At 41.6% G+C, this 115,000-nt stretch overlaps 3 protein-coding genes across 3 annotated transcripts; all 3 read left to right on the top strand.

Moving 5' to 3' along the window:
- Positions 1-7,256: 7,256 nt before the first annotated feature.
- On the top strand, positions 7,257-20,933 carry LOC138358276 (endoglucanase E-4-like). Its single transcript, XM_069316121.1, has 15 exons — positions 7,257-7,406; positions 9,921-10,066; positions 11,893-12,058; positions 12,775-12,854; positions 13,113-13,257; positions 13,478-13,573; positions 14,050-14,138; positions 15,004-15,097; positions 15,551-15,609; positions 16,169-16,287; positions 17,527-17,692; positions 18,134-18,301; positions 18,439-18,584; positions 19,185-19,293; positions 20,303-20,933. Exons 1-15 carry the CDS (start codon positions 7,343-7,345, stop codon positions 20,408-20,410), a joined length of 1,755 nt encoding a protein of 584 aa, XP_069172222.1. The 5' UTR covers positions 7,257-7,342; the 3' UTR covers positions 20,411-20,933.
- Positions 20,934-23,617: 2,684 nt separating this feature from the next.
- On the top strand, positions 23,618-35,898 carry LOC138358277 (uncharacterized). Its single transcript, XM_069316122.1, has 15 exons — positions 23,618-23,721; positions 25,632-25,777; positions 26,833-26,995; positions 27,529-27,608; positions 27,867-28,011; positions 28,442-28,537; positions 29,014-29,102; positions 29,968-30,061; positions 30,515-30,573; positions 31,133-31,251; positions 32,492-32,657; positions 33,099-33,266; positions 33,404-33,549; positions 34,150-34,258; positions 35,268-35,898. The coding sequence occupies exons 1-15, from the start codon at positions 23,658-23,660 to the stop codon at positions 35,373-35,375; spliced, it is 1,752 nt and encodes a 583-aa protein (XP_069172223.1). The 5' UTR covers positions 23,618-23,657; the 3' UTR covers positions 35,376-35,898.
- Positions 35,899-38,561: 2,663 nt separating this feature from the next.
- Positions 38,562-53,384, top strand: LOC123764237 (endoglucanase E-4). Its single transcript, XM_069316119.1, has 15 exons — positions 38,562-38,686; positions 40,597-40,742; positions 41,781-41,943; positions 42,452-42,531; positions 42,790-42,934; positions 43,127-43,222; positions 43,817-43,905; positions 44,847-44,940; positions 45,532-45,590; positions 46,109-46,227; positions 47,982-48,147; positions 48,669-48,836; positions 48,980-49,125; positions 49,687-49,795; positions 52,959-53,384. Exons 1-15 carry the CDS (start codon positions 38,623-38,625, stop codon positions 53,064-53,066), a joined length of 1,752 nt encoding a protein of 583 aa, XP_069172220.1. The 5' UTR covers positions 38,562-38,622; the 3' UTR covers positions 53,067-53,384.
- Positions 53,385-115,000: the final 61,616 nt, after the last annotated feature.

Here is a 115,000-nt window from a genome sequence, read left to right as displayed (position 1 = left end):
TTTTCTTAAAATTGCACACTCTCTCACACACACAAACACACACACACACACACACACACACACACACACACACACACACACACACACACACACACACACACACACACACACACACACACACACACACACACACACACACACACACACACACACACACACATACACACACGAGTTTTAATAAGCCAAGCTGACACCAACACCTTCCCTTCACATGTCACTCACACACACACACCCTGTGTTTGACAGTGCCCTCCCTCGGGTTTCCTCTTATCCTGTCGTTCCCAATTCACTTTCTAAACCTCTCTTCCATTGATGTTACACACTACTCCTCCCCCTTACCATCCCACATCGCACCCTTCTCCTCCCCCCTTACTATCCCACATCACACCCTTCTCCTCCCCCTTACCATTCCACATCACACATCACCCTCTAAGTAATTGCGACCTTCCCCCACATCTCCCCTCTACCTCTGATCCTAAGCCCCGCCGGTGACTCCTTTTGTCCTCTGTTCCTGATCCTTCAATAGCATTTGCACCTTCCTGTCCTCTCCTGCCAATATCTCCTGTCCCCCACCAGTGCTGCTGGCTCACACAACCATCGTCAAGGTATATGACATCCTTAAGTCATCAAAGGAGATATGGAGCCTATATATATACTTACACAGTCATACATACACACACACACACACACACACACACATACACACACGCTGCCTTCTGTTCCATCGAGGGAAGCACAGCTGCCTTCTGTTCCATCGAGGGAAGCACAGCTGCCTTCTGTTCCATCGAGGGAAGCACAGCTGCCATCTGTTCCATCGAGGGAAGCACAGCTGCCTTCTGTTCCATCGAGGGAAGCACAGCTGCCTTCTGTTCCATCGAGGGAAGCACAGCTGCTTTTCGCCTCACCGAAGGAACAGCTCGGTACTCCGAGACAGTCTTTGAGCGAATCTCTCGGATCACTTATTCTAGCCAACTGGGTAGTTTTCGTGGCACCATTTAGTAATAGTTGAACGAGGCTTTGCTTGTTTGGCTTGAGGCGGAGGTCACCACTGCTACTGGGTAAAGCCAGTCTTAGTCACGTTTCTCTGGATACATTTGTATCCAATTGGAAATGTATCCAAACTGGACACATTTTTTTCAGTGCTGTTTTACGTTACGAATTGTTATTGATATTCAAGAAGTAATAGAATGATTGATTTATTGATTGAGTGAGTGAAGTTTTAAATATTATTCAGGTATTTTATATATTATAATCGTTTACAGCATAAATTTACAATAACTGGTCTAGGATATTAATGTATATACATGATGTAGCAAACATATTACAAAAGCCATAGAGCTTATAAAAAAAATTATTTAACAAAAATGTAATAACAGGAAGAGACTGATGACAAGAAAAGAGATGACAAGATTACTCGCTGGTAATCGGGTTTCTCCACTTCTGTTCCTTCTTCCTCCTCCTCCTCCCACATTTTCTTTTCCATCCTCCTACCCAACTCACTTCCTTCATATAAACCTAGTCTCCTTCCCTAGTTGGTTTGACACAGTGTCAAGAGGCGCTCGTTCCATTTTTGCCAACACTGACCTGACCATCTTAGGCACGTACCCTACGGGAATAAGTGTTACAATTTTGGTGAGGCTAGCCCCAAGGTTTGAACTGTAAACTCGGACAGACAGACAGACAGACAGACACAGCCAAATGCAGACAGACATCATAATATATAGATACTGACGTTATGTAATATTTTAAATAAATGTCAGAAAAAAAACTATTTATTTTAATGTTAACGTTTTTTTTGTTAATTAATTAAGTTCTATCATAACTTTTTTTTGCGACATCATATTGTTAGTAAAATTTTTTTTAATCTATTGTTACTCGTATTTTTACGCAATTAGCCCCTCACGTCTCGTATCACAAAAAACATATTCAGGGAACTCCGCTATGTGGATAATAAATATCAACTCAACCATGAAAGTGTTTGCCTCATCAACTGACTGGAAAACCCTCCAAGAACACATAATCATGAGGTTAATAAACTTTATTTTAGTCCGTAATTTGATTCACAAAATTTTCAATTAACTTGAGATCGTTTGCACCTTATTATATGACCTCCTGGAACTTTGTTATAAGTGTACACAAAATCAAAATATTATGTGGGGAAATAGTTCGTTGATTGAGGCCTGTGTGGCTATGGGGCTTCTGAATAAGAGCGTGGGTGACTAACCTTCTCAGAAAGTGTGTATTGAACGGGTCATTGAGGGCCGGGAAATGCTTGATGTAATGTGACCTCATTACAAACCTGGACAGTTTTGTGCCTTGAAGATAATGTTACTTTGTGGGGCATCAATTAGAAATAATATTAAGGTATGTTGACCAGACCACACACTAGAAGGTGAAGGGACGACGACGTTTCGGTCCGTCCTGGACCTTTCTCACAATCGACTTGAGAATCACCTATTTGTACTCACCTGAAGTGTGTGTGTGTGTGTGTGTGTGTGTGTGTGTGTGTGTGTGTGTGTGTGTGTGTGTGTGTGTGTGTGTGTGTGTGTGTGTGTGTGTGTGTGTGTGTGTGTGTGTGTGTGTGTGTGTGTGTGTGTGTGTGTGTGTGTGTGTGTGAGCAGTTATACTGACGTCACCAGCCATCACCACTCACGTGTTACGTGTCAGTCAGCTGTCACGGGCTGCTTCCTGGGGGTGGAGGCCTGGTCGAGGACCGGGCCGCGGGGACACTAAAGCCCCGAAATCATCTCAACATAACCTCAAGATAACGTCAAGGACAGCCACCATCAGCAATGATTCTCAAGCTCTTAATTGCCCTCCACCTGATTGTTGTGGGAGATAGAGTCGTGGTGACTTTCTGGGGAAAAAAAATAAATATTTAATAAACATAAAAGAATATTATATAACCAACAAACTTGAATTATATTCCCCCATATTCTTTGCATGCCTCAGTGTTCTTTAATAGGCTTCCCTATTTTTTATATGCAACACCCTACATGAGCCTCTTGCTCCAAGATTTTCTTTCCTATCCAACTCATCAATCAGCTCTTTTATAACCTATTTTGTCTTACACATTAGTTTTTATGTTGGGGCTTGGGCCTTAGGCTAGGTACAGAAACCGATAAGGTAATCTAGCCCCTTTGTGTTCCTTGGAAGCGATCCGACTTGCGGTTTACATTCTGGTATCCATTTACTGCTGGGTATTCAGGGGTAAACTGTGAAAGAATGGTGCCCAGTCGCCCTATCCTACCCACGGTATGAACCCTAATCGTTCTCGCTAGCGATGGGGGCGGATGAGGAAGCTTGTCACTGTACAATAGGGTAATATGTCTCTTTTTTATCTATTATATCTCTGAAGCACCATTGTCGATATACCATTTAAATGGCATCATACTCATCACTTTCAAATGGTCTGATAATCCTTTAGATAATCCCTTTGTCTCTTTTGAATCATAATACAAATGTAAATGTTATTTTTAACATGTTAAAATATTTAAATGTTATATTTCATATATATACTTGCCACATATACTTTATTTAACATACATTTATGTAATTGTTTCACTAATATGTCAGTTTCCAGTCACTGTCATTTGTTGCCAGAATGTCAAGCACACTATGTTGTTGTTAAAGATTCGCTACCTGGAACAGAATTCCAAGTAGCACGGGCTATGGTGAGCCCGTAGTGCCTTGTCTTTTTTTTTAAGCACACTAACCAAGCAATTTTCAGTGCCCATTTCTGCATGACAACACAAATTTCACAGTACGATGATTCACTGTCTCGTTGAAATCTTATCAACTTTGTTTACTAAACTCCTTGAAAAGTTAACATTATACACCATCGTCATTTAGAGGACTAAATGCGATTACCGTTGCCACATTGGTTCTTTCATGCTTGAATTTCACCCACACACACACATTAAGCTAAGCCATTAGAAGTAATTCGTTGCTTGTAGCATTCAACTTTCGTTCATGCTAAGACAAACTTAATCCTTACTTCTCTCATTCTATTCAACATATAGAGTTTTATTCGTTAAAAGTCATTATAACTCCTCACTTATCTGATTTTGTGTCCCCTTCTGCTCTGACATTTAATTATCATTCTCAAGTCTTCTAAGCTTTTCCTCATAAATCAAGCACATTAAACGTTCCTTACCATAAAAATGTTTATCCAAATCGTTCTACTACTTCTCTCACAAACATCTTAAACGTTCCTAAACTGAAAAAGTTCACCCAAATCGTTCTACCACTTCTCTCACAACCATCTTAAACGTTCCTACCCTGAAAACGTTCATCCAAATCGTTCTACTACTGTTCTCACACCTATACGCGTCGGTCTTTATATTCCAGGGACCAGGCAGGCGCTAGTGCTATATATTAGGTAGATTTTTTACTTTTCATGCGGGGTGAATTAAGATGAGTTTTCATCTTAATTTTCCCAGTCGACTAATGCATGATATACTGGACCACTTCGCCTGTCATCGTGTGGCTATCGTCGGGGGCTGGTATATTCACAGGTTTCATTAGCCCTCTAAAAGGTCTGTTCGAGACCCATTATTGTGTCGACATACGATAACATGTCTCTACAATTTCGCAGAATTAATGCCGAGATTGCTTTTAGTTCACGAAGAATGGGGTTTCAAGCCAATTGCCACCACCTTGTAAGATTAATTATAATAATTTCACTTGAGTCTAGCACATCAGAGTGAGGGGAAAATCTATTCCTTGTCGGTTAGCTAATAATTTCCTAATGATAGTTTAGTAAATCAGCTGTAGCAGTAGTATTAATAGTGCTTGTAGCTGATGGTTCCGTGCTCTTTCTTTCAATTAAATATTCATTCAAGTATATGTATATATATATATATATATATATATATATATATATATATATATATATATATATATATATACATATATATATATATATATATATATATATATATATATATAAATATATATATATATATATATATATATATATATAAATATATATATATATATATATATATATATATATATATATATATATATATATATATATATATATATATATATATATATATGTCGTACCTAGTAGCCAGAACTCACTCACTTCTCAGCCTACTATGCAAGGCCCAATTTGCCTAATAAGCCTAGTTTTCATGAATTAATGTTTTTTCGACAACCTAACCTACCTAACCTAACCTAACCTAACGTTTTCGGCTACCTAACCTAACCTAACCTATGAAGATAGGTTAGGTTAGGTTAGGTAGGGTTGGTTAGGTTCGGTCATATATCTACGTTAATTTTAACTCCAATAAAAAAAAATTGACCTCATACATAATGAAATGGGTAGCTTTATCATTTCATAAGAAAAAAATTAGAGAAAATATATTAATTCATGAAAACTTGGCTTATTAGGCAAATTGGGCCTTGCATAGTTGGCTGAGAAGTGCGTTCTGGCTACTAGGTACGACATATATATATATATATATATATATATATATATATATATATATATATATATATATATATATAGGGAGAGCATTCTGCAACATCTATTCAGATATCTGAATAGTAATACCCGAGAAAGAAGTTTAGTTTTCCCAGCTGATAACCTTGAAATATACTGGTTGGTCAGCTCTTATCTGCTTTTCCCACATACAAACTGCGTCAACACAGATATGTAGATTTGTTTATGCGTTAAATGTCTTTACATTTCAAGAGTTGCCGTAGAAATTGACAAAACAATAAAACAGGAAAGGTGTTGGAAACAATATATTACACAGAGTATATTATTGAATGCTATTCTGATTTGAAATAAAAAGCCTACAGAGTTTCCACTATTGATAAATTGACTATTTGTACAGCTTAAGTTACAAATTTACATAAATGGATCAGCCATATCAGTTTATATAAAAAAATTATTGGTATAGGATTTCTTCTGCTTCCTAAGAGTCACGTGTTTTCGCTACTGACGGAAAAGAGCGTTTGGTTATCTTGCTGGTACCGTCTGTGGGGTTAATAGAGAAGGCATGCCACCATGTCCTTCAGTGGGGTGTTCGTGGGAGTGTTGACGGAGTAAGTATTCAGCCGGGAACTTGGTGAAGTTTTATCATTCGGGAGAGAGCTGAAGAAAACGTTAAGCAGCACCTTGCTTGTTCAAAGTAACTCCTTGTGAGGCTGACAAGGAAACGAACATCAGTGTTTTGGGAAAATATCGTGCCACAGAGATTTTATTTTCTTGTTTTGCTTGTTGTGGTGGCCTCTGTAATAGTGTTTTGTCTGGCTCTGAAAAAATGACTGATACGTCAAGCTGAGGCCCCGGGTGCTATCCCACGACAGGTGAAGACGTGACGCAAGGAGAGAGAGAGAGAGAGAGAGATAACACAATCGTGAGAATTGCTGTGGATTACTGCACCTGTCCTGTAACAGCGCTACCTGTACCTCACCTGTACGTATCACAATGATATAACACACCTGTAAACTGCTGGAAATGTCTTCACCTTGTGTATTTAATGTATTTATCATATTGCAGTATTTATATAATATTCATGTGAGCTGCCACAACTGCCTTTTAAACGGGTGCACAGTGTAACAATCCCTGCTGTACCCGTCCTCTTGCTGAAGGGCGACTGTGAACAGCCTCACAGTATTTTGTTGAAACACCAATGTCCTCTTGAGCTGCTACACTTGTTTATATGCAAAAAATACTTGCAAACTGTTGCATCAGCCATCAAACACACACATACACACACACACACACACACACACACACACACACACACACACACACACACACACCGCATCAGGCTTGGATACCCATGGGCATGGGAAATAGGCTTACAGGTTCCGGAAGATTAGAGGAAATGTCAGCACTGTGGAGAAATGCCCGACAGACCACTGGAACATTATCTAACACAGTGCACAGTTACAAACCCACTAAGATTTCAACTTAGATTCAACAGAGCAGAAGAAGTTGTTAAACACATATGGCAAAATCTTACTGAAGCGACCATACGAGTCATAAATACTCATACTCCGCCCAAGTAAAACAGAAACAAGCAACACTTAGTGGGCCAGCCAGAGGCTTAGGGCCCGCGCAGGAATATCCCTGCAAAAAAAAAAAAAACACACACAGCCGGTTCAAAAGTAGCGAGTACAAAAAAATAGCGAAACAGCGAGACAGGAGTTTGACAGAACACAAGTAGAGCAGCTAAGGGGGCACCTGAAGGCCACAACAGTACAGATGTCAGGAAACTCTATAGTCCGAACCAAGTGCTAAAGATAGCGAGGGAGCCTCGGAGGGTATATAAGGGCTGCGACTCTATCTCCCGTCACCAGTGTGTCTCAAGCCTCAGACATGACCAGAGTCCTCGTCCAGGTCCTCCTGCTGGGGCTCACCAGCCTCGCCCTCCTGCACCCAGGTACTGACTCAGGTCCTCACCCACCTACACCCAGGTACTGACTCAGGGCCTCACCCACCTGCACCCAGGTACTGACTCAGGTCCTCACCCACCTGCACCCAGGTACTGACTCAGGTCCTCACCCACCTACACCCAGGTACTGACTCAGGTCCTCACCCACCTACACCCAGGTACTGACCCAGGTCCTCACCCACCTACACCCAGGTACTGACTCAGCTCCTCACTACCTACACCCAGGTACTGACTCAGGTCCTCACCCACCTACACCCAGGTACTGACTCAGGTCCTCACCCACCTGCACCCAGGTACTGACTCAGGTCCTCACCCACCTACACCCAGGTACTGACTCAGGTCCTCACCCACCTGCACCCAGGTACTGACTCAGGTCCTCACCCACCTACACCCAGGTACTGACTCAGGTCCTCACCCACCTACACCCAGGTACTGACTCAGGTCCTCACCCACCTACACCCAGGTACTGACTCAGGTCCTCACCCACCTACACCCAGGTACTGACTCAGCTCCTCACCCACCTACACCCAGGTACTGACTCAGCTCCTCACCCACCTACACCCAGGTACTGACTCAGGTCCTCACCCACCTACACCCAGGTACTGACTCAGGTCCATACCCACCTACACCCAGGTACTGACTCAGGTCCTCACCCACCTGCACCCAGGTACTGACTCAGGTCCTCACCCACCTACATCCAGGTTCTCCAGGTATTACATCGCCCTCATTTTCCCTACCCTCCCCTTATCTTCCCTAAACCCCAATATATGAAATCATGAAAAGGTTCGAATAAATGGCGTGAATAACGATAATACTCTACGGACATCACATCCCATATTTCATTTGCGAATATTTGAAAATCGCATGGGGGTGTTGAGTTATAGGTTATATTTCTTAAAGTATTTAATGTAGGCCTACCCTGTAAGTCCCATTCCCCATACTGTTCCTCCCTACAAATTTGGGTGAGGATAACCCCAATCCTCTGACCTCCAATATATATATATATATATATATATATATATATATATATATATATATATATATATATATATATATATATATATATATATATATATATATATATATATATATATATATATATATATATATATATATATATGTCGTACTTAGTAGCCAGAACGCACTTCTCAGCCTACTATGCAAGGCCCGATTTGCCTAATAAACCAAGTTTTCATGAATTAATGTGTTTTCGACTACCTAACCTACCTAACCTAACCTAACCTAACTTTTCGGCTACCTAACCTAACCTAACCTATAAAGATAGGTTAGGTTAGGTTAGGTAGGGTTGGTTAGGTTCGGTCATATATCTACGTTAATTTTAACTCCAATAAAAAAATTGGCCTCATACATAACGAAATGGGTAGCTTTATTATTTCATAAGAAAAAAATTAGAGAAAATATATTAATTCAGGAAAACTTGGCTTATTAGGCAAATCGGGCCTTGCATAGCTGACCGAGTACGACGTTCTGGCTACTAGGTACAACATATATATATATATATATATATATATATATATATATATATATATATATATATATATATATATATATATATATATATATATATATATATATGTGTGTGTGTGTGTGTGTGTGTGTGTGTGTGTGTGTGTGTGTGTGTGTGTGTGTGTGTGTGTGTGTGTGTGTGTGTGTGTGTGTGTGTGTGTGTGTGTGTGTATGACAGACAAAATATGTAATGCATTTATTGTGTTTCATTTATATTTACACAAACATAATTTTAGCGATATTGAAATGCCTCATTAATTATTTGTGTGATTAATGAAGTGATTAATTAAGATTGTAAGCAGATTATTAGGCTACATAAGTAGTATAAACGGGACAGTAATTCTGTATTAATTGATTTGTTGCTGCAGCTTAGTTCATGACTGCATGTTCATGAAACTATATTTGCTTTAAGAACCTGTTAGGGATTACGTCTAGGGGACCAATAGAGACTTTGGGATTGTACCGAAGCCTCTTTGGCCGTGCTTCGAAACGTTCACTTATCATGTATTTCCGGAGACTGAAGAGTGATTATAATTATATACAAGATTATACAAAGCCTGAAACGCTTTGCGTAATAGTGGCTTTAGGCATTGTATGTACAAGCTCTATCTATAAACTCATCAATATTTCTATCATATTCGGGAGCCGGTCGGCCGAGCGGACAGCACGCTGGAGTTGTGATCTGTGGTCCCGGGTTCGATCCCGGGCGCCGGCGAGAAACAATGGGCAGAGTTTCTTTCACCCTATGCCCCTGTTACCTAACAGTAAAATAGGTACCTGGGTGTTAGTCAGCTGTCACGGGCTGCTTCCTGGGGGTGGAGGCCTGGTCGAGGACCGGGCCGCGGGGACACTAAAGCCCCGAAATCATCTCAAGATAACCCCTTGTATGTATATACTTTACCTGAATAAACATTTGAATTTTGAATTTTGAAAAAGAGTGTTTTCCCTATAGTGAGTGCGTGGCTTACCTTGCAGGTGTGGAGGCTCAGATGTGTGACACGATCACCATCATGACGGAGACACAGAACAGCTACGATGGTAACTTCACCTCCGAGACCCTGGTTCCTCTTAACGGTCTCGACGTCGTCATCACCTTCGACAGCCCTCTGAACGGCTTGTCTGTGAGTGACAACTTCTCGTTGACCAGACCACACACACTAGAAAGTGAAGGGACGACGACGTTACGGTCCGTCCTGGACCATTTTCAAGTCGATTGATAGGATGGACCGAAACGTCGTCGTCCCTTCACTTTCTAGTGTGTGGTCTGATCAATATATTTCAGCCACGTTTTTGCAACTAATCGCCTGCACAACTTCTCGTCATGAACACCTTACTATTTATATTTTAAATTAAACTTGAACTTTGTTATTCAATGTTTCACTTTTATTTATAAAGTCTGATTTGCACTCAGTTAGAAAACCATATTTAAAAAATATATAATAACATACAAAGAAGTAATCACTATAATCTAAACAAGGGGATATATATACGTCGAGAGTTTAGTGTATATAATGTATATATCCAGCATAGTTTATATGCTGAGAGTATACTTTAATCCTGAACTATATCCTGTTCTAAAAGTATACAAGTATGCAAAAGTATACTTACTGGTTATAGTCACCAAGACTATTGTCTTGGCATCAACAGCCCTCCAGAGGTTGATTAACTTTGAGTCCGACACCTCACACACTCAACCTTGAGCAGTCCAACGAAGCTTCTTTACCTTCAATAGTCTATATTATTTGTCATATATATATATATATATATATATATATATATATATATATATATATATATATGTCGTACCTAGTAGCCAGAACTCACTTTTGAGCCTACTATGCAAGGCCCGATTTGCCTAATAAGCCAAGTTTTCATGAATTAATTGCTTTTCGACTACCTAACCTACCTAACCTAACCTAACCTAACTTTTTTGGCTACCTAACCTAACCTAACCTATAGAGATAGGTTAGGTTAGGTTAGGTAGGGTTGGTTAGGTTCGGTCATATATCTACGTTAATTTTAACTCCAATAAAAAAAATTTGACCTCTTACATAATGAAATGGGTTGCTTTATCATTTCATAAGAAAAAAATTAAAGAAAATATATTAATTCATGAAAACTTGGCTTATTAGGCAAATCGGGCCTTGCATTGTAGGCTGAAAAGTGAGTTCTGGCTACTAGGTACGACATATATATATATATATATATATATATATATATATATATATATATATATATATATATACATATATATATATATATATATATATATATATATATATATATATATATATATATATATATAGGTGTATACATATCTATAGGAGAGGATGTCTGATTGTTCGAGTATGTAGCCCAGACGCTAGATGATAGCCTCACGAAACTTTCCAGGGTGACTGGCCTGTGTCTGGGGGTGGTCGTAGGTGGTTCAGAATCAAACCCAATGTTCCCCAACTTTGCATAAAATGGCAACTGATATTATTTTCCATGGTGAATGATAAGGAAGATGGTGAGTGTTAGGGAAAGTGGCGAGTGACAGGGAAGGTGGTGAAGGATCGAGAGGAGTGGTGAAGGGTAGGGAAGGTGGTGCAGGAAACGGAAGGTAATGAAGGGTAAGAAAGGTGGTAAAGGGTTGTGAAGGTGACAAAGAAACTGGAAGATGTGTAGTTACCATGGTTACAGTGATGATACCATCACTGTTACACGGTTACAGTGTTAAAGATAATGTGTAGTGAAAACGTGGCGTCCGTCCTTCGAGTATGCCAGCAACCCTTCTCAAGTTATTGTATAAGAAAAATGCTGATAACTTATATCAGCAAATTTGTAAATACAATTATTATACCGACAAATATTAATATTACATTAGCATATAATTGTCACAGTTCTTGGACATCAAAAATACACGAATAAAAATAATAATCATCATGATAGTCCATCATTTTGACAGTTCTGGGACGGAGGAGTGGAGAAGATTGACGACACTCACTTCAGAATCACGAACCAGAAGTTCTTCGAGACTGGCGGGTATGTGAGCATCCACTTCCAGGCCCAGTACGACGAGGGCACCCACCCGAACGTCGTCTCTGTCCTCCTTAACGGCCAAGAAGCGTGTGGTCAGTCTTAAATATATTATGTGTGTAAATCATGAAAATTAACCCATGATGAAAAATGTGACAGTGTCAGACCACGGAGTATGAAGGAAATTCCTATTTCAATTCATCCTCCGTAGTGTGACACTGTCATATATTATATATATATATATATATATATATATATATATATATATATATATATATATATATATATATATATATATATATATATATATGTGTGTATATCACGAAAATAAACACGTGATTAAGAATGTGACAATGTCAGACCAAGGAGGAAAAATTAAACAGGAATTTCCTTAAGTACTTTCGTATATTAAATACATCTTCAGAAGGTCAAAGATGTATTTGAATATACGTATTTGAATATACGATGTATTATATACACCTTCTGAAGATGTATTTAATATACGAAAGTACTTAAGGAAATTCCTGTTTCATTTTTCCTCCGTGGTCTGACATTGTCATATATATATATATATATATATATATATATATATATATATATATATATATATATATATATATATATATATATATATATATATATATATATATATATATATATATATATATATATATATATATATATATATATATATGCATATATAATATATTTTCTATAGAGGTCAATATTTTCTGCCTTAATGCTCTTTCATTCGTCACTTTCATTCCTCATGACTCGACCTCCTTACAAGTCTCCTTTTCTGCACTTGCAGATGGACTCTTTTTCACGACCGAGTTCCCCTTCACCAACCCGTGTCCGGCCACCGGCATGGGAAGATACGACTACGCGCAGGTCTGTACCTCACACTGTCTCTTGTAACCAGTGACTTCATAACCTTAGAGGAATATGTTGTTGCAATGCCGTCTGTTAATGTGGAAATATGTAAGATGAATTGCCAGTATGAAAGGCAGTTATTGCCTCATTCACTGTCGATATTCTGCGTGTATTAATGTAACATGTTCTACACATCTTGCTGTAGTGTTTCCTCACTAACTGCAGCCGTACACGGTGTGGCTGAGCTACAGTTTAACAGACATGTGTGCCTTGCAGGCCCTGTGCATGTCCATCCTGTTCTACGAGGCTCAGCGCTCAGGTCACCTGCCCGAGGACCAGCGCGTCACCCCCTGGAGGTGGGACTCCGCCCTGGACGATGGTTCTGATGTTGGCCACGACCTTACTGGAGGCTACTACGACGGTGAGAGAGAGAGAGAGAGAGAGAGAGAGAGAGAGAGAGAGAGAGAGAGAGAGAGAGAGAGAGAGAGAGAGAGAGAGAGAGAGAGAGAGAGAGAGAGAGAGAGAGAGAGAGAGAGAGAGAGAGAGAGAGAGAGAGAGAGAGAGAGAGAGAGAGAGAGAGAGAGAGAGAGAGAGAGCTAGCTCACCCTCCCTGCCTGACCCTCACCATCTCTCCTCAACAGCTGGAGATCACGTCAAATTCGGCTTCCCGATGGCCTACACCGCCACAGTGCTGGCCTGGGGCCTCCTCGACTTCCCTCAAGGATACGCCGCCGCTGGTCAGTAATTACTGTTTATAGTTTATCTTGTTTAAGCAGTTTTGCAGTAAAATAATTGGGGAAAAACTTATAAGTTAAACAAAACTGAAATGTTAAGAACACGCTCATATGATCACAAAACATCAGAACACGTTGATAACATGTACATCAACTCCAGGCTCACATGTTCACGAGACATCAACAACATACACAAGGAACTTCTAACATGTGCAGGCGATGAGTCACAATAACCTGGCTGAAGACATGATGGCCAAACTACCCATCAGAAGGCAGAGAAACGAGGACGTTTCGGTCCGTCCTGGACCATTATCAAATCGTGGGTTTTGATAACGGTCCACGAGGGACCGAAACGTCGTCGTGTCTCCATCTTCTGATGTGTGGTTTGGTTATCGTACTTCAAGCGTGTTCAACAACGCGCTCTCAACGCCCCATAACACATACTAAGGTAGAAGTACTAGAGTGCCTCCCGCCCACAGGTCAGACGGAGTACGGGCGTGCAGCTGTCAAGTGGGCCACCGACTACTTCCTCAAGGCCCACACTGCTGAGTACGAACTGTACGGCCAGGTACGTCCACTGTCTCTCACTGTACGGCCAGGTACGTCCACTGTCTCTCACTGTACGGTTAAGTACGTCCACTGTCTCTCACTGTATGGTTATTTACGTCCACTGTCTCTCACTGTACGGCCAGGTACGTTCACTGTCTCTCACTGTACGGCCAGGTACGTTCACTGTCTCTTACTGTACGGCCAGGTACGTTCACTGTCTCTCACTGTACGGCCAGGTACGTTCACTGTCTCTTACTGTACGGCCAGGTACGTTCACTGTCTCTCACTGTACGGCCAGGTACGTTCACTGCCTCTCACTGTACGGCCAGGTACGTTCACTGTCTCTCACTGTACGGCCAGGTACGTTCACTGTCTTTCACTGTACGGTTAGGTACGTCCACTGTCACTGTACGGCCACTAACGTCAAATGTTGTTTATCTCGTGTGGTCTTCACTAATTAGTTTCTCCTGTGTAGGAAGTTGAACCCTAACTAGTCTGCCAGGTGAGAGTGCTAATCAACCGGTAATAAGTTAGCAAATTACCAATACTAGTAGTATCAGGCGCGGGCAACATTAATCACGTACGTAACAGGCTCTCTAATTATCTCTAACCAGTGCAGCAGCTGGGAAAAACGAGTCACGAGCTGTATGATAACTAATTACTACAACTAGTTGTTCAACAAATTGCCTTCGCCCTGTGTTATATTATTGTGAGTTGTATCATTCTGTTCTGGCATATATATGATGCAGAGGATGGTAACTGTTTGGTTGTGGTCACTTACTGTTTGGTTGTGGTCACTTACTGTTTGGTTGTGGTCACTTACTGTTTGGTTGTGGTCACTTACTGTTTGGTTGTGGTCACTTACTGTTTGGTGTGGTCCCCAGGTTGGTGCAGGAAACACTGATCACAGCTACTGGGGTCGACCTGAGGACATGCACATGGAGCGACCTTCCATGAAGATTGACTCGAGCGCCCCAGGTAAGTGCTCTCCAGAGTTGTTGTGTGTCTCAGGTCTCGCAAGATATCTGAAGATATAAAATAAACGGATGTTTGACTGATAACCTTCGCAGCTGTTGCTGTTACTAGCAAGGACCTTAAGAGTGTTTTCCTTTGAAATATAATTACATTTTTTTAAAATTTGATGTAAATTATGTTATAATAAACTGCATACATTCATGGGTCAGCAGTGTAATTTGTGTTTACAAGGCAGCTAATCACACACACATCAGTTCGGACATTATTTACTGTTAGGTTAATTTGGGTTGATCATTGCTTTAATAGGTTTGAAGAGGTCACTTACTGGTTCCTTTTTTTCCAGAGATGAGTTTAGAGGCGGCTGAGAAAGCTTAACAAGTTGAAGACAGTGAGACATATTTTGTTTAAACCTCGTGTCTTGTGGTCAATAATACTATTGTGGTGTTGCTCCTGCAGGTAGTGACCTGGCTGGGGAGACAGCAGCCGCCCTCGCTGCCGCCTCCATCGTCTTCAAGGTGAGGTTCTCTCTGGCCTGTCTCACTTCCCCCTCCCTCTGGCCTGCCTCACTTCCCCCTACCTCTGGCCTGCCTCACTTCCACCTCCCTACCTTTGACCTGCCTCACACCCCCCTCCCTCTGGCTTGCCTTACTCCCCTCCTTCCCTCTGGCCTGCCTCACTCCCCCCTCCTTCCCTTGGCCTGCCTCACTCCCCCTCCCTCTGACCTGCCTCACTCTCCCTCTCTCTTGCCTGCCTCACCCCTCCTCCGTCAGGCTTGCCTCACTCCCCCTCCCTCTGACTTGCCTCACTCTCCCTCTCTCTTGCCTGCCTCACCCCTCCTCCCTCTGGCCTGCCTCACTTCCCTCCTTCCTTCTGACCTGCCTCACTTCCCCTCCCTCTGACCTGCCTCACTCCAGCTATGCGGACCTAGCCCACTCCTCGTCCTGCTGACCTGTCCCACTCATTTTTCCTCCTTTACTGATATGAATCATGATCACTAAAGTGCTGCACTTTAACCTTAAGTCTCTGTGTAAATATTCTCGCTGCAACAAACCTTAAAGATCAACCACGTTGCAGGATGTTGACTCAGCCTACTCGGCCGAACTTTTAAGCTCGGCCAAGGAGCTCTATGCCTTCGCCGACGAGTACCGTCTTGAGTACCACAATTCCATCACAGACGCTGCTGCCTTCTACAGGTAAGTTGTTAACCATGTTGTTTGTAATCATGGTAAAATAATAATTAGTTGTCAAATTCTTCGAACCATATTTCCTACTTTGTATTTAGACGCATATGTTACAAAACAAGAAGCTATAGTATGAATTCTGGTCAACACTGAAGATTTTGGGAGACTCTGATTGAGTAACTGTATAATTAGCATCAAATTACTAATTAGCCTGAAGTAAGATAAAGCCTTAGTACACCATCGGGTAAGGAGACAAGTAGGTTGTCTACGAGGCTGATAAATTACTCCATCCCTTCGAAGTACACAGACAGATTTTTTTTTTTTTATTTAGTTTGTTGTCGACCTTAAGTCCTAACAATCATGGGAGTGCTATTATGGCTGCACAAAAGCTTGCTGCTCAATCAGTGAACACACTTTACTTGAAGGCTAGCCTAAACTTTCAGTGAATATATTCCGAAAAGGAGAATTACGTCTCCTAAAAAAAAAAAATGTCTACTAACTTGGACTTCGTTAATAAAATCTTACCGCACATATATTACCATTTACTTGATTTTAAGATAATCGTACTGGAGATACTTCATGCACCTCAGGCCAGAGACACATGATAACCTGGGCACGTGGTGTCTCCCACAGGAGACACATGATAACCTGGGCACGTGGTGTCTCCCACAGGTGACACATGATAACCTGGGCACGTGTCTCCCACAGGAGACAGATGATAACCTGGGCACGTGGTGTCTCCCACAGGAGACACATGATAACCTGGGCACGAGGTGTCTTCCACAGGAGACACATGATAACCTGGGCACGTGGTGTCTCCCACAGGAGACACATGATAACCTGGGCACGTGGTGTCTCCCACAGGAGACACATGATAACCTGGGCACGTGGTGTCTCCCACAGGAGACAGATGATAACCTGGGCACGTGTCTCCCACTGGGCACGTGGTGTCTTCCACAGGAGACACATAATAACCTGGGCACGTGGTGTCTCCCACAGGAGACACATGATAACCTGGGCACGTGGTGTCTCCCACAGGTGACACATGATAACCTGGGCACGTGGTGTCTCCCACAGGAGACACATAATAACCTGGGCACGTGGTGTCTCCCATAGGAGACACACAATAACCTGGGCACGTGGTGTCTCCCACTGGGCACGTGTCTCCCACAGGAGACACATGATAACCTGGGCACGTGGTGTCTCCCACAGGAGACACATAATAACCTGGGCACGTGATGTCTCCCACAGGTCGTGGAGTGGGTACGGGGACGAGTTGCTGTGGGGGGCGCTGTGGCTGTACCGCGCCACAGGAGACGACACCTACCTCACTAAGGCTCAGGCGGCCTGGGACGACTTCTCGCTGGGGGAAGGCGCCCTCCAGTTCTCCTGGGACGACAAGAAGGCCGGCGCTTACGTAAGCAAATGCTATTACACATAGTAAATAGACCAACAAAATAGTGCCAACTTATTCAAATGGAATAATTATTTTAGTATTGATTAATATCAGGCTTCATATGTTTAGGCAAAGATATTACTATATCAGGATAATTGCTAGATAGGAGTTAATGCAGAGTTAAGAACTTAATGCGCGCCAATTGCTGGGAATTAAAATTGTCGAAATTTTCCCAAATTTTCCAAGAATTGCGTGGCAATGAGGCATAAATTAAGTTCCTCTGGCTGTCAACCACTTACGTTATTGTATTTTTTTCTCCATATTTATAATAATTCATATTTATAATCATTTTTATTTACATATCAACGTTACTCATACTATTCGGATCTATTATAACATATCAAATGATGATTACTATTAATGTTTATAAGTATGATTTTATGTACTTCTTGTCTGCCTCAGGCGCTGGGGTCACTGGTCGACCCCAGCAACACCAAGTACGCGGACGCCCTCAAGGCGTTCCTGACTTACCTGAAGAACGACGCCCAGTACACACCTGGAGGCCTGGTCTTCCTGGACCCTTGGGGCTCGAACCGTCACGCTGCCAACGTCGCCTTCATCTCCCTCTGGGTCAGTCCAACAGTGTAACAAAGACACCGACAAGCACCGTATCATTGGTTGCAATTATCACCATATTGGAATTATTACTATAGACTGAGAGACTAACAGTTAACAAACATATACAACCCGGCTGTTATTACCTGCAGGCGGCCAAGTACGGAGACCCAGCTGACGCTGCGGCCAACAGGGAGTGGGCTGACGGTCAACTTGGCTACATCCTGGGTGACTTCGGTCACTCCTTCGTCGTGGGCTTCGGTGTCGACCCGCCCACACGCCCCCACCACCGCTCCAGGTGCGTCCCCGCATTCCTCTTCTGCCACAGTCACTATCACCAGTCACATGAAGCACTATCATCCCTACCTGCTGCCACAGTCACTACCACCACTCACATAAAGCACTATCATCCCTACCTGCTGCCACAGTCACTACCACCACTCACATGAAGCACTATCATCCCTACCTGCTGCCACAGTCACTACCACCACTCACATAAAGCACTATCATCCCTACCTGCTGCCACAGTCACTACCACCACTCACATGAAGCACTATCATCCCTACCTGTTGGCACAGTCACTACCACCACTCACATGAAGCACTATCATCCCTACCTGCTGCCACAGTCACTACCACCACTCACATGAAGCACTATCATCCCTACCTGTTGCCACAGTCACTACCACCACTCACATGAACCACTATCATAAAGCATGAAACCTTACATCGACTCACTAGTTAATTTTTCTCTTCTAAAACCTATAAAATAATATATGAAAATTATAATTTCCTGTTAAAGCAACGAGTGAGAAACGCGTTGTCTGTTCTCACTAGAGTGATTTTGTTTACAATTATGACGGAGATTCAAGACAGTCGTGCTGTTTCCTTCCCCACAGCTCGTGTCCCATTCCACCACAGTCGTGTCTGCACAACCAGTGGGGCCAGAACCAGCCAGGACCCAACCCGCACACCCTCTACGGCGCCCTCGTCGGCGGCCCCGACCAGGTACTCACCTCATCTAGTTGTGCTTGCGGGGTTGTTAAAGATTCGCTACCTGGAACAGAGTTCCAAGTAGCACGGGCTATGGTGAGCCCGTTGTGCCTTGCGGGGGTTGAGCTTTGGCTCTTTGGTAGGTGGGTTGCTAATGCGTCACAATTTCGATGTGTGACTGAAATTAAGTACAGCGAAAAGTTTTTTGCTTCCCCTGGCAATGAACGTAGGTTTTGACAGGTTGGGTGAGTTGCTCTGGTTCGTAGGCAAAACCACTTGAGATTTGTCGCTGGTTCTAACTCATTTTATATGAGCATGAGTTATAAAGTGCCCTCTATAGTTAACCGCTTGAATATCATTCGTTCAAATTTATTGTTGGGAATTTATTTTGTCTCCAACTGTATCTTACATGTTATGTTTTGAGCATAACATATGTTATGTTTTTGAAAAATATAAAAATAAGACTTGAAGAACACTAATGTCGTATTTTGATACACGAACACATGATTTACACTTAAAAGCTCACTCAAAACACAAACAAATAAGTTTAAATGATAAAAAGCTGATTTATTAGATAACAAAAAGCACTGTGCATCACACGCCATCTTCAAAAGATATCATCTCTGTTTGACTCTTAGATTATTTGGGAGTGATCATAATAATATGATTATTACTTGGGAGCCGGTCGGCCGAGCGGACAGCACACTGGACTTGTGATCCTGTGGTCCCGGGTTCAATCCCAGGCACCGGCGAGAAACAATGGGCAGAGTTTCTTTCACCCTATGCCCCTGTTACCTATCAGTAAAATAGGTACCTGGGTGTTAGTCAGCTGTCACGGGCTGCTTCCTGGGGGTGGAGGCCTGGTCGAGGACCGGGTCGCGGGGACACTACAAAGCCCAGAAATCATCTCAAGATATTTAGGGGTAAAATAGGTGGTATTAATAGTGGGTGTGGTTAGTAATTCATTCTTCGACCTACCTCCTAAGCCAGAATACTCCGTAATGAACTGTTCTTCTCCTTGCAGTCTGACGGCTACACTGACAGCCGCCAAGACTACCAGCACAACGAGGTCGCCTGCGACTACAACGCCGCCTTCAGTGGAGCTCTCGCCGCTATGGTCGAGCTTAACTAGACGTCGTCCTCCTGAGCCATGAGTCTGGTTGAGTTCAACTAGACGTCGACCTCCTGAGCCATGAGTCTGGTCGAGCTCAACTAGACGTCGACCTCCTGAGCCATGAGTCTGGTCGAGCTTAACTAGACGTCGACCTCCTGAGCCATGAGTCTGGTTGAGCTCAACTAGACGTCGACCTCCTGAGCCATGAGTCTGGTTGAGCTCAACTAGACGTCAACCTCCTGAGCCATGAGTCTGGTTGAGTTCAACTAGACGTCGACCTCCTGAGCCATGAGTCTGGTTGAGTTCAACTAGACGTCGACCTCCTGTGCCATGAGTCTGGTCGAGTTCAACTAGACGTCGACCTCCTGAGCCATGAGTCTGGTTGAGCTCAACCAGATAACAACCGATTGTCAGATGAAATTCGTTGAACTCCACTTAATTAAACGTTCATGGAATCAGTCGATCAGCTAATGACCTCAGTAATAATCATACAAAATTATGTCTATTGAATTCGTTTCTCAAATATACATTGAAAAAAATGTGTAGATATTTTAATACCACTGTGTTCTGTATTGACAATATTTTATCACTGTCATATATGCTCTAAGAACAACAAAGTTTATATCTATAAAAAGAGATAAAGATAGTGAGCAGTGAAGATATGGCAAATGACCCTCCAGCAAAGCCGGGCTAGAGGTCTAATATGAGATATTTATAGCCTGCAGTGTAAACGGAGACAGTGACAGGCTTGTCCCAACTGCTGAGGTAATGAGTAGGGGACAGAGGTAGACACTTCCAGGGCACTGTCTGTCTCTGCCTCTACTTGGTTGATTGTTGACGTAGCATGGAACCCAGCCTTGTCCATCGGTGGAGCATCATCCATGGGATGGTTAAGTCACAGGGGGTCCACAGCAGCCTCCTTGAGGTAGAACCGTCCGGGAGAGAGCTGAGGAAGATTGCAGGGAGACACAACTTGCTTGCTCAAAATAATTCCATGTGAAGCTGAGAGAGAAACAGCCAGTATTGTTTTTTTTCCTTGTTAAGATCGTGCATCACACGATTTCATTATTATTCTTTCGTGCCGTCTGGTAACCCGTAGGGGGAGAGGCGAGACGGGGATTGTTGTTGTTATAGATTCAGTCACTCGGAACAAAAAGTTCCGAGCAGCACGGGTTATGGTGAGCCCGTAGTGGACTTGAAGGGGTGGTGGATCGTGTGTTGTTGCACGGTTACACAAGACTCTTGAAGTCTTGTGTAACCGTACAACAGAGAACAGACTCCTGTTCCCCTACATTAGGTAGAAGAACAGAGGTACCAAAGGTATCAGCAGTCACTGGTCATCCACTTAGTTACTCACCGTACAGGTTTGTATAATCTAATCAATGAGGATTAAATATATTTTGGAAGAAATATTGCGACACAATAATAACGATAGAAATATTAATCACAATTTTTTCAACCGGCCGTAATGCACTGAATAATAATGACCCAGAATGATCAATTCATGAATTATAATAATAATGAACTCAACTAATCCATTCTCTGTGTCAGTCATACACTCAGCTATCCGTAAATTAAACTTCACTTCAGGCGCCATTGCTTCATAATGGAATATTTACGCATGACAGAGTATCTCTATACTTTCAATAACCAGTTATATAAAATATATAAACCTAAATCTGGTAAAAAAAATATATAATTTATACAAATGTCTGAGTCGCCTCTAGCACTGTATGTCAACTCTTGGCCCGAAATAAGCACTGATCGGCAACCCCCTCATAGCAGACCATCTCAGATCTGAAGCTGTTATAGACCATCTCAGACCTCAAGCTGTTATAGACCATCTCAGACCTCAAGCTGTCATAGACCAACTCAGACCTCAAGCTGTCACAGACCCTCTCAGATCTCAAGCTGTCACAGACCATCTCAGACCTCAAGCTGTCACAGACCATCTCAGACCTCAAGCTGTCAGTTCACACATGAACTTCGAAGAGCAAGCATGTCATTCGACTTCTATTGTTACTAGACCAATAGAACTTCTTGTGTCTTGGTCTTGACAATGGGTTCACATGTCATTGAATGTTACTTTGACCTTGCAAGGTCAACTGGTTCCTCTTGACTGAACCTCCAGCAACATTCTGGTCCCAGATAGCAATGATGACATCCTGAAATTTCATTGCAAATGAGGTGATTTCTATGGAGTGGGGAGCAGTCTGAGGAGCCTTGACTGTATTGACGTATATGAGAAAATGGTTGATAACTATTGATGAAGACTCGGGTTAGTGAGTGTTGATGTGAACTAGTGATAACAAATGGTGAGTGCTGCTGTGAACAGCTGCACCTGCCCTCTAATTGTGCTTCATGTACCTGTACCTCGCCTGTAATCTACTCTACCTGTGTTCACCCAATGTTACACCTGATTTTAAAGAGCGTTGTACGTAGTGGATCTCTCATCACTAAATGTGCCTCTCGTCTTCCTCTAAAACAACTGTCAACCTTCCTGATTTTTTTTTAAACAAATAGAGATAAATTTTGAGGAGGTTACCACTAATGCAGATTACGTTACATATGTCACTTCAGCAGAAATAGAAACAAGCGACTGTAGCGGTGATTTACAATCCTCAGAGAATTACAGAAGACACAAACATGAACACGAGAACTCACACAAAGATTCCATGAACATTATCCAAAGTGGGCCTGAATTATCCCCTTAGACTGTGAGCAATAATGCTAGTAATGGTAGATTAACTGCAAATCAATTAATCCAAGAAGGGGGTAGGAGACATGGAGACGAAAGCCAATAGAAGTAGCAGGAAATAAACCTGCTAACACAATATGATGGAAAGGAAATATGGAGCAGAAAGGAAAGACCTAGCAGAAGAGTGGACCAAGTCTTCACACACATGGATTGAACATTGAGTACATTGAGCAAATGAACATTACGTATTGGTCTTCGATTATTTCTGGCTATGAAGTTTCTTGCAAGGGGAAGAGAAAAGGAGAGCAGACTTTTAGCTTATTTAGGTGAACCACAATTTAAATGATATTCCCTCTAAGAATTATGATAATTTGCAGTAATTTCAAATGAAATTATGCAGTAAAAAGAGAGCTAAGGGGCACCTGGAGGACTCAACCGTACAAACGTTAAAAAATTATATGTATTTACAAAGATTGAGCCAAGTGCTAAAGATAGCGAGGGAGCCTCGGAGGGTATATAAGGGCAGCGACTCTATCTCCCGTCACCAGTGTGTCTCAAGCCTCAGACATGACCAGAGTCCTCGTCCAGGTCCTCCTGCTGGGGCTCGTCAGCCTCGCCCTCCTACACCCAGGTACTGACTCAGGTCCTCACCCACCTACACCCAAGTACAGACTCAGGTCTACACCCAGACACTGACTCAGGTCCTCACCCACCTACACCCAGGTACTGACTCAGGTCCTCACCCACCTACACCCAGGTACTGACTCAGGTCCTCACCCACCTACACCCAGGTACTGACTCAGCTCCTCACCCACCTACACCCAGGTACTGACTCAGGTCTTCACCCACCTACACCCAGGTACTGACTCAGGTCCTCACCCACCTACACCCAGGTACTGACTCAGGTCCTCACCCACCTACACCCAGGTACTGACTCAGCTCCTCACCCACCTACACCCTGGTACTGACTCAGGTCCTCACACACCTACACCCAGACACTGACTCAGGTCCTCACCCATCTACACCCAGACACTGACTCAGGTCCTCACCCACCTGCACCCAGGTATTGACTCAGGTCCTCACCCACCTACACCCAGACACTGACTCAGGTCCTCACACACCTACACCCAGACACTGACTCAGGTCCTCACACACCACCACATAGTTACTGACAATACACATGTATAAAGGTTCAGTCAGCTTTACCTCTATAACTAAAGAATAATACGAACAATTTTATTGATGTTAACATCCAGAGAACACAACCTCTCCTAAACTCACAACTTTCCCTTTTCCTTAGTAAGATCTTGCCCTGTTTATATTTGTTATATATTATATTTATCCTCTAGATAACATCCTTATCATATGTTTATCCAAGATCTATTTCACAGCTCCTAAACACCTCTATAACTTAGCACAAAAACATTTGGTAAAAGAGATATATTATTTGTGGCGTATGATGCGCTCAGCTGACTATCATGCAGGAATTATTCGTTAATATATACCTCCTTAGTTTATCGGTGCGTCAAACTGACATTGAAATCCTGTGCGTAAATTTTAGTAGGCGATGATATAAGGTGAGCGAATTATTAACGACCTCAGTATATATAAGGTTAGATTAATTGAAACCAAATGATATTTTAACTCAGATATTTATATGTGTGTGTAAGCAAACAAATATTGGTGTTCAGAGTATAAGGCTATCCCCTGACTGAGCGGTGAAACCATCACTTTAAGTACTAAATAAAGAACTGTCCGAACGCAGCAATCCTAAAGTGGTGTATTTCAACACAATCACGTCTGCTCGGACTCAATCAAAATTTCAGCGGTCGGTCCCAAGACGAAGTTCGTCCCTTGTACATTCATAAGTTACGTGCAAGGTTGCTTCGTCTTCAAAATATGTATATTTGAGTTCCTGACTCGGTAGTTCTGCATACGGGTGCTGAGCCAGTCACTCAGCCTCACCCACCTGCATAGAGGTGATGACCCAGTCACTCAGCATCACCCACCTGCGTACAGGTGATGACCCAGTCACTCAGCATCACCCACCTACGTACAGGTGATGACCCAGTCACTCAGCATCACCCACCTACGTACAGGTGATGACCCAGTCACTCAGCATCACCCACCTACGTACAGGTGATGACCCAGTCAGCCAGCCTACGTACATACCTCTAGGTCCTCACTCAGGTAATGGGTCACATTCCGATACAATACTAGTAAGTAGTTATCAAAAGAAGGCACCAAGTCAGAGAGACTATGTCTTTCTCTTTCCCTGCTTGAGGAGTCAAAGACATAGCTTGTCTTTTATTTACACAAGCACCATATATATCCAACGTGTAGAACCATAGATTGTGAGTATTAATAACATAGATTACGCTGTTATTCATAGATGAATAACAAAATGAATGTATGAGTGCTTGAGTAGTTTAGCTAGCTATCTATAGTAAGGAACCAAAGAAGGAAGAATACTCGCGTAGTTTACCATCTGTCGTGTAGAGGCAAAGACTGAGGAATGAACGTGTAGGTTTACCCTTCCAGGAGTGGAGGCTCAGATGTGCGAGTCTGTCACTATCATGTTCGAGTCGCTAAACACTTATGACGGCAACTTCACCTCCGTGACCCTGGTTCCTCTCATTGGCCTCGACGTCCTCATCACCTTCGACGCCGCCGTCAAGAACGTGGCTGTGAGTGATGGCTTTGTTAATCTGACGGCGCGACCAGAACAGCTTTTTAACCATTTTTTAACCATTTCAGTTTCGACTGACTAGTTATTTCAGTGTTTCATTTTTTGTTTATAGATTCATGCAAGGAAACCCCTCCCCCCCCCCAACAGTGAAGTAGGATAATAATTTATTATTTTTCTATTTCACTGTATTTTTTTAGCATTTTGAGAAAACCTGTTATGAGATATTCTGCGTCTGTAGATTAATACACACACACACACACACACACACACACATATATATATATATATATATATATATATATATATATATATATATATATATATATATATATATATATATATATATATATATATATATATATATATATATATATATATATATATATATATATATATGCGAACAAGCCTGAATGGTCCCCAGGACTATATGCGAATGAGATTACCATCCGAGTTGCCGTCGGGGAAGTGGCTCAAATAGCCTCGGCTATCACTTCCTTTTGACGGCCGTAATGGTCAAGCGGATTAAGGCGCCCTGTAGTTACCAGTTGCGTTGCTTCTGGGAGTATGGGTTCGAGTCACTCCTGGGGTGTGAGTTTTCATATTCATATATATATATATATATATATATATATATATATATATATATATATATATATATATATATATATATATATATATATATATATATATATATATATATATATATATATATATATATATATATATATATAGCTATATAGAGCTATAACAACTTATTATTGAAAATATTATAAAATTCAAAAGAGCTATCAAACTACCCCCCAAAAGGAGACATAGACTGAGAAAAACACCCAATTTCTCGTATCGGTGGATATACTTTGAGTATACACAATATATAATAGGTTTAGAGTGTTTGCGAGATATATTATTATATAACGAGAAAGATGACATAGTATTTTGAAGAACATTTACATTCAAATATAATAATATTAATAATAATTATGTTATTCTATAACTTTTAACATTTTGTTACTACTGGTGATATAATAAAGTTGGTCTATTATATATTCACAGTTCTGGGAAGGTGGCGTTGAAATGATAGACAACACTCACTTTAGAATCACAAGTCAAAAGTTCTTTGAGACGGGCTATGTGATGATCCATTTCCAGGCTAATTACGACGAAGGCACCCGTCCAAACGTGATCTCATTCATCGTGAATGGCCAGGAGTCGTGCGGTGAGTCTGAATTCATCTCCTGTTTATATAGCTTCAATTCACCATTAGCGTATCTGAGTAAGCTAGCCAGAGATACGCTAGCCTTACGCTTGCGAGCTCAGCTTTACGTCGGACAGGTAACTGAACACTGCCAAAGCTCGTAGTGCAAATTTGCCTAACCTTGAGCTATCAGACTACTTGATATCCTTGAGCTATCCGTTCAATATATATAGAAGACCGGGCTGTGTCCCTTTACACCGATCTGAAGTTTTTAGGATAACCACTAGTTCGGAAAAAGTTGTTATATAGAACAGATTACTGAGTAGATAACTTAATAGATTTCTGATTGATGGACTGTTTTATGCAAGCATATATGCATATATGTATATATATATAACATATATTGTGATTCCTCAGTATTAGGGACACACAAGTTCCTGGAACAGGCACGCCATAGACAACTCCTGCCCGTGCCCACTTGGGCATACGGGGATGCACGGGGTATCTAAACAATTCTTAACACTCCTAACAAGTTTCGTTTAAACCACTTCCAGAAAGAATCGAGTACACTACAGAGTTCCCCTTCACCAACCCGTGTCCGGCCACCGGCATGGGGAGATACGACTACGCGCAGGTCTGTACCTCACACTGTCTCTTGTAACCAGTGACTTCATAACCTTAGAGGAATATGTTGTTACAATGGCGTCTGTTAATGTGGAAATATGTAAGATGAATTGCCAGTATGAAAGGCAGTTATTGCCTCGTTCACTGTCGATATTCTGCGTGTATTAATGTTACATGTTCTACACATCTTGCTGTAGTGTTTCCTCACTAACTGCAGCCGGACACGGTGTGGCTGAGCTTCAGCTTAACAGACATGTGTGCCTTGCAGGCCCTGTGCATGTCCATCCTGTTCTACGAGGCTCAGCGCTCAGGTCACCTGCCCGAGGACCAGCGCGTCACCCCCTGGAGGTGGGACTCCGCCCTGGACGATGGTTCTGATGTTGAGCATGACCTTACTGGAGGCTACTACGACGGTGAGAGAGTGAGAGAGAGAGAGAGAGAGAGAGAGAGAGAGAGAGAGAGAGAGAGAGAGAGAGAGAGAGAGAGAGAGAGAGAGAGAGAGAGAGAGAGAGAGAGAGAGAGAGAGAGAGAGAGAGAGAGAGAGAGAGAGAGAGAGAGAGATAGAGAGATAGAGAGAGAGAGAGAGAGAGAGAGAGAGAGAGAGAGAGAGAGAGAGAGAGAGAGAGAGAGAGAGAGAGAGAGAGAGAGAGAGAGAGAGAGAGAGAGAGAGAGAGAGAGAGAGAGAGAGAGAGAGACAGAGAGAGACAGAGAGAGAGAGAGAGAGAGAGAGAGAGAGAGAGAGAGAGAGAGAGAGAGAGAGAGAGAGAGAGAGAGAGAGAGAGAGAGAGAGAGAGAGAGCTAGCTCACCCTCCCTGCCTGACCCTCACCATCTCTCCTCAACAGCTGGAGATCACGTCAAATTCGGCTTCCCGATGGCCTACACCGCCACAGTGCTGGCCTGGGGCCTCCTCGACTTCCCTCAAGGATACGCCGCCGCTGGTCAGTAATTACTGTTTATAGTTTATCTTGTTTAAGCAGTTTTGCAGTAAAATAATTGGGGAAAAACTTATAAGTTAAACAAAACTGAAATGTTAAGAACACGCTCATATGATCACAAAACATCAGAACACGTTGATAACATGTACATCAACTCCAGGCTCACATGTTCACGAGACATCAACAACATACACAAGGAACTTCTAACATGTGCAGGCGATGAGTCACAATAACCTGGCTGAAGACATGATGGCCAAACTACCCATCAGAAGGCAGAGAAACGAGGACGTTTCGGTCCGTCCTGGACCATTATCAAATCGTGGGTTTTGATAACGGTCCACGAGGGACCGAAACGTCGTCGTGTCTCCATCTTCTGATGTGTGGTTTGGTTATCGTACTTCAAGCGTGTTCAACAACGCGCTCTCAACGCCCCATAACACATACTAAGGTAGAAGTACTAGAGTGCCTCCCGCCCACAGGTCAGACGGAGTACGGGCGTGCAGCTGTCAAGTGGGCCACCGACTACTTCCTCAAGGCCCACACTGCTGAGTACGAACTGTACGGCCAGGTACGTCCACTGTCTCTCACTGTACGGCCAGGTACGTCCACTGTCTCTCACTGTACGGTTAAGTACGTCCACTGTCTCTCACTGTATGGTTATTTACGTCCACTGTCTCTCACTGTACGGCCAGGTACGTTCACTGTCTCTCACTGTACGGCCAGGTACGTTCACTGTCTCTTACTGTACGGCCAGGTACGTTCACTGTCTCTCACTGTACGGCCAGGTACGTTCACTGTCTCTTACTGTACGGCCAGGTACGTTCACTGTCTCTCACTGTACGGCCAGGTACGTTCACTGCCTCTCACTGTACGGCCAGGTACGTTCACTGTCTCTCACTGTACGGCCAGGTACGTTCACTGTCTTTCACTGTACGGTTAGGTACGTCCACTGTCACTGTACGGCCACTAACGTCAAATGTTGTTTATCTCGTGTGGTCTTCACTAATTAGTTTCTCCTGTGTAGGAAGTTGAACCCTAACTAGTCTGCCAGGTGAGAGTGCTAATCAACCGGTAATAAGTTAGCAAATTACCAATACTAGTAGTATCAGGCGCGGGCAACATTAATCACGTACGTAACAGGCTCTCTAATTATCTCTAACCAGTGCAGCAGCTGGGAAAAACGAGTCACGAGCTGTATGATAACTAATTACTACAACTAGTTGTTCAACAAATTGCCTTCGCCCTGTGTTATATTATTGTGAGTTGTATCATTCTGTTCTGGCATATATATGATGCAGAGGATGGTAACTGTTTGGTTGTGGTCACTTACTGTTTGGTTGTGGTCACTTACTGTTTGGTTGTGGTCACTTACTGTTTGGTTGTGGTCACTTACTGTTTGGTTGTGGTCACTTACTGTTTGGTGTGGTCCCCAGGTTGGTGCAGGAAACACTGATCACAGCTACTGGGGTCGACCTGAGGACATGCACATGGAGCGACCTTCCATGAAGATTGACTCGAGCGCCCCAGGTAAGTGCTCTCCAGAGTTGTTGTGTGTCTCAGGTCTCGCAAGATATCTGAAGATATAAAATAAACGGATGTTTGACTGATAACCTTCGCAGCTGTTGCTGTTACTAGCAAGGACCTTAAGAGTGTTTTCCTTTGAAATATAATTACATTTTTTTAAAATTTGATGTAAATTATGTTATAATAAACTGCATACATTCATGGGTCAGCAGTGTAATTTGTGTTTACAAGGCAGCTAATCACACACACATCAGTTCGGACATTATTTACTGTTAGGTTAATTTGGGTTGATCATTGCTTTAATAGGTTTGAAGAGGTCACTTACTGGTTCCTTTTTTTCCAGAGATGAGTTTAGAGGCGGCTGAGAAAGCTTAACAAGTTGAAGACAGTGAGACATATTTTGTTTAAACCTCGTGTCTTGTGGTCAATAATACTATTGTGGTGTTGCTCCTGCAGGTAGTGACCTAGCTGGGGAGACAGCAGCCGCCCTCGCTGCCGCCTCCATCGTCTTCAAGGTGAGGTTCTCTCTGGCCTGTCTCACTTCCCCCTCCCTCTGGCCTGCCTCACTTCCCCCTACCTCTGGCCTGCCTCACTTCCACCTCCCTACCTTTGACCTGCCTCACACCCCCCTCCCTCTGGCTTGCCTTACTCCCCTCCTTCCCTCTGGCCTGCCTCACTCCCCCCTCCTTCCCTTGGCCTGCCTCACTCCCCCTCCCTCTGACCTGCCTCACTCTCCCTCTCTCTTGCCTGCCTCACCCCTCCTCCGTCAGGCTTGCCTCACTCCCCCTCCCTCTGACTTGCCTCACTCTCCCTCTCTCTTGCCTGCCTCACCCCTCCTCCCTCTGGCCTGCCTCACTTCCCTCCTTCCTTCTGACCTGCCTCACTTCCCCTCCCTCTGACCTGCCTCACTCCAGCTATGCGGACCTAGCCCACTCCTCGTCCTGCTGACCTGTCCCACTCATTTTTCCTCCTTTACTGATATGAATCATGATCACTAAAGTGCTGCACTTTAACCTTAAGTCTCTGTGTAAATATTCTCGCTGCAACAAACCTTAAAGATCAACCACGTTGCAGGATGTTGACTCAGCCTACTCGGCCGAACTTTTAAGCTCGGCCAAGGAGCTCTATGCCTTCGCCGACGAGTACCGTCTTGAGTACCACAATTCCATCACAGACGCTGCTGCCTTCTACAGGTAAGTTGTTAACCATGTTGTTTGTAATCATGGTAAAATAATAATTAGTTGTCAAATTCTTCGAACCATATTTCCTACTTTGTATTTAGATGCATATGTTACAAAACAAGAAGCTATAGTATGAATTCTGGTCAACACTGAAGATTTTGGGAGACTCTGATTGAGTAACTGTATAATTAGCATCAAATTACTAATTAGCCTGAAGTAAGATAAAGCCTTAGTACACCATCGGGTAAGGAGACAAGTAGGTTGTCTACGAGGCTGATAAATTACTCCATCCCTTCGAAGTACACAGACAGATTTTTTTTTTTTTATTTAGTTTGTTGTCGACCTTAAGTCCTAACAATCATGGGAGTGCTATTATGGCTGCACAAAAGCTTGCTGCTCAATCAGTGAACACACTTTACTTGAAGGCTAGCCTAAACTTTCAGTGAATATATTCCGAAAAGGAGAATTACGTCTCCTAAAAAAAAAAAATGTCTACTAACTTGGACTTCGTTAATAAAATCTTACCGGCACATATATTACCATTTACTTGATTTTAAGATAATCGTACTGGAGATACTTCATGCACCTCAGGCCAGAGACACATGATAACCTGGGCACGTGGTGTCTCCCACAGGAGACACATGATAACCTGGGCACGTGGTGTCTCCCACAGGTGACACATGATAACCTGGGCACGTGTCTCCCACAGGAGACAGATGATAACCTGGGCACGTGGTGTCTCCCACAGGAGACACATGATAACCTGGGCACGAGGTGTCTTCCACAGGAGACACATGATAACCTGGGCACGTGGTGTCTCCCACAGGAGACACATGATAACCTGGGCACGTGGTGTCTCCCACAGGAGACACATGATAACCTGGGCACGTGGTGTCTCCCACAGGAGACAGATGATAACCTGGGCACGTGTCTCCCACTGGGCACGTGGTGTCTTCCACAGGAGACACATAATAACCTGGGCACGTGGTGTCTCCCACAGGAGACACATGATAACCTGGGCACGTGGTGTCTCCCACAGGTGACACATGATAACCTGGGCACGTGGTGTCTCCCACAGGAGACACATAATAACCTGGGCACGTGGTGTCTCCCATAGGAGACACACAATAACCTGGGCACGTGGTGTCTCCCACTGGGCACGTGTCTCCCACAGGAGACACATGATAACCTGGGCACGTGGTGTCTCCCACAGGAGACACATAATAACCTGGGCACGTGATGTCTCCCACAGGTCGTGGAGTGGGTACGGGGACGAGTTGCTGTGGGGGGCGCTGTGGCTGTACCGCGCCACAGGAGACGACACCTACCTCACCAAGGCTCAGGCGGCCTGGGACGACTTCTCGCTGGGGGAAGGCGCCCTCCAGTTCTCCTGGGACGACAAGAAGGCCGGCGCTTACGTAAGCAAATGCTATTACACATAGTAAATAGACCAACAAAATAGTGCCAACTTATTCAAATGGAATAATTATTTTAGTATTGATTAATATCAGGCTTCATATGTTTAGGCAAAGATATTACTATATCAGGATAATTGCTAGATAGGAGTTAATGCAGAGTTAAGAACTTAATGCGCGCCAATTGCTGGGAATTAAAATTGTCGAAATTTTCCCAAATTTTCCAAGAATTGCGTGGCAATGAGGCATAAATTAAGTTCCTCTGGCTGTCAACCACTTACGTTATTGTATTTTTTTCTCCATATTTATAATAATTCATATTTATAATCATTTTTATTTACATATCAACGTTACTCATACTATTCGGATCTATTATAACATATCAAATGATGATTACTATTAATGTTTATAAGTATGATTTTATGTACTTCTTGTCTGCCTCAGGCGCTGGGGTCACTGGTCGACCCCAGCAACACCAAGTACGCGGACGCCCTCAAGGCGTTCCTGACTTACCTGAAGAACGACGCCCAGTACACACCTGGAGGCCTGGTCTTCCTGGACCCTTGGGGCTCGAACCGTCACGCTGCCAACGTCGCCTTCATCTCCCTCTGGGTCAGTCCAACAGTGTAACAAAGACACCGACAAGCACCGTATCATTGGTTGCAATTATCACCATATTGGAATTATTACTATAGACTGAGAGACTAACAGTTAACAAACATATACAACCCGGCTGTTATTACCTGCAGGCGGCCAAGTACGGAGACCCAGCTGACGCTGCGGCCAACAGGGAGTGGGCTGACGGTCAACTTGGCTACATCCTGGGTGACTTCGGTCACTCCTTCGTCGTGGGCTTCGGTGTCGACCCGCCCACACGCCCCCACCACCGCTCCAGGTGCGTCCCCGCATTCCTCTTCTGCCACAGTCACTATCACCAGTCACATGAAGCACTATCATCCCTACCTGCTGCCACAGTCACTACCACCACTCACATAAAGCACTATCATCCCTACCTGCTGCCACAGTCACTACCACCACTCACATGAAGCACTATCATCCCTACCTGCTGCCACAGTCACTACCACCACTCACATAAAGCACTATCATCCCTACCTGCTGCCACAGTCACTACCACCACTCACATGAAGCACTATCATCCCTACCTGTTGGCACAGTCACTACCACCACTCACATGAAGCACTATCATCCCTACCTGCTGCCACAGTCACTACCACCACTCACATGAAGCACTATCATCCCTACCTGTTGCCACAGTCACTACCACCACTCACATGAACCACTATCATAAAGCATGAAACCTTACATCGACTCACTAGTTAATTTTTCTCTTCTAAAACCTATAAAATAATATATGAAAATTATAATTTCCTGTTAAAGCAACGAGTGAGAAACGCGTTGTCTGTTCTCACTAGAGTGATTTTGTTTACAATTATGACGGAGATTCAAGACAGTCGTGCTGTTTCCTTCCCCACAGCTCGTGTCCCATTCCACCACAGTCGTGTCTGCACAACCAGTGGGGCCAGAACCAGCCAGGACCCAACCCGCACACCCTCTACGGCGCCCTCGTCGGCGGCCCCGACCAGGTACTCACCTCATCTAGTTGTGCTTGCGGGGTTGTTAAAGATTCGCTACCTGGAACAGAGTTCCAAGTAGCACGGGCTATGGTGAGCCCGTTGTGCCTTGCGGGGGTTGAGCTTTGGCTCTTTGGTAGGTGGGTTGCTAATGCGTCACAATTTCGATGTGTGACTGAAATTAAGTACAGCGAAAAGTTTTTTGCTTCCCCTGGCAATGAACGTAGGTTTTGACAGGTTGGGTGAGTTGCTCTGGTTCGTAGGCAAAACCACTTGAGATTTGTCGCTGGTTCTAACTCATTTTATATGAGCATGAGTTATAAAGTGCCCTCTATAGTTAACCGCTTGAATATCATTCGTTCAAATTTATTGTTGGGAATTTATTTTGTCTCCAACTGTATCTTACATGTTATGTTTTGAGCATAACATATGTTATGTTTTTGAAAAATATAAAAATAAGACTTGAAGAACACTAATGTCGTATTTTGATACACGAACACATGATTTACACTTAAAAGCTCACTCAAAACACAAACAAATAAGTTTAAATGATAAAAAGCTGATTTATTAGATAACAAAAAGCACTGTGCATCACACGCCATCTTCAAAAGATATCATCTCTGTTTGACTCTTAGATTATTTGGGAGTGATCATAATAATATGATTATTACTTGGGAGCCGGTCGGCCGAGCGGACAGCACACTGGACTTGTGATCCTGTGGTCCCGGGTTCAATCCCAGGCACCGGCGAGAAACAATGGGCAGAGTTTCTTTCACCCTATGCCCCTGTTACCTATCAGTAAAATAGGTACCTGGGTGTTAGTCAGCTGTCACGGGCTGCTTCCTGGGGGTGGAGGCCTGGTCGAGGACCGGGTCGCGGGGACACTACAAAGCCCAGAAATCATCTCAAGATATTTAGGGGTAAAATAGGTGGTATTAATAGTGGGTGTGGTTAGTAATTCATTCTTCGACCTACCTCCTAAGCCAGAATACTCCGTAATGAACTGTTCTTCTCCTTGCAGTCTGACGGCTACACTGACAGCCGCCAAGACTACCAGCACAACGAGGTCGCCTGCGACTACAACGCCGCCTTCAGTGGAGCTCTCGCCGCTATGGTCGAGCTTAACTAGACGTCGTCCTCCTGAGCCATGAGTCTGGTTGAGTTCAACTAGACGTCGACCTCCTGAGCCATGAGTCTGGTCGAGCTCAACTAGACGTCGACCTCCTGAGCCATGAGTCTGGTCGAGCTTAACTAGACGTCGACCTCCTGAGCCATGAGTCTGGTTGAGCTCAACTAGACGTCGACCTCCTGAGCCATGAGTCTGGTTGAGCTCAACTAGACGTCAACCTCCTGAGCCATGAGTCTGGTTGAGTTCAACTAGACGTCGACCTCCTGAGCCATGAGTCTGGTTGAGTTCAACTAGACGTCGACCTCCTGTGCCATGAGTCTGGTCGAGTTCAACTAGACGTCGACCTCCTGAGCCATGAGTCTGGTTGAGCTCAACCAGATAACAACCGATTGTCAGATGAAATTCGTTGAACTCCACTTAATTAAACGTTCATGGAATCAGTCGATCAGCTAATGACCTCAGTAATAATCATACAAAATTATGTCTATTGAATTCGTTTCTCAAATATACATTGAAAAAAATGTGTAGATATTTTAATACCACTGTGTTCTGTATTGACAATATTTTATCACTGTCATATATGCTCTAAGAACAACAAAGTTTATATCTATAAAAAGAGATAAAGATAGTGAGCAGTGAAGATATGGCAAATGACCCTCCAGCAAAGCCGGGCTAGAGGTCTAATATGAGATATTTATAGCCTGCAGTGTAAACGGAGACAGTGACAGGCTTGTCCCAACTGCTGAGGTAATGAGTAGGGGACAGAGGTAGACACTTCCAGGGCACTGTCTGTCTCTGCCTCTACTTGGTTGATTGTTGACGTAGCATGGAACCCAGCCTTGTCCATCGGTGGAGCATCATCCATGGGATGGTTAAGTCACAGGGGGTCCACAGCAGCCTCCTTGAGGTAGAACCGTCCGGGAGAGAGCTGAGGAAGATTGCAGGGAGACACAACTTGCTTGCTCAAAATAATTCCATGTGAAGCTGAGAGAGAAACAGCCAGTATTGTTTTTTTTCCTTGTTAAGATCGTGCATCACACGATTTCATTATTATTCTTTCGTGCCGTCTGGTAACCCGTAGGGGGAGAGGCGAGACGGGGATTGTTGTTGTTATAGATTCAGTCACTCGGAACAAAAAGTTCCGAGCAGCACGGGTTATGGTGAGCCCGTAGTGGACTTGAAGGGGTGGTGGATCGTGTGTTGTTGCACGGTTACACAAGACTCTTGAAGTCTTGTGTAACCGTACAACAGAGAACAGACTCCTGTTCCCCTACATTAGGTAGAAGAACAGAGGTACCAAAGGTATCAGCAGTCACTGGTCATCCACTTAGTTACTCACCGTACAGGTTTGTATAATCTAATCAATGAGGATTAAATATATTTTGGAAGAAATATTGCGACACAATAATAACGATAGAAATATTAATCACAATTTTTTCAACCGGCCGTAATGCACTGAATAATAATGACCCAGAATGATCAATTCATGAATTATAATAATAATGAACTCAACTAATCCATTCTCTGTGTCAGTCATACACTCAGCTATCCGTAAATTAAACTTCACTTCAGGCGCCATTGCTTCATAATGGAATATTTACGCATGACAGAGTATCTCTATACTTTCAATAACCAGTTATATAAAATATATAAACCTAAATCTGGTAAAAAAAATATATAATTTATACAAATGTCTGAGTCGCCTCTAGCACTGTATGTCAACTCTTGGCCCGAAATAAGCACTGATCGGCAACCCCCTCATAGCAGACCATCTCAGATCTGAAGCTGTTATAGACCATCTCAGACCTCAAGCTGTTATAGACCATCTCAGACCTCAAGCTGTCATAGACCAACTCAGACCTCAAGCTGTCACAGACCCTCTCAGATCTCAAGCTGTCACAGACCATCTCAGACCTCAAGCTGTCACAGACCATCTCAGACCTCAAGCTGTCAGTTCACACATGAACTTCGAAGAGCAAGCATGTCATTCGACTTCTATTGTTACTAGACCAATAGAACTTCTTGTGTCTTGGTCTTGACAATGGGTTCACATGTCATTGAATGTTACTTTGACCTTGCAAGGTCAACTGGTTCCTCTTGACTGAACCTCCAGCAACATTCTGGTCCCAGATAGCAATGATGACATCCTGAAATTTCATTGCAAATGAGGTGATTTCTATGGAGTGGGGAGCAGTCTGAGGAGCCTTGACTGTATTGACGTATATGAGAAAATGGTTGATAACTATTGATGAAGACTCGGGTTAGTGAGTGTTGATGTGAACTAGTGATAACAAATGGTGAGTGCTGCTGTGAACAGCTGCACCTGCCCTCTAATTGTGCTTCATGTACCTGTACCTCGCCTGTAATCTACTCTACCTGTGTTCACCCAATGTTACACCTGATTTTAAAGAGCGTTGTACGTAGTGGATCTCTCATCACTAAATGTGCCTCTCGTCTTCCTCTAAAACAACTGTCAACCTTCCTGATTTTTTTTTAAACAAATAGAGATAAATTTTGAGGAGGTTACCACTAATGCAGATTACGTTACATATGTCACTTCAGCAGAAATAGAAACAAGCGACTGTAGCGGTGATTTACAATCCTCAGAGAATTACAGAAGACACAAACATGAACACGAGAACTCACACAAAGATTCCATGAACATTATCCAAAGTGGGCCTGAATTATCCCCTTAGACTGTGAGCAATAATGCTAGTAATGGTAGATTAACTGCAAATCAATTAATCCAAGAAGGGGGTAGGAGACATGGAGACGAAAGCCAATAGAAGTAGCAGGAAATAAACCTGCTAACACAATATGATGGAAAGGAAATATGGAGCAGAAAGGAAAGACCTAGCAGAAGAGTGGACCAAGTCTTCACACACATGGATTGAACATTGAGTACATTGAGCAAATGAACATTACGTATTGGTCTTCGATTATTTCTGGCTATGAAGTTTCTTGCAAGGGGAAGAGAAAAGGAGAGCAGACTTTTAGCTTATTTAGGTGAACCACAATTTAAATGATATTCCCTCTAAGAATTATGATAATTTGCAGTAATTTCAAATGAAATTATGCAGTAAAAAGAGAGCTAAGGGGCACCTGGAGGACTCAACCGTACAAACGTTAAAAAATTATATGTATTTACAAAGATTGAGCCAAGTGCTAAAGATAGCGAGGGAGCCTCGGAGGGTATATAAGGGCAGCGACTCTATCTCCCGTCACCAGTGTGTCTCAAGCCTCAGACATGACCAGAGTCCTCGTCCAGGTCCTCCTGCTGGGGCTCGTCAGCCTCGCCCTCCTACACCCAGGTACTGACTCAGGTCCTCACCCACCTACACCCAAGTACAGACTCAGGTCTACACCCAGACACTGACTCAGGTCCTCACCCACCTACACCCAGGTACTGACTCAGGTCCTCACCCACCTACACCCAGGTACTGACTCAGGTCCTCACCCACCTACACCCAGGTACTGACTCAGCTCCTCACCCACCTACACCCAGGTACTGACTCAGGTCTTCACCCACCTACACCCAGGTACTGACTCAGGTCCTCACCCACCTACACCCAGGTACTGACTCAGGTCCTCACCCACCTACACCCAGGTACTGACTCAGCTCCTCACCCACCTACACCCTGGTACTGACTCAGGTCCTCACACACCTACACCCAGACACTGACTCAGGTCCTCACCCATCTACACCCAGACACTGACTCAGGTCCTCACCCACCTGCACCCAGGTATTGACTCAGGTCCTCACCCACCTACACCCAGACACTGACTCAGGTCCTCACACACCTACACCCAGACACTGACTCAGGTCCTCACACACCACCACATAGTTACTGACAATACACATGTATAAAGGTTCAGTCAGCTTTACCTCTATAACTAAAGAATAATACGAACAATTTTATTGATGTTAACATCCAGAGAACACAACCTCTCCTAAACTCACAACTTTCCCTTTTCCTTAGTAAGATCTTGCCCTGTTTATATTTGTTATATATTATATTTATCCTCTAGATAACATCCTTATCATATGTTTATCCAAGATCTATTTCACAGCTCCTAAACACCTCTATAACTTAGCACAAAAACATTTGGTAAAAGAGATATATTATTTGTGGCGTATGATGCGCTCAGCTGACTATCATGCAGGAATTATTCGTTAATATATACCTCCTTAGTTTATCGGTGCGTCAAACTGACATTGAAATCCTGTGCGTAAATTTTAGTAGGCGATGATATAAGGTGAGCGAATTATTAACGACCTCAGTATATATAAGGTTAGATTAATTGAAACCAAATGATATTTTAACTCAGATATTTATATGTGTGTGTAAGCAAACAAATATTGGTGTTCAGAGTATAAGGCTATCCCCTGACTGAGCGGTGAAACCATCACTTTAAGTACTAAATAAAGAACTGTCCGAACGCAGCAATCCTAAAGTGGTGTATTTCAACACAATCACGTCTGCTCGGACTCAATCAAAATTTCAGCGGTCGGTCCCAAGACGAAGTTCGTCCCTTGTACATTCATAAGTTACGTGCAAGGTTGCTTCGTCTTCAAAATATGTATATTTGAGTTCCTGACTCGGTAGTTCTGCATACGGGTGCTGAGCCAGTCACTCAGCCTCACCCACCTGCATAGAGGTGATGACCCAGTCACTCAGCATCACCCACCTGCGTACAGGTGATGACCCAGTCACTCAGCATCACCCACCTACGTACAGGTGATGACCCAGTCACTCAGCATCACCCACCTACGTACAGGTGATGACCCAGTCACTCAGCATCACCCACCTACGTACAGGTGATGACCCAGTCAGCCAGCCTACGTACATACCTCTAGGTCCTCACTCAGGTAATGGGTCACATTCCGATACAATACTAGTAAGTAGTTATCAAAAGAAGGCACCAAGTCAGAGAGACTATGTCTTTCTCTTTCCCTGCTTGAGGAGTCAAAGACATAGCTTGTCTTTTATTTACACAAGCACCATATATATCCAACGTGTAGAACCATAGATTGTGAGTATTAATAACATAGATTACGCTGTTATTCATAGATGAATAACAAAATGAATGTATGAGTGCTTGAGTAGTTTAGCTAGCTATCTATAGTAAGGAACCAAAGAAGGAAGAATACTCGCGTAGTTTACCATCTGTCGTGTAGAGGCAAAGACTGAGGAATGAACGTGTAGGTTTACCCTTCCAGGAGTGGAGGCTCAGATGTGCGAGTCTGTCACTATCATGTTCGAGTCGCTAAACACTTATGACGGCAACTTCACCTCCGTGACCCTGGTTCCTCTCATTGGCCTCGACGTCCTCATCACCTTCGACGCCGCCGTCAAGAACGTGGCTGTGAGTGATGGCTTTGTTAATCTGACGGCGCGACCAGAACAGCTTTTTAACCATTTTTTAACCATTTCAGTTTCGACTGACTAGTTATTTCAGTGTTTCATTTTTTGTTTATAGATTCATGCAAGGAAACCCCTCCCCCCCCCCAACAGTGAAGTAGGATAATAATTTATTATTTTTCTATTTCACTGTATTTTTTTAGCATTTTGAGAAAACCTGTTATGAGATATTCTGCGTCTGTAGATTAATACACACACACACACACACACACACACACATATATATATATATATATATATATATATATATATATATATATATATATATATATATATATATATATATATATATATATATATATATATATATATATATATATATATATATATATATATGCGAACAAGCCTGAATGGTCCCCAGGACTATATGCGAATGAGATTACCATCCGAGTTGCCGTCGGGGAAGTGGCTCAAATAGCCTCGGCTATCACTTCCTTTTGACGGCCGTAATGGTCAAGCGGATTAAGGCGCCCTGTAGTTACCAGTTGCGTTGCTTCTGGGAGTATGGGTTCGAGTCACTCCTGGGGTGTGAGTTTTCATATTCATATATATATATATATATATATATATATATATATATATATATATATATATATATATATATATATATATATATATATATATATATATATATATATATATATATATATATATATATAGCTATATAGAGCTATAACAACTTATTATTGAAAATATTATAAAATTCAAAAGAGCTATCAAACTACCCCCCAAAAAGGAGACATAGACTGAGAAAAACACCCAATTTCTCGTATCGGTGGATATACTTTGAGTATACACAATATATAATAGGTTTAGAGTGTTTGCGAGATATATTATTATATAACGAGAAAGATGACATAGTATTTTGAAGAACATTTACATTCAAATATAATAATATTAATAATAATTATGTTATTCTATAACTTTTAACATTTTGTTACTACTGGTGATATAATAAAGTTGGTCTATTATATATTCACAGTTCTGGGAAGGTGGCGTTGAAATGATAGACAACACTCACTTTAGAATCACAAGCCAAAAGTTCTTTGAGACGGGCTATGTGATGATCCATTTCCAGGCTAATTACGACGAAGGCACCCGTCCAAACGTGATCTCATTCATCGTGAATGGCCAAGAGTCGTGCGGTGAGTCTGAATTCATCACCCCTGTTTATATAGCTTCAATTCACCATTAGCGTGTCTGAGTAAGCTAGCCAGAGATACGCTAGCCTTACGCTTGCGAGTTCAGCTTTACGCCGGACAGGTAACTGAACACTGCCAATGCTCGTAGTGCAATTTTGTCTAACCTTGAGTCAGATCCGTTCAATATATATAGAAGACCGGGCTGTGTCCCTTTACACCGATCTGAAGTTTTTAGGATAACCACTAGTTCGGAAAAAGTTGTTATATAGAACAGATTACTGAGTAGATATCTAATAGATTTCTGATTGATGGACTGTTTCAAGCAAGCATATATGCATATATGTATATATATAACATATATTGTGATTCCTCAGTATTAGGGACACACAAGTTCCTGGAACAGGAACGCCGTAGACAACTCCTGCCCGTGCCCACTTGGGCATACGGGAAAGCACGGGGTATCTAAACAATTCTTAACACTCCTTACAAGTTACCTTTAAACCACTTCCAGAAAGAATCGAGTACACTACAGAGTTCCCCTTCACCAACCCGTGTCCGGCCACTGGCATGGGGAGATACGACTACGCGCAGGTCTGTACCTCACACTGTCTCTTGTAACCAGTGACTTCATAACCTTAGAGGAATATGTTGTTGCAATGCCGTCTGTTAATGTGGAAATATGTAAGATGAATTGCCAGTATGAAAAGCAGTTATTGCCTCATTCACTGTCGATATTCTGCGTGTATTAATGTTACATGTTCTACACATCTTGCTGTAGTGTTTCCTCACTAACTGCAGCCGTACACGGTGTGGCTGAGCTTCAGCTTAACAGACATGTGTGCCTTGCAGGCCCTGTGCATGTCCATCCTGTTCTACGAGGCTCAGCGCTCAGGTCACCTGCCCGAGGACCAGCGCGTCACCCCCTGGAGGTGGGACTCCGCCTTGGACGATGGTTCTGATGTTGGCCACGACCTTACTGGAGGCTACTACGACGGTGAGAGAGTGAGAGAGAGAGAGAGAGAGAGAGAGAGAGAGAGAGAGAGAGAGAGAGAGAGAGAGAGAGAGAGAGAGAGAGAGAGAGAGAGAGAGAGAGAGAGAGAGAGAGAGAGAGAGAGAGAGAGAGAGAGAGAGAGAGAGAGAGCTAGCTCACCCTCCCTGCCTGACCCTCACCATCTCTCCTCAACAGCTGGAGATCACGTCAAGTTCGGCTTCCCGATGGCCTACACCGCCACAGTGCTGGCCTGGGGCCTCCTCGACTTCCCTCAAGGATACGCCGCCGCTGGTCAGTAATTACTCTTATACGCCTCCGCTGGTCAGTAATTATTCCTATACGCCGCCGCTGGTCAGTAATTACTCTTATACGCCGCCGCTGGTCAGTAATTACTCTTATACGCCGCCGCTGGTCAGTAGTTACTCCTATACGCCGCCGCTGGTCAGTAATTATTCCTATACGCCTCCGCTGGTCAGTAATTATTTCTATACGCCGCCGCTGGTCAGTAATTATTTCTATACGCCGCCGCTGGTCAGTAATTATTTCTATACGCCGCCGCTGGTCAGTAATTATTCCTATACGCCGCCGCTGGTCAGTAATTATTCCTATACGCCGCCGCTGGTCAGTAATTACTGTTTATAGTTTCTATCTCGGTTACTCAGTTGTGCAGTAAAATAATTCTTAATAAAATTTATGTTATGAACTATATAAATAAGCATCTCAACAACATATTCACATGTTTACAAGCGTCAACAACACACGCACATGAATACAAGAACAGGTTCCCTGTATGTTATGCGAACAGCGTGCTCTTAACACTTCAAGAACATCCACTCAACAATATAACACTTGTAAGACTGTTCTGAAGGTCTTCCCATCCCACAGGTCAGACGGAGTACGGGCGTGCAGCTGTCAAGTGGGCCACCGACTACTTCCTCAAGGCCCACACTGCTGAGTACGAACTGTACGGCCAGGTACGTTCACTGTCTCTCACTGTACGGCCAGGTACGTCCACTGTCTCTCACTGTACGGCCAGGTACGTCCACTGTCTCTCACTGTACGGCCAGGTACGTCTAATGTATCTTACTGTACGGCCAGGTACGTCCACTGTCTCTCACTGTACGGCCAGGTACGTCCACTGTCTCTTACTGTACGGCCAGGTACGTCCACTGTCTCTCACTGTACGGCCAGGTACGTTCACTGTCTCTTACTGTACGGCCAGGTACGTCCACTGTCTCTCACTGTACGGCCAGGTACGTCTAATGTCTCTCACTGTACGGCCAGGAACGTCCACTGTCTCTCACTGTACGGCCAGGTACGTCTAATGTCTCTCACTGTACGGCCAGGTACGTTCACTGTCTCTTACTGTACGGCCAGGTACGTCCACTGTCTCTCACTGTACGGCCAGGTACGTCTAATGTCTCTCACTGTACGGCCAGGAACGTCCACTGTCTCTCACTGTACGGCCAGGTACGTCCACTGTCTCTCACTGTACGGCCAGGAACGTTCACACGTGTTTATTTCGTGTGGATTTACGAATTAACTCAAACCTAACATTATCCTCACTATTGCCATGATTTGATCATTAGTTGATAATATTTGTCTTTTAATTGAATAAGTTCTGCAAGTAATCCTATTCGTCTGTGCTAGGGAGGTCCAGTTTAGTCTCATTTTCCCACGTTGTGTGTGTGTGTGTTTATGTGTGTGTGTGTGTGTGTGTGTGTGTGTGTGTGTGTGTGTGTGTGTGTGTGTGTGTGTGTGTGTGTGTGTGTGTGTGTGTGTGTGCGTGTGTGTGTGTGTGTGTGTGTGTGTGTGTGTGTGTCTGCCTGCGTGTGTCTTCATGATATAAATAACTGATGCAGACAGTATGGTTTCAAATTTAATCTTATTACTTACTCTTTTGTATTGTCCACAGGTTGGTTCCGGAGATATTGACCACAGGTTCTGGGGTCGACCTGAGGACATGTACATGGAGCGACCTTCCATGAAGATTGACTCGAGCGCCCCTGGTCAGCACACTCCAGACCTACCTTCCCTTATCCCCCCAAAAATCATAACTCAAAATTAGAAAGACGTGATGAGATATTTAATTTAAAATATCTTTGAAGGTGTTCTTGCGTAGGAAAGTTTTCCGAGGATATTGGAGAGAGCTTGGCAATCCTATTGCCATTCTTGCCAATAGGATTGTCAAGAATGTTAAGAATGATTTCCTTTCATTTCTGATGTAAATATTAAGTTATAGAAAAAGGGTTTTTGCTACGTTAGTTACATTCTAATATACCTACATGGAACAGAATTACAACATGTGCCTATAATCACAGCATTCAAACTTCGTAACATTTGGCCCAACCACTTGGACTGGTTGGTAAAGAGACAGCCTTGCTTCTTGCAGGTCGGCGTTCGATTCCCGATGGTCCAAGTGATTGGGCACCATTTCTTCCCTCATAGTCCAGATCATATCTTCATATCCCTCACAGGTGCTATACAGTCGTATTGACCTAGAACTTTACCCCTGATAATTACCTTAGCTTGGCAACCTCGTCTCATTTGAACAATACCATTTTGTGGTCAATAACACTATTGTGGTGTTGCTCCTGCAGGTAGTGACCTGGCTGGGGAGACAGCAGCCGCCCTCGCTGCCGCCTCCATCGTCTTCAAGGTGAGGTTCCCTCTGGCCTGCCTCACTTCCCCCTCCCTCTGGCCTGCCTCACTTCCCCTCCCTCTGGCCTGCCTCACTTCCCCTCCCTCCCTCTGGCCTGCCTCACTTCCCCTTCATTCTGGCCTGCCTCACTCCCCCTCCCTCTGACCTGCCTCACTCCCCCTCTCTAATGAAACAAGACACCACCACCTTGCTTCATATTATCCCAAGCGTTGCATTTTAAGTCTCTGAGGAGACATTTGCTCTACAACCAACATTTACCACCACCCGTGAGCTACAACCAACATTTACCACCACCTGTGTGCTACAACCAACATTTACCACCACCCGTGTGCTACAACCAACATTTACCACCACCCGTGTGCTACAACCAACATTTACCACCACCCGTGTGCTACAACCAACATTTACCACCACCCGTGTGCTACAACCAACATTTACCACCACCCGTGAGCTACAACCAACATTTACCACCACCCGTGTGCTACAACCAACATTTATCACCACCCGTGTTGCAGGATGTTGACTCGGCCTACTCGGCCGAGCTCCTGGACGTGGCCGAGGAGCTCTATGCCTTCGCCGACGAGTACCGTCTTGAGTACCACAATTCCATCACCGACGCTGCAAACTTCTACAGGTGAATTCTTAACTATTTTGTTTGTGAATACAAATCAACTTTAAGTAGTCAAATTCTGAGTACTAAATTACCTACTTATTTTATACATTGAAACATAAAGTAAACTTGTTTATATAATTCTCATAACTTGTTATAGCATTTTTAAACAGTTGAACAAATTTGAAATGGGAAAAGTAAATCGATCATAAGAAATCTAACAATATACTTCAACTCCCTCTCCCCCCCCGCGTCTAACAGCCTGGTTGATCAGTCCAGCAACCAGGAGGCCTGGTCGACGACCGGGCCGCGGGGACACTAAGCCCCGGAAGCACCTCAAGGTAGCCTCAAGGTAGCAAGGTAGCCCCCCCCCCCACTTACCTCAGGGACAATATACACAGATAGAAACACATTCATATATTAGGGGTTAAACTTGTCACTCGCGGGATGGTTACTAAGGCCACATACAAGGTTACTGACCATCCAGACTGTATTATCTCCCAGAAAGTATAAGTATTATTAGAACGCCCAGGAAGTATAAGTATTATAGTATCCTGGGTATTCTGGACTAAATTTTTAGATATTCTTACCTGTATACAAAAAATGTTCGTCAACTCGTCAATTCGTCAATAAATGTCAAACTTTAATTGCGAGAAAAATCTCACGAATCTCTACATCATCTGCATGTATTTTAAAATAATCATAATATATTATGATTTTTTGTTGTCTTTGTAAGTTATAAATTCTTTGTTAAGTTATACGTAAGTAAGTTAAGTTATACGTAAGTAAGTAAATAAGTAAGTAATACGTAAAAATACAATACACAGTATTAAACAAAAATCATATTTACCATATAAAGAATTTGTTATGCCCTTGTCGTGAATAAATTCCACTACATACAGAAATCAAAATAACGTGATATATCAAGACTAAGGCGCATTTGGGGATATCCCGTGCGTAGGTTCGAATCCTCATCACGGCCCTGGTGGATTTGTTCGTTTAAATTTCACTTTTAAAACTGGTGATATTTTGAATATAACCGGTTATTCAATTTCCGTTTTATATTTTCACATAATTAGAAAAAAAGGTTATGAGATAAATTCGAGAAAAATTAATAATTAAATTGTTTTCGCAGATGAATATTTTTCGAGTATTTGAGAGAGAGAAAAAAAATTTGGGTATTATTTTTCGACTCAGCGTTGTAATATTATATAAATAAGCTATAATTAATGATATTTTAATATATAATAAAGAATTATTTACTTCTGTTTGGTTTGGTTAGGTTAGGTTGTGCTAGGTAAGCTTAGGTTAGATCCAGGAGCTCCAGGATTATAAAATGTAAACTTTGACCTATTTAGTTCTCACAAGGCATGCGGTCATCAGCCTTCGTCGCCTTATAAGCGTTTGGAAGGAAACACATCTTAAGGGTTGGTAATGATTAGAGCCGGGCTCTTGTACCTCAGGTGAGTGATACACGCTGACCTGGCTCTGTGTACCTCAGGCCAGAGACACATGATAACCTGGGCACGTGGTGTCTCCCACAGGTGACACATAATAACCTGGGCACGTGGTGTCTCCCACAGGAGACACATAATAACCTTGGCACGTGGTGTCTCCCACAGGAGACACATAATAACCTTGGCACGTGGTGTCTCCCACAGGAGACACATGATAACCTGGGCACGTGGTGTCTCCCACAGGAGACACATGATAACCTGGGCACGTGGTGTCTCCCACAGGAGACACATAATAACCTGGGCACGTGGTGTCTCCCACAGGTCGTGGAGTGGGTACGGGGACGAGTTGCTGTGGGGGGCGCTGTGGCTGTACCGCGCCACAGGAGACGACACCTACCTCACCAAGGCTCAGGCGGCCTGGGACGACTTCTCGCTGGGGGAAGGCGCCCTCCAGTTCTCCTGGGACGACAAGAAGGCCGGCGCTTACGTAAGCAAAACAATATTTACATATTAAATAGACCAACAAAGTGGTGCAATAAATCATAGCGCAATAACTATTTTATTGGTAATTACCTACTATAAAACCTCAAATATTAGGGAAAAAATAGCATAATATCATGATAAATGCCAGCTAGAAGTCAATAAAGTCTTGATCACACATCAGTTGCTGGTAATATAAACTTTCCAATGTTTCCTAAGCGAGGGTTGCATACTAATGAACCCATAAGATAAACAATAACCGCTGGCTATCAACACGTAAGTTACTGTGTGGTGGGTTTTCATCTAATTTGTAATGATACTTTACTCAAGAAACAAACTCTCACTCTTCGAAATCCTTATCAGCTTTCGAAGATAAGCTGAGAGTTTTGTGTTGTGTAGCTTCAATCTTTCTTGCATCTTCTTAGTACATTTTTAAATTAAATTTTTGAATCAGTGAAATGGTGGTAAATATTAATTATGTATAAATTTATATTTAATATTATTTTATGTACTTCTTGTCTGCCTCAGGCGCTGGGGTCACTGGTCGACCCCAGCAACACCAAGTACGCGGACGCCCTCAAGGCGTTCCTGACTTACCTGAAGAACGACGCCCAGTACACACCTGGAGGCCTGGTCTTCCTGGACCCTTGGGGCTCGAACCGTCACGCTGCCAACGTCGCCTTCATCTCCCTCTGGGTCAGTCCAACAGTGTAACAAAGACACCGACAAGCACCGTATCATTGGTTGCAATTATTTTTTTCACCATATTGGAATTATTACTATAGACTGAGAGCATAACAGTTAACAAACATATACAACCCGGCTGTTATTACCTGCAGGCGGCCAAGTACGGAGACCCAGCTGACGCTGCGGCCAACAGGGAGTGGGCTGACGGTCAACTTGGCTACATCCTGGGTGACTTCGGTCACTCCTTCGTCGTGGGCTTCGGTGTAGACCCGCCCACACGCCCCCACCACCGCTCCAGGTGCCTCCCCCGCATCTCTACTGTTACAGTCACTACCACCACTCACATGAACCACTATCATCCCTACCTGCTGCCACAGTCACTATCACCACTCACATGAAGCACTATCATCCCTACCTGCTGCCACAGTCACTGCCACCACTCACATGAAGCACTATCATCCCTACCTGCTGCCACAGTCACTACCACCACTCACATAAAGCACTATCATCCCTACCTGCTGCCACAGTCACTATCACCACTCACATGAACCACTATCATCCCTACCTGCTGCCACAGTCACTATCACCACTCACAGGCTTCTACAATTTTATCAAAGTTCAACCAATGTTTCAAGGAAAAAGCTTAATATTTATGCCATAAAAAGACTAAAAAAGTCATATTTTTCACCATTAAATCTTAAATATGTCAAAATATTTAAACTATAATTGACATGCAACTATAATTAACGTTGCCTATGCAACACGTAACGAGTGAGAAACTCGTTACCTGTTCTGACTTGAGACATTTCATTACTATTATGCCGGAAAGTCAAAACAGTCGTGTTGTTTTTCCTCGCAGCTCGTGTCCCATACCACCACAGTCTTGTCTGAACAACAACTGGGGCCAGAACCAGCCAGGACCCAACCCGCACATCTTGTACGGCGCTCTCGTTGGCGGCCCCGACCAGGTGGGTTGCTAGTAGTAGTAGTAGTAGTAGTAGTAGTAGGCATCCACCAGTCTCGGGAGACTATGGAGTTATGCTCTGGTTGTCGGTATGGAGTGGCCTCTCCCGGGCGCAAAGCCCGTGTAGGAAGAAGCTGTTACCCAAGCAGCAGGTCCCCCCCCCCTCCTGTCCACGGCGCCGAAAGTCTCCAATGGAAAGGCAGCCCAATATATATATATATATATATATATATATATATATATATATATATATATATATATATATATATATATATATATATATATATATATATATATATATATATATATATATATATATATATATATATATATATATATATATATATGAATGAAAACTCACACCCCAGAAGTGACTCGAACCCATACTCCCAGGAGCAACGCAACGCAACGCTTCTGGGGTGTGAGTTTTCATTCGCATATAGTCCTGGGGACCATTCAGCCTTGTTCGCATATATATATATATATATATATATATATATATATATATATATATATATATATATATATATATATATGCGAACAAGCCTGAATGGTCCCCAGGACAATATGCAACTGAAAACTCACACCCCAGAAGTGACTCGAACCCATACTCCCAGGAGCCACGCAACTGGTATGTACAAGACGCCTTAATCCACTTGACCATCACGACCGGACATAATGAGGTGATAGCCGAGGCTATTTGAACCACCCCACCGCCGGCACTCGGATAGTAATCTTGGGCATAGCATTTTACCAAATCACCTCATTCTTTGGGGCACACGTGAGGAACACAAATGCGAACAAGCCTGAATGGTCCCCAGGACAATATGCAACTGAAAACTCACACCCCAGAAGTGACTCGAACCCATACTCCCAGGAGCCACGCAACTGGTATGTACAAGACGCCTTAATCCACTTGACCATCACGACCGGACATAATGAGGTGATAGCCGAGGCTATTTGAACCACCCCACCGCCGGCACTCGGATAGTAATCTTGGGCATAGCATTTTACCAAATCACCTCATTCTTTGGGGCACACGTGAGGAACACAAATGCGAACAAGCCTGAATGGTCCCCAGGACAATATGCAACTGAAAACTCACACCCCAGAAGTGACTCGAACCCATACTCCCAGGAGCCACGCAACTGGTATGTACAAGACGCCTTAATCCACTTGACCATCACGACCGGACATAATGAGGTGATAGCCGAGGCTATTTGAACCACCCCACCGCCGGCACTCGGATAGTAATCTTGGGCATAGCATTTTACCAAATCACCTCATTCTTTGGGGCACACGTGAGGAACACAAATGCGAACAAGCCTGAATGGTCCCCAGGACAATATGCAACTGAAAACTCACACCCCAGAAGTGACTCGAACCCATACTCCCAGGAGCCACGCAACTGGTATGTACAAGACGCCTTAATCCACTTGACCATCACGACCGGACATAATGAGGTGATAGCCGAGGCTATTTGAACCACCCCACCGCCGGCACTCGGATAGTAATCTTGGGCATAGCATTTTACCAAATCACCTCATTCTTTGGGGCACACGTGAGGAACACAAATGCGAACAAGCCTGAATGGTCCCCAGGACAATATGCAACTGAAAACTCACACCCCAGAAGTGACTCGAACCCATACTCCCAGGAGCCACGCAACTGGTATGTACAAGACGCCTTAATCCACTTGACTATGTCCGGTCGTGATGGTCAAGTGGATTAAGGCGTCTTGTACATACCAGTTGCGTGGCTCCTGGGAGTATGGGTTCGAGTCACTTCTGGGGTGTGAGTTTTCAGTTGCATATTGTCCTGGGGACCATTCAGGCTTGTTCGCATTTGTGTTCCTCACGTGTGCCCCAAAGAATGAGGTGATTTGGTAAAATGCTATGCCCAAGATTACTATCCGAGTGCCGGCGGTGGGGTGGTTCAAATAGCCTCGGCTATCACCTCATTATGTCCGGTCGTGATGGTCAAGTGGATTTAGGCGTCTTGTACATACCAGTTGCGTGGCTCCTGGGAGTATGGGTTCGAGTCACTTCTGGGGTGTGAGTTTTCAGTTGCATATTGTCCTGGGGACCATTCAGGCTTGTTCGCATTTGTGTTCCTCACGTGTGCCCCAAAGAATGAGGTGATTTGGTAAAATGCTATGCCCAAGATTACTATCCGAGTGCCGGCGGTGGGGTGGTTCAAATAGCCTCGGCTATCACCTCATTATGTCCGGTCGTGATGGTCAAGTGGATTAAGGCGTCTTGTACATACCAGTTGCGTGGCTCCTGGGAGTATGGGTTCGAGTCACTTCTGGGGTGTGAGTTTTCAGTTGCATATTGTCCTGGGGACCATTCAGGCTTGTTCGCATTTGTGTTCCTCACGTGTGCCCCAAAGAATGAGGTGATTTGGTAAAATGCTATGCCCAAGATTACTATCCGAGTGCCGGCGGTGGGGTGGTTCAAATAGCCTCGGCTATCACCTCATTATGTCCGGTCGTGATGGTCAAGTGGATTAAGGCGTCTTGTACATACCAGTTGCGTGGCTCCTGGGAGTATGGGTTCGAGTCACTTCTGGGGTGTGAGTTTTCAGTTGCATATTGTCCTGGGGACCATTCAGGCTTGTTCGCATTTGTGTTCTTCACGTGTGCCCCAAAGAATGAGGTGATTTGGTAAAATGCTATGCCCAAGATTACTATCCGAGTGCCGGCGGTGGGGTGGTTCAAATAGCCTCGGCTATCACCTCATTATGTCCGGTCGTGATGGTCAAGTGGATTAAGGCGTCTTGTACATACCAGTTGCGTGGCTCCTGGGAGTATGGGTTCGAGTCACTTCTGGGGTGTGAGTTTTCAGTTATATATATATATATATATATATGTGCATATATATATATATATATATATATATATATATATATATATATATATATATATATATATATATATATATATATATATATATATATATAAGCTGCTAAATTGCCCCCAAAAATTATTCATTAAATATGAATTATTTGTACAAGCCATATTGGGCTGTCTTTAAGCACTAACCAGGAAAATACAGTCAGTGTTTCAGTGAATATCAGTGAATATCACAGTCAAGAAGTTGATTAGTTTTTAATTCTTCGCTATCACAAGTTTGTGTACAGAGCGTTAAGTGTTCTTCTCCTTACAGTCTGACGGCTACACTGACAGCCGCCAAGACTACCAGCACAACGAGGTCGCCTGCGACTACAACGCCGCCTTCAGTGGAGCTCTCGCCGCTATGGTCGAGCTTAACTAGGCGTCGACCTCCTGTGCCATGAGTCTGGTTGAGTTCAACTTGACGTCGATCTCCTGTACCAAGGGTTTGGTTGAGCTCAACAAGACGTCGATTTCCGGTGCCATGAATCAGGTTGAGCCTAACTAGATGTCAATCTCCTGTACCATGGGTTTGGTTGAGCTCAACAAGACGTCAACGTTCTGTACCATGAGACTGGTTGAGCTGAACCAGACGACAATCTCTTGTCCCAACAAACTAGTTAAAAGAAAAACATCACTATCAAGGAACCAATAGCCTCACAGTCCCTGTATACTGCTAACAATTAAAAAATATATTATACATATATCTTTCAATGAGTTCTATTCTCAAATATATATTTCAGAATAACTCTTGGATATATTTCAAGTTCTGTGTTGTACTGAAATTGTTTAACAACTGAAATTAATGTTGAAAGCAGAACAATATTTCGTATATTTGTTGCTCTGAGGTAGAAATGGAGGGAGACAATGATGAAAGCTTAACATTATCATCACCCTAGAGGCTTAACACTATCATCACCCTAGAGGCTTAACACTATCATCACCCTGGGGGCTTAACACTATCATCACCCTGGGGGCTTAACACTATCAACACCCTGGGGGCTTAACACTATCATCACCCTGGGGGCTTAACACTATCATCACCCTGGGGGCTTAGCATTATCATCACGCCAAGATAAGACCCCGAGGGGTTTAACCCTACTTATTAGTGAGATCATAACTTAAATTGCAAGTTTTATTCATAATTATTGGCTGAAAGGGAGATAAATAACAGGAGAAAGGGAAGTAGAAGAGGAGGAGGAGAGGGAGAGGAAAGCAAAAATTAAGAAGAGCAGAAATATTGTTAAAAGCTAATTAAGAAAGTTTTGCTTTAATAAATGCCAGAGAATTCAAACGATTTTATTCATAGGTTTCAAATGATGCATAAGTCTACATAAATTGTTTTAAAAAAATGCAATCCTCTAAAGTTGTTAAAAACTAACGGAAAAGTTGCAAAATAATTATTAAAACATTCATTCAATTCATTTGAATTGAATTTAAATTCTAATGGATTTTTTTTATTTAATATTTCGAATCATTAAAAATTAATAACATTCTAAAGGAACTATATTATTTCATAACCAGTAAACTTCTTATAGATTTGAACAGGTGGGAAAGTTTATCCACGAAAAAGTTAGACGCCTGGGAAAAGTCTGTCGTTGCGAGGAAAATTTATACCTTCCACGAAAGTTTGTTCCAATGGAAAATTTTAAGCCTGTGAGATAAGTAGACATGGCGGAAAAGTTTGACCCCAAAGGAAAGTTTGACACCACCATAAACTTCCATCCGGTGGAATATTCGATCTCGTGGAAAGTATTCAACTAAAACTTTCATTGAATAAAAAGCGGAAACCAAGGGAGCATCTTGAGGGTAGAGGAGAGGACGGGAGGCTGCAGAGAGTGATTACAAGATGAGGAGAAGATGAGAAGCTTCAAGAGGATAGGTTAGGTTCAAGAGACCTGAGATGGGAATTAGAAATTCTTTTTAAGAGGAGAAGAAGAAATAGTCTCTGAAGATAAACATGCAAATATAAATAGCTGCTCAGATAAACAGTTTAATCTGTTGGATTAATAATTATGACATTCCAAACAAAAAATGGCATTTCAGAGCCGGTAGAACAGTGTAGTATTGGGGTCAATGTCTGGGAAGGTAAGGTCGAGAGTGTATACTTACGTGCTCCTTTCGTGCTCCTTTCGTGCTCCTTACGGCGTTAAGGCAAGTAGTAACCTGTTGCATGTATACCGATTGAAGCCATGGAAAAGTATTCACAAGTCGCTGTATACTCAAAAAAGTGACGAGGAAAGTTCATGTATACTGACGAAATTATAAGAAATTAGTCATGTGTCTCATGTATTCTGATAAAATACTGAGAAAATACTGGAGGGCCTAGTCCTAAATTTACTCAGTAAAATTGACAACACGATATGGTAGGAAATACAGAATAGAACCAGTAAGGCGTAATGGTTCCATCGACACAGTCAGTGAACACTGAATGAACCTCAGAGGTCCACGGGTATTGAATATCTTCCCAGCTAGCAGAAGAAATTGTGCAAGACGAGCAGACTCGACCCGCTGGCCTGCAGGCCGCTCCAAGCAACAGTCTGTTGGACCAAGTGATCACAAGTCAAGCCTGGTCCTAGGACAAACTTGGGGGAGTAGAAGAACTCTAAGAATCCACTACAGGTACAATAAAGGTAACGACTGTAGTCACACGGCACGTGCATACCGAGGTATTTAAGGAAATAATATTTTTTTTTTGTTTTTGCTGCAATTCTCGATACGATGAAACCAAAATTCATGAACTGAATTTCGGACTCTCGCAATCTGTCATTTCCAGCATACATGGAACTCCTAATATTACCATTTTCCGGCTATATTTTATTCTGTAACCAACATTTCTATTTCATTCTGTAACTTTTTTATGCATCAACCACATCTATTCCGCTCTTTCCACAACAGTAACAACCCCCTCCGTTACACACTTACCATTCCTTACGTCTGCAACACTATCAACACCTCTGATTACATCGAAATCCATTACATAAAATTACAGAGCACTTATGGCGCGAAAGAGGACCAAAGAGAGGCTGAAGCAAGCTGCAACTTTATTAACTCAGTCGTGCTTCTCATTTTGGCGCCTAATAATGAACGCTGCAGATTAAAGCTTCATCATGCAACAGTGAACATGCATTTACCACTAGGGAGAGGTGGGAATTAATGAATGCTTGCGAGAATTCCTCATTTTCGTTAAATAATAATAATAACTTTTCGTTAATAATCGTTTTCTAATAACTATTTCTCGAGCTAAGGATACTGTGATCTACGAAATATAATAAAATACAATATTAACAAGTCTTAAAATAACTTCATTGTAAATGAGTATAGTTGATTGATAAAATTATCAGGAACAGTTGATTCAGAGATTTGATCTAAATCTGTGGTAGTAACAATTTATTTTTGTTTTGATTAACTGTGTATGATGTTTGAGCTGACACCTGTGTTTTGACGTCATTTGGTCTTATATTATTCATAAGACATGTTCATGCCTTACTGACATGTTTTCATTTTTATGTGACAGCGTAAGTTGCAACAACGAACATTTTGACACATACGAACATACGCTATATATCACTACACCGCTTGCACAAATAGGTGAGCACACACACACACACACACAGTTGAGAGGCGGGCCGAAAGAGCAAAGCTCAACCCCCGCAAAAACACAACTAGTACACAACTAGTAAATACACACACACACACACACACACACACACACACACACACACACACACACACACACACACACACAAACACACACACACACACACACACACACACACACTTGAAACCCACAGTTTCAAGTGTAGATATGATAGAGCCCAGTAGGCTCAGGAACCTGTACATCAGTTGATTGACAGTTGAGAGGCGGGACCAAAGAGCCAGAGCTCAACTCCCACAAGCACAAATAGGTGAGGACAAATAGGTGAGCACACACACACACATACACACTTACACACACACACACACGCACACACACACCATCAACATCTGACAAAATCTAGGTCCATTAAGAATCATGGCAGGTATATTAGCATCGTTAGGTCTTGAAACAAAGCTAATAGTCCCAATTATCGTCCTAATTACCAGAAGCCGGATCAAGACGTAATTTTACATGTCATATTTTTAATTAAAATATTTTCCAAATACACGCCCTATGTAACTAATGCAAACGAAGTCTTCCTATTTTATATAATAAGTAAATTCTCTTATTTTTAAGGAACATTAAAATACTGCGAGTTCCAGACCATGGTTGGGTGTTGAGAAAGAGAGAAAACAGAGTATGAGAGATGCTGAGAGATACTGAGAGATGCTGAGAGATGCTGTAAACCCAAGACCTTAGTGGGGATGTTAGAGATAACAGCGTGTTACAGATGCTGCGAGCTATGGCCTTTGGTGAAGTGCTGAGAGAGATATAAAACAGTTTAAGTGCTGTATTTTTATATTTTTTGCTGCACCTGTTGAATGCTGTACCTTCCTCTGTTGTGTTACACTTTTGCTATCCGGACTCACCTGTTTAATGAGAATTTATTCATTATTATATGTTATGTTTTCGAATGTACATATCTGGAAATACAATCTATGATACAATTTATCATGTTTGAAAAATAGTAATATATATACTTGTTTTTGTTAGTAATATATATTTATTTGCAAAATTAGTGCAAACATGTGTTTTTGCTGCTCTATGAAAGTTTTTATTGGTGTGAACGAAAATAATATTTTGTTTACTTCTCTTAGAAAAAAAGCATGTTTACAATGTTCATCTTATTCTGTATGAAGAGAAGATAGGAAATGACTGGTTGATCACCACCCCTTTCCCTGTTTGTTTTGGTTCACTGATGTGTTGCCCCCTAGAAATTTTATCTGCTGCTTCTTACAAACTTGGCTCTCCTTATCTCCTCCCTTCCTCCTAAGTCCATTGATTGTCAGACTGGCACAGACTGAATTAGTCTATTGACTGTGACTTCCCCCTGGGGGATAATTATGCATATACTGTTCTTAAATTCGCATTCTTGCCTTGGTCTTCTGTGAATTCTGGGGAAGGGGAAGGTTGTTGATCACAGCTACGACCATCTTTACCCTTTCCAATTAAATAGTTCCCACGATGCAGTCCTTATAGTTATTTTGTCCATTGAAAGTAATTTCTAAAACTTTTTTTAGTTAATTTAACCAACAGTGTCACATATTCTCCTCTCCAGAGTCTAGCATCCCAACCTGGCAATTCCTTGGGCATATTGCATTGTTAAACATATGTATGTATGTGTGTGTGTGTGTGTGTGTGTGTGTGTGTGTGTGTGTGTGTGTGTGTGTGTGTGAAGCCAGCAATTAGGTGAGTGCACACACACACTCAAACACACAGATACACAAACACACACACACACACACACACACACACACACACACACACACACACACACACACACACACACACACACACACATGCCACTAAAGTGTTCCTTTCCGCTACTCCACTAACTCTCCCCATCCCATAAAGCTCACACCCCCTACCAACCCGAGATGTAAATAAACTTATCTTTCCGCGTGATACAGCTTTCTTTCAGGTGTTATCAGGCAAGTCTCCCTACTCTGAGAGTCGAGTCCTCGAGAGAGAGATGAGGGTTATATTGAGATATAGTCATTTTTATTTTGAAAGATAATGAGGCAGGTTGAGATTAAGAAAGGGAGAGAGAGAGAGAGAGAGAGAGAGAGAGAGAGAGAGAGAGAGAGAGAGAGAGAGAGAGAGAGAGAGAGAGAGAGAGAGAGAGAGAGAGAGAGAGAGAGAGAGAGAGAGAGAGAGAGAGAGAGAGAGAGAGAGAGAGAGAGAGAGAGAGAGAGAGAGAGAGCGAGAGAGAGAGAGAGAGAGCGGGTAAGGCCTGACATATTCAAGAAGATCTTTTGGATATCAGAAGCAGGTCACTTGACTCTAAACGACAACCTCCACAGCATGAGCAAAGTACTGTGTCATGTGTCAAAACTGTTAAGCAAGATAAAGAACATCATTCCTTCCTTTCCCTACATCTTCTCGACCTTTCCATACTACATGTGGGAAATAATAACAACCCACTCTACCTCTCATGGCCTACATCTTTTCCACCACCCACCCACCCCTCTCTTTTTCCCCCCACACCCCCACACACCAACCACAAACACCCCTCCCCCACACACTTCCCCCACACACTTCCCCCACACCACCCATATCAAGACAGGCTCAGTCCACCCATTCCCCCCCCCCCACATCCATCTCCATCCTGGAACAAACAGCTTCCCGTTTCCAATATCATTATTGAGACACAGGCGGATGTCCACACAGGAAGGACCTGAAATAACTGCCTTCCATAGTCGTAAAAGAACCAATCACGGATGGCCAATCCATCCGATATATTGGCCACAGTGCTTCTGGATAGACACATTTAGAGATCAATTGATTGTTCAGGAAGCTTCTCGTCAGATTTAATATCGCTCATGTATCGTTAGACACAGGTACCTATCTATTAGTTCCTGAGACAATTGAACTAATATATATATATTTATATATATATATATATATATATATATATATATATATATATATATATATATATATATATATATATATATATATATATTTGGAAATGTATATAACGTTGGCATAAATTTTGTGTATTTTCTCTTTTGAAGGAAAATTCTTGTAGACAAGGACTTTAAGACATGTTCTTTCATGCAAGCTCGTTTTGGAAGTTATCTGCATTCAGGAATTATACGCATAACTTTCTTAGCAGTCTTATAAGCATGCTTTTGTAAACGCATTAATTTCTTAGTATACCCTTGCTGGGATACCCTTGCTGGGATACCCATGCTGGGATACCCTTGCTGGGATACCCTTGCTGGGATACCCTTGCTTGGATACCCTTGCTGGGATACCCTTGCTTGGATACCCTTGCTGGGATACCCTTGCTTGGATACCCTTGCTGGGATACCCTTGCTTGGATACCCTTGCTGGGATACCCTTGCTGGGATACCCTTGCTTGGATACCCTTGCTGGGATACCCTTGCTGGGATACAATTGCTGGGATACCCTTGCTGGGATACCCTTGCTGGGATACAATTGGTGGGATACCCTTGCTTGGATACCCTTGCTGGGATACCCTTGCTTGGATACCCTTGCTGGGATACCCTTGCTGGGATACCCTTGCTGGGATACAATTGGTGGGATGCTCTTGCTGGGATATGATTGGTGGGATATATTTGCCTGGATTTGTATTTATGACCTGTAAAAGTGGCTTTCGAAATCCTTATAACATAATGTAATTGCAATTTTATACTTGAGTAGTTTTTCATACAATTCTTGGAATTCGAATTTGTTGAAATTTTTTTCCCTATTATATATATATATATATATATATATATATATATATATATATATATATATATATATATATATATATATATATATATATATATATAATAGGTAAAATCTCTAGTAAGAGATTTTACCTATTACCTATTTATCTCTAGTAAGACGGTAAAATCTCTAGTAAGAGATTCAGCCTGCTCTATCATCTCCTATTCTATCATACCACGTCTATATATGCAAGAACTGCAGCCACAAGAGCAACAACAACACCTCTCAAAACGTCTAGACAGTACCACCAGTCTTCCCCCCCCCTTAAAGCCCGTCACCCTCCTCGCACCTGGTGACGCCTCAGGATCACGTCACCTCTAACAAGCAGTTAAAGTGAGCCGGTTCATAGTTACCGACGTCATCAGCGCCATCTGGACGGTCGTCGTTCCATATTAATAGAAGCCGGCCACCTCCATGATTCACATTACTCCTGAGTGCTCTACTGAGTAGACCTGTTGACATACCCCGGTGTGGTAACAGAGTTATTCAGTTTGACTCACAGTATTCACGCACCATATTTTATTTGCACATTAACATAACGTAAATTTGATTGTTTACCTTGCTTATTTTGCACACGTTGTATTAGAGCCAAACCTGGATATTATTTTGTGTTTTGTAATTTGTTTAACGTCATTTTTATTAAGTAAAGTATTTTTAAATGTTTTTTCTATCTGATCTTATCCTACAGTTACCTCACAGTGAAGACAAATTGTAGTCTTAACTTTTTTTTGCTTTTTTTTTCAAGTTTATATGATTGGCATTCCATCTGCTCTAGAGAGACTGCTCGAACACCTATTTTTCTCGTGATAATATGTATATATATATTCGTGTCTGTCTGTCTCTTTATGGGTCTGTATGTATGTCTATCTCTCGTTAGCACACCCTAAATCCTTCATTCGAATCATGTATTCCATTATTTCTCTTTCCCCTTCTCTTTCTCTCCCTATTCCTGTTTATCTGGAGGTTCCTGGTTGTCTTCCTCTCCCTTCTCATATTACACAGTTGACCGTCCCTCGGCTCCAAGCCTTGTTCCACACAGTCAGTAGCCAGGAGCAGATTGGCTGGCTGGGTTCATTTTGTCAATGATTATGTATGGACGCAGGAAATTCATATTCTGTTATATTTCCAAGAGAAGTTTGTTTGATATTTTTTTTTATTCATACATATATAATCATTATATTCATTCAATTATATATGCAACATTTTCCCTGTTAGAATCTCTTCTCTTTGATACAGTCTCGTATTTCCCCAATTTTCCAAGCTATTTTATTTTTGTCTGGAGCATCAGCCTTTTGTGAAGAGGGTGTCAAAGGCTTTATTGGCAATCTAGGACGAGGCAATTCGCCTGTTGTTCTCTCCTTGGTGATCTTGTCTCAGAGCTGAGTCATGTTCGTCAGGTAAGCTTTGTAATCTCAAATTCAAAGTTAGTTCTTTGTTGATGTTCTACTATTGTATATTGATCAGCCTTTTTTCCTCAGATAAAAATAGTGTTCTCCAGATGTACTATTTTTCTCTGTCTTTTTTAATGTTTTATATGGGGTACATATCAACAACATGAACTATAATTTAAGTCCTCATAACTCTTCCTTTTTGTAATATAAGCTCCACGTTTGCCGTCTACCAAGTTTCCGGAAGTTTGAGACTCACTAATGGCACATTACAGACCTCTAGTTAGAGTGTTGCAACATATCTCTTAGCAACACGTTGCAACAACTGAGGGGAGGAATTATCCCTACCACTTATTTTAAAACTCGGAGTAAAATTCCTTCTGCTTAGACTTATATTGTTGCATCTAAATTTTCCAGATGCTTAAATACCTGCTTCTGTTGCTACCGTATCATCCACAGTGGCTTAATTCCATCTTTCATTCGTCATTTATATTAGTACTTCGGTGTCGCTCGAGCTAGAAAACTTGAAATCTGTTATTGAGTTGTTCTCGATCTCCTCAGTCACATTCACTAGGGACTTTTCCATCTTGTTTTTAAAGTCTTATAATTTCGGTGTTTATTGGTGATATTCTTAAAATATTCTTGCGAAACAGCCGTGGTGTCTCAGAAACGTTAGCAGCTAGTACATCTTCAAACTGGTATTGTGGCTTCCAACAATGTACTATTTTCTGGTACTTCTTTATAGTGTTTTCTGGTTTCTGTTTTCAACCTGTTTTACCATAGGTTAATTTTCCTATCGTCTCTAGCTTCTTTTTGTTTAAGAGGAATTAGATCAAAAGTAAATTCAGACCTCCGAATGACTTCGGTGTATGTCTGAATGTTATACACAGTCATTCCCTTATGCGTAATTCTTTTAGCCTCGGAGTACTATAGGAATTCGCACAGGAAATGCCTCGTCTTCCTGTTGTGACCCTCTTCTGTAATCTAATTTCCCTCTGGACCTTTTTACTCTCCTCCTTCGGCTGGACTGTGTACTGGAACACTGCGAAGTAGCGGCGCATGAGTCCTCGTGTTGCATCCCTTCTGTATCCGCCCTCTTCTGTGTCACGTGTATGAATAACATTGCTGAGAGAGACAGACAGACAGACAGACAGAAACACACTCAGACATACAAACAGATATATATATATATATATATATATATATATATATATATATATATATATATATATATATATATATATATATATATATAGACAACACTAACACAACAAGTGATATATATTTAACAAAGCAAAATAGTACACAGTTCGGAGACCAAACACACACACACTCACAGCTCTGCTGCTCTTCTCAAACACACTAATTATCCCGATGTAATCACCTGACATCAGAGTGCCTCGCGATGAGGCTCCTGTTAATTACTTTGAACAATACAACTGTTAGTCTTGACATACGAGGTATAACTGTGTTTTGTCTAATGACTTTAATGAAGTTCCATAAGGCCACACCATCTCTATACTGAGTGGTGTCGGGGGGGTTTTGTTAAAGATATTATATATATATATATATATATATATATATATATATATATATATATATATATATATATATATATATATATATATATATATATATATATATCTTTAGCATAATGATAATTTTGACAACTGATTCAGTTCGACCTCTTGTCATTGGAGTGTTCTTTGCAATTGCTGCGTTTCTTGTTGCAGTTAATTATTAAAGAGAGAGAGAGAGAGAGAGAGAGAGAGAGAGAGAGAGAGAGAGAGAGAGAGAGAGAGAGAGAGAGAGAGAGAGAGAGAGAGAGAGAGAGAGAGAGAGAGAGAGAGAGAGAGAGAGAGAGAGAGAGAGAGAGAGAGAGAGAGAGAGAGAGAGAGAGAGAAAGTACCAACTGAAAGCTCACATTAATCACTTTGTTGCTTATTTAAAACCTTAATGAACGTGTTTGTGGAGGGATTAAAAGGCTTTTAACTCCAAAATTATCATCATGTATAATATAAATAATATGAATGACTTTTACAACTAATTCCAAACATTTATAACTTATTTTCTGTTGTTTGTTTGCTCGTTAAATATCGCAAATTAAATTACCAGTTTGTTTTAGCCAATTTCGAAGGTACGTAACAAACATTTTTCCTCACACAACATCCTTTAACGTGTTCTGGGAAAAATTACTTAATTAGACCCCATTTTTTAACGGTGCGGTCCCCCTCACTAACTTGCATCTCTCCCCTCTGGTCGCCTGCTGCTTTCTTCAGGAACGTCCTGCTGGGGCTCAGCCGCCCCTCTACACCACCCCAGAAAATCTGCTGTTACCTGCTGTTAAACAAAGTTTGGAGCCCCTCTGAGCTCTCGGCTCCTAACCACCCGGTACTTCTACCCCCTGGACAGGTGTTACAGCATCTGATGTGTTGCATACCTTTGTGGCTTTGTTACCTTTGTGTCTCGGATATTTGAATACTTGTTTTACTTATATCTACAAGGGTTCTTACATTTTTGTAAAGCCACTAGCACGCATAGCTTTTCGGGCAGATCCTTAATTCTAATTTCTCTCCGGAATACGACCCTGCAAATCGTTTAACAACCAGGTACCCATTCACTGCTGGGTGAACAGAGGCTACAGTTAAGGATTGGTGCCCAGTCAATCCTCCCCCCGGCCAGGATACGAACGGGCGATTATATTATCACTCCGCGTCGTACTTTCTTGTCTTTGCCAAACTGTCATCAGCTCTTTGTCCTCGAGAATACGAATGAACGAGATCTAGTAACGGATGTGAATAACGATGTATCGCAATGAATGAAAATACCGAGATCTCGTAATGTTTTTATTATTTCCGGTTATTATTTTATTTATAATTATTTCGGACGATTATTTTCCCACACACACATATACACACACCCAGGAAGCAGCCCGTAACAGCTGCCTAACTCCCAGGTACCTATTTACTGCTAGGCAACAGGGGCATCAAGGTGAAAGAAACTTTGCCCATTGTTTCCACGGGCGCTGGGAATCGAACCCCGGTCCACAGGACTACGTATCCAGTGTGTTGTCTACTCAGCCACCAGCGCCCCAGTCAGTTTACGCTTCTTAGCAGTTTACGCTCCCAGCAGTATAATCAATTTCCATAGCAAATGAGACACCAGCATCCAATGGAAATGTTATCCTAATTTTATTCCATGTTCCTTGAATATTGGAGTTTACTTGTCTTCAGTAAGGAAGTAACTGGTGGATTATGTTAGGAGAATACTGGGGGATTATCTCAGGAGCAAACTGGTGGATAATCTCAGGAGGAGACTGGGAGATTATCACAGGTGGAGATTGGTGAATGATCAAAGGAAGTGTAGTCTAATTAAGTATTAAGCATTAAGTATTAAGTATTTAGTATTAAGACTTTCAAAAAATGATGCTAGGTGCCGGGTTTCAGGCTCCTGATTACTCCTAAGTACTTCCAAGTTCGTTCATGTACTCGTAAGTACTTTCGAGTTCTTCCAAGTTCTTCCATATACTCCCAAGTACTTGTAAGTATTCTAAAGGTAAGTACTAAGTTCTCCCAAGTACCCACAGGGACTCTCAGGTACTCCAGGTACTCCTCAGGTGACATTGCAAGCAAAATCGTCGCGGTAATTCCAAATTTTCTCTCTTTATTGCGTCATTATCCCCGAAAGAGGTCTATTATGCGAAGAAACGAAGGAGACAGACGATAGGATCGGACAGGAAGAAAGAATTAAACAGGAAAATATATATATATATATATATATATATATATATATATATATATATATATATATATATATATATATATATATATATATATATATATATATATATATATATAATAAGTCAAACAATGAGCATATAGAAAAGAGAAAGGAGGATAAATATGTAGTTCAAAGTTCATATTGAAAATAAAATTGAACAAAACAATATATGATATTTATATACTACCACGAGCTTTCTACCCAAGACGTCTTTGGGTAGATTAAAGATTAAACCACAAAATTAAAGTAAAGAGATTCACATCAAATATATTACACTGGGACAATTTGAGGGGAATAATACTGAAGCAAACAGGAGAGAGAGCAGAGATGTGGTCAAGGAGGGAAACCGGTTTTAATGAACCAAGAAGGGAGAAGAATGCCAGAAAGCTACATAATGGACAATAATAATGCAACAAAGTGAATGAGATGGAAAATGAAAGAGGAAATATGTGGCAATCAGAAAAGAGAGAGAGAGAGAGAGAGAGAGAGAGAGAGAGAGAGAGAGAATTAGAGGATTAAAATATATATTAATGTAACAATCCAGTATATGCTAGAGATTTTTAAGGGAATTACAAAATAAACTGGAATTTTGAGCCCAATATCTGCAATACTTGCAAATAAATAACTGAATGTCACAACAAAATGATGGTGACTAAGTAATGTGTCAAAAATCCTCAGTTGTTTTGGGGGGATCATTGATTATATGATTTCTGCTTTCGTTAGGTAGGTTTTCAACCTCTGTTGATTAAGAAACTACCAATTAGTTTAAAAATTATACAGAAAGTAAACAGTAAGGTGCAGTAAAATAAAACAAGATACAATTAATGTGTTTCGAACCTAAACATTTATATTATAAGTTACTTATAATTTAATATAATATTAATATTTAATAATATTATATATTAATGTTACTTTGATTTTGACTGCTGTACACCTGTTTAGTCCAGCAATTATTGTAGTGCTTTGTATAAGTTTATACGAATAAAAAGTTTCTGAACCTGAATTTAAATATGGACAGACTAAAAGATGGAATATGAGAACGAAATGTAGAAACTAAGTCCCAAAGACACAACACCATACCATCGGGAATCGACCTCCGACTCTGCAAGAAGTATGACCGTCTCCGTACCGAAGAAATAAGTAGAAAAGGAATCAGTAGACGGCTCTACGCCAGCATGACTACATAACACTTGGAAACAACATGGCGACATTGGGCTGGGATATAATCACGGAGTTAAAGAATAATAACCAAACACTTAGATCATCGGGAATTGAACGCCGACCCTGCAATGAATTTTGAGCCTCGCTATACTGATTAGTAAAAATCATATTGAAACTCTTAGAACATTTCACCCAATAATATTTCGTGATTACAATTCTCATATATACAGTACAGCCTCCACTAATAACAACACTATACATAACACTCAATAAACTAAACCAACAATAAAGAACATAACATCAGGAAAACGAGAAAAGTAAAACTATAAACATCACTCTATTTTATTATTTAATAAACATTATATACAAAAAGTAAGAAAATGTGAATAAAATAAATATTCCAGCGATAGCCATTAGCCATAAGATCACTCACAAAATTGACAGCAGGACCCCATTAAGGCTTTGTGAGGCGCTCTCCCAGAGCCCGTCTGCCCGCAGAGGACTTGTGTTTGGGGCTTATTGATCGTTCCTTGAAGTCTGAGGTCCTGGGATCACAGGAGTGACACTAATGGGGGAGGAACCAGGATGAAGGAGGCGCCTGAGGACACCATTTACTTTGGACGCTAAAGATAAGAGGAAGAACGAAGCGATGATAATGGTAACATTATAAAACGGCTCGGTGATATAGCATCTTAATGGCACTGTTTTATACGGTCAGGATGTCATTGTTATATCCGCTCTTGATGGCACTGTTATATATATACGCTCTTGATGGCACTGTTTGTCACTGTGGAGGCACTGTTAGATGTGACTTGGCCTGGATAGTACGGGTGGGACAGTGAAGGGTGGGAACGATTGGGCGAGGAGGAGTTCACAGCCTGTTGTTCACGTCTTGCTTGGTTCCTAACTGTGTATGTGTGTGTGTGTGTGTGTGTGTGTGTGTGTGTGTGTGTGTGTGTGTGTGTATGTGTGTGTGTGTGTGTGTGTGTGTGTGTGTGTGTGTGTGTGTGTGTGTGTGTGTGTGTGTGTGTGTGTGTGTGTGTGTGTGTGTGTGTGTGTGTGTGTGTGTGTATTTTAATCCTAATTCTCTTCGATAGCGTAGTGGTCTACAGCAAGCAACATAACTCATCAGCACTTTGTATTCAATTCAACCTAGATATAATCTTACTGGAGATGCTCAGAATGGAGAATAATATCCACACACATATGTATTTACACTCATCAGCACCAAAAGCTGAAAGTGATTAAATGAGATCTGATTAAGCATTCTTAGTGAAAACTTGAACAAGAACCTTTGCCTCCTGTGTATAATAATTCCACTCTAAGCTTCCTCTAGTCATAGTGATTAACAAGAAAATATTTTAACGATTCGAGTCCTCTTTGTATAGGAGCAGATCTGAAATCATGGAATAAATTGCTAAATAGATGTGCAATGAGTTAGGATTGCTTAATCCCCCCTTCAGGCTCACACACTGATGACTGCCGAATACTTGTGCAGCGCTTGTCAGGATTACGCTCATAAAACGATCCAAAGGCTTAACTCTTGTTAACGAGAAGAGCTTCAACACGATGAGCACTGATTTACTGTGAAAATATATTTTGTCATATGAAGGTGACAATTTCTCTTTATAATTCCTTTGATAATTCTCCATAAATTTGATTAATTTTTATTTTATTTTATTCATGATTTCATTTGGGCTATTATGAATATCCAGGTGTTTTTCTGTGTAGAAATTACACCTTGAATACAACGGCTGAAAGGTATTAAATTAATTATCTAATCGCTTATCAGCTATAGAGGAAACGCAGAAGTGACAACATCAGACGGACAGGGTGACACACTAGCATGTTCTGGTGAAGCAATGGTAGTGGGTGGGGGAGGGGGGGGAGTTGTTGATGATCTCTACCATATAAATTTGTGGTCATTGAATTTCTAGTCATGACTTTATCCTGTGTTCTCGTCCCGTTGGTGACGAGTGATTATATGTGCATTACTCTATCTTGAGAAAAGAATATTCGTCAATTTGAGTGGGCCAGATGTCAGTCTTACCATGTGAGAGTCATGCTCATGTACTTTCTCCTTGTGAGAGGTCACACTCCAGCATTTTCCTCTTTAATGTGGGGGTCCCACTCGAGCACTTTCCTCTTCAAATGTGAGTGTCACACTCGTGCACTTACCTGTCCTGTTGTAAGGGTCATACTCACCTTTCCTTTCTTGTGAGAGTCATACTCGATCCATTTCCTCCACAAGTAACTGATTTGAAATATTTAATTAAGTTTAGGATATGATTAGTTTAAGAAATTGAATTATTTATTCTGAATGACTCCCGAGAGCTCACTTAACGCCCACTCTCGTGAAAAAAAAGCAGCCACACTCAACCTGCGTTTTCTTATAGATCTCCAATAATTGCTCCGTAGTTAATGTGGTACTTCAGTTGAAAGTTTGAAGGCGAAGAATTAACAAGGTTCTGAAGGTTTTCATTTGAGGCCAACTTGTACCTCTAGACAATTTGCCTTCATTAAGAATGAATGGTGACTAATTTTGTACTTTTTTGTTCTGAGGAATCTGCAAGATTTTGCCTCTTGTCGGAGTTGTGATGTTTGAGACGAAGTTGCTTCTTGGTGGGCCAGGAGCTGCAACTCAACCTGATACTTGAATGTAACACGGAGGGGACAATAAGAGGCAGCGTGGCAACCCTGATATAGTTAAAGTAATGGGAAAAATACCCTTCATGGATCTTTATGAACGATAACTTCTGGGACTCTAATGCGCTTTTAATATTGCTGAGCAGAATTCATTGAATTTAACGTTAATGGGCACAACAAATGTTGTGTTTTAACATCGCTAAACGCCAAACATCGACAAACAACACAACTTGTGTGTGTTGTTTCGGGCCGGGTTAATTTGGTTAAGATAATGCAAAAAAAACGAGACCTATTAATTGAGAGTACAGATTGTTCTGCAACCCAGTGCGTTGAGTCACGACTCTTCCATGAGTAGTGTAAATTTTGACAAATTTACTCTCAATTCCCAACGCGGCTCATGCCTCAGACTCATCAGGACTGCAACCTTCACAAATCTTATCATTGATGTTTGCAATTTGCAATAACACCTCCAGATTTGCTTCCATTAGAAGATATCAATTAATATTTACACCTATTTTGCTATAAAATGTAAATATTCATTAATATTATTATGAGATAGAATGCTACACAATCAGCGAGCTCATGCTGAGATTAACCTGACTTTGCATGTTCTCTGTCTTCTGTGTGACTTAAGCTGAGTAATTTAATTATACTGTGAGGCTGATTATGCTTAGTAGATTACTGTTTTGGTGCTTGCATCGTGCACGTCATGCTGCCAGTCCTCTGCTGGTGTTTGTGTCTATATATATATATATATATATATATATATATATATATATATATATATATATATATATATATATATATATATATATATATATATATATATATATATATATATATATATATATATATATATATATTCGGCTCTTTATTATTTATGTTTATTTCTTCTGACTTCTTGTTTACAAGAACAACTGTTTAGAAGTCTTTCTGTCTGTTTACCTGCATAACTTACAGGGGGCAGCACAGGCATGAACGCTCCTCATTAAACGCAAGGCTTATAAACCCTGAGAACGAACTGCTCCCTTTCTCAGCGTTCTTATACATGGTGAGTCAGCCGGGTCCACCCCTTTCCTGTTGTGCTATAAACTGGGGTGAAGTAACGCCGTTTGTTTTCTCCGACGCTGTCAGGATTTGTTGATGTTCTCCTTTGTTAAATCTTGTGGTTTCGCAGTCTCGGTCTGGGTTCGTTAAGGGATTCGATGAGGTTCACTTGTTATTAAGTGTTTCACGGTCTCTAAGTTCTTAATGGGGTTTTTCTTCTAACATTTTGTTTTATAAAGATGACGATACTTAAAGAAATTTTCTGTCATAAGGCATGCGAATTAATCAGAATTTGCTAAATTGGATACACAATTGGTTCATATATTACTAACTTCAGTTCAATACTGACGAGCAGAGCATTACTCTGAAATAATTAACTCATCATCAGCAAGGTTGTCACACCTTCCGTTTGATGACCTCTTCCATATAAACGTTAGAACATCCGTTGTTGACACGGATCTGACTCACGACTAACTTTCTCGTCAAACTGATTCCCAATATGAAGATGACTGTAAAAACACCGTTCACGTAGGCATATGTAACTCTTGCATCGGCCAAGACACTCAGTAATAACATTAAAGAACATATCATTCCAATGTCTAGATTCGTATGTGTAAGTCGCCGTTCCTTTCTTTTGAGACTATTGCATCCAGAGAGGCAACTTACCATCTTTCTTTACCTTGTAAGTGAAGCAGGAACAGAATTTTGCTCTCGACAGCCTTCTTAAGCAGTAGCAAGAGGGTTCCTATCAGGTACCTGCAGGATGTTAACATCAACATATCTACTGTAGACATCAGGTTCAAGGTCCAAGTCAACTAGAATTTTCTCATCGATAGAACTCTATAAAAGTTCGCAAATAGGATACTGATTGGGGCACCCATGACGACTCCATCTACTTGTTTATACTGTACATGATACCATCACGGCTAAGAGGCTTTTTTGGAACATGCTTCATATATTGAGTTCGATGACGCCGACAAATGCACCTAAGTTGATCAGTGAATTGGGTTGTAAACTCCATATGGAAACCAAGAACCCAAGAACGACCATCCTTCAAATCACATGACCTGAAATATGGAAAACAAACCCACAGCCAAATGGGGAAAATAATTTATATCGTAATATAGCATTAACTAAATTACAATGTGACAAAAAAAATATTAAATACTCTGCTACTTCCAAAAACGAACCAAAAGGCTCAATCTTCATATCACTTTAAAGATCGCAGGCTCTCTCCCTCAATACTTACAAATATGTAAATGCTTGATGAATACAGCGATGATTTTGGCTGCGGAGAGTCTAGCTCTTCAGTTAAACTAGTTCACAGGAGAGGAGCTGAGACACCCTTCTTCAGAGAAAGTCACGAATGGAAAAATGAGCCGTGATCTGTTAATTGGGGGAAAATCCTTTTTACGTGTCACCTTCAGAGTACTGGGCTGTTGACAAAGGTAGTTGAGCTAATGGACGAGGGTGTAAAGAATGCAAAATGATGCGGTAGAAAAGAAAGAGAGAGAGAGAGAGAGAGAGAGAGAGAGAGAGAGAGAGAGAGAGAGAGAGAGAGAGAGAGAGAGAGAGAGAGAGAGAGAGAGAGAGAGAGAGAGAGAGAGAGAGTGAATGAGTGAGTGAGAGAGAGAGAGAGGTACGCACCCAACCTCCGAAGAGCTGGATGAGGTCTTCGAACAGTGATTGTTGTGTGTGTGTGTGTGTGTGTGTGTGTGTGTGTGTGTGTGTGTGTGTGTGTGTGTGTGTGTGTGTGTGTGTGTGTGTGTGTGTGTTTTCTGTAAACTGTAGCAATGTAATAAAATAAAATAAAATTAATAAAAAAACTGAAAATAATAGGAAAAAAAGACCTTATGAGAATCCACAAGGTCTTCTCTGAATACTCTTTTTCGAGTATTTTCTTCTTCGAGGCTATGGGTCCCTACAATTGCACCAGAGGTGGTACCCCTAATATATATATATATATATATATATATATATATATATATATATATATATATATATATATATATATATATATATATATATATATATATATATATATATATGTACCAGCTTCCCTGTGCTCCTCCTCATCATCTGACAAACAGAGACCAACTGACAGGGGAACACTATCCAAACTGTACACACAACACCACTAAGTGGGTCTGTCTCGTGCCCTCAGCACTCCCTCCCACCACTATCTAAAGCCCACAAGCAAATCCAGCTGGGACATCCCCATTGTAGACTAGGCAGCTGCCATGTGCATAGAGGCTGCAACGTGGCATTGTTGCTCTCACAGCAGCAGCTCCAGCAGCTCCTCCTACAGGTGACTTCCTATTAGGAACCCCGAATGTCGGCCACTGGCATACGTCTCACAATACAGGCTCCCTCCGAATTGATGAGGTCCCCGCCTTGCTTCCCTAATCCACACTGAATATAGGCGTATTTGCAGTGAGACTGTGGCTGGCAGGTACGCCCAGCGTGGCCTGTTCTGCTAAGGCACAGGAATTTGGCTCTCAATTCACAGTGAAGTTAATGACATCATTGAGAAGAGCCTTGTCTCAGCTGGTTGTTCAACTGAGTGCCCCGATACATAATCTCACCCCTTCCTCTCCTGGAAGAACAGTAGGAAAGTTCGTGTGAAACCAAACGTTCGATTCAACCTTGAATAGAATCAACATTCAGTTCAGAGTGGCTCATCCAGCTGGTGCTGCCACCACACGAGAATCAGCCAAAGTACAGGGATCTGGAGCATCATTCTAATTTTGTCCCCATTGCCTCGGAGACACTTGGTGCTCGAGGAAAGCTACCAGCAGTTTTCTAAACGATCTGGTCTCTAAGCTAAACGAAACAAGAGACCCTAGAGCCGGCAGCTTCCTTTCCCAGCGCACTCAGCGTTGTAACACAGAGAGGAAACGTACACACACACACACACACACACACACACACACACACACACACACACACACACACACACACACACACACACACACACACACACATATATATATATATATATATATATATATATATATATATATATATATATATATATATATATATATATATATATAGTGCGCGCGCGCGCGCGCGCGTGTGTGTGTGTGTGTGTGTGTGTGTGTGTGTGTGTGAGCGTGAATAATTATAAATATAAATATTCAGAGAGACAATGCCAAAGAGAATCATGGAAGAAGGAACACGGGAATAAATGAGGCGCTTAACATAGAGATAAAGGGAAGAAATGCAGCGTAAATATACATTACCGAGAGATATTACTGGTAATATATCACAGTAATGAAGGGGGGTAATAGCCTCTTTACGACCAATAGAGGTGGAAGAGACGATGATGATGTAGGAGAACCCGACGACGGAAAACAAGGATAGGGAAATTGATGATGATGACACAAAAAAGGTTGAGAAAGTGGAAGATAAGTACGAAAACATGAAAAATTTGAGGGATTTTCAGGGTTTTAAACTGGCGATGCTCAACTCACACCAGAGGCACAGTTAGATGAGAAGAGCTATATTAGTACACACACACACACACACACACACACACACACACACACACACACACACACACACACAACTAGGTGAGTACACACACACACACACACACAGGTTCGATTCCCGCACGAGGCAGAAACAAATGGGCAAAGTTTCTTTCATCCTGAATGACCCTGTTACCTAGCAGTAAATAGGTACCTGGGAGTTAGTCAGCTGTCACGGGCTGCTTCCTGGGGTGTGTGTGTGTGGTGTGGGGAAAACAAGTAGTGTAAACAGTTGATTGACAGTTGAGAGGCGGGCCGAAAGAGCAAAGCTCAACCCCCGCAAACACAACTAGGTGAATACACACACACACACACACACACACACACACACACACACACAAACACACAAAACAAACAAACAAAGACAAACTCTTTTAATTGCACGGATAGAACACGAACAAGTGAACACAAGTGGAAAATTGGTGCCCACAAGAATCACAGAGACATTAAAAATAATTTGTTCTTGATTATTATTATTTACATTATTCTTATTCTTATATTATTAATTATATAATTATTTAATTATTATAATGGAGGTGTTAGCATTCGCAAGATGTTTGGAAGGCACTACAGCGGTGATACAAAATAAACAGCACCTCAACCACCTTTTTGACAGTTTCACTCTGAATTACGGCACTATAATTGCCCTAATGATAACAGTTATCTTAATGATAACAGTTACCTTAATGATAACAGTTACCTTAATGATAACAGTTACCTTAATGAACTTAACTCCTTCCATAGTTCTTAGCAGCCTAATAGGATCACAGAATATCAATTGCGAACAAGAGATTATCAAAGTCTTTCCATCCCCCTCTTCTTGATACAAGTCTGCCGTCTCGAGGGCCCGAAGTTGTGTAATTAGGTTGTGAGTTCCATTACAGTCACTTGAGTGCTCCAGGTCTTTACGGCCGAGCAGGTTTGAGTGGGAGTCATGAATACGAAAGTTTTGGGCAGGAGTTAACAGTCGTAAATATTGAAGGAACTTAAAGAACTCCAATGCCAATTTAAGACTGTAGATAGGAGAGGAGCGCAGACATAACTTCCGGTGGTGTTGGGGATTTTATTCTCTTGTCTCTTGGAAGGTGAGAGTAAGTCTATTGTTCGCTAAACCGGAGGAGTTATTCTATCGTAGAGCGTCCGTCTATTGTTTCGTAAAGAATGCTAAAAAAATAGTGGCTGAATTATTCGGATGTTCAACTGTTGGTACTGATAAAATGTTAGAGATGATGTATAAACATCGTCTGTCTGTTGGTACTGATAAGATGTTAGAGATGATGTATAAACATCGCCTGTCTGTTGGTACTGATAAAGTATTAGAGATGATGTATAAACATCGTCTGTCTGTTGGTACTGATAAGATGTTAGAGATGATGTATAAACATCATCTGTCTGTTGGTACTGATGAAACATCGTGGCTGGGCCTCTCTCCTGACCTCTCATATTTTATCCTCAAAATCCCCAACGGATGAAATATGATTTACTGTATATCATCCTGCGGCTCACAATCATTCATGTATTCTATGCGTGGGTCGAGTTAGGTTAAGTTAGATTTGGGTGTTTTAGTACGCCACTTTTTGCACGTTGTGGCATCGTGAGAGAACAGACTGGATCCACTTGGCTATTAGTACTGATAAAAAAATATTTATTCAAGATTTACTGGTACACCAAAAACTAGTTCCTCTAGTTTGGAGGAACTTAAGGACTTAAGGAAGTGAAAAGAAGATTGTACATTTTTTTCACTTCCACCCACCAATATGCCACTGAAAACTCCACACCCCAGAAGGACTCGAACCCAGACAGCCAGGAGCACTATGCACCTTGGCTGTACCTGGTACCTTAACCACTAGACCACACGACTGTACAAAAATATTGGTAGTCGTGAGACTATTTATCCATGATCCAGTAGTGCGATATATACGGGCTCACCATAGCCCGTGCTACATGGAACTTTTTGTTCTAAGTAGCGAATCTTTAACAACAATAACAACAACAGCTCGGTGGTCAATTTGGGCATATCGATTTTTATCTTTAGGTGATTTTCTTTTTAATTTTTAAAAAATATTTTTTTAAATTTTTAGGTGGTTTTTATCGAATCACCTCACTTGGCGGGACCACGTGAGCAACACAAACAATGTTCACATTTGTTTAGCAAACGTTTACTTACATAAACATTCCATTATATACAAATAAATGACCTCTCATAACAAAAAAATGGAGTAATGTCCTCCATCAATATCTCCTCTGGAACGGCCTCAAGGAGTCGTATTCCATCACGATAACGACCAAAACATCGACTTTAGTCTCACGTCACCTTGTCAGGCAACGATATCCTCAGATCTATTATCGTTAATGACTTTCAGGTCTCGTCGTCTTGTTTAATCGTAATTCAGAGATTGTGCATGGTTTTCAGCACATAAAACGCATCTGTGATCTCTGTGTTTCAGAGTGATAACAGCATCTGTCATCTCTGTGTTTCAGAGTGATAACAGCATCTCTGATCTCTGTGTTTCAGAGTGATAACAGCACCTGTCATCTCTGTGTTTCAGAGTGATAACAGCACCTGTCATCTCTGTGTTTCAGAGTGATAACAGCATCTCTGATCTCTGTGTTTCAGAGTGATAACAGCACCTGTCATCTCTGTGTTTCAGAGTGATAACAGCACCTGTCATCTCTGTGTTTCAGAGTGATAACAGCATCTCTGATCTCTGTGTTTCAGAGTGATAACAGCATCTCTGATCTCTGTGTTTCAGAGTGATAACAGCATCTCTGTCATCTCTGTGTTTCAGAGTGATAACAGCATCTCTGATCTCTGTGTTTCAAAGTGATAACAGCACCTCTGATCTCTGTGTTTCAGAGTGATAACAGCATCTCTGATCTCTGTGTTTCAGAGTGATAACAGCATCGTCTCGCACATCTGATACGTTCTGTTCGCGCTAAATTAAAGTATTTTAAATTGGTTTATTTATTAAGGAGGTGGTACGAGTGGAGAAATTTATAACATTTCTAAAGGGAAATATCGTTTAATTAATCAATTTTTTTACCGGTACGCATAAGGTTAGTATAAGGTGCCAGGAATATTAGGGAAAAAAGGCAAGTAACTCAACACAGAAAGAAACTTAGGAAATAGATTATTGGCATTATTAACACAAGGTGAGAAAATTGCTAATTAATAAAGTGCAATTAAGAGAGAAAGAGAGAAGAATATGATGAAGAGAAGTGCAAAATGATGACAACGTCTCTAGAAGAAGAGAAAATTGCTAATTAATAAAGTGCAATTAAGAGAGAAAGAGAGAAGAATATGATGAAGAGAAGTGCAAAATTATGAGAACGTCTCTAGAAGAACACCTTTTTAAAATCCCTTATCAACATAAGATGGCGGTCGGCTTCACAGGCATAAACAAAAAATAATACTGACAATAGTAATCTGCTGGTCAGAAAATTAGCAGAAACTTATATATATATAGCAAGGGGCCTTGAGGAAGGGCGGAAGACCTCTCTGCCACACCATACTCACCAAGTTAACAAATAACCACAACTTTTATTTAAATAATCCACTGCCTATCAGTCTCTTTTCCTCATTTGAGATATATACAAGAGTTGTTACATTCTTGTACAGCCACTAGTACGAGTAGCGTTTCTTGCAAGTCCTTAATCCTATGGTCCCTGGAATACGATCCCCTGCCGCGAAGAATCGTTTTTTCATCCAAGTACACATTTTACTGTTGCGTTAAACAGAGGCTACAGTTAAGGAATTGCGCCCAGTAAATCCTCCCCGGCCAGGATACGAACCCATGACATAGCGCTCGCGGAACGCCAGGCGAGTGTCTTACCACTACACCACAGAGACATTTGCACGTATTATAATGAGTTGTAGCATTAACATCTCAAGGAGCGAGGTCAGGGAGCCTACTGTCTCACCTGACCTCTCATGAACTCTTGCAACGGACGCTCCGCCACAAGGAACTCTCCTCTTACAAGTTACAACTTGAAGTGAATTATAAGTTACGATGACAGTCTTGCTATTTATGGAGACAATGAGCACAGAAGTGAGTAAAATAGGAGACTCATGGTGAAGGCAATATCAGTCTCGGTGATGATGGTCGTGGTATTGATGAGCTGTGAGTTTGTCATTCTGTGTGTGTCGTCTGTCTGTCTAGTGTATTTGTCTGTCAGTCAACAGGATTTGTGTGTGTGTTTCGGAGGGAGGAAGGAAGGGAGAAGGGAAGGGAAGGGAATTATCAGGGAAAAGCGACGAGCCATCACGACTATGTAGCACTTGGGAAGGTGGGGTCAGGATAAGAATTTGGGATGGAACGGGGGAAGGGAAAGGTGCCCAACCACTTGATGAGAAAGAGAGAGAGAGAGAGAGAGAGAGAGAGAGAGAGAGAGAGAGAGAGAGAGAGAGAGAGAGAGAGAGAGAGAGAGAGAGAGAGAGAGAGAGAGAGAGAGAGAGAGAGAGAGAGAGAGAGAGAGAGAGAGAGAGAGAGAGAGAGAGAGAGAGAGAGAGAGAGAGAGAGAGAGAGAGAGAGAGAGAGAGAGAGAGAGAGAGAGAGAGAGAGAGAGAGAGAGATATCTAAGGACATAATGATAGACCAGAGGTCGTAGTTTCAAGGGCCTGGGTTCGGTTCCGGCTCGAAGCAAAAACAATTAAGCAGATTTTCTTTCACCTGATGTATTTCTTCAACTAGTATTAAATAGGTACTTGGTAGTTAGACAGTTGCTACGGGCTGCGTCCTGGGGATGTGTATATGTGTGTGCGTGTGTGTCTGTGTTTATGGCAGAAAAATATATATGTGACAGATACGATAGAGGAAAATAGGTCGGGAGTGAGTACATCAAACATCCGACGGGTAGAAAGTCGGGTTCCAAGAGCTTACAATTCTATCCTTCAGGCACAAATAATAAATACACACATAGGTATGATCTGAAGATGTATTAATATACGAAAGTACTTAAGGAAATTCCTGTTTCAATTTTCCTCCGTGGTCTGACACTGTCACATAGGTATATGTATATATACATATATACGTATCCTACATATAGACAAAAACCTACATAACTGCCGCCAAACCATCAACTTGACACACGTTGCCATGATCAAAACAAATGACATTTGTGTAACACAATAACACACCACTCTGGCCAATTGCTATGCAAGGGGAAAAACACGTACCATTCACAATTGCAAATTCTGACTTTGTGACACAGCCGTCACTTGACTGAAATGAGTATTGCCGAAACAAAACAACGTTATTACGTCAGCTAGAAGAATAATTACTATATAAAAAGTAATTATTATTCTCTTAGATATTCTGGAAAAAAAATCAGTTTATTTTCCTTATGGATACAGGAAGCACAATTTGGATTGAGCTTTAACTTTTTTATGTATTTTTTTATGTAGCAATTTCGACATGTGGGATATTATAAACCACCTGTAAAATCAATACAGATTGTTGTTGGATATATTTTTCCCCAAAGACTGCAGTCTCTGCTTTTTTAAAGTCTTTCAGCTCAATAAACTTTTAGTTTGTCGCAAATCATTTACTTTCAGTAAATCATTTGAACATTTTTTTTAGTCAGCATTTTATATTTTAAATATATTTCTAATATTAAATTGGCTGAGAGTAATTGTGGGTAATTTCTCTCAAGAAATTAACATATCTTCTGGTATTGAATTTTAAGGTATGGAAGTTTTCAAGCCTTCACTTCCCCGTCTCTACACATTATATATCTACTAAATTTCAATAACTAAAATGTTCTTGTCACCTTTGTTTTTCATGCCTCTATTAACTCCATCCTTCGTGTTCTCTATACCTTTTCCCTAACACATCATGGTTTGAAGATCCAGCTTTGTTAGTTAACTGGTAACTCATATCCTAATTCATCTTATCTCCAACTTTTCTGTTAATTACATCTATTTCTCTATCAAATAAATTGTGTCCAAATTATTTACAACATTGTTGAAGTCTCCCATGACTGGGAACTAGGAAACTTGACATTCAGTTGGTGTGATTTCACTCCGTTTCGAATGATAATTCTGTATTCTTTTTTCGAGTGCTTGTATTCCTGGATTGATCATAACCATCATTACTTCCTCTTCCCCCTATTGTTACAGTTCATGATGCATAGAATGAGTAGGTATTTACATCTTAAATGTTTGTTTACAATGTTATCATGTTTACATCTGATAAATTACATCAGATTTATTAGTTCATAATTTTTGCCCTCTTTTGGCTACACTGCTATTCTTCGTCTCCTTTGTGTGTCTTCAGTTATTTCCTCATTTTACATGCTTTATTAGACATTCCTTCCACAGACATTACTGGACAAGATAGATAGGCTCTCAGTCTTTACTCTGCTTATCTGGATTTCACTTGCTTGAAGCTAGCGGAGAAAAACAGCCTGGATATGATTATGGAACATTGGTATATGCTTACTCAATTTCATGTTCCAGTCATCACTAAGTACTGATTCGGTGGAGCTTGTGGGTTTTCCAATTACTTTTCATCTTGTTAATATGTCCTACAATTTCAGTCAATAATTTTGTGGCAGCTGATAATGGAAAAGGAAGACAGGGTAACTGTGTTCCCATTCCATATCCTCCTCTCCACTACCCCTCCATCTCTCTCTCTCTCTCGCTTATCCCTTCCTCTTTTGCGTTCATACATACATACATACATACATACATACATACATACATACATACATACATACATACATACATACATACATACATACATACATATAATTTCTTCGTGTTACATATTAATTTCTTCGTGATTTACACACATGTATAATACAGAGATTATTATCTGTACGTGTGATGAAGGCGTCGCCCCGGCCAAGTATTTACGTCAAGACGCATGACGTAGACGTCGCCTCTTCTAAGCACCCACATCACATTCTTCGTCCCTCTCTCTCTTCTTTGTCCTCTGCTGCGCCACGTCCTTCGGTCTTAATGAAGAAAATAATGAGTGGGAGGCAAAGAAAAGAATCTTGGACCTTGACTCATTATCCTCTTCTTTGTTTCCTGTAACCTCCTATTTCTTGGCTCGGCCCTTCCTCCTGGTCGCCTGTTCTTTATTTCCCCTCCCCCTACACCCCCTCCCCCTCATCTCTCTCCCCCTCCACCCCCTCCCCCTACACCTCTCTACCCCTCTCCCCCTCATCCCTCACCCCTCACCTCCTCACCCCAACCTTTTCCGAAATACCGAAGCAGCTGGAAGTCATCCTAATATATTTTAGAAGCTTCTGTAAATCTGAGGTTTTTTTAGTGTTTTGGTAAGTTTTGCAGGAGTGCAGGTGAGCTGCGGCGCCAGATCTATCTGCCACTTGCACATGCAGGTGTTGTCAATCATAGCTGGGGAGATTATCTTTTATCATAGCTGATTTGCACTCTACAGCCACCACTTAAGTGACTATCTTTACAATCCAAGATTTTTTCGCCTAGAATGTCATGACCGCTGGTGGAACCCCTTAAGGATGGCAGAGTTGACTCTAGTATGTATAGTAAATTTTAATAATTACTGTTCGTAAATTAAATCATAATATGCAACCACTTGTAATTTGTTTTAATGAAACATTCTTCCTCCAAACGACACTAAAGTTTTGAGCACACTCTCTAGGTTGCTGCAACATCACACAGTGTCGGGTAATTCATTACCCTTTCATCGCAAGAAAATGAATAAACCACACATACGTAAAAAAAACATTTATTAATACCATACTAAACGAGTCAAAAATATAGATTTATTTTTGGAGAATATCTTTCTCATTCATTGCACATAATGTTTTTCACACATGAAGTACAATTTTTTTTTCGGTCGTGAAGACACTAGACACTCGTGAATAGACACTATAAAGTGTTCTAAGTAAGATTAGGGGAAACATTCATTGTTAAATTAGTAAAAATTAAAATTCTTCCTGAAGACTACCATATTTTTGGAGGTTTAAAAAAAACCTCCAAAAATATGGTAGTCTTCAGGAAGAATTTTAATTTTTACTAATTTAACAATGAATGTTTCCCCTAATCTTACTTAGAACACTTTATAGTGTCTATTCACGAGTGTCTAGTGTCTTCACGACCGAAAAAAAAATTGTACTTCATGTGTGAAAAACATTATGTGCAATGAATGAGAAAGATATTCTCCAAAAATAAATCTATATTTTTGACTCGTTTAGTATGGTATTAATAAATGTTTTTTTACGTATGTGTGGTTTATTCATTTTCTTGCGATGAAAGGGTAATGAATTACCCGACACTGTGTGATGTTGCAGCAACCTAGAGAGTGTGCTCAAAACTTTACAATGTCGACCACAAGCAGCCAGTGTCTCACACCTGAGTTCTCTCTCTGGGTGCTTCAGCCACTATAAAGGACCAAGTGAAGAGCTGAAAAGTTCCTACCGTCACTCTTCAGTCGTGTGTGTGTGTGTGTGTGTGTGTGTGTGTGTGTGTGTGTGTGTGTGTGTGTGTGTGTTCACCTAGTTGTATTCACCTAGTTGTGTTTGCGGGGGTTGAGCTTTGCTCTTTCGGTCCGCCTCTCAACTGTCATTCAACTGTTTACTAACTACTTTTTTTTCCACCCCACACACACACACAAACACCAGGAAGCAGCCCGTGACAGCTGACTAACTCCCAAGTACCTATTTACTGCTAGGTAATAGGGGCATTCAGGGTGAAACAAACTTTGCCCATTTGTTTCTTCCTGGTGCGGGAATCGAACCCGCGCCACAGAATTACGAGTCCTGCGCGTTATCCACCAGGCTACCAGGCCCCTGTGTGTGTGCGTGTATGTGTGTGTGTGTGTGTGTGTGTGTGTGTGTGTGTGTGTGTGTGTGTGTGTGTGTGTGTGTGTGTGTGTGTGTGTGTGTGGTGTGTGTGTGTGTGTGTGTGTGTGTGTGCGTGTATGTGTGTGTGTGTGTGTGTGTGTGTGTGTGTGTGTGTGTGTGTGTGTGTGTGTGTGTGTGTGTGTGTGTGTGTGTGTGTGTGTGTGTGTGTGTTTAGTTAAATTTTATATTATTTCTCATCGACTGTCTTAGTGTCTAGTTGAATATATTTCAATTCTCTGTCTGTCTGTCTGTCTGTCTGTCTGTCTGTCTGTCTGTCTGTCTGTCTGTCTGTCTGTCTGTCTGTCTGTCTGTCTCTCTCTCTCTCTCTCTCTCTCTCTCTCTCTCTCTCTCTCTCTCTCTCTCTCTCTCTCTCTCTCTCTCTCTCTCTCTCTTCCCCTTATAATGTAAAAAAGGTGATCAACATTCTCATTCCGTTTGCTCTCAGTATATTCGTATACGTCTCAATAAATTGTTACGAAGATTACTTGGAAATAAGACGTTGTAATGCCCTCAGATAAATCCCGAGATAAGGGAGTGTTTTAACCTAAACCGGAAAGTGCTCTTCGGAAACAAATGTCTTAGAGCGAGATTGGAGCGCAAACAAAGAAGATTGAGAGTCGTTAATGAGCGTCGTTAATCAGGCTGGCGAGAACAGCTTTGTTCGGACGAGCCGCAGGCAACAGCCAGCCGGCAGGTCGTTGGCTACTCCCACCATGACGTGTACAAATAAGGACTCTGGGAAACCCATTTGGGGTTTTTCGCACTACAAGGACCCTATCTAATCACATGGTGGTCAATCGCAACCCCTCCCCCTACTGCTTTCCTTTTGGTCTATCAGTCCCATCCTCATAGTGGACTATCATCTCTACTTGCAAGAAGAGTTGAAACTATTCATAGTTTCATAGTTATGAACTGCTCTTCCCCCACTCAACTGCATGGTGTTGTTTTTAGATTTAGCTATTCAGAACGAAATGTCCATGTAGCACGGGCTATGGTGAGCCCGTAAATCTCTCAACTGCACCCTCCTGGTGCCTATATTACCTACTAACAGCTCTTCTTCCTATCTGAAGCCCCCATACACTTGACCTTACGTCCGTGTTAACCAGCGGACCTTTATTGACCAGCCCATCTGTAAGCAGCTGTCCATTCTCATCTACAATGACCACATGCTCGTTATACCAGCGGAGACGCATTGTTTATGAAGGAAAAAACGCTTTACAATATATTTAAAACGCACTTAAAATGCACTTTACACGCGCTTAAAATGCGCTTTACACGTACTTAAAACGCGCTTTACATTTGCTTAAAACGCGCTTTACACGCACTTATAACGCGCTTAACAGCTTACTAGAACGCGTCTGGTAACATCCAGCGCAAAGGTTCGAACCCTTCATCAAGGTCCTTGTGGATTTGTTCTTGTGATTTCTATGTGTACGACTCGCTCAACTGTTCGAACTTTTCTTGAGCCAGGTTTACGCTCTCTTTTCCTGTGTTCGAATAGTACCTCTCGAATTGGATCACTCACATACTACATATACAAATAATTGTCATTTTTGACACGAACAAAAGCCAAAGATAATGACCTCGTAACATATACCTTCACGACACTTCGATCGCACCTTGGAAGATCACTTGGAAGATCACTTGGAAGACGTTAGAGTAATGAAGCATCTTAAGGCTCCATCGGTTTTGTGATATTTCAGTGAGGATTCCACTTAAACCCTATTGATTTTAATATTAAGATTCTTAAGGTTTGGGGTGAAAGGTTCGGGGGTTTTAAGGGTTTGGGTTTAAGGCGCGCAGTTGAAGGAATAGGGTTAAGGGTCTATGAAGATGTAAGGTATTTACTGCTATGGAAAACTGTGATAGATGATACTCACTTAAAGCAGTTGTGTGAGAGAATCCATGAATACCGCTTGAGAACCACTTCAGCGTTAGTTGTGTTGGTGGTGGTGAGTAGTAAATTATTCTTAAGTAATTATTATACACAATGATAAGTTCAAACTTGATAAAGGCCCTGGACTTGATTGGATTTTAAGGAGTGTGAGTTGATTAAGAATACTTCACACATTGTTGGTTAATGTGTTAATGTTAGTGACATTGTAGGAGAAAGAGGGGGAGTAGGATAGAGAAAGAGAGAGAGAGAGAGAGACAGAGAGAGAGAGAGAAAGAGAGAGAGAGAGAGAGAGAGAGAGAGAGAGAGAGAGAGAGAGAGAGAGAGAGAGAGAGAGAGAGAGAGAGAGAGAGAGAGAGAGAGAGAGAGAGAGAGAGAGAGAGAGAGAGAGAGAGATTGAGGAAAGAGAGAGACGGACATATAGACAGAGAGAGAAAGAGCTAAAGAAAGATGCAACACGTGTGTCCGTCCTTGTACTTCAACTGGAAACTAGTAACAATTCTGTCAAAGCTGCGACCGAAACATCCGTATAATTCCAGAATGCATCGCTCGTATTGCGTGCCTCTACACAGCAAGGAGTGGGCAATAAACATTGAAGACGAATTTATGAGAAAGAAACTTGTAAAACTCAACTTCTCTGTGCTAGTGGTAGAGAGTGGTTCTTGTATCTCACGCTTCGATCAATTGCGTTTAAAGCCTGATCAACCAGGCTGTTTTTAAAATTGGTATCCTGCATGATATGCAGCAAATTATGTATATATATATATATATATATATATATATATATATATATATATATATATATATATATATATATATATATATATATATATATATATATATATATATTATCAACAATTAACATTAAAATACATATATATTTTTACAAGCAAGCTATTAATTACTTCAATTGTCGCAAGCAAAAAGAGCAGCTTTTCTTAGCGGTAGTCAACAGCAGTTCAGGTTTACTGAGAGTTATTAAACACCATTTTATGATAATAGCCCATCTTGACAAGCAATTTAAATTGATGAAGCTGAGCTTGGGATATACAATTTGTTTAGCGTTGTGGAATACTCACAGTCCAGCCATATCTCTTCTGTGTTGGAGAGTTTGCATGTACCAAATCCTTCAAGTATATTAATTTCTCTTCTCTCTCTCTCTCTCTCTCTCTCTCTCTCTCTCTCTCTCTCTCTCTCTCTCTCTCTCTCGCTGAATGCGCAGTTCTGCCTTGAAATTTGTCTAACATTTTTATATAGTTTATGGACATAAATACCCTAATATGACCGAATTTGACAGAGTATGATTTAGATCTTTTAGTATCTATAGATACTCCACTACCCGACATACATTTATCAGAAATCTTGGTAGTAATATTCTTCACAGCTTCAGTCTGGTTGTCACATAAAGCTTCAGCATAAAGCATAAAGCTTAAAGGTTGTTGTTTAAATTTGTAGAATGTACACAAACCAGCTTTAACTTATTTGTGTTTGGGAGTGTGGACACTAATCTAACAGGAAATTCTTCTACCTTGCACTACACTTCAGATATAAATTGAACAATCTGGCATCTTCAGATGATAGACATGCAGCTATGTATGTATGTATGTATGTATGTATGTATGTATGTATGTATGTATGTATGTATGTATGTATGTATGTATGTATGTATGTATGTATGTATGAATGTATGTATGTATGTGTATATATGAAGAGGAAGTGTGTGTGTGTACTCGCCAATTAGTACTCACTTGTCTGTGCTTGTAGGATCCAGCATTAGCTCTTGAATCCCGCTTTTCTAGCTCCCTGTTTTCTAATAAATGACTCTTGACCAATTTTCCTATCATAACTGCTTTTAAAATTATGAATTGTTTGCCCTTTCAGTTCATTCAGTCTCCCCATTACTGTTGCTCTAAATGAAACTTTCTAAAATCTCTGTGACTCATAGGAGTCTCAAGCTTCTATCCATGACTTTTTGCTCTATTGGTATTTAGAGTGAACATTTCCTCTTTTTCCACTCTGTCAATCCCTCTGCGGATATATCTCTTTCATGTCTCCACCCTCTCTCGCCGCTTTTCTAGCGTCGTCAGGTTTAGTTTCTTCAGTCTCTCCTCACACCCCCATCCCTCGCAATTTTGGGACGAACCTCGTAAACTTGTTAACCTTCTCGAGTCTCCTTGTGTGTTTTTTTAGATGGGAGCTCCACGATGGGGCGGCAAACTCTAAACCTGCTTTCACGAAGGCAGTGTACGAACTATCTAAACGCCGCCTTGTAAGTGTGTGAGTGTGTACTCACCTAGTTGTACTCACCTAATTGTGCTTGCGGGGGTTGAGCTTTGGCTCTTTGGTCCCGCCTCTCAACCGTCAATCAACTGGTGTACAGATTCCTGAGCCTACTGGGCTCTGTTGTGTGTGTGTACTCACCTAATTGTACTCACCTAATTGTGCTTGCGGGGGTTGAGCTCTGGCTCTTTGGTCCCGCCTCTCAACCGTCAATCAACTGGTGTACAGATTCCTGAGCCTATTGGGCTCTATCATATCTACATTTGAAACTGTGAATGGAGTCAGCCTCCACCACATCACTTCCTAATGCATTCCATTTGCTAACTACTCTGACACTGAAAAAGTTCTTTCTAACGTCTCTGTGGCTCATTTGGGTACTCAGCTTCCACCTGTGTCCCCTTGTTCGCGTCCTACCAGTGTTGAAAAGTTCATCCTTGTTTACCCGGTCGATTCCCCTGAGGATTTTGTAGGTTGTGATCATGTCCCCCCTTACTCTTCTGTCTTCCAGTGTCGTGAGGTGCATTTCCCGCAGCCTTTCCTCATAACTCATGCCTCTTAGTTCTGGGACTAGTCTAGTAGCATACCTTTGGACTTTTTCCAGCTTCGTCTTGTGCTTGACAAGGTACGGGCTCCATGCTGGGGCCGCATACTCCAGGATTGGTCTTACATATGTGGTGTACAAGACTCTGAATGATTCCTTACACAGGTTCCTGAACGCCGTTCTGATGTTAGCCAGCCTCGCATATGCCGCAGACGTTATTCTCTTTATGTGGGCTTCAGGAGACAGGTTTGGTGTGATATCAACTCCTAGATCTTTCTCTCTGTCTGTTTCATTAAGTACTTCATCTCCTATTCTGTATCCTGTGCCTGGCCTCCTGTTTCCACGACCTAGTTTCATTACTTTGCATTTACTCGGGTTGAACTTCAACAGCCATTTGTTGGACCATTCACTCAGTCTATCCAGGTCATCTTGTAGCCTCCTACTATCATCCTCTGTTTCAATCCTCCTCATAATTTTTGCATCGTCGGCAAACATTGAGAGGAACGAATCTATACCCTCTGGGAGATCATTTACATATACCAGAAACAGTATAGGTCCAAGGACTGACCCCTGCGGGACTCCACTTGTGACGTCTCGCCAATCTGAGACCTCACCCCTCACACAGACTCGTTGTCCCCTGTTGCTTAGGTATTCCTCTATCCACCGGAGTACCTTCCCTCTCACTCCAGCCTGCATCTCCAACTTTCGCACTAGCCTCTTGTGTGGCACTGTATCAAAGGCTTTCTGACAATCCAAAAATATGCAGTCTGCCCACCCTTCTCTTTCTTGCCTTATTTTTGTTGCCTGGTCGTAGAATTCAAGTAACCCTGTGAGGCAGGACCTGCCATCCCTGAACCCATGTTGATGCTGTGTTACAAAGTTCCTTCGCTCCAGATGCTCCACTAGTTTTTTTCGCACAATCTTCTCCATCAGCTTGCATGGTATGCAGGTTAGGGACACTGGCCTGTAGTTCAGTGCCTCCTGTCTATCCCCTTTCTTGTATATCGGGACTACGTTAGCTGCTTTCCAAATATCTGGCAGTTCCCCTGTTGCCAGTGATTTGTTATACACTATGGAGAGTGGTAGGCTCAGTTCTCTTGCTCCTTCCTTTAGAACCCAAGGGGAGATTCCATCTGGGCCTATAGCCTTCGTCACGTCCAACTCTAGTAAACACTTCCTTACTTCCCCACTGGTAATCTCAAACTCTTCCAGTGGTTCCTGGTTAGCTATTCCCTCACTTACCTCTGGAATTTCTCCTTGTTCTAAGGTGAAGACCTCCTGGAATTTCTTATTCAATTCCTCACACACTTCCTTGTCATTTGTAGTGAATCCTTCCGCCCCTATCCTTAATCTCATAACCTGTTGTGTGTGTGTGTGTGTGTGTGTGTGTGTGTGTGTGTGTGTGTGTGTGTGTGTGTGTGTGTGTGTGTGTGTGTGTGTGTGTGTGTGTGTGTGTGTGTGTGTGTGTGTGTGTGTGTCCCTTATAAAACATATACAAAAATTAGTGAGAAAATTGACAAAAGATAAAGAAGCTAAAGTAAAAAAAAATCATTGTAATAGAAAAACATTTCTATTGGCCATTTAGAATGACATTCTCCCACAACCTTCATTACTGTCTCCCTGAGAGCATTAAGTGTCATTAAGAGCCCTAAAGTAACCTCTTTATAGAGACGGGGTCGTAAGCCCCAGGTTAAGTGACTTACTTAAGTACTCTCTTTCACCCGCGAGGCACTTAAATGTCAGTGCTGAAAGGGGCGTTTCGTCGCGGTTCTGGAACCTCTATGAAGTTGCAGCTAAAGGCACAAAGTGGCTTGTTACCATGAAGTAGACAGGATACAGGTCTCAGAGTAGCCTATTACCATGAAGTAGACAGGATACAGTTCTCAGAGTGGTTTATTACCATGAAGTAGACAGGACACAGGTCTCAGAGCGGCCTAGTACCACGTGGAAGCCAGGATACATGTCATTCGTCACTAAACATGAAAATCTTATCATCCTCTCAACAGCTCCGAGCACCCAAGAGGAGGCTTCAGGGGGTGTTTTCTGTATTATCCTTCATACTTTTCTCCTACAAACTTTCTCCTACATACCTTTTTTTTCTACTACATACTCGGAGATTGTGAATAAACTTTATATGCTGTGGGAATGTGGGATACACTCAAGTGTGTCTCACACTTGAACTGCTGGAAGAGTGTTTAGAGTGCCCCGAAGACAGAAAGGAAAAGGCCTGCACTCGATCAAGAGGAAAGGAAGAGCACACTCACACACCTCTGCGACGGAAGAGGAAGATATATATAAGCTTCCCCAACCACTGGACGGGACAAGAAGACTATGCACACGCTCAGGTAAGTAGCAAGAGAAGAATTCTTGCTTTCAGGGCAGACGTAAGGGTGAGGCTCCTTCTCTCACATGAGTGGAGAGGGAGGTATACATAATCTTTGCTTGGAAGTCTCAAGAGGGATATTCATACCCCTAAGGTGAATAAAAGAGGTGAATAAATAAACAAGAAGGATGTTTACACGACCAGCCGTGACGAGAGGAGGATATTCACTTATTCAAATGGCGAATGTGTACATGTTTTGATTGGAAGGAGGGTTAAGGTGCAAGTACATATGCTCACACGGGGAAAATCTACACGTTCAGGAAGGTAAATCACATTTTCATGTATAAATAAATTCTACACATGGGATTTTTCAAGGCGAATTATTGCCTATTTCAATGTAAAATCTCTAGGAAGAGATTCGACCTGCTCCATCATCACCTATTCTACCCATATCACGTCTATATATTAAAGTACTGCAGCCACAAGAAGAACAACAACATCTACTTCCAGACGTCTAGACAGTACCTCCAGTACCCCCCATACACCAGGGCCCGTCACCCCACCTCGCACCTGGGTCACTGGGAGCTCACGCCATCCGAAACAAGCAGTTTAAGAGCCGGTTAATAGTTAAAGTACGAACCAACGCCATCTGGACGACCGTCGCCGTATATAAAGAGGGCTACCAAGCCCACCAAGACACAGCACTGCTCATGTGCCAGGTAAGTCCACTACGGGCTCATCATAGCCCGTGCTACTTGCCCCCGCTCCTGTGCCAGGTAAGTCCACTACGGGCTCATCATAGCCCGTGCTACTTGCCCCCGCTCCTGTGCCAGGTAAGTTACGGGCTCACCATAGCCCGAGCTACTTGCCCCCGCTCCTGTGCCAGGTAAGTTACGGGCTCACCATAGCCCGAGCTACTTGCCCCCGCTCCTGTGCCAGGTAAGTTACTGGGCTCACCATAGCCCTGCGCTACTTGGAACCTTGTTCCGAGTAGCTGAATCTATAACAACAACAACAACTCACCAAGATTCAGATTACTCCTGAGTGCTCTACTGAGTAGACCTGTTGACATACCCCGGTGTGGTAACAGAGTTTGACTCACAGTATTCCCGCACCATATTTTATTTGCGCATTAACGTAACGTAAATTTGATTATTCATCTTGTTTGTTTTGCACATTGTGTATTAGAGCCAAACCTGGATATGATTTTCTGTTTTCATGTTAAGTAAACTATTTTAAATGTTTTTTCTCTTTTGTGCATTATCCTACAGCTGGCACAGTGAAGATTACACAGCAGTCTATTTTTTTTTTGGCTTTTGTGCGACTGGCATTCCATCTGCCTAGAGAGACTACGATACTATCTATTTTTCTCATCACACACCTACCAAACGCTTAATTCTCCAATGACCCTGGCAGCCAGTTAGTAACACAGGTATACCGAGTAGACGAACTAGAGCCATCCCCTTGTTGTGTTAGACGCTGGTCAACACTAGGATAGAGGATTGAAGAGGACTAGTGTGGATATGTCGCACCTGCTTAGCAGATCAACTGGTTGAAGAGTCAATTATATATATATATCAGGCCATCCTCCTAAAATGAAAGTTCTTATAGTAAATATATGGTCGATAGACAACATATGTTGTGATGGACCAAAAGAAAGTAGACTTTCGAATTACTGAACTTGGATGAACTGGAAAAGTTTTTATATTGGTGTTTGCTAATACAACCTAACTTAATCATTCAAAGTCGTAATACACGGTAGTCCGAGGCCAAATATAACACATATACGTGCTATACTGGGCCCAAGAATATTGGCTCGCTAATAATATTGACCCGCCAATAATACTGACCCGCCAATAATATTGACCCGCCAATAATATTCATTCGTGGCTATGATTTAGAATAGCATGTTAGTGTTTGTTAGCATTTTTGCATGACAAGAGTATATACATATATATTACCCCGGAGTCAAACATGCTAATAGACTAATTAGGGGGTAGTCCAGATAATTGTTAATGGCCAATGAGATCGTTTGTTTACGTTTGGCGAGACTTGGCTCAGCGTCGGCAGTCGAGTGTCGCTCGTTACAGTGAGTGGATTCTCCTTAGTTTATCTATTTGTGTCGTCGTGTGAGTGTGTGTGTGTCTTACGACTTTCAGTGACCATCATTACAGTCACAGATAGCTATGAATGGCTACCTGTTGAGGATTACTTAACAAGTCTCCAACTGCGTCATCTCATTCAGCCATTAACAGGTAAGGTGTAAATCAAGTTATAAAATTTTGGTGCACATTTAGACTAAGGAAATGTATTTGATTGGGTATCAAATCTTTTTCGTAAATGAAGTAAGTTTGGTTTTGACAGTAAATAAGTGTTCACTTGCTTATTTGTTTGTCTTGGGCGTGTTATAGTTATAATTATTAACAGAGAGCATATACTATTCACTCGTCCCAACGCCAATAATATTCACTCGTCACAACGCAAATAAGATACATATATTTCAATTCCAAGCTCATGAATCTTGTATTGGTTAAACTATATTATTTTGTTATTGTGGTAACACGCCAAGTGATAACACTAATTGATAACACAGGGTTGTTGATTTGTGAAACTAATTACCGCGTAACGTCAGTGGAGGTGGGGTCCCTCGAATGTTTCAAACGTGGGTTGGACATGCATATGAGTGGGATTGTGTGGTTATAGATAGGAGCTGCCTCGTATGGGCCAATAGGCCTTCTGCAGTTACCTTGTTCCTATATTCGTATGTTCTAATGTGGTCCCTTAAACATCTGTAATTTAGTCGTAGATAAACAGTCCCAAAGCAGCGTCACTACGCGCGCAAATACAGAACTACAGATACACAAAATACAGAACCTGCAGGAGCAAAGATAATGCTAATAAGCACTAATAACGAAATACAAAACTCGTTATACACACACATATCTGTACTTACGTTACGAACAGCTGCGTCCGTGTATACTCTTGTACGTCGTGCAGAAAATGCCACTCCTTAAGACGAACATTTCGTAATACGTTCAATCATGGAATCGGATATTATAATTATTGCAAGAAAAATAAGAGCCATTGGTATCTTTTCCACCGAACTCTCTCGTTAAGACACTGTAGGATAGGATGACTATATAGTGCCATGCCACTCTCATGCACTCCCCCTTACTTTTTCTCTTCACTGGTGTTGTCAATAGCATGCACAATTCGATGGCTAAATTAGAATGACAAGTACCTGTCACAGACGCGCCCACGTGAAGGTAGGGAAGAGCAGAATGACTCAATCCTTAGCCTGCGCGATCGCACGGTATAACATACTCTTCGCTCAGCCTTTGTTTTGTTTCTGTATGGTCACTCGGTCAGCATGTCCATTCTCCTCTTCCTCACTCTACTCCAAAGCAAGTTTTTACACGGTAAACTGCTCTGATTTCCCTGTCATCCCACGCTTCAGAACCTTTTGTTCCCCGTCTTCAAAGTTCAGATTTGCTTTTAAGTGTTTTAGCTAAGGACGATCCCGGTGAAGTGAATGTATTTAGATTCTTAAACTGTCGAGAATTACCTTCGAAACTTGTTGGCAAAGTAACCAGGTGGTTCTCCCTGACCCCTACTCCTCTTCCCCCACCCCCCTCTCCCCGTCAATAGCTTCGAGAATATTCCCGAAGTATCAAATCTGTAATCGGCTTATGCTGAAAGTCCTAAGCTGATCTATGAGTAATTTTATCTTTCTATACAATTAAAATGATTTCTCGATTGTCAGCGCGGTTATAAGTCACGGACAGAGCTGTGTGTGTGTGTGTACTTATCTAGTTGTACTTACCTAGTTGTGCTTGCGGGGGTTGAGCTCTGGCTCTTTGGTCCCGCCTCTCAACTGTCACTCAACTAATGTACCTGTTCCTGTGCCTACTGGGCTTTATCATATCTAAAGTTGAAGCTGTGTATGGAGTCAGCCTCCACCACATCACCTCCTGATGCATTCCATTTGTCTACTACTCTGACAAATGCTACTACTCTACTACTCTGGCGTGTGTGTGTGTGTGTGCATACATGTGCTTATCTGATCATATATCTACAACAGATCCTGTTGATCAGCAACGGTATCAGTTGTAACTAATTAGCATGTCCTAGTCTTTACTCGTGAACCTCTAATTATCTGTCAGCGTACAAGCTGCATGCAGCCTTGTGTCAATAACAGTTTAGTATTATTATTATGCAATGTTTCTTAATATACCAGAAAAATATAATAGATTAAATGTTATAGTGCATAAATAATATTTTTTTGCCAATAGGGTTCGCCATTTAAACATTTCATAAACCCTATTTAGGATAGGTCTGAAAACATCTAAATGCAGCACTAAACAGTAATATATATAAAGAAATAATTAAACCTATAGATTCGTGGGAATGTCACAAAGCTGCGTCCTTAAATAACATGTAATTTCTCTTCAAAATATCGTATATACAAGATTACTCAAAACAGCAAAACGCAGGTCATGCAAAATCACATATAATTAACCGTGCGTGTGTGTCAAGGCAACAGATAAACGCAGTCATGCAAAATCGATTATATTTAACAATACTTGTCTTCCATACCACTCCAAGGGTTGCTAGAATTTATAGTTTCGAGGCGTAAAAACCAGTTCTCTGAAATCACAAATAAAAAGCGGGTATTGGATATTAAAAATAATTTCTTAAATATTTAGAAAACCTGATTAAAATTCTTGCTTAGTAGATATTTTTTTTAAACTGTATTAATTACAAGCAGATGACTAGAACCCGTCAGTGGGTTAGGGTGACCTTAATGACTCAATAAATCTTTCTTCAAACCATCTTCTTTGTATTAGAGTCAAATTGGGTAAGAACACGGGGTTAGATTTGATAAAATTTGATAAAAAATTAGATAAGTTTTTTTTTCAAATGTAATTTATTTTCTTATTCGTAATTACCAAATCTCTACAACATAGTTTGCTGGCGAAAATCAGTTATTTATCTTTGACAGTGAAGGTTCGTAAAAATACATGAAAGTAGAAATCTGAGTCGGTAATTTGCTTCTGAGAGATGATATAGGGTACGAATGGCTTCTTTATCTGTAATCTAATCAGCAATTTCTGCCTGCAATCTTGTATTGTATGTCATCAAGTACTTTCAAGCACACGCACTCTCACCATACCCTTCGCGACACACTTAATGTGTGAAAAAAAGGAGTAATCGTAAATAAAGTGAATAATAAATTTAATCGTAATCACTTTCATGACCAGTCACAGTATTGAAGGCTATGACTTCTATGGCACATTTCTGTACTATGCGTATTATATTTATAGTACAACGAAAAGTTGGAATAATAACTTTAATAAAATGTTAGTTGAACTAGCGATTAAATTATACATTTTCCAGTACCCTGACCAAAACCAATTTACAAGTAAAGCTTTGTTAAATATTTGGGTTTGAATTATTGATATAATTATGGGACCAATAACGTTGCTTTATATGTTTGATATATACACATTCGTGAGAGTCCCACCCGGGGAAAAATACGGTAAGAGAATTATAATGAAATTTTATACAAGAGTAAATACTGGGTGTCGAATTTGTGTTTAAAGTATGTCGAGATTTAGGTAAATTAGCAGTAGCTCTCGACCCATTGCTAACTCTCCTTTATTCTACATATAACTAATAAATAACTAATAAATAAATTAGCAGGTTTTCTAACAATTTTAAATTAGCAAAAAGATCACTGAGTATTGGTGTCCAGTGTTGCATTAACAATTCTGAAGGCTGATGAATTCGACCATTTGTAATCGACCGATAAGTATATAATTTGTGTGTGTTTGATTATAGAGAGAAAAATGCTTTATAGTTTTCAGCCTCGGTATATATCGAGAGAGCAACAGATTAATTTCCATTAATATTACTCTGTGCCGAGCCGCTAAATAGGTTTGCATTCAGATAATGCCCCCATATATCCATTTAGATTTGTTGATACAGTGACGGACTTGCTTTACATTGTGTTGGCGTTCGATCCTGGATGGTACACGTGACTCCTTTCCTGGACTCAGCCCTCAAGACCTTTTGAAGAGCTAAACCGTCATTCTGTGTTAATACTTTTTATTCCTGTTAATTACTTTACTTGCGATAATATATCTTGATTTGAAAGCTCGAGTGAGTCGTGTTTCTTAGTATTAAATTCTCTTGTATAAATTGTATTAATATTTGTATTTTAATAATATTTCATATTTTATTGATTTCAGACTTTATCCAAATGTTTTACATACATACATTAGTTCTTAAAGTATTTTATATATACACGAGGGCAAATACATGATTATTAATTAAAATACCTTATGGGTCCCACTGTGCATATATGCACAGAAACAAATATGTATTTTAATTACATATTCTCTCATGTATTACTGACCATGTGTAGCAAGCCCGCTCTCAAGATATGACAAGCGATAAACTTAAAATACTTTTGTCTTAGCTATCAAAGCCAATGGTAATTAGCTCCAGGAACCAGCCTGTTAATGACATAATTTTTCTTTTGAGAGGACAGACGATAAAGTTTGCACAATGTTGTTTTCTCTGAGATTCTAGGCATTGGGATAGATACTGTCAATTAAATCATACTGCATTATCGTTTTTCTAGGGCACAATTTGCCAATAGCTTTGCATCCGGATTTCACAATATCTCCTGGATGTAGAGGCGCAGTGAGGAAATGGTGTTTAATGATACCATGGCGTGAATGATACCAGATTTTCTTTCTTTATCTTCTAACACCACCACCGATATAGGATGGTAGCTTTCAAGGCATGACAATATATTTTTTTTCAGAGGCAGCTGTATTTTGATACAAATGCTGCAAAAAACTAATAATTTTCTGATCTAGGAATCGCATATGGTGTTAAGTTTTACTTAGTCGCTTTCTGATATCTTCGTCATCTGCACGATTCGGGTTTCTAATTTTATTTGCCTATATCCATCATTTTTTTAAGTCACATGCAGGGGAAAAAAAGACGATCATCTTCGACCATGTTTATGGAGTCCACGCCTCATCCTCTTCCTATCTTACCCCCTCTCACCTCTCCTCTTCTTCTTCCTACCTCCTCTTATCCTCCATCCTTCTCTGCCTCCTCCTCGCCGGACCTGTGTCGCCCGACACCAGCATCAGAGGCTAATGGGTCATGTAGCGCACGACACGGCCTTCATCATCACCAGGGGCCGCCCTCACTTCAAGGAAAGTGGTGGAACGGAAGAGAAGGATGGTTTACCCTCCCACAAGAGCCCAGGCGAGGAGGACGGGGGGAGGAAGGCGTGAGATGTGGGATAGAAGGTGGAACAGCTGGATGAAAAGTGCCTGTAGGTAGAGGATAGGAAGGGGAAGTGGGTGTAGGTAGGATGGGCGGGGACCGCCATGGGTAAGCGAGGAGAGGAAGTTTACCAGGTGGGTAAGGAATGCAAGGGTGCGGGTAGACAGGAGTCGTACGCTGGTCCTTAAGGGTGATAGAGTTGTACCCAGGTAAACGCTTGTTTATATATATATATATATATATATATATATATATATATATATATATATATATATATATATATAATATACATTATATATATAAAATAAATAAATAAATAAACATTGAATATTGAATCTCATAGTTCAGTCCACCTTATGAATTGAATTAAGCACAATTAATGGACTTATTAATAATAGTTCACGTCGAAAGTTAAAAAAAGCACTGGAGAGGAATATCCATACACATCATTCCGTTCTCGCATCGTGGCTCCTTGTGTGTGTACTCGTATCCCCTCAAAGGGTTATATTCACACAGGGTCAAGAGCGTTCTCTCTTGAAAATTACCTTTGCCTCACTCCAGAGACCAGTCTCCAACTGCTATAACTGGCTCTTGCATCCTTTGTTTTCATTATTCCCTTCTCATAAGGACTCCAGACTCGCACAAGCACACCACTAACTCAGAATTTGTTGAGACCGTAACATTAGGATGTCCCAGCCACACCTCGTCGACACAAAGGAACTCTGGGTCTCTAAACACAAATTTGCCAGCACTGGGCATTGGGAGAGTCTGTTGGCAAAATCACCATAAATCCCCAAGTTACTTTTTTTTGGGTCTAGCTTAAAAAGTCAGCGTAAAAGCCCTCGTCATCAAGAAAGCAACCCTCTCTCCTCACCCCAGCCCCAAGGGCTCCTGTTTAGTCACGGGAGGTATCCATGACAACGGGTAAGCGAGTGAAGGTAAACGAGAATGTACCTTCGTTGGGGTAAGCGAAAGTGCCGTTGAATGGATTTTCTAGGAGAGTGCGGGAACGCCTGCCAAATATGCAAGCAAGAGTCTTCGTCTGGTAGTTTTCGTCTGGTAGTCTTCGTCTAGTAGTCTTAGCCTGGTAGTCATCCAGCATACTAGTATAACGCAAAGAGTTTGTAGTTGGACAAATTCATTAGCTGCGATACTGACTGATACTCTTTGATTTCAAGGAGCAGTCGATCCGTCACCAAGCTTGGTTAAACCTGGCATCGACGTTCGACGTTCACCTGGCATCGACGTTCATGTTCTCAAAAACGTTCACTCACGTTTTTGAGATCGACTGCTCCTTGAAATCAAGTTACCCTTACATGGGCAACTTGCCCATGTAAGGTGTTAGAGAAAATCATTTGAAAAAATATTTTAGGGCGGTTTCGTTAAACTTTCTATATTATAGGAGAACCTTCATAAATTTGAAGAAGATATATTTACATTGTTCCCATAAATAATCGACGATAAACTGATTTAGAACGTTTTGTAAACAAATTATTTTCAAATCACAGCGTGATTAATTTACCTTTTTTTTAAAGCTTGTTCCCATTATTGCAATTTGTATCAGTTTAAGCTTAGTCGTTATTATAAACTTTATAGAATGCCAAATGTAGGAAACATTTATATAAATCATTATTTATCTACCTGCAAATCAACGTTCATAACGGTAAGTGAACGTTTTAGAGAACGTTTTTGAGAATGTTTTTGAGAACGTTTTTGTGAACGTTTTTGAGAATGTTTTTGAGAACGTTTAACCATATTTATGCACATAAGAGACTCATAATTACTTTTCTAGGAACCTAATGTACACTTTGGGAGGGGAGGTGAATAATGTATATTAAATAATAATTTGTAAAGCATTAAAATGCACAAAAGCATGCAAGCAACACAAACACTTCACCAACAGGGCCACGAGTGTGTAAACACTAGAACAAAAACTATAAACATGACCCCATGGTCTATTTTTACCATATCCTGCATAAGCCCATCACTGTTATAACTTGGTGTGTATAGCATTTTATGTCCCAGATGAAGTTGTGTCGTGTGTATTTAATGGTGACATATTACGATACATGTATGTATTGTAGCGCAGGGAGGCCTGGTTGAGGACCGGGCCGCGGGGACGCTAAGCCCCGAAAACAGCCTCAAGGTAAAGGGGTGTATACGCTTAAACCTCCCTTCTCCTTGTATATGCACTGAGTATAGTTTTAAAGTATACTTGCTGGATGGTTAGTAAACAATTGTGGTGGCCTTATAATAGTTTTCATATATTGATAGGCCTTAAGTCCAACCCGTAGCCAAATAACAAATAAATTTTAACGACCCCCCCCCCAAAAAAAAAAAATGTGGAATTGTGTGTGGCAAAAAAAATTGTTTCGTGTTTTCTTTTCAGAGATAAACGAAGAATTTTTTGTTTGTACATTCCACACTTGACAACAACAACCGAGTTAAATTGGCAACTAGGACTCAATCGATGTGTGCGGCCGGTCTGCTTGCGATGGGAACAATGAGACATTCAAAGAGTGTCAAATGAGACATGTTCAAATAGTATGGCAATCCGGAGAAAATGTAAAATTAAGAATATTATTAATATAGAATCCAAGACACTAAGTTTGACTGAAGAGCAGCGTGTGGGAAGCCAGTCGTATGGTGCATGGATTCCTTTCTCATCCATATATCCATCCCATCCCAAATCCTTATCCTGATCCCTTCCAAGTGCTATATAGTCGTAATGACTTAACGCTTTCTTCCTGATAATTCCCTCCTTCTCCCTTTGACACGCCATCCAGATTTCCTACGGGCACGTTGCTGCCATATTTAGATTGTTTGTTGATTGTTCCATTAAAACATTAACGTCTAGGTTATTAGGAGATTTCTAAACATTGCCCACACAAAAACAAATCGTCTTTCAAGATTTAAATCACCGAGCGCTCCTTTACATTGAGCTCAAACTAATTTAAAGATCGTGCGTAGGTAAGTATTATACCCTGGACAGGGTGACCAGGTGAGACTGAGGAGAGAGGTACAGGGAAGTTTCTCCAATAATGGCTGTTTTTCCTCTTTACTCATTACCGTAAATTTTCCCCAAGACCTATAATGGGGACACTTTAATTGCAGTGCTCAACTTCTGGCCTTCAGTTATATTGATGGGATCCTTCCTTCACCAGTACTTGTTTTGTTCTGTGCCCAGTCCATCGTCCTAAGGTTTTCTAACGTCAAGAAAACGGTCAATTTAAAGTGTCCTCTCCTGACCTACCAGAGGAGCCAAAACAGAAAACGGGACAGTACGTCACTTTCGCGAGCCGCTCCTATTTTCTAGTACGACAATTTTTGGCCTTTTGTAACGCATACGAGCGAAAATCGACGTTCTTTGTTGGAGGACATGTTGCTGTGCTGGCTATGGTTGACCTCCAGCTCCTCTACCCAACATTATGCAATATCTCCTCGCAGTTCAACCCGTTCTCGCACTTTCGTATAGTCAATATTGACTTATTAAATAAGTGCATATGTGACATACTAATTTATTGTGAATATTTTAGTTTACCTTGAAAAGCTTCATGGAAAACACCGACCTTGGTAAGGTCGGTGTTTTCTATGAAGCTTTTCAAGGTAAACTAAAATATTCACAATAAATTAGTATGTCACATATGCACGTATTTAATAAGTCAATAATGACTGTAAGAAAGTGCGAGAACGGGTTGCGCAGTTTTATAGCTGACCCTTATAACTCGTTCCAGTAGACATACGTATGCAAAATAAAAACCAGATTACATTCCGATGACTCGTCTATGTATGCAGCTTCCGCGTTTTCTTACTCTTTAACATAGTTATGATAACTATTGGGGTTGTATGAAATTTGAGTATCATGTATGTCGCAATCATGTGTTGGCGCTGCCCACTTGAAGATTGGTCGTATCGAGGTCCTTTTAAGAAACCTCAATAGGAGCCTTAAGTGTGTAATATATATACATAATATATTCAGGTTTCTTGTCCCCCAGCAAAAATTAAACATATTATTTTCTTTGATACACCCCATTAATTGCAATTAGTGATGTGTTGGTATATAACACCATACATATATGGTGTTTTTAGTTGCATATATGCCTGGGGACCATTCAGGCTTGTTCGCATATATGGTGTTATATATATGTATGGGGTCCGCTGGTAGGCTAGGATAAGGGCACTTTTGTACGACATGTTCTTAACACTGGGAACGCTCACGGCAACGGGCTAAATAATTAAGGATCCCCGCATCATCAAGGAATCTTAAGATTTAGGCAAAATAATCCATCTCGACACTATTCCCCGTGACGCAAGTCAGATGTTTGAAAAGCGGCGTTGGTGGCCTTCTTCTCTCTTCCTTTCCCTTTTGTGTGTACAATTTCCCTGGTTTTTCTTCGTCCTTTCACCTGGAGAGGAGAGACCAGGATGCTGGAGCAAAAAGAAAATGGCAGACGAGACCGTGGAGACGTGTTATGGTGGAAAACGGCTTCGGGGAGCCTGAGAGAGTGATATTAGGATTGAAATATTGATGGAGGAAACATAAATGGGTGAACAACCTCATTTCCTCTTCCTCTCTCTCTTTCTTTCTTTTTCTCTCTTCCTCTCTCTCTCTCTCTTTCTCTCTCTCTCTCTCTCTTTTTCTCTCTCTCTTTTTCTCTCTCTCTCTTTCTCTCTCTCTCTTTTTCTCTCTCTCTCTTTCTCTCTCTCTCTTTTTTTCTCTCTCTCTTTCTCTCTCTCTCTTTCTCTTTCTCTCTCTCTCTTTCTCTCTCTCTCTCTCTCTCTCTTTCTCTCTTTCTCTCTTTCTCTCTCTCTTTCTCTCTTTCTCTCTCTCTTTCTCTCTTTCTCTCTCTCTTTCTCTCTTTCTCTCTCTCTTTCTCTCTCTCTCTCTCTCTCTCTCTCTCTCTCTCTCTCTCTCTCTCTCTCTCTCTCTCTCTCTCTCTCTCTCTCTCTCTCTCTCTCTCTCTCTCTCGATGTTATAATTCCAGCCCGTTCTCTTGACTGGCCACAACGTACAAAATACAATGTCCTGAACCCAACCAGAAACATACGAACCCAAGCAACCCACCGAACCCACCGATGCACAGAAAACTTAAATATCTGCGAACCGCTTCTTTTCATATAGTAATTTGTACGACGAGGTCCATAACATACACGACGATACGGGGGTTGGTCTCGTGGCACGCAAGAAATATTGCTCATTCTCTGACTCACCTCCGTCGGTATGACGGGAGCCGGAGCATGCGAATGGCTGGGGGTACACCCTCTCGCCTCCAGCTGCAGGCAAAGTATACTTTACGTTCCATCATACGAAATGGTTTTAAAACAAAAATCGTTGTTATGAGCCGCGCTCCTCTGCAAAATCCACCGAACGCGAGCGAGCCAGTCACGGCTGCCAGAGTAATTTGTATGTGTCGGGGGGATTAAAGAAGTAAAGTGTTCCGGCATTAGGCAAGGTTTTTCAGACCGACATATAAAATGATTGCTGTTTCTGGCGTTGAGGCAGAGGGGGGTGCGATGCCTCCCAGGGGGGTTCGATGCCTCCCAGGGGGGTTCGATGCCTCCCAGGGGGGGTAGGTGCGATGCCTCCTAACTGGAGCGATGCCTGTTTAATTGATGTCTGAAATGAACCTTTGTAACTTCTTTACACGTGTGAAGGTTAACGTTTCATATATACTCTACGGTTTTATCTGTGCTACTTCGTCTGGATTGGTCTGTTTTTAATTTTGTTTCTTCTTAAAACTAAGACAGGAAATCAGATGTGTACTGCGTGTGTGTGCTTGTGTGAGTTTACTAAACCTTTCATTATTTTTTAGAGCAATTTACAACCCTCGTCTGTTGAGAGAGCTCAAATGTTGCTAATTTCTGAGATTTTAATTTACAACTATACCGCCAACTTGACCTCTCAAAAGATTAATTTTGATTCTTGACTTCATTGTTAATTGTCACTTTACAAAGGTTTCGATGGCTTTCCTGGATTCTGATTGGCTGGCAAGGTTCCAGGCGTTCTCTCTTTAGCGGCAGGTTGGATTTTCTTCGTACTGAAACTGAAAATGTTTTATGTATTCTCTCTCACACTTCACATGTAGTTGTTCTCGCATATTTAGTTATTTTTTCCCATTTTTTGTATTTTTATTGGTTGATAGATTTGCAATCATCGTAGCTGCTATTACTCCAATTGAGAACCTTCAGAAGCATTTCATATTTATATACATTAAAGCGCCAGCCTTGCAATATCCCTCTTAGCATGCATGGTTTAATTGAATAAATCCACAAGGGCCGTGACGAGAGTTCGAACCTGCGTCCGGGAGCATCCCAGACACTGCTTTAATCGACTGAGCTACGACAGGGTTAAGCTCAGTCGATTAAAGCAGTGTCTGGGATGCTCCCGGACGCAGGTTCGAATCCTCGTCACGGCCCTTATGGATTTGTTCATTTGATGCATCACGTTAGTGTGATCTCTGTGTGTAATGGTTTGATTGAGTTAACATAGATTGGTAATGGAAGCCATAGATTTCTTTTTTGCAAATTAGTCACCCAGTCGACAACAAATCTATGCAAATCTTCCTGCAAAATCTTTTGCAATAGGTGTTGTAACACCATCTTTTTTATCAGAAACAGGTTAACTCGTACAATTTTCATTCTATTTATTTTGATGTCTTGCAATACATAGTTCATATACATCAGCATTAGACGTCAAATTTTATGAGAATGCAATAGTTTAAATTCTGACAGCATTGTACATGTAATACTGAATTGACATAATCATGCCGAATATTCAAACCACACACAAGAGGCTTTTGCAACATGTAAATCCTTTGGTGGGAAGCTGTTCATCTCTAAGAACTGAGGCTGGGTTTTGTCTCTTACATCGAGCATCACAATTAATGGGTTGCTGACAGACGCAAGATAAATATTTTATAAAAATAAATGAACGTAGGCATTTCCATTCATTCTTTCTAATGCTTCTTTCGTCCTTTCCATTTAAATTTAATTATTACTCATTTCATTTATTATTTTGTAAGTTAATTATGTTTAGGTTTTTAAATCTGCACATTTACTTACCTTGAACAAACTCTCACAAGCGTTCGCAGAGTATAAGATCCAGAAGTTCACATTGCAAATCAACGTCTCGCATATCGTACCAGCAGTCGATAATGTCACATACCATTGGTCTCCACCCCAGACGGAGGCAGTCAACAGCTCATTCAGCAAAAGATTCAGCAAGCACTTATAAGCCAGCAGCTCACACAATGCTCAGCAGGTTCCAAATAGACTTAACAGCTCGGATAGCAACACCACGAAGAGCTTATTCCTTCCTGGAAGTGTAACGAGAGACTTTTGAGGCCCACCGCCAAGCAAATCCTTTCGAGCGACATGTATAAGCTGAAGTCTGTATAGCCTATTAATTAACTCATTGTGTCAATTGATTGAGCACTGCAGTTGGGAGAGTTAGGGGGATCGAGCACCGCTCAGCCCAATGAAATCCGGATCAGGTGGTATGAGGATTTGGGATTAATTCTCTTTCACTGTTGGAATCGGGAGAGCCGAAGAAAAATAGATTCTGATGTCACCGAGTACAGTTTTTCCTCAAATTTACATTCGTGCCTCTTATGAGGGTGAGAGTCTGTTGTGCCTGTTTGCTTTCGTCCCGTTAACGTCCTTAATGTGTGTATCGCTAGATATATATATCTGCGTGTCAGTAGTTGGATTCGGGATGTGCTTCTCAAGTAGGTAGTAAGTGATGCAGGTTCGAATCCTCGTCACGGCCCTTGTGGATTTGTTCATAGGTAGTAAGTGGTTTGCATTTGTGTCTTTGATCGAGTCCATGTTTCCATTTCGTTCACATCTTGAAATGTGCATATTAATAAAAAAAAACTGAAGACATTGCTTTACTAAGGTCCGTACATGTTTACAAAATTTAATTTCTTCTCCAGCATATTTGCAATATTTGTTATTGGGAAAGGTGACGAAAATCTCTTCTTTGCTAAAGCTTTTAATATTGTTCCTCAAGAACATTTATTAGAAAGTTAACAGTAGGTGTTATTGGAGGAAATATCCTGTAATTGATAAAGTTCCAGTTTAGAGTGCACAGAAAATGAGGTAATCTCAACATGAGGAATTTATTCAAAGGAAACTAAGAAAGCTTGATTTACTTTTTAAAGAAAGTCGAAGAGAAATGAAAGACATAACTGAAGAATACAAAGATGCAAATTAATGAAAGGGTTAATGAATATATACTAAATATGTTAACAGAGAACACGAAATAATGAATTCAAATTGGATTAGATCTCGAAGAAAGATTTGGGTAAAAATTGTTTAAGTAACGAGTTGCAGATTTAAGGAGCCCATTTATAAGTGACAAAATAGACGAAGGATCGCTGAGTTGTTCCAAGACAACGTATGTGTAAAATAAATAGAAGCTGCATCTTATCAAATAAATAGGTTTAAAATAGATAGGAGCTGCATCTTATCAGTTAAAACGCCTTTTCCAGTTTCTTTATATGACGCATAAGTCTGTAGTGTATAACCTAAGTGTACTCAGGTGGGAATTAACACTTACAAGCAACACTTGCATTTGATGCTAAGCGTAACTCGTAACTCGTCATGACATCGTCAAAGGTAACTCTCGAGCTTAGTATACTAACAGCTGCTAGTCGCAGCAAGGCAAATATATTTCCTATTATTAGCATTAATTCTAATTCTGATAATCTTGTAGAACTTTTGTTGTGGCAAAAAGCTTCAATAAAAGAAACATTTTTATGTCGATGAATTAGCCAAAAAAAATACAAAAATAGTGCGTTGGGAATTGCTGGGGTTTAATGGTTTGTGTTGAGATAAACAGTCACAATTTTACTTGAACTAAAAGACTTTCAACAATGGAGGAATTGCTTAGTGATCCACGACACGCGTTTGTTCTATAGGAAAACGCATAAATACTCAGACGAACGTAACTGCTTTCAAATCGTGCCATAATACATGGATGACAAACACTCAAGCTATAAGACTCAGGCTGAGAGTGAATCGTAGAATTATAGTAAAGATTAAACATGACGTACAATGTTGAGAACAGAAGTTTGAAGGTTAATATAACATTACACGACTGCATAGAGCGGCTCTTGACACAGTGAGGGCGAAGACACAGCCACAGGTAAAGCCCGATCAACACCCATAATAGTGGAAGACTGTGTGTGTGTGTGTGTGTGTGTGTGTGTGTGTGTGTGTGTGTGTGTGTGTGTGTGTGTGTGGAGGGCAGTGGGCGCTGGCAGTGTAGGGTAGACACTTTACATCTCTCCTAAATGAGGGAATCATAAGGAAAGCGCTAGCAGTAGATTGGGGGGGTGGTGATTGGGGGGTGGTGATTGGGGGTGGTGACGGTAGGTGGTGAAAGTGGGTGTTTGCAGTTTCCTTTCCATGTAACGGCTGGAATGAGATGCCGGCAGTAAGAGGTTGCAGTATAGAAGAGAAGCATTAGGTTCTGGCAAATTAGGCGCTTGTCATGCCTCTTATAATGATTCAGCACTTCATTTTGCACCAAAAACACTCTGCTCTCTCAGACAGTGTATATGTTAATCCTAATTTGATAACTGATATTCTGCTGTAGATTCGTTCAAGTGTTGGTTTGGACAAAGAATTAAACCAAATGATAAAACTTGAAATTCTCTCACATTTGATATGTGTCATAACACACATTAATATTTTATATGTTTATAATAGAAAATAAATCAAATGCAGATTCAAAAGATTAATATCTATCACTTATATATATTGTAAATTGATATCAACTAATTTTATAGAAATTTAATTGCTAACCTTAACCACAAGAATTAGGAAAATCGACTTTATTACTGACCCTCGAGGGTAGAAATTCCCAGACTGGCGTTAACTCAAATTATACACCACATGATGGTAATTCTCAGCTCAACCCAGCTCTCATCTCAGCGACGATGAGAGGAGCGTGTCTCAGCGTAGGATGAGGAACATAATGTTAGAGATAATGCCTGTGGTTGAGGCCTCGGGGGATTTTGTAAGCGTAAATTATAATGTTTCTCGTTGACGGACGATAAAAGTATTTTCTTGGGTAAATAAGAGAATTATTTAGTGGTTTTAAATTATGGGGTGAAATCTTTATTCAAATAATAACAATGGGATTCGACCCCCCCCCCCCTAATCTCTGTCTGTCTGTCTGTCTGTCTGTCTGTCTGTCTGTCTGTCTGTCTGTCTGTGTCTGTCTGTGTCTGTCTGTGTCTGTCTGTGTCTGTCTGTCTGTCTGTCTGTCTGTCTGTCTGTCTGTCTGTCTGTCTCTCTCTCTCTCTCTCTCTCTCTCTCTCTCTCTCTCTCTCTCTCTCTCTCTCTCTCTCTCTCTCTCTCTCTCTCTCTCTCTCTCTCTTGTTATAAGACTAGGATTCATAATGGCTGACAAATAACGTACCTAGTGAAACTGCAAGCGATTTGTTATTAATAACTTACGATGTGGTAGTAAAGCAATTGTGCATGAGGCGTTGGGTTGAGGATTGGTTTAGCTTGGTATTGGCTTTAAGGCCTGTCGACCTCCAGTGGGTTATAGAGGCCACCACAACAGCTTACTAACCAAGTATTCGTGAACTTAGAACATGACTAAATATTGACCAATCCATACACTAGAAAATGAAGGGACGACAACGACGTTTCGGTCCGTCTTGGACCATTCTCAAGTCGATTGAGAATGGTCTAGGACGGACCGAAACGTCGTCGTCCCTTCATTTTCTAGTGTGTGGATTGGTCAACATACTTCAGCCACGTTGTTGTGACTTATCGCCTGCATAAGACTAAATACTCGGTGAATACACGCTGAGAAATAGGGTAGAGCTCTCCGTGAATAAATAACCCATACGTGGAATGGGGACTGGAGTCCATTTATGGGGTCAAGAAAGTGGGAGACAGAGGTTTGGGAGAAACGAGGCATGAAGGGATGGGAAGGCGAGAGGGAACGACACAAAAATGCAACAATGACCCCCACAACAATTTTATGAATCTATGAGAAAACCCTGAGACAATATTAAGGGTTCGAGCCCACCATCCGTGAACACCCCTGAAATAGAATACTCGGAAAGGGAAGAGCGAAAGGGCCCAAAATTAATGGAAAGAGGGGATAAAAACGATGCGAAAAATGAGAGGAATGACCCAGGGATGGTGAAAGAAGGTTATCTTGAGGTTATCTTGAGATGATTTCGGGGCTTTAGTGTTCCCGCGGCCCGGTCCTCGACCAGGCCTCCACCCCCAGGAAGCAGCCCGTGACAGCTGACTAACACCCAGGTACCTATTTACTGCTAGGTAACAGGGGCATTCAGGGTGAAAGAAACTTTGCCCATTTGTGTCTGCCTCGTGCGGGAATCGAACCCGCGCCACAGAACTACGAGTCCTACGTGCTATCCACCAGGCTACGATGGAGGTTGAATGAAGTAGCTATATAGCCATTAATTTATATTATTTATATAACAAAAAAGTTTCACTTTGGTGATATATATCTGGGTCAACAGCCTTTTCGCACCTCTGGCCCCAGGCCTGGTGTTTAGGGTTTTGTTCTCTTAAGTGACTCGCTCCTGTGTAACCGCCAAGAGATGGTCGTTTAGCACTTGCAGGAACAAAAATATACTATAAACGGCCGTTTAACACTTGCAGGAACAAAAATATACTATAAACGGTCGTTTAGCACTTGCAGGAACAAAAATATACTATAAACGGTCGTTTAACACTTGCAGGAACAAAAATATACTATAAACGGTCGTTTAACACTTGCAGGAACAAAAATATACTATAAACGGTCGTTTAGCACTTGCAGGAACAAAAATATACTATAAACGGTCGTTTAGCACTTGCAAGAACAAAAATAGACTATAAACGGTCGTTTAGCACTTGCAGGAACAAAAATATACTATAAACGGTCGTTTAGCACTTGCAGGAACAAAAATATACTATAAACGGTCGTTTAGCACTTGCAAGAACAAAAATAGACTATAAACGGTCGTTTAGCACTTGCAAGAACAAAAATATACTATAAACGGTCGTTTAACTGAAAAGTAGTAATCAAATAACGCTAGACGAACAAAACTTTGCACTTGAATGACCATAAATAACTTTGTTGGTTAGTTAAAAACGTTTCGGCCCAACTTGGCCGAATTTTTGGCTCGAAAAATCGTCCCTTTCAATATCACATGTTAAGGTTGGGCTTCTTATTCTCCGTCACGTTATAGTGACCGAACCTCTGCGTTGCAATTTAACGTTGTTTCCTCAGACAGCATCAGAATTATCATCAGGGGCATAATCATCATCATGGTGAAATTAAAACGAAATGGGATTTCGGCGTTAAAAGTTAATAATTTGATGGCAAAGTTTCCATGAAACATTACATAGAGTTGGAAAGACTCATCAGAGAAACTAAACTAAGCAATCAGCAGAGTTAGTAAGTCATAAAGAAAACGAGGAGGAAAGTTAAGGTTTTTGATAACGTTTCGAAGCAACTCTGCAACAGAAGAAACTTTGACAGGAAGAGGCAGAGTCAAGGACTTGGAACGTAAAATTTGAAACTTCTTGAAGGAGAAGCAGTTGTTGGCGGCCAGGTGAGCCTGCGGGCTGCTACAAGAAACAACCCTACTACCCTACAGTTGTTGTTGTTTTAGAATTCAAACAACTCAAAACGAAGTATCCATGCAGCACGGGCTATGGTGAGCCCGTAATAAGATAAACCTTCAACCTTACATATAGTCATTACCAGAGACACGCCTAACCCACAGCCCAGCCTTGTAGAGATAGAAAAACCCGAGAGACTACTCGATTAAAAAAAAACTACAGGTAAACTATAGGTAACGATAATAACGTTAATTATAATACCTTTCGTTTCCTGTTCTTTCTCAGAGACATTCCTGCTCAATTCTCTTGTATTTCACTGAATCGCAATTGGAGGAATATTAAGAACACGTAGCCTCGCTTTCCTAGATATTACATTCTTTGTAATTATTTGTAGGAATACATTTATACATATTGCAATATGAATTATGTTAAAAAATAAAAGACTTTAATTCAGTACGAAATACGTCCTGACCGCCGCTACTTATATGATTTTAATAGATTAGCTTTCATAAGTAACTAATAAAGTAATTTGGACATTATCTTGGCCACAATATATGTCATCCCTCGCTAAAAAGATTGAAAGGTAACATTCAGGATTAAGAAAACAAGGCCAGAATTCATCTAGCATCCACTTGCGAAACCTCTATATCTTTCAACAGTCATGGCGGCATGGTTTACATATATTAAACAGTATATAAGCTCTGAAGGCGTAAGAGAGTGCCCATAACAATGATAACATTAGGGATTGTTAAGTTCCGAGGCTCGTAAACTGTTTAATAATTGCATCAAAATCGACCTGATTGTCTGAAAGATATGCAGGTTCCGTAAGGTCACGCGTAAATACTTGACGACTCCTGGTGGCCTCTGCCGTCACGAAAGAGGTTAGTCGTGACCTTCCCCCCCCCCCCCCACAACTGGCTATTGCTCAACCCATAAACCCGGCCATAACAAGTGTCAGGTCAGTTGGGCGGACATCCTACGCTTGACGAGCGAGGCGTCTCCCAAGATGGTCGTTAGACAGAGTGACAGGCAGCAGTATTAATGTTTATCTCAGCCAATTTGTCTTGGGTAAAATATGAGGCGTCTCCGTGCTAACTCAATCTCAGCCGCTAACGAAAAGTCTCGTTAAAAAAAATATATAAAATTAAAATATCATTACTTTAACAAAGGATTTTGTTTAAACTCAATTTTTTTCGAGTCTCTGGTCCATTTCTAAAGTCATCGAACATATAGATATTTTCCTTAGGTAAAAATGTCGATTATGTGGTGGGCTCTACGACGAAAAAAAAAAAGAATTCCTCTTACGAAAAATGGAAATGACAAGACTGTTTTTGGAGCTGTTGGTAATTGATTGTGTTCCCGTAACGTAGGCGACTATGACACCCTCCCCCCCCCCACACACACACCCAGTCAACCTAAACGTAATTTTTGGTTTTGTTTAAATTTCGTGTATAGTTAGGCCGAAGATGTTTTAGGTAGACGGGTTCTGATGGCAAATATTTGTATTTGCAGTACGTGGGTAAAACATTCATAGAGATGCGATTCGAACATATTGAAGTGTAATGTCAGAGGGGAAATGGGGCAGCATGGAGGCCAGGCTGACCTGGGGGGGGGGGAAGCAGGGAGGCCAGGCTGACCTGGGGGGGGCAGCATGGAGGTCAGGCTGACCTGGGGGGGGGGGAAGCAGGGAGGCCAGGCTGACCTGGGGGGGGGCAGCATGGAGGCCAGGCTGACCTGGGGGGGGACAGCATGGAGGTCAGGCTGACCTGGGGGGGGGAAGCAGGGAGGCCAGGCTGACCTGGGGGGGGGGGGAAGCAGGGAGGCCAGGCTGACCTGGGGGGGGGGGCAGCATGGAGGCCAGGCAGACGAGTGGGGGGCAGCATGGAGGCCAGAAAGACCAGGGAATTGTTGTTGACAGAAGGAGATTGATAGACTGAACTAGACTTGACGAAACACTAAACAACGGAAAGAAAAAGATTGCAGAGATTGAGAACTGCGAGAGTGCAATAGAACAGGATCGCAACGGTGTGTAATTCGCAGTGATTTCACGTGACAAAGTTTTTACGACGGGATCCGGGCCTCGCCTCCCTCAGTCGTAGTCATAAACCAGACTCACTTCGGTCCCAGAGTGTAGAGTTTGACAAGAATCAGACAAAAGAAAAACACAGGATACGCAAATGTAAATATTTGACGAATAACAGGCCAAAGTTTATTCCTACTCTCATGATCCATTACCAAATAAAGCTATATTTTAGTGTCGCAACTAACGAAAAACAAACGCGCTGTTTAAATGTTTTTTTTATTATTTTATATTGAGCAGAATTCAACTACAGTGAGAGTTGGACTATTTAAATAATCCGCCAAGGTTTAAAGCTGCAGTTCTCTGTATAGTGTACTGGCTGGTGTACCCTGCGGTGCCCGGGGCGACACCATGAGCTTGGACCATTTAAGTGTTGGGAATCTCCAGTATATAAATCTGCCATCAGTACATGATCTTTGAATGTCAGTACCTGAAATATTATCATCAGATGAAAGAGCTCCATGGACTCTTAAATCGACCATTTTATCACTAACCTTGAATGAGGTCGTCACTGGAGCAGACTTCTCATGAAGGGAGGCATTGGGACCGACCACGATCCGCCCCTATCACTCACCTAACACACACCAGTCACACTGCAAAGCTTAATTAGGCTAAGCTGTATGCGTTTGGTCACCATGTCCGGAGAATGACTTTATATTTTACAGATCGGTGAGTTTGGTTGTAGCAGGCCACGCTGTGTGTCGCTCTCTGTACACTGTAGTGGGGCGGGGGTGTCTAGGGGTTGTGCAGCATTTGACAGTGTTGTTAGTAATGTGTTGCAAGCACTACTGCGTGCTGGGGGAGGGAGGGATGATGCGGAACGATGAACCGGTTATAGGCTCTCGCTCGTTTGTTCGCCTACGAGACGTGACAATGTAGGGATTTTTTAAATTTTTTTCTACTGCAGGCGGTGTTAGGTATTAGGACGAGAGGGTTGAAGCTTCCATCTGGCGGTTGCATGCAACTATAGAACCTTCGGTACCGGCCTCATCCCACTCATACGAGCCTTCACATCACCGCTATCGAGATTCCCCTCCATGCTGCAACTGCATGCTTGACGGAGCTACAGAAGCAGATCATGCAGACTTGTCTATTGCACGGAACCTGGTCAAAGAGAAGTTTTGCTACACACTCTTCTTTCCTTATTCCTGAGTCCCCCCCCCCCTCTCGTTGATCAATCTCGAGGCTTTATGACTCCTCAGCGTTTAAATGGTTCTTGAATGTTACCGTTCGGTCTGTATGACACGTGACGTTGGCCACGTGTCCTGGTTGATACCTGGTTGATGGGGTTCTGGGAGTTCTTCTACTCCCCAAGCCCGGCCCGAGGCCAGGCTTGACTTGTGAGAGTTTGGTCCACCAGGCTGTTGCTTGGAGCGGCCCGCAGGCCCACATACCCACCACAGCCCGGTTGGTCCGGCACTGTGTCATACAAGATGTAGTGTACTGCTTGCAGTATGAGTTAAATATCTTCGTTAATTTATTCATTCACCATCATGATACAGAGTGTCGCAAGAGTTTAGAACAAGGGATTTGTACACAAGGTGTGTGTGTGTGTACCCACTACTTGGTGTACATTCACACTCCAGGACTCTAAGAATGCTTCATGGATGGTTGGTTAGTAAGTTCTTCTCGTGGTCTTGAGTACTTAAAATGGTGATTGTCCTCAAGCTTAACTCTTAGCCAGACTAAGACCTCGGGTCTATTATGACTTGATACATATTATTCCTAATCATAAGAATAATTGAATGACTATCAGTACATTCATTCTAATAATTATCAGAGAGGCACTTAGCTAGTTGGGCTGTATATCACATAGGTACTAGTTTAACGCCATGTAATTATACGATTATAAATTATTGAGTAATATATGAAATGTGCATCAAATTAATAATTACTATTATCTTGTTTATCGCAAGTTATAAATGAAGAATTTATCCTGCTTATTGAATTCTAATTGGTGGCAAAAACTTGTAACTTATATATACTGAAAGACAGACTCCAAAATAGTTTGATAATCGATGCTCTCGGTTAAAAAATAAACACACACATACATAAAACATTTCTTAATTTCATTTTATTGAGCTGTTGAGTGAAGAGTGTAAACATTAGGGTGGATTATCGCCTCAGCAATGACAGCCATTCCTGCCGGAGGTTAGTGTTTAAATCTATTAATAAGATCGTTCCTCGTGATCCTATTAATGAATCCTATTAGAGGAACGACACTAAATACTTTTATAAACATAAAATGCTTTTTACACAGGTACATAGTCTAGCATGATCCATGCATGCTACCAAATCTTGACTTGGATTTTCTTATCTATTTAGTCCTCATTGTATCTATAATGCTAAACCTAAGAGCCCATGGTCATTGTGACCTTTCATCCAACGAATGATGATTAGTAACTTATACTTGTATAAAACCTCCATTTGCATAATCCGCGATTTCCTTAGGTACTTGAATTAATGTCAAATAAGCAGACTCCTTAAGCTGGTAGTGCCTTAGCTGTAATATCTATAACAAGAAAACTTAATTTTGGCTCTGGCTGTGGTACAGGCAGTCGCGCTCCGGTCATTGCGCCCAACATGTCCACTTAATTAGTAATGTTTAAGAAACATAAATGCATTGCAAGCCAAGACACAAACAAACTCATCAACAGCTGCAGTGTTGACAAAAATAGGGAACACGACACCATATGGTGACTCAGCAGCTGAGCCAGAACGGTCAGTGGGGTAGGAGAGTGGGATAGGGGGTAGAGGAGGGAGAAGGGGGAGGGGAAAATGGAGATAAAGAGGGATAGATAGAACAGGGGGATAGGGAAGGGTGGTGTGATGGGGGAAGGTTCATCAGCTATAACTGCTTCTATTCACTGCTAAACTGTGGCTTCCAGGCCATATGTCCGCGGGACAGGACGATATTGTGGTACACTGGTGCGAAATGACGATATTCACAACACTAAAAACTAGAGGGGCTCGACTCGTCCTGGTGTTTCGTTGTTCGGACTGTTGGAGCGGGATCCAATATGGTGATATTGCGATTCTGGAATAAATTTAGGCTTTGGAACGTTTTATTTTACAGCTGTTGTGCACCAAATTGACGCAATTACAATTGTAATCAGTGTCATTGCGTACGTAATTAATCCGGAATAACGACAAACCGAAGCATTCACGTTCCGGTGTTGTTCAGTGTGAATAATGAAGAATCGTAGCATAGAGGTAATGTGAGTAAATAGCAAAATAATGTTAACTAGAGTGGTGGAAGAGAAACAAGAGTAAATAATGGAATATAAACATAAATTAATTTATGAGAAAATAAAAGACAGTCGGAACGCAAAACTGAAGTTTTCAACGACATGAAAACAATTTTGAATGAAAGTAGAATGGACGATAGATTTTATCAAATAGAAATTGGATATGGAGTTCACTCACTTTATCACGTATCAAACGAACCAATTTTCTTCATCATGCCTTAGTTCCATGCAAGTTCTGTAGAGCATTAATTTCTGATGGAAGAATGAC

This window comes from Procambarus clarkii, chromosome 82, assembly GCF_040958095.1.
Source record: "Procambarus clarkii isolate CNS0578487 chromosome 82, FALCON_Pclarkii_2.0, whole genome shotgun sequence".
Classification (NCBI taxonomy): domain Eukaryota; kingdom Metazoa; phylum Arthropoda; class Malacostraca; order Decapoda; family Cambaridae; genus Procambarus; species Procambarus clarkii.
This window is presented reverse-complemented; position numbering and strand designations above follow the sequence as displayed.

Coding starts and splice junctions, on each gene's coding strand:
- LOC138358277 (XM_069316122.1), top strand. CDS start 23,658: ATGACCAGAGTCCTCGTCCAGGTCCTCCTGCTGGGGCTCGTCAGCCTC. Junction 28,538..29,013: donor TCAAGGATACGCCGCCGCTG/GTCAGTAATTAC, acceptor TCCCGCCCACAG/GTCAGACGGAGTACGGGCGT. Junction 33,550..34,149: donor CGCCCCCACCACCGCTCCAG/GTGCGTCCCCGC, acceptor CCTTCCCCACAG/CTCGTGTCCCATTCCACCAC.
- LOC138358276 (XM_069316121.1), top strand. CDS start 7,343: ATGACCAGAGTCCTCGTCCAGGTCCTCCTGCTGGGGCTCACCAGCCTC. Junction 10,067..11,892: donor GCCCTCTGAACGGCTTGTCT/GTGAGTGACAAC, acceptor TCATTTTGACAG/TTCTGGGACGGAGGAGTGGA. Junction 12,855..13,112: donor GAAGATACGACTACGCGCAG/GTCTGTACCTCA, acceptor TGTGCCTTGCAG/GCCCTGTGCATGTCCATCCT.
- LOC123764237 (XM_069316119.1), top strand. CDS start 38,623: ATGACCAGAGTCCTCGTCCAGGTCCTCCTGCTGGGGCTCGTCAGCCTC. Junction 44,941..45,531: donor GATTGACTCGAGCGCCCCTG/GTCAGCACACTC, acceptor TTGCTCCTGCAG/GTAGTGACCTGGCTGGGGAG. Junction 46,228..47,981: donor GACGCTGCAAACTTCTACAG/GTGAATTCTTAA, acceptor TGTCTCCCACAG/GTCGTGGAGTGGGTACGGGG.